This window comes from Chlorocebus sabaeus, chromosome 25, assembly GCF_047675955.1.
Source record: "Chlorocebus sabaeus isolate Y175 chromosome 25, mChlSab1.0.hap1, whole genome shotgun sequence".
NCBI lineage: Eukaryota > Metazoa > Chordata > Mammalia > Primates > Cercopithecidae > Chlorocebus > Chlorocebus sabaeus.
Window position 1 is genome coordinate 22349122 of NC_132928.1, and position 144179 is coordinate 22493300.

Genomic DNA, 144179 nt, shown 5'->3' on the forward strand with positions numbered 1-144179 from the left:
GCCCACTGCAGTCCTGTCCCACAGGAAGCCCTGGGAATGCCAGGAGGGCTGAACCACCCGGGGTGAATTGAAGACAAGTGGGGGGAAGGGGTGCTTATCACAGGAACTAGCATGTGGATCTTGGTGGTTACTCTGCATATAAATCAGCTGGGCATCACACGAAGGAGGCTGGACAGTGCCATAGTGCTTCATGGGATACAATCCATGGCAAGGCCTGAGTCCCTGGTCAGATTTCCCACACAGCCCGGATGCTTACATGGAACTTTCCCCTGACCTGGAAGCAACTGAAAAGTCAGTGATGAAATTCTGGTGCTCTCTTAAGTCTTCCCCAGACCTGGAAACCACTGCAGGTCTGTGTTTAAGTTCCTGTGCAAGCTATAAGTTCTGGTACTCACAATAAGTCTTCCCCAGACTGGGAAACAATGAAAGGGCAGTGATTTAGTTCCAGGGAAGTGTTTAAGTTCTGGTGCTCAATATAAATCCTTCCCAGAGTGGGAAGCAACTATAGGCCGGCAAATAAAGTTCTAATGTTAAGTAGTAAAAGTCGAACACCAAAGAACACCTGCAAAAGTTGGAAGAGGTGGCCATTTCTTCGAATGCACCGGCATCAGTGTAAAGACACAGGATTGAAAAAAAATCAGGGAAAAAAACCAACAAAGCTCTGGAAATAGACCCTGAAGAATTGAAGATCTGTGAACTGTCTGACAAATAATTAATAATAACCCTCTTTTAAAAGTTCAGGGAATCACAAAAAAATGAATAGAAAATTAAATAAAATTTATAAAACAATCCAGAAACAAAATAAGAAATCTGACAAAGAAATAAGAACAATTTTTATTTGATGTCTGTTTTTTAGAGATGGGGGTCTCACTTTTTCACCCAACTTGGAAGTAGTATGATCATAGCTCAACGCCATCTCGAATTTCTGGTCTCAAGCGATCCTTCAGCCTCAGACTCCCAAGTGACTGCTACAGGCACATGCCAGAATGCCTGGCTAATTTTTAAATTTTTTGTGGAGACAGGGTCTCCCTATATTGCTCAGGCTGGTCTCAAACACCTGGGCTCAAGTGATCCTCTCCCTTTGACCTCTCAAAGCACTGGGATTACAGGCATGAGCCAACATGCCCAGCCTAGGAACAACTTTTAAAAACCAAATCGAAATTCTAGAAATAAATAATGCAATAACTGAACTGAAAAACTCAAGAGAAAACTTCAGCAGCAGACCTGATCAAACAAAAGAAAGAATCAGCAAGCCTGGGCCCTAACACAGTGCCTTGCGCCTATAATCCCAGCACTTAGGGAGGCCAAGGTAAGAGTATTGCTTGAGACCAGGAGTTTGAGACCAGCCTGGGCAACATAATAAGATTCCTTGTCTCTTAAAAAAAAAACCAGCCATTGTAGTGCATGCCTGTAGTCCTAGCTCCTCAGGAGGCTGAGATGGGAGACTCATTTAAGCTCCAGGGTTCAAGGTTACTCTGACCTATGGTTGCACCACTGCACTCTAGCCTGAGTGACCAAAAAAAAAAAAAAAAAAAAAGATTCAGCAAGCTCAAAGACAAAACACCCACCCCACTTTCAGCAATAAACAGATAATCCAGACAGTAAATCAACAAACAAACTTTGGAGTTAAACTACACACTATACCAAATGGAACAAATTGATATTACAGAACATGTCATCTAACAGCTGCAGAAACACATTTTCTCATTACCACATGAAATATTCTCCAGGATAGACTCTATGTTAGGCCATAACATACACAGGTCACAACAAATTTTTAGAAATCAAAATTATACCAAGTACCTAAAAACAAAACAGTCCATAAGTCACAAACCCATAGCTAATACCATACTGGATGGGGAAAAGCTGAAAGCCTGTCTTCTAAGATCTATAACAAAACAAAGATGCCAAGTTTCACCACTTCTATTCAACATAGTACTGGAAATCCTAGTCTAAGCAATTAGACAAGCAAAAGGGGAAGAAAAAACATTCAGATTGGAAAGGAAGAAGTCAAAATGTCCCTGTTTGTAGATGACATTATCTTATATTTAGAAAAACATGAAGACTCCATCAAACAACTGTTAGAATTGATAAATAAATTCAGTAAAGTTGCAAGATTCAGCATTAATACAAAAAAGTTAGTGATATTTCTGTAAGCCGATAGAGACTGGCCGATGCCATAGTTCTTAGTCAACAGATAGGACCATACAGAAAAGGCAATTGTAGAAGAGAACATCTGTACCCTGGCCATATGCCCTTGACCTACTCTAGAGATTACTGCAAATGGTCCCATAGGTGCCATTGGTTACCCATGTCTTTCTGCCTAATGGTGATCCCCAACCTTGGAACCTGCTTAGCCAGCCAACAGTGTAGATCCCTTGGTTCTGGAAACCATTGCTACTGGGGCAAAACTTTGCCGGTGAGAGAAGAGAATAGGCAGAAAAATACCCAGGTCTTCATCCTGAGGAAGACAACCCAGAGTTGGATTCTACATGCTCTCAGATGATTCTAGCATGATTGAGTCCCAGTTGGCAATGAATTAACCCCCTCAACAATGTTCCCTCGTGGGTTTTCTTCCCTTCCCCATCTTACTGCCCACTCACTCACAATGTTTTCTCAAACCACCTTTCAGGGAAACTAGTTGCTCACAAATTCTTGGATCAGGAGAAATTCAAAAATAAACATTAAACCAAGAAATTCCTAGTAGCTTAGTAGGTAATGGCTTTTAAGATCATAGATAGATATGTTTGATGCTAAGTGGGTGTCTTAATCTATTTTCTGTTGCTTATAACAGAACATCTGAAACTGGGCAATTTGTAAACAAAAAGAAGTATTTTTCACAATTCTCAAGGCTGGGAAATCCAAGTCCACGGCTCGGCATCTGGTGAAGGCCTTCTTGGTGGGGACTCTGCAGGGTCCCAAGGTGGCACAGGGCATTACATGGCAAGGGGGCTGAGCATACTAACTCAGGTATCTTTTCCTCTTCTTATAAAGCCACCAGTCCCACTTCTGTGATAACAGCTGTGGGAACACATTCTTCTCATTAGCACATGAAATATTCATCTATGAATGGTTTAATCCATTCATCAGGACAGAACCCTCATGAACCAGCCACCTCTTAAAAACCCGCCTTTCAATAGTTCCACACTAGGGATTTACTTTCAACGCGAGTTTGGAGGGGACAAACATTCAGACTATAGCAGTGGGTTTCTCCAACAGCTCCACCTCCTCTGTTACATCTAAAGTTCAGTGAAAGCCTGCCATAATGCCATCTCCTTCACAGAATTTTGGGAAAATTAAGCCAAAAAGGCCAGTGTCCAAAAGGCCAGATTTCTGTGTGCAGGGAGAGAAAAGACAGCCAGAGAAGCTGGGATAAGAGTGAGAAAGAGACTACACAGGAAGCAAGAGTCAGAATAAGTGATGACTTAAAGGAATAAAAGTCTCTAGAGTATCCAGAGATATAAGGAAGTTTGATATGGGGTATCTCTTCCTGTGAGAGGCAGTTGCTCAACCTGTTTTAATTTAATATTAAGGAAAGTGGTGACCAAATCAGATAGAAGACTTGAGAATATGCAGAGGGCTGACATGCGGGCTTGATCTTCATCTGTCGAAGTTCCTTCTCTGGGGTTGGAATGAGGAGTTCAGATACAAAAGTAAACTTCCTTCATGGAAGGCAATAGTGGAGATGCGGCATGAGTGAAAGAGACAACATGCACAGGGGCTCAGGGGAAAGCCTGACTCCCCCAGAGGGGGAGAATGGATGAGGCTTTGGGGGTGTGTTGACATTTACTTCACCAGGGAGGACGTGAGTACAGTGCACACATGAAACTGTGGAGTAAAGGCAGTCTGTCCAGGATGAGAACCCAAATATGGCCAGGCATGGTGGCTCACACCTGTAATCCCAGCACTTTGGGAGGCCAAGGTGGGCAGATCACTTGAGGTCAGGAGTTCAAGACCAGCCTGGCCAAAGTGGTGAAACCCCGTCTCCACTAAAAATGCAAAAATTAGCCAGGCATGGTGGTACGCACCTGTAATCCCAGCTACTCAGGAGGCTGAGGCGGGAGAATCACGTGAACCTGGGAGGTGGAGGTTACAGTGAGCCAAGATCACTGCACTCCAGCCTGAGCAACAGAGTGAGACTCCATCTCAAAACACAAACAAAAAAACAAACAAAAAATCCAAGTACCTATTTTTTGTGGCCCAAACAGTAAAACAAATGTATTAACTTTATATTATGGATTTTTTAAGGACGCTTATTTCACAGAGTCCTAAATGACCACAAAGACAAAATAGTTTTTTATAACGTACATTTTTAATCGAGAAAAAGATTGTGCTTTGTATCTTGAAAAGCAAAAATATAAGCCACACACAGGATGATTAATAATTTCACAATCTCAAAGCACTAAACTTTAGCAAATTATCATTTCTAGATATTTATTATGATGAATATCACTGCCAAATTGACAGTAGATTTGCTAAACTGATCTGTATTGAATTGCAAGAGGCAAGCCAGCAAGGCACCTTTTCCTCCTTCTTTTGAGAAAAATTATAGTTCTTTATCCAAAGTGGATTTTCTTGCCCTGTCTCTCTGTAGTTCCAGTTGTTCAATTTCCAGAGACAGCTTATACACCTCCAGGGCCATTTTCACATCCTCTGGGTTTGGAAGACACTGCGTGAGTCTTTTGCCTGCGAGCACTTGTTCACAGCCTTCAGGGGTCTCCTAAAAGAGATATAAGTGGTGGGTGAGATTGAGAAGCTTCTCTCCTAATCATGAAGGAGAGTGGATCCTGACAGTGAAAGGACTACAGGATTGAACCAAGACCAACCTCAGACTGGTGGTTGAGGCTGGGAAAACAAGAAATCGCTTGGGTCCCACCACAGTCTTCCCCAGGGGAACATAGATCTTTTCTGAGACAGCTGTCCAGAAGGCCCCCATGGTAACAGAGGCTGTTTTTGCTGACCATCCAGAAATGGAACAACAATATATTATATAGCTTAGCAAAAGTTAAGTTAGGAATCAGTACTACCGGGTCTGTGAAACCCTGCTCTGTAAGGGCTCAGTTTTTGCTGTTCTCAAGTGAGAACAGGAGAACTTGCCACCCCTAACTTACCAGAACGCTTCAAGTCAAAAAGAGTTTCTTTGAGTGGGAGTGACTCAGAAATGAATCCTGACAAGTCAGATTTCACCATTGTTGAGTGGTACAGAGCTCTAGGGGATGCCACCATTTTTAGGGGTTGACAGCACAGACATTCCTTGAATTGTGCCACTTACCCACTCACACTTGGGCACCTCTGGGTACCAGGTTCTGTTCTCAGAGCAAGTGATGCTTTTGGGACCAACGATACCATAGCCAGAATCACATTGGATGGTGACATTTTCAGGCTCAACATACTGATTCTTATCCACAGACAACCTTCCGTTCACTAATTCTGGTTTCAGACACAGAGCTGTAACGGAAACACATTTTTAAGAAATCTGTAAATCTATGAAGAAGGACATGACAACAGTCTCGGATAATAAGAATGAACTGTATCTAGTTCTGCTAATTGCTCTATCTTTCTCTTCATTTGAAAGCAATCATATTAGCATTTTATTGAGTATGACTACCTATCAGACTTCTGCTAAGCCCTTTATGTTGCTATCATTTAAGTCTCCTGGCAGCCCTATGAAATGAGCACTGTTATTATTCCTATTTTATCTAAGAGACAGTTGAGATACGTTAAGACACTTGCTCAAGATGGTAACATTTTCATATAATATGACAGCATATTTCTTTTTTTATTATACTTTAAGTTCTGGGATACATGTGCAGAACATGCAGGTTTGTTACATAGGTATACACGTGCCATGGTGGTTTGCTGCACCCATCAACCCGTCATCTACATTAGGTATTTCTCCTAATGCTATCCCTCCCCTTGCTCCCCACCCCCTGACAGGCCCTAGTGTGTGATGTTTCCCTCCCTGTGTCTGTGTGTTCTCACTGTTCAACTCCCATTTATGAGTGAGAATATGTGGTGTTTGGTTTCTGTTCCTGTTAGTTTGCTGAAAATAATGGTTTCCAGCTTCATCCATGTCCCTGCAAAGGACATAAACTCATTCTTTTTTATGGCTGCATAGTATTCCATGGTGTATATGTGCCATATTTTCTTTATTCAGTCTATCATTGATGCGCATTTGGGTTGGTCCCAAGTCTTTGTTATTGTGAATAGTGCTGCAGTAAACATACATGTGCATGTGTCATTATAGTAGAATGATTAATAATCCTTTGAGTATATACCCAGTAATGGGATGCTGGGCCAAATGGTATTTTAGTTCTAGATCCTTGAGGAATTGCCACACTGTCTTCCACAATGGTTGAACTAATTTACACGCCCACCAACGGTGTAAAGTGTTCCTATTTCTCCACATCCTCTCCAGCATCTATTGTTTCCACAACAGGATATTTCCAAAAGAAGGTATGTGACCCCAGAATCCCAACAAGGTAACTCTTACTCAGTCTTGATTGCTGCAAGATTCTATGTATAAAAATTTCCTTATTGCAGACATTTATGCAGCCAACAGACATATGAAAAAATACTCATCATCACTGGTCATTAGAGAAATGCAAACCAAAACCACAATGAGATGCCATCTCACGCCAGTTAGAACGGTGATCATTAAAAAGTCAGGAAACAACAGATGCTGGAGAGGTTGTGGAAAAATAGGAATGCTTTTACACTGTTGGTGGAGTGCAAATTAGTTCAACGATGATGGAAGACAGGTGTGGCAATTCCCCAAGGATCTATAACTAGAAATACCATTTGACCCAGCAATCCCACTACCGGACATACACCCAAAGGATTAGAAATCATTCTATGATAAAGAAACATGCACACATATGTTTACTGAGGCACTATTCACAATAGCAAACACTTGGAACCAACCCAGATGTCCATCAATGGTAGACTGGATTAAGAAACTGTGGTACATATACACCATGGAATACTATGCAGCCATAAAAAAGGATGAGTTCATGTCCTTTGCAGGGACATAGATGAAGCTGGAAACCATCATTCTTATCAAGCTATCACAAGATCAGAAAACCAAACATTGCAAGTTCTCATTCATAAGTGGGAGTTGAACAATGAGAACACATGGACACAAGGAGGGGAACATCACACACTGGGGCCTGTTGGGGGGTGGGGGCTAGGGAAGAGATAACATTAGGAGAAATATCTAATGTAGGTGACAGGTTGATGGGTGCAGCAAACCACCAGGGTATATGTATACCTATGTAACAAAACTGCATATTCTGTACATGTAATCCAGAACTTAAAGTATAATAAAAAAAAATTTCCTTCTTGCCTATTATTCTCCTGTGTACAAAAGAGAAAATGGTGGCAAATAATTACTGAAGTTTTTGACAGCAAAGTCATGCATGTTGACAGCAAACTTCTATGCACGTAAAGATCAGACCTGATCTCAACTCCTCCTGTCCCCACAACTGCTGCAAACTACGAGTCCCCCTTCACCCTCCCTGGCCCCTCCCATCAACACACACCATCTATATCATAGCAGGTGGTGCCTGCCCTGCACAAGACTCTAATGGAAATAACTGTCACTCATGATGTTTATAATTCACTCAGTGAGCCTATATTCATACTAGAGCAAGTTTCTATGGAAACTTTGCCACAGGCCACAGGTACACTAAGATAAAATGTGATGCTTTTAGAATATTTCTGGAAATATACAAGAAACCAGGTCTGAGCTGCCTCAAGAAGGCTGAATTTTGTGATTGGGAGAAAGAAATGGAGGAGATTAATGCTTGTGCATGCCCTATGTACTTTTTGCATTGGGTATCATTTGCATATATTGGTTATTTAATATAAATCAAAGCAAATGTTTTCATGCTGCCTCTGACAGGGAAGAAATTTAGTTCTCAGTGCTCTCAGGACAGGTCCACCCACTTAGTCTTGAGCTGAAAAGGAAGTTGGAGTTACCTTTACATCGAGGGGCTGGAGCTGACCAGCGTGAATTACTGCAGGAGAGTGTCGCCTGTCCGACCAGGACGTAGCCTTTATCACATTCATATATAATCTCTTCTTTGAAAAAACTGTATACACTAGCTTGTTTATGATGCCCATGGGCAATTTTAGGAGGAAAACTGCAATCTTGAGGGAGAGACAGAAAAGTGAGAAAGCGTTAGCTTGTAAAGTGTATCAAGTAGCACATTGCAGAATATGTGTAGTTTGTAGGCGGCTTCATTCTGTCCTTCCATCCTCGCTGCCCATAAGAGCATGTAGCCAAACCCAGACATTTGTGCTGCCCTCCTGTACACCTCAGACTGAGCAACCATAGAAAGGCTTGAGTTATAGCCCTTAGGTTTTCCTTCATCTTATTGACAAGTTCACTCAGCTTTCCTTTGTTTAGGAACCATTTTGGCATGCAGCCTTAGGTCATATCATACTCATAGTACACTTAGTCACTTTCAGGCTAAATGCAGAGATGTGCATCCATGAGAAACTGTAAGGATGTTATATCATCCACCATCTCTGAGTCATTGCTTCCCAGTTGATACGGTCCATTCACGCCCAGGAAGAAAATTCTGTGTTTTAAAACGTTATAGAAAAGAGTCTATAGGATAAATGAAAATGGTGACTTGAACATTGAAATAGTCAAGAGGACATGGCGGGTGCAGAGCACCTCTCTGAAAGAGAATACTATCAGGTCCACAAACACTGCATGAGAAAATTAAAAAACAAACAAACAAACAAACAAAAAAAAGCAGAGCAGCAGGAATGTTGGACAAAGTACTATACCAGTGGACTATGGCAGCTATAAGTACTATAATAAGATGCTCCTAGAAGCATGGAAAAGGTGATGGTCCACAATAAATCAGACTGAAATGCTGGGATTGCCATGGCAGTTGGTATAAGAAGGGATTAAATGACTCAGGGAAGTGAATATGCTGGAGTGGACATTTGTATACACTGAAAAATGCACCAGGTAGTTATGCCACATGGGAAGTCCTAGAGGGAACAATATTTACCAAAGCTATAAGGAACTCCCTGAAAAGAGGAGAACCAACATCAAATGCTGGAACTGATGACAAAAAAGGTCATTAATGAAAAAGGTTCACTGATAGCCATAGCAGTCAGAGAGCTGCTTATATGCCTTAGAAGCTAAATAAATGCAACCATTATAATGAATTGCAAGGTCAGAGAGGCAACCAGGGGTGCCTGAGAGTTATGAAGATTAAACCATAGCATTCTTAGGGATGAAAACAGATGAGCAGCCAACAACAATATACACTCTATTTGTACCATCAAAAGAAATTAAGGATGGATGATCAAGGGACCAATGGCATTTGGCCCAATAAAAAGTCACAATCCTTTGCCCAACATATGAACCTAGGACAGTTTTCCAGCCTGGTAATCATTAATTGAAGATGAAACCAGTTGTCAGGAGTGGAGATGCTATAAAATCTTGGAAGGTTCGCACAGTAATGAATCTGTCAGTCCTCCAAGAGGACCTACGTTTATTTATGTAGGTAACTGTGCACTGATAAAAGAGGTACAATAATTCGAAAATTATTACACATAGGGCTTGAGTTGACATTGATACCTAGAACCATCATAGCTCTCCTATTAGTCCAGTTTGTGGTCATTTACATTATCCTTGAAAGTATAGTCAGAATAGACAAAATTGGTAGTTGGCCCAGCCCCTATATTGGGTTCTTGACCTGTGGGGTAAGAGCCATCTTATGCAGGAAGATCAAGTGAAAGCAATTGATACCACCCACCCATTTCACCCTCTCCCCAAGGCAAATCAAGTAAATTTAAAGAAAAAAAACTACCACAATATCTCCCGGGGAGAGAGAGGAACATGAAAATTAGTGCCGCTCAAATAGCTAAAGACATTGGAGTGGTAATCCCTATTATATTTCCATTAAATTCTTATCTGCCTACTATAAAAATTAGAAGGATTCTGAAGAACTACAGTATACCACTGGAAAAAAAAAAAAATCTTAGTTCCTATTGCAGCCATTGTACCAGATGTGGTATCTTTGCTAGGGCAGATTAATGTGAGTTCAAGTAAATGAGGTCACTGATTCGGCAAAGATCCTTCTTTCCTTTCCTAGCAGAAACAGTTTGCATACACATGGAAGGTGTCAGGAGTGTACATTTGCAGGTTTGTTTTTGGGCTATGATAACCCTCCCACCCATGTCATAATAGAGTCTGAATATATCTTGACCATCTGGATACCCACAGAACATGACATTGATCCGATATATCAATGGCATCATGTTAATTCCCCCAGATAAGCAAGAGGTATTAGCATGATGATGCTCCAAAGTAAAAAATAAAACAAAAAATAGAGTCAGGTGTTTGCCACATCAATAAAATTTTCAGAGGTCCAAGGTTCAGGGAACACTAAGATATCCCATCCAAACTAAAGTCAAATTATTGCAAATTGCACATCCCACTCTGAAGAATGTAGTACAGCACCTAAATAGGACTTTTCAGATTCTAGAGGCAGCATAATTCATACTTGGGGATGGTGCTCCAACCCATAGGCTAGTGGGGACAAATGATTGCCAGGTTTGAGTGGGGCCCATGGTAGGAAAGTGCTCAACAGCAGGTCTAGTCTGCAGTGAAATTACCCTGTTGCTTGAGCCTTAGGACCCAGCAGAGCCTAGTGTATTGAAGGTGGTTGTAGTAGGAAAAGATGCAAACATCAACAGGACATTTACACCATAGACCACTGAGATTGTGAAGCAAGGCCATGCACTGCAGTAGAGGACTGTATGCTTTCTGAAATATAACTCTTGGCATGTTACCACGTCCTGATAGAGAAAGCTCCCGACAGTGGGTCATCAAGTGATCATGCAGCCAGAATCACCCATCATGAGCCAAGTCTGTCAGACCCATCAGGTTATAAGGTTAAGCAGGCAACCATTCATTATAAGATGGAAGTAGAGCATCTGGGATTGAGCATGGGCAGGACAAGCTGGCACAGGCAAGCTGCACAAATAGAAAGCCCAATTCCTACCTGTGCCCAGCCACTGTGGCAGGAGTGCCTCTTCTTTAGCTCACAGTTGTGGCTGTAGCAGTTATCCAATATAACCAACTGTCTGGATGGGGAAAACTCTGAGCGTGGTTCACAAATATTTTTGGTATTGTAAACCAAAAATAAAATTCTAAGGTCCCCCAACCATCTGAATGGACCCCTCCTCTGGGCCAAGAGCATTTCAGAGTTAACCTGAACATCTTGTTCAGGCCATGATGGAAGAGAGGGTTGGACATTCCCCATTATACCCATCCAACATTAACATCAACACAGATCTTAAATCTAATAAGAAACATTTATGGCTCAGCACGGTGGTTCATGCCTGTAACCCCAGCACTTCAGGAGGCCGAGGTGGGCAGATCACTTCAGGTCAGGAGTTCAATAACAGCCCGGCCAACATGGTGAAACCCTGTCTCTACTAAAAATACAAAAATTAGCTGGGCACAGTGGCATGTGCCTGTAATCCCAGCTACTTAGGAGGCTGAGGCAGGAGAATGTCTTGAACCCAGGAGGTGGAGGTTGCTATGAGCTGAGATTGCATCACTGCACTCCAGTCTAGGCAACAGGGTGAAACTCTGTCTCAAAACAAAACAAAGCAAAACAAAACAAATCTCCACAACCTCTTATCATAAACCAGATATTCCTTTCTTCTGGTAATAATTCAACCAATTGCCAATCAGAAAATCTACCTATGATCCAGAAGCCCAGCCCCACTCCCCCTTCCCCGACACCACTTTGAGTTCTCCCACCCTTCCAGATCAAACCAGTGTAAATCTTACATGTATTATGTCTCCCTAAAATGTATTAAAGCAAGCTGTACCCCTACCACCTTGGCCACAGTCATCAGGACCTCCTGAGGCTGTCTCACAGCCACATCCTCAACCTCAGCAACATAAATTTTCTAAATTGATTGAGACCTGTCTCAGATATTTTGGGTTCACAGTATGTGTTGTAGAGAAGAGAGAGATCACCTCCATCTCAAATCCCCTTAGCTCTCATGTGGGCTCTTCAGCTGGATCTATAAATCAAATTGGCACTAGGTAGATTAATAAGGGAAAAGCACACAGATTTTATACATACATGGGGATCTTCCCAAGAGGGTAAAGTCTGAAGAAGTGGCCAAAGCAAGATATTTTATACTTTGTAAACAAAGAACAATAAATTTGAGAAGAAATGTCAGGACAAAGGGGATTTGGCTAGGAGCAATAAATTTCTAGGAGAGTCACTAGGAGATGTATAGGGAGGGGCTGTAAAACTAGTGGAAAATAAAAGCTACTTTGTGAATTTTAGTATTCAGGTCCACTGCAGCCCCTAATTCCCAGTCTCTGGTGATAAGGGCTATATACTTTCTTGCTCTAGAAAGGGTAGAGTACTGCTCCCAGAGGAATCTTTATGGCTTGTGCATGCAAAAAGAGACAAGACAGCTAGCCCTTTCTGAAACTTCAATTTCTCTAATGTTTTCAACTTGAAATATTCAACATACCAATTCAGCATATTTTGAGATGGCATATCCTTCACTTCTTTGGTCCTTCACTCCACTCCTAAAATGGAAGCCGCATTACAGCTCAATCAAGGTCAGTCTTGAAAGACAACTTGTAAGGGGTAATCTTCCTGAAAGGAAGTGCTATAGAGGGTACACCTAAAGAAAGTGGCCTAAGGATAGGCTAAATTAGGATTCAGGGCATGGAATGAATGGCTTGTCTGGTCAAGGTCCTACTCCTGTAAGGAGAAAGATTGGAAGATTGGGCACAAAGAGATCTGGGGTAGGAGCAAGTAAGTGGACATTTAAGAGTGGGCGGGAAGTGTGAAGATCTTTATTTTGTGTGTTAACACCAGAGCATCCTCAATAGAAAAGGTATTAAACAGCCAAGTAAAAAAAAGTCTCAGCTAGCTGAGGTAAGCCATTCTCTGTTATTGGCCTCATGGGTCCTGGCACAAGAGGAGGAGGAGCAGAGTGGTTGTGGTGGCATGCATGGAAGACAAGCATGGACCCAACAGCATGGGGTCCCACTCACCAAGGCTCATTGTTGTCACTGAATCTCCAACCTGCCAACAACAATGCTAAGTCCCTAGTATGATACTGTCACTTGAGGCAACCAAAAAGCTACTTACTAGCAAGTTGACTACATTGGACCTCTTCTATCGTGAAAGGAAGAGAAGTGTATTCTGATAGAACTAGACAAATATTGCAGGCATGGGTTTGCCTTTCTTCCTTGCAGAACCTCAGTCAGCACGGTCATCTTAAGGGTTATAGAGTGTCTGAACAATTGGCATTGACATAGGATCCACTACATCCAACTAGAAAACCCACTTACAGCAAAGACGATGTGTTGTTGGGACCATACTCACAGAATCCACTACTCAAATCACATACTGCATTACTCAGAACCTGCCGACCTGTGAAAACACCGAATGACCTATTAAAGGCACAGTTGAAGTGCCAGCTGGGAGGCAATGCTTGACAGTGATGGGACACTGTCTTCCAAAATGCTGTATTTATTTTAAATCATACTGACTTTTATACAGCTCTGGGTCCCCAGTAAAATAAATGCATTGGTCCAGGAACTAGGGGATGGAAGCATGAGCGGCCCCACTGGCCACCACTCTAAGTGACCTACTTGGGAAATTTGTGCTTCACATCTCTGAAGCTCTGGGACCCGCAGGTTTAAAAGGCCTGGTTGGCAAAGTGGGAACATTTCTGCAAGTGGGAGATAGGAGTTTTCCTGTTGATTAATAAGCTGCAACTAATGCTTAGTCACTTTGGGTTCCTAATAGGGGTAATGAGCCCTCACCATCGCTAGATAGAGATATCAAACACAAAGGGAGAAGGATGGAATGTGTTAACACTTGAGCCTTTTTTTTTTTTTTTTTTTTTTTTTTTTTTTTTGACAAAGTCTTGCTCTGTTGCCCAGGCTGGAATGCAGTGGTGTGATCTTGGCTTACTGCAACTTCCACCTCCTGAGTTCAAGCAATTCTCCTGCCTCAGCCTCTTGAGTAACTGGGACTACAGGCCCACACCACCATACCCGGCTAATTTTTTGTATTTTTAATAGAGACCAGGTTTCGCCATATTGGCCAAGCTAGTCTCGAACTCCTGACTTCAGGTGATCTGCCCACTTCAGCCCCCCAAAGTGCTGGGATTACAGGCGTGAGCCACCATGCCTGGCCCACTTGAGCCTTTTGGAGAAGCAGAAGGAGGCATTTCACACTGGGTGATGGTCTGACTGGAGGGCTCAGAGGCAACAGAAGGCTGCTGTTTAAGGAAGAAGGAAGCGAGCTCAGAAAGGCAGGTTCAAATAGATTTTGACAGTTCTTCTTCTGCAGATTGAGACATATGGACCAGAAACAAGGGGAGAAAGAGAATAATACAAAGAAACAAAACACAGTACTTGAAAAGTCCAGCTTACATATTACATGCTGTCTATTTCACTGATTCAGAAAAGAGGAAACTGAGGTGGCCAAAAGAAAGGGAACACACAATGAGGAGGAAGGAGAAAGTTGGACCCATTCCAAGAATCATGCAAGGTATATGAATTTTTTTACCTAATTTTAAACCTTCTCTTAATAATCTCCATCACACTCATATGAAGAAACTCCCAGAATAAGATAATTCTATGAACTCTTACTGTCTCCACATGATGGTGCTCGGGGACTCCATGTGCCATCTGCTTGGCATGTAGCTGATCTTCTGATCCCATGACACGAAAATGAAATCTCATCTCCATAGAAATAAACACAGTGATTGGCAAGACGATTTTTCCTGTGTTGAGTGATTTGAGCACTATCTAGCTTTGGTTCAGGGCAACATAACGCTGAAAAATAAAACGTGAGGTGCATGGTTAGTAAAATCACCATGAGGAAGCTTCCATGGCTAACAACCCCATTTCCATCTTTGGAAGATCTCACCACTGAAGAGAGATTGGGAAAACAAAAAAGGAGACTCAGGACACTCCAAGTCTGCTCTTTTCCCCCTTATTTGCTAAAGTCCTCTAATCCAACTAAGCATTTCATTAGGAGGCTCCAAAATGAAAACCTATATGAAGACCCAGGTGTGGTAGCTCATGCTTATAAACCCAGTGCTTTGGGAGTTCAAGATGGGAGAATTGCTTGAGCCCAGGAGTTTGAGACCGGGCAACAGAGTGAGACCCTGTCTCTAAAAAATAAAAAAAAATTTAAAAAAATTTTAACCAATAGGAAAATGTAAATTTTCAAAATTATTCAAGAGCAATGACAAACAACATCCATTTACTTATGGCTTCATTATTAAACTCTCTTTTAACTTACACTTCTCAAGTCACAAAGAAGAAGAAAGTTTTCAAAAGTTTATATCCACCTAACAGCTAAAGCATACGAATAAATTTAAATTATTGCTTATTTCAAGGATTTTTCTTTTTTGATGCAAAATTTAAGACAAATAGCTATTTAAATGGCAAGATCTTGCTTTATCACTCAGGCTGGAGTACAGTGGCACAATTATGGCTCACTACAGTCTCAAACTCCTGGGTTCAAGCAATTCTCCCACCTCACCCTCCTGAGTAGCTGGGACTACAGGTATGTGCCACCACACCCACTAAGTTTTTTATTTTTTGGTAGACAAGGGGTCTCACTATGTTACCCAGGCTGGTCTCAAACTCCTGGCCTCAAGTGCTCCCCTCACCTCAGCTTCCCAAAGTTCTGGGGTCACAGATGTGAGCCATGACGCCTGGCCAAATTCTTTAATTTTTTAATATAGTAAGAGCTGCTATAGGGACATAAATTTTTATTCATTAGTAGCAATACTTCAAGAAAAATCTTGCTACTATCTGATGTAAGAGAAAACATCAAAACAGAATAAAACATTATATTCTCCATGTCAGTAACTCAACCAGTATTAAAATGGGGTCTTTTCTACATACTCAAACATTTCCAGTGCTCATTTGTTTAGGAATTATAATAAAAATACTCAGCAATCATATGGTTTGGATATTATAACAATAATAATATTTATGAAATGCTTTACAGTATAGAAAATACTTTTAAATATGTAAGTCATGAGTCTAAATTCACATTTGATCAGGTTTCATAACTTGGATAAATACTACTTCACTTCTGCTTTTAAAATTGTTAAAAATATTCTTTATTAAATAATTAAATCAATAAGACCATAGTGGGTCAAATAAATGTAACCAACTGGGTCCTGCTCTGTCATCCAGGCTGGAATGCAGTGGCATGACCTCGGCTCACTGCAGCCTTGGCCTCTTAGCCTCAAGTTATCCTCCTACCTCAGTGTCCTGAGTAGCTGGGTTTACAGGCATGTACCACCACATCCAGCTAATTTTTTAAATTATTTGTAGAGACAAGGGTCTCACTATATTGCCCAGGCTGGTCTCAAACTCGTGAGCTCAAGCAATCCTCCCGCCTCAGCCTCCCAAAGTACTGGGATTATAGGTATGAGCCACCGCATCTGGCCTAAACACAACTATAAAGGAGGTTTTTAAACATCTATAAGCAGTATTTTTTGTTATTTAAGTAATGGCAATAAGTTAATTATTAAGTATATTTTTAATTCAGTCCTTTCATTAAAATATTTTATTCTATTTCCCCAAAATGAGTCTGAATAACTGCAATTAAACTTTGTTAAGCCTTAATACGAAATAAATAATCTTCTGACACGTTGATCTAAACTACCACTTTTCGTTATTTATGCATTTCACACATTGTTCAAATTCTGCCACGCAGCATAAAATTCCCTGTATTCTTGGCTTCAGTTACTTCACCTCTAAAGTAGCAAGGTTCTGATAGATGGGTATCTATCAGATAGATATTTCTGATAGAATGCATTTTCTTCCTCTGTTGTCTGTTCCACCGAGGCTCATAAAATAGTACCCACTTGTCCTTCAGTCCCTCACTCATTCCCACAAATAAAAGAGGTGCATCTCCTACCAGAGAAACTGGAGAAAGTCTCCTTTATATCCTTCCAAAGTGAGAATACTGAGTCACGAGTCAGGACTTGTCTTCTAGAGGGAGATCAGGAAGTCCTGCCATCTCATGACTCAAGAGGAATGAGACACAAGTCACCTTCCAGCTGGTTACATTCATGACTGTTTCACAAACTTGTCTTCTGCCAAACACCCTAAAGCCCATACTGGGGGGAGGTAAGGGCTATGAAGGAAGCCTGACTCTGACAATAGTTGAACTGTATTCTCCATTCCAATTTTACCAGTAAGAAGACTAAGACTTAATCTGCATACTGTTTGACTTCTGTGTCTACTTCTCATTTGATTCTGAACTGGAATAAGGAAAGGTTCCAATTTCTCAGTGCCTCAAACTGTAACATGTTTATGGTCCCCTTCTGGTACTAACGGTTCACTAATCTGTTCAATTAACTTAATTCTAAACTTGTTGTGAGGGATAAAATTATATTCATTTAAGGTAGAGAATCCTAGCACGTACTGGACGTTTAATATACAAAAATATTAAAAAACAAAAACTCACCCTCACATCCTTGGTATGGGGTCCATCTCAAATTTTTCTGACAAATCAAAGTCGTAGGTGCATCTGTAGTGGGTTTGTAGCCAGGATGACAGTGGTACCTTAATATAGTCCCAACAACATACACATCCTCTTTTTTCGGCCTAGGATATGTTTCCCAGGAAGCATGTGGAATGTCTGGTAAGTTAGTACAACTATCTACTCACGAAAGAAGAAGAAGAAGAACAAAGGGACACTATTACTAGGGCTGCCACAGCAATCAATAAGCCTGTCCTATCAAAGGAGGTCATGTGTTCATTCAGCCTGGAACCAGCCTGCAAGGCCTGATGTATCAACCACACCAGAAAAGACACATGGACATTCGCTTAAATGTGCACACCTCCAGAGAGGCTCTTTACTAAGGGCACTCCCAAGTGGTTTCCATATGCTGTGCCAAGTATAATAATATTAATTCTCCTTCCTCTTCTTTACACTTCAGAGATTTCAGTTTCTGAACTGAAGCATGGCAGGAAAACTGTCACAAACAAATCTAACTATGTTTCCTGATTGATTGGGGAAAATAAACAAGAGCCATTCCCCTCATCCAGATGATACCAGGAATGGCTTGGCAAGAAAAAAAACAAACTCCAAGCATTTTCTGAGCCTGGGCCTTGGGTCTTGTCCTCTTCTCTCTTTCCCAATGCTACTGATTCATATGATATGGAAATATAATGCAAACATCTACCACATTGGATGTTTATCACTTTTTATCTTCAGATATTTGAAATGGAATATAAAAGTTCCTTTTTAACGGCATTATTGAGATTCAAGTCACGACAAATAAATTCACCCATTTAGGATGTGCAATTTGATGGTTTTTAGTATATACAGAGTTGTGCAACCATCACCATTAACTAATTTCAGAATATTTTTATCAACCCAAGACGAAACCTCATATTCATTATCAGTCACTCTCTATTTCCACCTCCCCCTAGGTCCTGACAACCACTAATCTATTTTTTTCTTTATGAATTTGCCTAATCTGAGCATTTTAAATAAATGGAATCACACAATACATGTACTTTTTGTTGCTGGCTTATTTCAGTTAGCATAATATTTTCAAGGTTCATCCACATTGTAGCGCACATTAGTACTTTTTATTTTTCATTTTTATTGCCAAATGATATAATCCATTTTATGGATAAACCACTTTTTGTTTATTCATTATTCAGTTGATGGGTATTTGGGTTCTTTGGCTATTATGAATAACGCTGCTATGAATCTTCATGTAAAATTTTTGTGTGTGGACATATGTTTTCATTTCTCTTGGGCAGATACCTAGGAGGGTAATTACTGAGTCATATGGTAGCTCCATGCTTAAACTTCAGAGGGACTGCAAAAACTCTTTTCCAAAATGGTCGCACCAATTTACATTCCTATTAGCAGTGTATGAGAGTTCTAATTTTTCCACATCCTCACCAACATTTGTTATTGTCTATCTTTTCTATTATAGCCATTCTACTGGATGTAAAGTGGTATCTGATTGTTACTAGAAGGCTATCCTTACAAGAAATACTAAAGGAAATTGTTCAAACTGAAAGCAGTTGACACCGGACAGTAATTTGAATCCACACAGAAAAACAATGAGCATCAGCAGAGGTCATTATGTCAGTAATTTGAAACCCAATATGATATATAATACTACTCCTTCCTTCTCTTAGCTGATTTAAACAGCAATTGCATAAAACAATATGTATATAATTGCATTATTAAGCCTATAACATAGAGAAATGCAATATATTTGACAATAACATCACAAGAAAGGTAGGAGGGAACAAAGCTGTATTGTAGTACAGAAGTGACACCAGATGGTAACTTAAATCTACAGGAAGAAATAAAGAGAGCTAGAAATGATGAATAAGAAGATTAACATAATAAACTCTATAAATATATACTTGCCCTCCTTTCTTCTCTCAGCTACTATAAAAGACATGAAACATGAAATTATATAAAACAATAATTATAAAAATATATTGTGCAGTTTGTAATATATGTAAGTGCAAAATATGTCGTTGGATTCTTGGTTGAGGTTTTTATCTTTCTGCACTTTGAATGTGCCATCTAGCTGCTTTCTAGCCTCCATTCCTTCTGATGAGGAATCAGATGTTAATCTTACTAGGGTTGCATTGTACATGATGTGTTGCTCTTCTCTTGCTGCTTTCAAGATTTTCTCTTCATTCTTGGTTTTCAACATTTTGATTATAATGTCTCCAGGTCTAGATCTTTTTGCATTTATCCTACTTAAGTTCAACAAGCTTCTTGGATATGTAGATTAATGTGTTGTTTTGTTTTCTGTTTCAGCTTTTTTTTTTTTTTTTTTTTTTTTTTTGGCCAAATTTGTGATATTTTCAGCTGTTTTTCCTTTGTATAGTTTTTTAGCTCCTTTCTCTTTCTCTCATCTTTCTGGGATTCTCATTACACATATGTTGGTACACTTCATGGTGTCCCACATTTCTCTGATGCTGTTTATTTTTCCTCATTCTTTTTATCTCTGTGCTGCAGATTGCATAATCTCAATTTATATTTGAATTTACTGATTCTTTTTCCAACTCAAATCTACTGTCGAGTTCCTCTTTTGAATTTTTCATTTTACTTACTGCGTTTTTCAACTCTACAATTTCCATTATCTTTTTAAAATAATTTCTATCTTTATCAGTATTTTCTATTTGATTAAACACTGTCATAATACATTTCTTTAATTCTTTAAATATTGTTTCCTTTAGTTCTTGGGACATATTTATAATAGCTGCTTTGTAATTCTTTGAACTTTTCTGCTAAGTCCAATCTCTGGGCTCCCTCAAAAACAGTTTCTATTGTTGGCTTTTTCCCTTTACATGGGTCACTCTTTCCCGTTTCTTTGCATGTCTGACAATTTTTTTTTTTTTTTTTTTTTTTTTTGAAAACAGGACATGTTACATAATACATTGCAGCAACTTCGGATATTGATTCTCCCTTACCACTTTTAGGATCTGTTGTTGTTTCCTCATTTTCTTGTTTGTTTGTTTTTTTAGTGATGTAATTGGACTAGTTCAGTTAAGTCTATTTCCTTCAAAGTGTGCAACATCTAACAGCATGCCTCAGAGAGCACAGACTTGGGCATGTACACAGTATTTTTAACTGCTAGGGATAACTGTGGTTTTCTCTTTGACTGTCTCTTTCTCATTGAGACTTTGGGTGGTCTACCTCTGTTGGTATTACATACAACTATTGGCCTCCAACGATTTTTATCTGATTGTTCTATTTTTTTCAACAACTCCCTGGGGCATAATATGCATCACAGTCTAATCCAATTAAAGTTCCTTGAAAGGGGCAGAGTGTTTACAGTCTTTGAAGCTTGCTCCAAATCTGTCCTGGAAGAATGTCTGTCCTATAGATCAGGAGCTGGGGGAAATTAGAAAACTCATTCTTCTCCAGGCACTGCACTAGAGTTCTTCTTATGGTGTAGGAGCTGTGAGGAGAGAAAAGTGGGCAGGAACAGGCACTGCCACAAAGCTGTGCCCACCACCAAGTACACATATTCCACAACCCAGAGCCAGAGAGAATACTAACTACCAATATTCATAGCTGTCAACCTACCCATAATAGTTCTTCCATTCTAGAAAGCTGGGGAAGATGGGAGATGCCACTTGGCTGCTGAGCCAACTGGAATAGTTCTCCTGCAACATAGAGTCAGGCAAAAAGCGGGGACTGAATTCTTTACCCACTGCCCCACTTAGATCCTCCCCATATAATGGGAGTTGGGGGTGAAGGAACAGACACTGACGCCTGTTTGCTGGCACCTATTCAATGTACAACTTCCACAGCATGGATCTCTGAAAAATACTATCACATAATTTTCACGGGCTGCCAAATCCACCCCAAATAAATTTTTTACCCCAGGGAGCTGGCGAAGATGGGAATTGCCACTCATGAGCCCACAGAAACCATCCTCCCACAAGGTAGAGCTGTTGCAGCCACTAGTTCTAATGCAATGTCCTCTCACTGTTCCTATCAAGTTTCCATATTTTTGCTGAATAAATGCTTCTCAGTTTGTTGTAATCCCTTTGGTCAATCTCCAGAGACCTTGAATGGTTTTCTTTGCTAATTTTGACCAGCTTAGTGGATATCTCTTCAGGAGAGAGGTTTCCCCAAACTCCTCTACCTCTGTTCCAGAAATCCCCAGAAGTTCTTGGTATTTTGTGAGGGCAAAACTTATTGCACAAGGCATCAGTGGCTTCCTTCCCTTACCAGTTGTATAACCTTGGGCAAGTCTTTTAAACTCTGTGAACAGTTTCTCATCTGTAACACAGGATAATCATAGTGCCCACAATTGTTGGGAAGATTCATTGAGTTAATCCTTGTTATGCACCTAGTCTAGTGCCAAGTTATCATTATTACTATTGTCATTATTTTTAATAATCCACATGAGTTTATAACTTCAGAGTGTTGGAATCACAACCAGTTCACACAATACTTTTGTACAAGTTATAAAAGGTATTTTTCCTCAGGACACTTTATTATTTGTCTTTCAAAGTAATTATAATAATATAATGATTTTGTCAGAATAAGACAGCTTTCTATCAACTTCCAGAAAATTGTTGAAATAAATATACAAATCCACAAATATCTACAATGTTAACACCTCCCTTTAAGGTTGGAATGTGCCCAGTCTTGTGGTATGTGGCAGTCTTGTGTGATGATATATGACCTCGCAGAGTGTATTAAAATCATTTTTCTTTCCAACAAGAAAAAAATAAAGGAAATTATTGATCTAGATGTAAATTTTTACTGTAATTCGTAGTGGGCCTATGCATGCAAGTATACCCATATTAACAGTACTGGTTACCTTTAGATGTCAAACATTGAAATTCCTTCATAGTCCATACTTACTGGGCTCACAAGCAGGAGGAGAAGGATCCCATTTGCTATCAGCACCACAACGAATTACACTGCTGCCTCTGAGAACAAAACCTTTTTGGCAGTTAAACGCAATAGCGTCTTTGTAATTATAGATGGGTCCAAATCCAGAGACAATTTCCCCATGTGAAACATCTGGCTTCTGACAGGTGACTTCTAAAGAATCATGAGAAAAGACAAGTGGATTTTAAAAGGTAAATGGTAATAATGATATTATTGCCACTGCTAATCCAGTTACAAGTGCAACACAAATGCCTGATGAATATTCATGTCAAGTAGATACAAGGGAAACATTTTAAAGTGAATACACATACACAAACACATACATATATAATATGACTGTATATATTTTATTTTTATATATATATATATATGTACTCCTTTTAGTACTAGTTTTTATTGGTGGAGAAGTTGAAGAAGTATCCACAATTACCTCATAGAAAGACCAATGTGATGAAAACTCATTTTACTGAGGCTTTTAAAAGCTGAAATTATTTATATTATGTTAATAATATATATAATACTATATATTTTATATATTATACAATATAGTATTATAGAATATATAATATACTAATAGTATTATATATTATAATTTTATTACATTTGATATAATGTATATTTATATATACATATAAGTATGTGTGTGTGTATATATATAAAATATGTAATTTCAGCTTTTAAAATGAGTTTTCATTACATTGGTCCTTCTTCGAGATGATTGTGGATAGCTCCTTCAAATTCCCTACCAATAAAAGTCAGTCATACATAACCCAGCAGAAACATATTTCTAAGGCCCCCAAAACTTTCAATATAATGGCCTAATTTCCTAGATGATTTTGGTTATGGGTCAGTGACCCATAGTAATTACATAGTGCAGAGGCAGCCCAGGGGATCAGAGACCCATTCTCCAACAAGCAGAGAACAAACTACACCCTATCCCACACCCCTCACCCACATCCTGGCAGTCATCCAATCCTGTCAATTCTGCCACTTTAATTCCTCTACAATCCCTTAACTTCTCTCCAGCCCCACTGCCACGCTACAGCTGAAGTCACCTTCAGTTTTTGGCTGGAGGGTTGCACAGTTGCTGTCTTAGTCTGTTCCTGCTGCTGTAAGAAAATACTTTTGCTAGTTTATAATTGATGGAAATTTATTTCTCACAGTTCTGGAGGCTGGGAAGTTCAAGATCTAGCCACCATCAGATTCAATGTCTGCTTGCTCTCTCCTTTCAAGATGGTGCCTTCTTGCTGCGTCCTCACATCGGGGAAGGGATGAATGCTCTGTCCTCACAAGACAGAAGGGCAAAAGAGACTAGGGCTCTCCCTTCCACCTCTTTTATAAGGGCACTAATCCCATTCCTGAGGGTGGATCCCTCATGACTTAATCACTTCCCCAAAAGTTCCACCTGTTAAAATGATCACATTGGGTCTTAGGTTTTATCATGAGTTTGGAGGGACACATTCAAGCCATAACAGGTGACTGTCAGTTAAGTTTTGTCCTACTTCAGGTTGTTGTCCCACAGCCAGAGTTATCTTTCTAAAATGCAGCACATTTATTCGCCTCGTCAAAGCCTTTCAAAGTCTCCCCTTCATGATTGTTCTGAGATCCAGAGACTGAAACACAAGGTGCTTCATAACCTGGCCCCTGCCCACTTTTCCGCCCTCAGCTATTGCCACTTCTGATTGTTGCAGATCTAACTCCAGGCATTTTGCACTGTTGGCAGTATCCTGCTCTTTTGTGCCCCTCATCTGATTGTGTCCTGTGGTGGGTTAGTAAGCAATATTGTGTAAACTTAGTAGTAAAGTCAGTAAACTCAGATTCCTTAGACTAGCTAACTAATATATGTTTTGACTCAATTATCACTTGCTTTGTCCTATTGCCCTTCTGGCACTTAGTAGGTTTTGCTTGCCCTACAGGCATATGTGTTTCATCTTATAGGTGCAAATTATATTTTCAGTTCCACTTCTTGAACAGACTGAGACTACGTTCCCCAGTCCTCTGAGGCTACTTTCTAGTTCTAGACAAAAGGCTGGAATGGAAAGTGATATGTGGTTGCTTCCAGGCCAAAGCTCTTAGCCAGGACACAATTGGCCTTTCTCTCTTCTTCTACTGAAGAGACTGTGAAAGCACATTTTGAAACGGAGGTGCCATAAGATCAAAGCAACCTGGCTTGCTGAGCTGGTTGCTAAGCCAGCACAGACTACAGCTGCCCTGGAGAGTCTCCTGGACATGAAACAAACTTAGTATGAATGAGAATAAACTTTTACTTCACCAAACCAGTGAGATGTTGTTGCTGTTTGTTCCCATATACTGTTAGCTCCCAGTTCACTACTCCCATTTTTATGGATTTTGTTTTCTAAAACAACATGCAATAAGTATCAGGTGGCCAAATAAATGATTGCATCCGAGCAATAATTAGTTCATCTTTGAATTTTCCATTTTCCCCGCAATAAATTCACCTTTCTTTCTCTTTTAAACAAAAGAGAGCAAACATTTTGATGCAGAATTCATCATTCTGACTTACTTTCACAGGTAGGAGGACTTGGTCTCCAAACACCTGTTGTTTTATTCTCCACAGTGCAGGAAATGGAGGCATGGCCCAAGAGTGAGAAGCGGGAGTCACAGCTGTAGGTGACAGAAAAACCATATGTGTAGAAATCTTCTTCACCGCTGTGCCTTCCATTCCTGATGTCTGGAGGGGGTTCACACTTGACAACTGAGGTAAGTGAGTGAAGGGAAAGAAATACTCAGGGAAGGCATCGTGATAAATCTAAAATTCATGCAAATTCTAAGGGAAGGTACACATACCTGTAAAGATGCCTAGGGACTCTATTACCTAACAGAGTTTAAATTGATAGTCAAGTCAGAAGATCTTTACTTACTTTCACAGTGTGGGAGAGGATGACTCCAGCCAACTCCTCTATCTTGTACTTCACAATGACTAGTGGTTGAGCCAAGTAAGACATATCTAAATAAGATAAATCAAAGATTTTGATGGAATTCCTCCTACTTTAAATTAAATTAAAGAGGTCTGAGTAAATAGAATGGTTACTCCATATTAAAATAAGCAAATCATATTTTCCTGGATATCATTTCCCATTGAGCACTCCATTCAGTAAAATTTCATTACTACAATGAGATGTGTGTGTTTGTTCCTTTGGACCCTCATTCCTTAATCTGTTACTATAAGCATCTACTAGGGATCAGGAATGCAGTTCATCCAGAGCTCAATCAAGCACAACAATAAAAGGCTTGCTTCGGTGTGTTCTGTGGTTGTCTTTGGTTGACAGTACCAGCTAGATTACTGACTCCACACTCTCCCCATCTTTGGCTCAAAGCTTCCTCTGACTTCCAGGTTAGTGTCTTATTCCCATACATCATTAGCTTTCAGTTCACCACTCCCATTTTTATGGCTCTTAATACGTCCTATTCTTTCCTCAGTTTGTCTTCCTGCCCTCTATCTTGTGCTAACAGAAAATAAAAAAACAAAAGATATTACTAGAATGATTACAAATTGTAGCATCATCAAGGATTTGATAATCATCAATGGTATCAAATTGTAGCATCATCAAGGAATAAACCTACAATGTGCTAGAACACTAAAGTAAATGTCATATTCAGCAATCTAAGAGTCTGTGGAATTTATTGAATAAGAACTTCAAGAAAATGGCCGGGCGCGGTGGCTCAAGCCTGTAATCCCAGCACTTTGGGAGGCCGAGACGGGTGGATCACGAGGTCAGGAGATCAAGACCATCCTGGCTAACCTGGTGAAACCCCGTCTCTACTAAAACATACAAAAAACTAGCTGGGCGCGGTGGCGAGCGCCTGTAGTCCCGGCTACTCGGGAGGCTGAGGCAGGAGAATGGCGTAAACCCGGGAGGCGGAGCTTGCAGTGAGCTGAGATCCGGCCACTGCACTCCAGCCTGGGCGACAGAGCGAGACTCCGCCTCAAAAAAAAAAAAAATACAACACAATTAAGTATTTCTTTACTTTAAAATTTCTTTAAAATGTAGTTTTTCCAACCTAGCCCGGAGACTGAGTGCAAAATATTGTTTCTGGTTGTTTCAGTGGGAACACCTTAGTGTTCCAACAGCATCTTAGTTCTGATTCTTCTCACTTTCACTTATGAAGCCATACACAATAAGGAAAACAGAGGGTAAAAATGAGAAAATCAACAAAAACGAAACAAACAGAAAAGATAAGAGAAAACTAATAGACATAGGTATCAAGCAAAAGAGAATCAACATATACTTAATTGGATAAACTAAAGAAGGAATCCAAACAGAACAAAATAGCTTTTTAAAAATTTATTTCAGGCCAGGTGTGGTGGCTTACACCTGTAATACTAGTACTTTGGGAGGCTGAGGCAGGTGGATTCCATGAGATCAGGAGTTCAAGACCAGCCTGGCCAATATGACAAAACCCCATCTATATTAAAAATACAAAAATTAGCCAGGCATGGTGGTGCACACCTGTAGTCCCAACTACTTGAGAGGCTGAGGTGGGAGGATTGCTTGAGCCCAGGAAGTTGAGGCTACAGTGAGCTATGATCATGGTAATTACATAGTAACCACCTGGGCAATGGGAGTGAGGCCTTGACTCAAAAAAATATATATATTTCAAGTAAATGTTACTAAAATAATACTTCAATCTACATATTAAAATTGCACATCACATAGCAGCAAAAAATTAAACCAAGTGATTTCTATCAAAACAACAAAGAGTAAAAGCATTAGGTTTCAAAGATAAAGAATAATATCTTTAGATAGTCAAAGAAAGATCAAGCCGCATGAGAAGAAATTTCAGATCAGTAGTATTCACTAGCAAGAGACAGTGCAGCAGTACCTATAAGACATCCAAGAAAAGAAGGGATGAGCCAAGGACTATATCAAGCCCCATTATCTTCTAGGTATCAATGCTTCAGATATATTATCTGAACCTGCAAGAACTCAAAGAATAATTTTCACTTGGGACTTTTTTTTGGAAACCACCATAGGACAAACTATAGCCAACCAAGCGATGACAATGGCAACTTTAGCCAAAACAAACAAAAATGGTAGCAAATACTGTACATGCAGATCTGAGACCAAAACAAATGTGATTTTAAGTGTGACTGAAGGAAATATAAACGTTATATGCTCAGACAGCACTGAAATAGTATAACTAACAAAAAATAGAGATATGGAAGAGAAGGTAAAATAAACTCCCTTATTGCCTGATCATTTGCAAGACTGGGAGTGAAAGCAACCATAGACACATGTGAGTATTTCACATTAATATTAAATGCAAAATAAACACTAAGATAATACAAATGATACAAATTTACTGGTAGGGAAGATAGAAGGGGTGAAAGGGGGGAAGAATACAAGAAAAGTTTATTGTTGTTTATAAGAAGGAACCAATTTAAGCTGTCTAAAGATAAAGAGGAATAACAGTATTATATAAATTTAAATGTATATAGGTCACCACTAGAACCAAATTTTGAACCTTCCTAAACACCACTATATATTTTAATAGAAAGCAAATATACACATACATATGTATTATAAAATATGAAATAATATGACGAAACCAAGTCTATAAGTATCACTCACAGCAATAAATGTAATTATGCTTAAAACTCCTAATGAAAGAAAAACAGCTTTTAGTTGAAGCAAAATTCAGCTGTGTTACATACAGGAGACAAACCTAAAAGTGTTTCAGACAGATTAAAAATAAAAGGCAGGATAAAATTATACCAAGCAAATTCAAATCACAATAAAAGCAAAGATAATAATTTTAATATCCCATAAGTTGGACATCAGAACCAAGATTATTAAATTACACTAAAATAGGTACTTTATATGTTAAAGATTATGATTTTCAGTGAAGAGTTATGAATCTTTATGTAGCAAAATATGTATGTAGCAGCAATTTTAATAAAACAGAAGTATATGAGACACAAGAAAAATGATCAAAATATGCTACTAATTATCGTTAAATTATTTTATGATAGTTAAAATAATTATAAAATTATTAATTTACTTTAACTCCTATCTTCATGTTTAAGGTATATAAAGATAAGCATAATAAAAGATTCAAAACAACTTATCAAGAAAGTAGATCTGACTGGGCACAGTGGCTTATGCCTGTAATCCCAGCAGTTTGGAAGGACGGGGAAAGAGAATCTATTGAGCCCAGGTGTTCTAGACCAGCCTGAGCAACATAGCAAGACCTCATCTCTACAAAAGTTAGAACTTTATCCAGGCATCATGGCACATGCCTGTAGGCCCAGCTACTCAGAAGGCTGAGGCAAGAGGATTGCTTGAGCCAGGGCAGTCCAGGCTACAGTAAGCCAAGACCACACCACTGCACTCCAGCCTGTGTGATAGAGGGAGAACTTGTCTCAAAAAAAGAAAGTAAATCTGATGTGTATATAGCAAACTCTATATACTAATAATAAAAAAAACTTCAAGTGTCTGTTGAAATATTAATAAAAATTGATTGTATATTATGATGTGCCCTAAAACCTCTGTAAATTTTAAAACATAAAAATAAGCAACATTCTTGGTTAATCTAGAAGTCTTTTTATTTCTTTTATTTTTTTAAATAATTTTTTCATTCTTTAGAGATGGGTCTTGTTACATTGCTCAGGCTGGTCTTGAACTCCTGGGCTCAGGAAATCTTCCCCCCTCAGCCTCCCAAAGTGTTGGGATTATAGGTGAGCCACTGCACCTGGCCCAGTCAGTTTGGAAGTCTCCAGTGGAGGAATGCTTCCACCATGGGACGCAGCAAGAGTTCCAAAAATTAGAGTTGCCAGATTTAGCAAATAAAAATACAGGGTGCCTAGTTAAATGTGAATTGCATGTAAACAATGAACACATTTTTTAGTTTAAGTGTGATCCAAATGTTGCATGGAACATACACTAAAATTATTTGTTGTTTATCCGAAAATCAAGTTTAACTGGGCATCCTGTATTTTACCTGAAAACCCTAAATTAAGTTTGGAAGTTGAGACCTGTCAACTCTGGACCCTCATGCAAGTGAATGAAAGGCAAAGGAGTCTACTCTGATGGTTGGAGTGACTAATCCTGATAATGATGGGAAATGTTAGATTGCTTCTGCACAGTGATGGTAAAAATGAGTATGTTTGGAATGCAGGAGATTCCCTGGGGTGCCTCTTTATACTCCCATGCCCTATAATTAAAATCAATGAAAAACTATAATAACCCAAATCAGGCAGGACTGCTGATGGCCCAGACCATTCAAGAATAAAGGTTTAGGCGACCGCATTGGGCAAGAACCAACGTCAGATGAAGTGCTTGCCGAGGGCAAAGAGAATATGGAATGAGTAACAGAAACATGTTATTATAAATACCTGCTACAACCACATGACTAGTTGCATAAACAAGGACCATAAAAGTTGTGAATGTTTCTTTCTTATTTTAATATAAATAGATATTACACTAATTGTGTTTCTCTTTACCCCTTTCTTTCCCCTACTGTATAAGATGTGTTAGTAGTGGCTTACCTTACATCTCAGTATTTAAGTTATAGAATATCAAAGGGGAGATATGACTCAGCTCAAAAGGAATTCTCTTTTAGGAAGAGTATTTCCATGTTTTCAGGTGTATGAGGGATAGTTGCATTATGTAAAATGTGAGTATTATTTTGCTATTGGCTTTATTTGGAAATTAAGCTAAGTATGCTTAAGACTAGTGTATACAAATACCAAATTTGACAAGGGGTGAGCTGTGGTAGATTTACGTTGTGTCAACTTAGCTAAGCTGTAATTATGTTTCCCAGAATTCTCTTCCATACATAATGCCAAGTTAGTATGTCCCATAAAAGATGGTAGATGTGAATTAGTAGAGCCATACTCCACATGCTAGAAAGGTCAGGGCAGAGCACAGGATGTGACTGCAGTTCACAAGCACTGTTGTTTCTCTGTTCCACCACTTTGTTGGCAAAGGGCTCAACCAGGCCACAGCAGGGCCAGCTCCTGCATGATCTCCTCCTTCGTGTATCCTGGCTTCTGATCCAAGTGCATTGGCACTGTGACGAAAGACAACTTCTACAGGACGTACCCATTTTTGAAGTTGAAGGCTAAGGGGCAGTGAAAGAACAAGATGAATTCTAGTTTACAATGGTGGGCTTTACTCACTCATCTTTGCAGATTCCAGTTTGTCCTTGAAGCACTCAGTTCATGTCTATCTTCCCTTCCTGACTCCCTGCCCTGCTGACTTCAGGCCACAGCAACAGACATTGAAGGAACAGCCTCCTGTACACACCATTTAACTATCTCCCACACCTACGTCAAGTCATGTCCCTACAATAAATCCTGTGGTTCTATTTCTCCAGGTAAATCCTGACTGACATAATTAATGTAAGTAGACAAGAAAAAGAAATTGGCAATCTAAAAATTGGAAAGTAGAAGGTAAAAGAATCATTGAAATGATGTGATTACAAACCAGGTAATCCTAAGAGATTTCAACTGAAAGAATTTTTTAAAATTTTTACAAATAATATGACATGGTTTTGCTGTGTCCCCACCCAAAACTCACATTGAATTGTAGTTCCCATAATCCCCATGTGTCGTGGGAGGTAATTGAATCATGGGGGCAGTTACCCCAGTGCTATTTTCCTGATAGTGAGTGAGTTCTCATGAGGTCTGCTGGTTTTATGAGGAGCTTTTCCCCCTTTACTCAACACTTCTCCTCCCTGCCACCATGTGAAGAAGGTGCCTTTCTTCCCCTTTGCCTTCTGTCGTGATTATAGGTTTCCTGAGGCCCTCCCAGCCATGTGGAACTGGGAGTAAATTAAACCTCTTTTCTTTATAAATTACCCAGTCTTGGGTATTTCTTCACAGCAGCATGAGAATGAACTAATTCATAATACAAAAATTTAGAAAGTTAGCTGAGTTATCAAACTAACATGCAGAAATCAATAGTAGATAGATGATAGATAGATAGACAGATAGAAAAATAGATAGATAGATAGATAGATAGATAGATAGATAGATAGATAGACTAGTTACAATATAAAATGGATAAATAATCCATTTAAAATATCAAAAACATTTTTGCTTGGTTTTTGCTAGAGGTTTAAACTCTTCAAGAAATGCAAAATCTCTGTGAGGAAAGCTGAAACACACATGAAGAAACAAGAAAAAAAAAAGACGATGAACAGAGGGAAGAATAACAAAGGAATACGCCAAAACAGACCACTTTGGCATAAAGATTGTTTTTTGAGTTGAAAGCAATTGAAACACAGCAAGATGCAGGAAGGCACTCTGATCTCCCCTTTTCTTGCTGAAGGCAGGAGATGAAACTCTCACAGGAAAGATACCTTCCCTATACCTGAAGGAAAAGAACACTCTTATCACCAGAGGCAGGGAGTCAAGGCCAAGAGATATCTGTATAAAGAAACTTTGTACAAAGACCACTTTTTGGGTCTTCATTTTCCTGTGAAGATTCCCATGTACTTATTAAACTAAAACCTGTGTGCTTTTCTCCTGTTAATCTGTTTCATGTCAACTTAATTCTCAGACCTGGTGGAGACCCTAAGAGGGTAGAGGAAACGTTTTGCCTTCTCTACGGTAACATATTCTTATCTAGAGAGAGTCAACATTATAAAAGATCTATTCTCCTAAAGTTAATTTTATTAATTTATTTTTCGAGATGAGGTCTTGCCCTGTCACCCAGGCTGTAGTGCGGTGGCGCTATCATGGCTCTCTGCAGCCTTGATCTCCCAGGCTCAAGTGATCCTCCCACCTCAGCCTCTTGCACAGCTGGGACTAGAAGTGCGTGCCACCACACTCAGCTAATTTTTTTAATTTCTTGTAGAGACAAGGTCTCTGTAGGTTGCCCAGACTGGTCTCGAACTCCTGGACTCAAGAGATCTTCCCACCTTGGTCTTCCAAAGTGCTTGGATTACAGGTGTGAGCCACTGTGCTTCACCTAAAATTAATTTTAAAACTAATCTAGCACTGATTTTAAAATATGTCTAACTTTAAAGTTCTTATAGAAAAATACGTACTATTGGGAAAACTTCAAAAAAGAAGAGTAATAAGATAGCACTACCCATATTGGCTATTAAAACATATTATAAAGCCTCAACTATTAAATGACTGTGAAACTTGTACATAAATGTACAGAAAAAATAATGGCATTGAATAGAAAGTCCAGAAATAGACCTAGATAAGTATATGAATTTTATATAGTATCAAAGAGCATCCCAAATCAGTAAAGGCGAACTTTTAAATAAGTGGTGTTGGGACAATAGGAAAGCAATATGAAAAAATATGGTCTAAAATCTGTACCTCATACTACATACTGTACATTAACTCCAAATAAATTAAAGCTTTGAACATTAAAAAATATGAAAATATAAAAGTAGAGAAAATATAGGCAATTATTTTTAAACCTTATATTGGGGGAAGGCCTTAAGACATAAAATCCAAAAGCCGTTTCTAAAAGGGAAATTGATTAATTTAACAACATAGATACAAATAATTTCTCCTTAAGGGGAAAAAATACCAATAGCCAAGTCAAAAACATTATACATACACACACACACACACACACACACACACACACACACACACACAGAGTGGGAAAAGTTACAGTGTATATTAGAATTAAGGCCTAAATCCTGCTATGCACAGACTCATGTGTATGTATAAATGTATATATCCTAAAACTTAAGAATAAAATGTTCAACAAGTTAAGCAAAAAAGCAAACAAACAAACAAACAAACAAAACAACCAGGCATCAGACATGCTAACTAGTGCACAAATAAATACAAACATCCCTTGGACGTATAAAAATATACTCAACCTCCCTGACAAAAAGAGAAATGTACATTGAAACTATAGTGAGATTTTATTTTCACCTCTTACATTGGGAAAAATTCAAAAATTTGACAAGTTTTCAAAAGTTTGACAACCCAGTTGGAGAGTTTATGGAGAGACAGACATTTGCATAATCTGCAAAACCATGAAACCCTTAGGGAAAGCAGTCGGACGATACCTTTTAAATTTTCAAATATACATACTCTCTGAGCCAGGGAAGCCTCCTCTAGGAAGCTATCCTTCAGATGTAACTACATATGACATACATACAAGAGAATACGTCAGAGCATTGTTCAGAATAGCAAAAGATTGGAAACATCCATAGATCCATCAAAGGGATGGTGAAGCCATGACACAACTACACAACAACATTCTATGCAATTGTAAAAGGAAATTAATGAGGAAACTCTCTACGCAAAACCATGGAAATATCTCCAGTATACATTGATAAGTAAACAATAAAGCAAGATTCAAAACTAGGTTCATTAGAGGAAAGAGGGGAAAATAAGAATATATGCTAACTCCTTAGTTTGTATTTGTATAAGGAAACACTAGAAAGATACATAGGAACCAATAAAAATAGATCTTTGCTTGGGGACAGGAAGGAAAGGGGCGTATGGAGATAGGATGGAAGTGAGAATTCTCAATGTCTATCTTTTTACATCATTTTAAATTTTGAAATATATGAACACTTCAACTACTTTTTAAATAAAGGTAAAAGAATTGTTCATAGATTACCTCACACTCACCCTTCTGAACAGCTAAATTCTATTTCTGATCCAAAAAGTAAATCTGTCTTAATCTCCACATGCCCATTAGGTAAATCTCCTGGGTTTCTGCATCGTTTGTCTGGGAGAAAAATTTAAATGATGATTAGTACTTCCAAGTACTCACAGATATGGCATAAGAAAAGAAAAGAAATTAGCCAAGGTTCACTTCTGCTTCCAGAAACACGGAGAGATTTAAATTCAAACTTATTTCTAACCCTAACTCACCTCAAAATTAATACAAAATTTGATCTTGTTTTTTTCTGGTACATTTTACCAATAGAGAAAAATGCCCAGTTAAATCATTGCAGCAGTAGAACACGTGGTCCAGGACTTAATAAGCTGACCAGGGACGGGAGAGCTTTGCTTCATTCTATGTCTATGGCATGTACTTGGAACCTAGGCCACTCCAAAATGCATGTCACAAAAGGAACAAAAAAGAGAAAGCATCGATTGTATACCCCTACTATTGGAAAACACTACAGAAGGCATTCCCAACTGACAGTGAATCATAACTTTTCTTCAAAACACAGCAAATATTTTGAGTGAGGTTCTTTTGCAAACTGCATTGCCACTTTCTAGCCACCTACCTTTTTATAATTTTTTAAAGAGTGAATTTGATTTTCAATGTATCATAATGAAATTTGTGGTTCATTTCTCAAAAGAAGTGTTTGGTGGATTACTTTATAAAGAATAGACTTCCGACCAGGCCCAGTGGCTCACACCTGTAATCCCAGCACTTTGGGAGGCCGAGGTAGGCAGAGGACTTGAGGTCAGGACTTTGAGACCAGCCTAGCCAATATGGTGAAACCCTGTATCTACTAAAAACACAAAAATTAACCAGGTGTGGTGGCGCATGCCTGTAATCCCAGCTACTCAGGAGGCTGAGGCAGGAGAGTCACTTGAAACCAGGAGGCAGAGGTTGCAGGGAGCCAAGATTCCACCACTGCACTCCAGCCTGGGAGACAGAGCTAGACTCCATCTCAAAAAAAAAAAAAAAAAAAAAAAAAAAGAATAGTTATTTTTCAATGCAACTAACTACCCCCAATTTTTCTGTTTTGCTTTATTTTTCAAAAAATGCCACAAGTATGTACATTGAAATCAGTAATTGACAAACTGTCTTCTTGGTGACTAAAGATTCAGAAAATTTAGTTTCCAAAAGATAAGAAAAGCACAAATGAAAAAAATAAATGTTGATACTCACGGACACAGAAGGTAGTATACGTCCATTGGCCATCAGAATTACAGGTAAGCATCTGATCGGAATGGGATCTGGCATAGCCAGGGCGGCATGTGTATTTCAGAGTAGTTCCAGTTTCGAAGTGTGTCTCAGTCAACGTAGTAATATTCACTGGGGCAGCAAACGATAAAGTGGGTGGAGGATCACAATTGCCTGGACACCAAAATGACAAGGAGCACCAAAAATTATACCTTGGGACACAGTGTCTTATTGTTTCTGTGGCATGAAGTTTAGAGCAGGGATCATTCTTTTCACCTCTAGTCAAGAAAAATCGTAACTCCATTATACTCTCTGTTCAATACACCTAGTGAGTGATCAGTAATATATATTTGTTCACAAAAGATAATGACAATGATAACAATAAACAATAATGATAAATGGCAGAATTTTTATCCCTTCTCTACTACACCTGGGATAATTTATCTGAAAAAGAAGAAAGACATGAACTTCACCAACCTATTAGATTCCCCATATCTGCTGACTCAAATGCATCTGTGCAAAGTCAGAAGTCCCTGCAAGTTGCCTCAACAGAAACATATTATTGTATTAAAAATAACTTTACATAATATTGGTTGCCTCAGGGAAGAGAAACAGGGTGGCTGGGAAATGGGTAAAAATAACATTTTTAATTTATGTTTTTTTACACCTGTTTGATTTTGAATGATATGGAGGAAGAAGCAAGGAGCCCTTGAAGCATAAAAATCTAAACTTTGCTTTCTTTGCAAGAATTAAATACCAGGCTGATTTACTTTTTAAGCACCCCCTGAATAAACCCACAGGCAGTGAAAATTGTTTAGTCATAGTGATAGATAATATAGATCTGTTCAGGTTATGGTTGGGAGAGAAATTCTTTCCTGGAGAAATAAAAATTTAGGGGAAAATGTCTAGAACACTATTTCCTTTATGTGTAAAGCAAATTTCTCTAAGTTCTAGCCTGTCAAATAAACCACTTGTTGATGAAGCTGGGTCTCTACTAGAAGCTCAGTCATCATTTTTTTTAGCTTTAAAAGTGAATGCACAGATGATCTTGATTGTTTGTTGCCGATCTGGGCTTGTTTCCCACGACTCACCAAGAATAGCAGGCAACAGAGCAGCGACCAAGGTCATTTGGAAGAGAATTGGATCAGAGACTTTCCACAGCCTGGAGAAGGGCCAGGCTGCCATTTTCCCTTTTCTATGAAGAGCCCCAGATGGAGTTCTTGAGGGGGGCGTGGCCTTCTGCTTCGCTGATTTTTTCTGCTGAAAGAATTCAATTTAATAAATAGTCATTGAATTCTCACTTGTCATAAAGCACTAGAATAAATGTTATAGGATCCATGTCTTCAAGGAAATGACAGCCTGGAGTGGAAACAAAACAACACAAACCCCTGAGCACAAACGTTGCAGCACAGGACAGTAAGGATTGGCCTCTGCAGAAGTTCTGTGTTCAGAAGAGAGATTGATTCCAAGTGGAGGGAGGGAGCGGGCTTTGCAGAGGAGACTGCGTCTGCACTAGGTATACTGAAGACATTGGAGAATGGATGCAGGGCATGTTGAGGGAACAATAGATAATACTCCAATTTGGCTAAGAGCCTGAGATGGGGAAGGGACAGTTTACAGATGTGTCTGAATGGGATGTAAAGGTCAAGTTTAGGAAATTCATAGACGTTACTCCTTGGGGAATAAAAGTGCTTGTTTTTTATGTAAGTGTTTGTTTTTAAGCTGAGGAATGACACAATTATTATGCTTTAAGATCATTATGGCAGATGTGCACAAGATAGATTGAAGGGATTAGAGGAAAGAAACAGGGAGGTTGAGTGAGAAGACTTGCAATTGGCCAGATGATCTGAACAAAGAAGTGGCAGAGGAGTTAGAGGAAAGGTACAAACATAAAACAAAACAAAACAAAACAAACAGGTAGGAAAATGATGGGATAGAAAGAGTTGAGTCGCCATATAGAAGTATTGGGAGTTCCTTGTGAGAACTATTGACAAAGGCAATAAACCATCAAGCAATTCGCAGTTTTGAAAAATGATCATACACACACACACACACACACACACATATATATATATATGAAAAATATATGTGGTAAATGCACTTTTATTTTTAAATCAGACTATATAAAGACGTATTTAAAGCAAAATTAGTAAGGACTTTTTTGTTTATTCTTCACCACCACTTCCCTTTCCCTTTGGAGAACACAATATATCCAAGTTTGCATTAGAAAAAGTCCCTATCCTTTGAGTAGATACTCAATAGTGGGAATGCTGGATCAAAGGGGAGTTCTATTTTTAGTTTCTTGAGAAATCTCTATACCATAAATCTATAAAAATAAAAAGAAATTAAAAAAAGAAATAGTGCTTATCTTCAAAGGAATATATGAAGTTAACCAAATTCACTCCTATCAAATAGTGAATTTCATCTTTTACTTTGACAGCTCTGTTAGATCCAGATGGCTGGCCACTCTTATGCATCCATAATTCATACAAAGCCCATATACATTTAGGTAAAGGGAGTCCCTTCAGTATTTCTCCCCAAGATGTTTCAGTCCCACGTAATGTAGGACTGTCATGTTATGTAATGTACATCTAAGGTAATGTTCAGTCCCTCAACATAAAGGGGCTAATATGGGACAGTCTTATATAATGTAGGAATGAAACATCTTGGAGAGAAACCGTGTGGGAGAAGGGAAGTTGATAGTGCCCTTCATACTTTGTGGGGTCTAATTTCTTCCTTGAGTAAAGACTTACATAAGCCTCTTATCTTTCTAAAACTCAGTTCTAATGAAGCCATCCCTCTACCCGTTGCCAGCTGTGGGACCCCATTCACACACGTCCTGTCCCATGAGCTCTATACATCCCCACCAGGGCAACTCTGCCAGTACATAAATTCACCTAACGAGCAATTTACCAGCTGTCATCACTTACTGGAAATGTGTTCACAGACTTTGTACTGAATGAATCCAGGTGGTCTAAAGAGGTTGGGAGGAGCCAAGACCAACATTCTGGGCCTTCATGCTTCCCCTTTCTACCCAGTTTCCCCTTCTCTTTTCCCATTTTCCTCCTTCCTAACTCTACGCTCCTCTCTGCCCTCACAATCTTGTGAAGCTGGAGACAGCTGAGAGCCAGGCAGGCTGCATATCATGAAAACCACCTCACTCATCATCTGTGAAATGTGTAAAATGTGACAAATTTCTCCCACCCAATAAGATGTGTTATGAACTATGAAAACTATGGGAAAGTTTCTTCAATTTTTGACAATGAGTAGATTTGTTGTATTTGTTGAATTTCAGTGAAATTGAAGAAAGAGATTAAAAATATCAGTGGGTTGGCAAAATAGAATCTGACTATGAAAAATCAAAAGGATAAGAGTATAAAGTGGAAATTTCCCATAGGAATTGTTGCAGTTGTTATTACATTCACAGGAAAAATACATGTGTTGAATATGTTCAGAAAAATATTTATGACTATATAAAAATACAACCATAAGATTAAATCATTAGCTTCAAGAAGTTGAACAAAAATATCTTAAATGCTGCTAAAATATATATTCATCAGCTACAGTCAAAAAGAATATATTTATACTTATTGAATATTCAAAATGAATATTTTTTCTTTTTCATTTCTAAAATTATAATGGAGATGTGATCTTACTATGTTGCCCAGGCTTGTCTCAAACTCCTGGCTTCAAGCAATTCTCCTGCCTCAGCCTCCCAAAGTGCTGGGATTACAGGCATAAGCCACTGTGCCTGGCCTCCAAAATGAATATTTCTTAAAACAATGTTAGGTAAATTGATACTTTGATAAATTCAACAAATTTATTTCTATGAACTGAGCCTTCAGGAACTGGCATTCACTCAATTGGCTTTGATGACTAACTTTTCAGTATTGTGGCCTGACCCCCTAGGCTCCAGCTGTCCTGGACAACCAGAATTCCTTACCATTCCCAGCACTTTCCTACCTCCCATTCCTGTCCACATCATCTACCCTCTCTCTTTTTCCTCTTTAATTCCCACTCATTCTGCCAGTCCCTTCTCCAGCATTCCCTCCTATCCAAGCAAGCCTCCACATACCAAGTACAATTTTGTATTTATAACCCTGATTCGGACTTGGTCTGTAACTCACACCTGAAGTCTGCCTTCACCACTAAACCACAAGATCCTTGAAATTACAGGGTATGCTCCCATTTATTTCTGCCCTACAATAGCACCTAGCCTGTGCCTCATGAAGTTAAAGAGATCAAACAATGTGCATTGAATTTAAATCCAAAGGCTCTAGTGATAAAATATGTTCCAAAGAAAAGTAGTACTGTGCCACATCCGCGTCTCCCCTTACGGTGTATGCTTTGTTAAGGACTGATTTTACCTGATTTTAAAGCAAGGCAAACACCTGTATTTTAATGTGAACAATGAGAACTGGCCCAAGCAATTTTACTCTAGGCTCTTCCATTCTTAAACCGAAGTCATCATATCATCAGCTAGTCAAGGGAGGACAGTGAAGGAGGGAAGGAGTAAGCAAAAACCGGTTCTCCTCCTTCCACAGGTTATGACAGGAGACACAGAAAAATGCAGACCCTACACTGTGATGAGGAAGTTGTTTCACTCCCTTTGCTTCAGCCTCACACCTAGGCCACGGCGACAGAGCTGGGGACAGAGGAGGACAGTGTGGCCAAGACCTTGGGCATGGGCTCTGGAGTCACACCCAGAACATATGAGTTGGCCTCCTGGTTCTATCACATGGGAACCGAGTCCCATGGGTAAAACACTCAGCTCCTCTAAGCCTCAGTTTCCTTTATTACAAAATAAAAAGGATAACTGTCACTGCATCTTGGAATTTCTGAGAGGGGCTTGGCATGGTGTGTGGACGGCACATAGTAAACATTCAAAAGAAATCATAGGGAAGAGTTTCATAGAATTGACATTGGAATGTCACTCTGTCATAAGCCAAACTCCTAGACGTTAAAATACTGTCATCATAATGATTTAAAATTGCAGTAAATGGTTGCATCACCAGGGACTTTAATTATACCCCCAGTGCAGAGAAACATCCACTGAACTTCTGGCTAGAAGCCCTGGGTCTGGTCTCCACTGTGGCCTTTGGTACAATGAGATCCAATGTGTCATGCAGAGCAGAGGGATGCTGGCACCCCTGGGGCTGTCCTGGGGCTTTGTCCTCCCTTGCCCTCAGCTGTCTTCCTGGAAGGAAGTCATCCACGTCCATGACTTTAATCACCATACATGAATCACCCACAGGCCAGGCACGGTGGCTCACGCCTGTAATCCCAGCACTTTGGGAGGCTGAGGTGGGCAGATCACGAGGTCAGGACTTCGAGACCAGCCTGACCAACATGGTAAAACTCCGTCCCTACTAAAAATACAAAAATTAGCCGGGTGTGGTGGTGCACACCTGTAATCCCAGCTACTCAGGAGGCTGAGGCAGGTTAATCGCTTGAACCCAGGAGGCGGAGGTTACAGTGAGCTGAAATCACACCACTGCACTCCAGCCTGGGTGACAGAGAGACTCCATCTCAAAAATAAATAAATTAATTAATTAATTAATTAATTAATCACCCACAGACCTCTGGGCCTAATTGTCTCTGGTTCATGCAAAAACTTCCATGCTCCATAAATTCAATTGTTAATAATTATTTTATTCTGTCTTATTCCTTCCTCAGTGTAAGTTTTAAGCTATTCAGGCTTGTATTCTTTACTCTGGTTGCTAACTAGTTCAATTCTGGTGCTCAAATTAGGTCTTTCTAAAGGCAATGAAATAAATCTCTATAAAATGAGGGGAACTCTTTTCCTCTGCAGTTGCGAAAAAGCGGATGATAATCCACATGACAAAACTGACCTTGCAAATGTTTTTTCTAACAAAGGAGTCATTCCTGGATTTTAGAGATGGTTGCTATGCCACATGATGGTAACTTTTAACCTTAGAAAAGTGTAATTCTGACTGGTTATCTTAGTGAATTTTTTTTTCTGGAATAATATTTATATGAACATTTCTGTTTACTGGAAGTTATAAGTGCTTGTGAGTTTTCCTTGCCAAATCCAGAAATAATTATTACACTTTCCTCTTTACCTGCAACCTTGAAAGTAAACTAAAACTTTTGACTCTGTTAGATTTCTCATTTAAGCAAACAAACAAAAAAAAAAAAATGAAGTTAAAATTCCCAAGGTTCAAATCAGTATTTCCAATCACTTCATTTGTATCTTCCAGGCACCTTGAATTTAACGTATTTCAAACTAAATTCACGATGTTCCTCCAACACTACTTAATATCTGTGCTTTCTGTCTCAGTGAAGGTGACAATCTCCACCCAGCCTCCCAGACTAGAAATCCAACTCATTATTGCCTCCTCTGTCTCACCTCCTTGTACTATTCAGAGTTGTCAAGCCCTGTCAAGTTGGTCATAGCAGCAGCACCAGAATCTGCCACTCTCTCCTACACTCCACTTCCATAGTCCAGGTTTAGTTCCTATAATTCCCTTCCCCTCACTCTAGACCACTGCAAAAGCCTTCAAACATTTATAAGCCAGCTTCCATGTTGATGCCATTATGTCCCTAAAAAGCAATTTACATATTGTCACTCTGCTTAAAAACTTTCATGGTTCCCAGTTTGCATAGGTTCCCATATCATTTCTCACTTAGAACACCATGCTTCAGTCTCAAGGAGACACTTACCCTTCCCCAAAGACATTCTGTATTTTTTTTTTTTTTTTTTTTTTTTTTGAGACAGGGTCTCGCTCTGTATCACCCAGCCTGGAGTGAAGTGGTGCAATCACAGCTCACTGCAGCCTCAACCTCCTGGGCTCGAATGATGCTCCCACCTCAGTCTCCCCAGTAGCTGGGACCACAGGAGCGTGTCACCACACCCAGCTAATTTTTAAATTTTTTCTAAGGACAGGGGTCTCACTATGTTGCCCAAGCTGATCTTGAACTCCTGGCCTCAAGTGAACCTCCCACTTCGGCCTCCCAAAGTGCTGGAATTATAGGCATGAGCCACCACACACAGCCAGGATTTTTCTGAAAAACATCTGCAAGCATTTGCAGTTAATGGCTCACGTGCATTAATGCTCTTACCTCCAACTTCTCCTTTATTCACTATTCTTTTATTCACTATTCAGATCAAATGTCACTTCCTTGGTGAAGCATTGCCTGACTTCATCATGAGATGCCAATGTTTTCTGTTCTTCCAGTACTTCGCTAATACCTTAATTGAAACATTGCTTTGTATCATAACTGTCTATTTGCTTTTGCCTCCCAAAATACAGTGTGAATTCATTGAAGACAAGGAAGGTGCTTATTCAACTTTCCATCTCTAACGTGGTATTGTAATTGATCTATATAATCCCGTGACTCCTTTGTTAGAACAAACATTTGCAAAGTCAGTTTTGTCACACAGATTATCATTGGCTTTTTTGCAGCTGCAGAGGAAGAGAAAAGAGTTCGTCCTTATTTTGCAGAGATTTCTTTCACTGCCTTTAGAAAGACCTAATTTGAGCACCAGAATTTAACTAGCTTAAAATTTATACGGAGGAAGGAATAAGACAGAATACATAACAATAAATCAAACAGGAATGAAATTCAATTTAATGTATCTTTAGAATGAGAATGACTGTCTCACTGAGGACCAAATGAAATAATGTGTGTGAAATGCTTTGTCAGTTTTGAAGAGAGATACAATACAGTGACTAGACTTCCCTAACAAACTATCAGGTTGCATCCTAACTCTTCTCCAACTACAGCGTTTGCAGTTCACCATAACTACTCCTGATGGTCCCTCAGCAGAAACCAGCTGGTCACAGAGTATGGGAATGGAGGCTAGAACTTGCGAGCTGAGAAGACCCAAGTTGGAGTTCCAGCAATACCACATACTAAGTCTGTGATCTTGAAGAAGCTATATCAGCTTCGAATATCAGTTTCCTCCATCTCTGAAATGATGACATTAAACCTAGATGAACAAATTCTGCAATTCTGTAACTGCTCACTGAAAAGCTGAGGCTACTCTAGCAAACGCTTTCATATTTCAAGGACATCATCTTTTAAATTCCTGCCGAAATGGAACCAACTCAAGAACTTCAGTCAGTATGCCAGGTCCCTTGTGAAAAAAACTATTAGCACTTAGCAATGCAGTACAATTTGAGAGACACTGAAACAGCCTTTAGTCCTCAAATTTCTCCCTCCATGAGAAGTTACTTTTTAAGTTAAGATATTTATTTTGACTAACTTCCCCCTTTTAAAATGCAGATACCTTGTGAAAGGATAATATTTTTCTCCAGTCTCGGGCTGAGTGTCTTCCTCCTTACACCTAGGCTCTCAATTATATCATTTACAAACTCCAGAAAAAACTTGCTTCCACACTTTCCCACCCTTCTTAGAATCTCTTTTTTTGTTTTGTTTTTTTTTTGGGGGGGTGGGGGGAGGGGGTTGTTTTTCGTTTTTTGTTTTGTTTTGTTTTTGAGATGGAGTTTCACTCTTGTTGCCCAAGCTGGAGTGCAATGGCATGATTTTGGCTCACCCCAACCTCCACCTCCCGGGTTCAAACGATCCTCCTGCCTCAGCCTCCCAAGTAACTGGGATTACAGACATATGCCACCATGCCTGGCTAATTTTGTATTTTTGGTAGAGACAGGGTTTCTCCATGTTGGTCAGGCTGGTCTCGAACTCCCAACCTCAGGCAATCCACCAGCCTCCCGAAGTGCTGGGATTACAGGCGTGAGCCACCGCGCCCGGCCAAATCTCTTTATTTTTCTATCAGCTCCTTTATTCTGTGCTCACACTACATTCAAACATATCTCTAAGCTTAATGCCAACCTTCTTTGATACTTCTGCCTCTTCTGTAGTCTACTTTTTATTCTCTTGGTGTTACCATATTTAGAGATAGAATAGGAATCAACAAAGAGACAAGTGGTTGAAGAATTAAAATGAGGACCAGAATGGTACTGTATCCTGGTCAACCAAGGAAGAGGAGAATTTCAAGAAGGAAGGGTTATCAGCATTGTCAAATTAAAAAAGTAAAGAAGGTGAGGACGACTAAGCCTGCTAGCTTCAGAGACCAACTGGAGGCTGGCCAGTGTCCTCCTTATTACCAAATCTAAACATCTTTGCTGTCAATGGTGGAGGAGATTTGGAGTGGTTAATCAAATCTCAAAAAAAAAAAGAAATGGCCCCAGTTTTCAGAATGTAGACTACGAGAAGCAGGCTTCCTGTGAACCCTTTGAAAACTCTGGTTGACCCCTTGCCTCAACTGTCTGATGTGGGAAGATGGTGAAAGATCAACCAACCAACCAATACACCAGTTTTTTTAGATACAGTAACAAGAGCAACATCTTACACCTCTTCTTCTTTAGCTTATTTTATTAGAATGCAATATTATTCCTCCATTTATAATTTTTAAAACTTGAGGCTCAGATGGGGTTAAAGTACTTTTCAAGTCATACATCCCCCTAATATAGTGATCCTGAAAAGATTTCTGCTGAAAACACCTCCAAGCTTTTGTCTCTGTTTTATCCTTCTAATCCTGCACTCCTTAAAGGGGCAAACCACCAGCCTTTCCTCCAAGCTACCCCAAGGGTTTAGTAATCCACTGACCTTTGGTAGTTGAGGAAGAGCAGAAGACTCTGTGATGATATCTTGGATAGTTTCTCAAAGAAGAAAACTGATTTGATCTATGTAGTCCTGGTTCCTGCCCAGATCAGAGTTTATCATAATACCCCGAAGTTGATTGGTAATTGCTCCACCAAAAAGTCCCTGAATGTCAACCATACAGTTGGCTGGTCAGGGATGGCTGGATGGAAATAGATGGGCAGAAACTTTTGATAGGCCCAATGAATGATTAACAGCAGAAATAAAGCAGCACTGTTTACCTAAGCTCCTTCCTCTTTGCTAGTCCTCATTCTTCATAACATGTTGCAATCATTTATTTTCTCCTCTGCCAACCATTTCCCCTAAGTGGAAAGGTAATTGAAGCCAGAATTCTTTTTTCTTTTCATAAACACCCAAGGGTTATGCAAGTCACAGTCCAGCTAGCCTGGAAACCTTAGATACTGCGAGGTTCAGACAGGCTCCGCAAAAATGATCCACTTTCCATGACACTAGGTCCAGTAGGTTTTCCTGGAGTTTGAAAACTGATATTCTTGCCCAGAGCTTGTCTCTATCCCACCCCAAGGAATTACAAAAGGTGGGGAATTTATCAAACACGTATTGTGTTTCCACTATGTGCTGAGTTATCTAGAACATATTCAGAGTTCAGCAAATGTTAACTACTACTACATGTCAGGCACCAGAGGGTCTCCAGAAATTGATCTATCCAGTGTGCTCAGAAGAACACAATGAAGGACCAGCCGTGTTTCTTCTCACATAGATCTAAAAAGACCACAAGCACTGACATTGTCCAATTAAGCTACTAATCCTCAAGGTTAAGATTTGTGTGCTCAGAAGACTGCTATTAAAAGGCTATTCTTTCTGAGAACTTCACTTTTTCTGTAATAAATATAAAAGACCAAGAAGAGTTTCCGAAAAGGAGCTAAACTACAACAGGCTGAGTTAATCCAGGAAGTTTTTACAGAAGATGTGACATTTGAGTAAAAGGTAGAAATTATTAGATAAAAGTGGTAAGGATATTAGATGTAAAGAAACCACACACTAGGTCACCAAGGTGAGACACTGATTTGGCAAGAATGAACATAGAGGAGGATTCCAGATTGCACAGTCTTGAGCACTAAATTGGAAGAAATACCACCTTTAAAGCTGCTATTTCTTTAAAGTACCGTTTCCCAATGTATTGAAGTCCTTTCGTTTACTTTCCACAGTGACTCTTGCAGATTTTTCTCTCCAGATCACCAAATTGTCACATTCCCTCTCAGCAGATGCTCTTACCTCCTACTTTACTAAAAATCATTCTACCTTAGCTTTATCAGTGTCAAATTTTCCCTCCTATTCACTCCTCATTCAGAGGAGAGTTGTTTCTTCTCTTCCTGCCTCATTTTCAATGCATCTCTCATCCTGAAATGTCCCTTCAATTTTGCCAATACTGTAAATTCCACTTTTCTTCTTTAGTGTGATGCTGAACTTCTCAAAGTTATAGTTTATTCTACCTGCCTGTTCTTCCTTATTCATCACTCCACCTGTTGCTTTCCCATCTGGCTTCTACCCACTCTTCTACTGACATGTCTCTCTGAGGCATGCCCTTAGGTCCAAGTCCAAAATACCTTTAATTCATTTCTTATGATCTGTCTGCAGCCTTTGTCACTGCTGATCATTTCCTTTCTGAAACTCTTCTCCTTTGGCTTCCATGACACTAAATTTTCCTGATTCCTTTAACTTAACTGATTTCTCTTTCTTAGTTATTGTTACCTCCTCTTCCTCCTTCTCATTCCTAAAGATAGATATATCTCAGGCTCTTCTTTAAAAAAAAAAATTATCTTCGCAATTTTAATGATCTTGCTTTCTGTCACAGCTTTCACTATTACCAGTAAGAAGACTAGCCAGCACTACATTATTTCTGATTACTCTCCCAAACTCAAGACTTACTTTCTTGGGTCTATTTATTGCCCACTGGACATCTTACAAGCACTTTACCCTCAGCACATCCGAAGAGGAATTTCTCATTTCCTGCAAACAAGCTTCACTTTCTGACCCCAACTTTTTCTGACCTCTGGTTCTCAGGAATAAAATTTCAGATTCACTTTTGAACTCCTCCTCTCCCTCACCCTTCAATGTTTGATTAGTTGGCAAGTTGTTTTGATACGAGTTTTGCAATACCTCTCGTGTCTGCTGCTTCTTTTACATTTCTGCTGCCATCAAACCAGTTCGGGTTGATAGTGCCTCTGGTATGGACTATTGTAGGACTCCTTTCATTGGTTTCTCTTAGTTCTTTTCCCTCATCAACCAATAATACAACATCGTGAGAGAAATCTTTCTTTATGTTCTGTCCTTATTACTTCTTTGTTTGAAAGGCTTCCATGTCTCCATGGTCTGACTGCCAAAAAACAAGTGTATATTCTCTGCCTACCAAAAGCAAGTGTATATTCTCTGCCTACCAAAAGTAAGTGTATATTCTCCAGCATGTCATTCAAAACCCTCCATAAACTGACTTTGACTTATCTTTCCAGCCACCTTCTCTCACCAATTTCCATGCTTCATCTACGCCAGTCCAGGCTATGTGCAAGTTCCTAAGCATATCCCATTTTTTCTGCCTCTGTGCAGTGCCTTCTAAAATTATTATTAGAAATTCATTTTACAACGTTAAAAAGCTTTAAGAGAATAAACACATATAATTTTACATTCTAAGACAATTGTTTTTATCTGTGCATATTATTGTCTAGTCCTTTCCCAAAAGAATAAAGGTTTTACATAAATGCAATCATAAGCCCTTATTAAATATTCTATTTTTACTTAAGATTATATTTTTAAGATTTTCTACTTCCTCATATTTATCACCGTATAAGTCTGCATTACATTTGAAGTACCAAATTTATTCAAAATTTTCCTAAGAGTAGACATTTCAAATGCTTGTAAGGTCCTCCTAGATAGACAATATATATAAATAAGAAGTAGCTTCAATTTCAAATCATTTTGCTCCAGTTAGATTAAGCCTAGGAATGAATTTACTTGGTTAAAAGTCTTATTATTGGCCAGGCGTGGTGGTTTATGCTTGTAATCCCTGCACTTTGGGAGGCTGAGGGTGGCAGATCACCTGAGGTCAGGAGTTTGAGACCAGACTGACCAACGTAGAGAAACCCTGTCTCTACTAAAAATACAAAATTAGCCAGGCGTGGTGGTGCGTGCCTGTAATCCCAGCTACTCAGGAGGCTAAGGCAGGATAATTGCTTGAACCCAGGAGGTGAAGGTTGTGGTGAGCTGAGATGGCACCATTGCACTCTAGCCTGGGCAACAAGAGCGAATCTCTATCTCAAAAAAAAAAAAAAAAAAAAAAAAAAAAAAAAATCTTATTTTTGTCTCACTCCATTTCTCAAATATTCTTTCCATCAGGAATGAGCTTCTTAATCTTTGTCTCCAATTCTCACTCACTTTTGAAGGCCCAAATAACTGTGACTTCTTCCTTGACAATATTCTTGCCTCCTCCTCCCAGACAAAAGTGAACCTCCTCTCATCTGAGCTCTCAAAGCCCACTGTAGTCTGAAAAATGTTTAGTCCATTCTAACCACTCTAAAATAATGCTATGTGTGTACGTGTCTTGTGTCTACTAGTAGACTCCGGAGTACTCAAGAGTCCATCTTTTATTCCCCTTCATAACTCTACCTAGCGATTTTCCATTATTTCAAGCTGGCTTATATGTTTTGGTTGCATTTTATCCAGATATCATATGTGTTCTAGGTAGCAGTCAGAATGAGAGGTGGGAGAAGCTTGTCACACCAGCTCAGTATGACATCTTGATTGAAAGCCTTAGGATTCTTATTCCTTCTACCCTCTAAAAAAGGACAATTTAAGTAAAAAAAATGGTTTAAAATTTTTGTTTCTAAAACAGAGAAGAAATATATTCACTTGTGTTGCACCATCTCTAATCTACCATGCAGGACGAGGTTTCATTCAAGAGGCAGTAAGCGATTTTCCTGCAGAAGATTTGGAAACCTGTTTCCATAAGCCAGATGTGGGCAAGACTGGGAGGAGAGTTTGGGTCTTAGCTCTCCTTCTGTCCCAGTGGGTCATTTTTAAGGATGTAACTATTCTAAGCATCTTTTCCAAAACGGAAGGTTAATTTTTGCCTCATAAGTTGCAGTTAGTTTTGGTTTCCTAATTCATGGTCTCTTGTTAAAAGATGGGGTACCCTCTCGGCTGAGATCAGAGTTTCCCCATTCTCCTTACAGACTGGAAATTAAGCCCTCTATGCTCCAATAATATGTTGCTAATTCTGGCCTTAGACAACCACTACATTTGGCCTTTTCATATTCTGAGAACAACACACACACACACACACACACACACACACACACACACACGGTGCATTATACAACTGCAGTTGGCAATTTCAGCCCAATAAGAGGTACATCTGAAACCAATTTCAGAACCAAGAAGAAATTGTATTCATAGGTTTATTTCTATTACATCTGCTCAGCTGCAGTGTTACAACAATTTTGCCTTCAACTCAGCTTTCTTTAGCTCCAGAGAATATTTTAGCTCCTCCATTGTCATGCCACTTTCCTTTAATTGTTGCATAAAGTTCTCTATGGCTTCGCAGAGGTCCTTACGCTCCTGAAAGGCAAGCTGAAGAAAGAAAATATTTTACAAGTTACAACGTAAGGACTGAGACCCGGCTATATACTCTGAAGCCAGTGAGCAGCAGTTAGCTCTCTGAATGGGGGCTCAGAACCAGGCTAGCTTAAGTAAAGATTTGGGTTTTCAACATGATGAATCATTTATATCTTCTGGCTTAAATATACTTATTAATACTATCCCAATAATAAAGATGAACTAAAAGAAGAATCTCAATGTAAATGGATCTGTTCAGTGTTGTTTGTTTAGTATTGGAGCCTAGAAGGATTTTAGAGACTTTTCCAATTCTCATGCATTGTGCTTATGTGCCTTGCCCTGTAACAGGGATGCCCAACCCCAGGGCCACAGACCAGTACCAGTCCATGGTCTATTAGGAACTGGGTCACACAGCAGAAAGTGAGCAGTGGGCAGGCAAGCAAAACTTCAGCTGTATTTATAGCCACTCTCCCTTGCTCACATTGCTGCCTGAACTCCACCTCCTGTCAGGTCAGTGGTGGCATTAGATCCTCCTAAGAGCGTGAACCCTATTGTGAACTGCTCATGCGAGGGATCTAGGTTGACCCCTCTATGAGAATCTAATGCCTGATGATCTGTCACTGTCTCCCATCACTCCCAGATAAGAATCTAATGCCTGATAATCTGTCACTGTCTCCCACCACTCCTAACTAGATGAGACCCTCTAGTTGCAGGAAACAAGTTCAGGGCTCCCACTGATTCTACATTATGGTGAGTTGTATAATCATTTTATTATGCATTATAATGTAATAATAATAGAAATAAAGTACATAATAAATGTAATGCACCTGAATCATCCCCAAACCATCCCCACTCTCCCCACCCCCATCCGTGGAAAAGTCGTCTTCCATGATACCCATCCCTGGTGTCAAAAAGGTTGGGGACCACTGGTGTATAAGGAACATGAGACAACAACTTCTACCAACAGGGTCTCATGAGGTATTTGTGATGATGGTGGCGAATGGGAACTTCCAACTTCCATTTACAAAAATGTGAGCTAATAGTTTGTGAGCCCCTTCTCTAGCCAGGCCAAGGCCAACCCATTCAAAAACAAAATGTCCCACATTAAACAGATATATACGGAGCATATGCCAGGAGTGATGCCAGGTCCTGGAGATCCAGCTGTGAACAAGATAGACACAAGCCACCTACTTACAAGTGCTTTCTCACACTCCGGTTTGGGAGCTTCCTGGATCAATTTGCAGACTGGAAGTGTACTGCTCCACTCCCCATCAATGCACTGCTGCTCCTGCATGCCCACTAAGTAGTACCTGAACCGAAATTAGAACAAGGCTTAGCTTTTCCACTTTCTGAATTGGGTAATGGAGACTGGTTTTGTGTAGTTGTTTTTCAGTATTTCATGCTGTGATGGAATCCACCTCCCCGCCCTTGAGCCTCAATGCATGCTTATCTTACTATTTCAAAGCAGTTCAAAGTAAAACCATTCTCCTGGAGGTGGGGAGGACCTAAGTGAAGAGTCAACCCATAAAACATAGAGAAGTGAGAGATTCTGAATGAGGTGTTTACACACACAGGTTTTGGGTGGGGAGAGTGATAGAAGCACTTTATCATCCAAAAACCTAAAAAGGCATCTGGCATCTAAGCTCTAGAAAGGAGTAGAAAGTGAGAGACAGCCTGCAAATAAATCTCAGCGAAGGGGCTAAAAAGGAGCAATAACTTTTAATCGGAAAAACATGAGAGTTGCCTGCAAAGTGCATTGAAGGTATATAATGAGATTGAAAGGTCAGTGAGGCCACATGACTCTGAGTTAATTAGGGGGCTTTAAGGGTCTATACACTAAGTCTTTATATTTTTGCACTTCCATATTTGTTTTTTAGCATTTATATTCTCTGAATTTTTTTTTTTTTTTTTTTTTTTTTTTTAAGAAAAACGTACATTTTAGGCCAGGCATGGTGATTCGTGTTTGTAATTCCAGCACTTTGGGAAACCAAGGTGGGAGGATCACTTGAGCTCAGGAGTTCAAGACCAGCCTGGGCAACATAGGGAAACCCCATCTCTACAAAATCCTTAAAAAATTAGCCAAGCATGGTGGTCCATGCCTGTAGTCCCAGCTATTAGAGAAGCTGAGGTGGGAGGATCACGTGAGCCTAGGAGGCAGAGGTTGCAGTGAGCTATGAGTACACCACTGCACTCCAGCCTGGGTGACAGAGGGAGACACTGTCTCAAAAACAACAACAACTGGAAAAAAAAAAAACCCATACATTTAATTTATTTATTTATTTAGTTTTAAAACAGAGTATCACTTCTCCACCAGGTTGAAGTACAGTGGCACCATCTAGGCTCACGGCAACCTCCACCTCCTGGGTTCAAGCAATTCTCATGCCTCAGCCTCCTGAGTAGCTGGGATTACAGGAACGCACCACCATGCCCAGCTAGTTTTTGTATTTTTAGTAGAGACGAGGGTTTTGCCCTGTTGGCCAGGGCTGATCTTGATCTCCTGACCTCAAGCAATCCACCCACCTTGGCATCTCAAAGTGCTGAGATTACAGGTGTCAGCCACCACGCCCAGCCAAACCCATACATTTTAAATAATTTATCTTGTCTTGGTAGAGGGAAGAGATACTTGCACTAGGGTAAGTAGGATACTTTAGTAGGATCAGTCCGTCTTCTAGGGATTGAGGAGAGCTAGCAGAGGGCCAAAGCAGCTCTCAAAATCAGAATGAGCTCAGAATCCTGCAGTAGTAGGAAATCAGATGACCAGGTGGACACAGGCTGGGTTATTCCCAAAAACAATGCTGCCAAGCGGCAAGATCTGGCACTTGACAAGCTGTGTTCACTTACCTGTCTTTACAGTAATAACTAATGGTGGATCCTAAGGTGAAATTATCTCCTTTAACATAGCCGTGAGCTGGATTCCCAGGAGGGTCACAGTCCCCTGACAGAAAGGAGTATAGAAGTGACAGCTGTGAGGGCCAGGCATGCTCAATGAACAGCACCCCTAATTGCAGCTGTTTATGCCAGCACCTGACGTCCTCAGAGCAACACCTGTGGGATCTTGAAACATGTTCTTCATTCATTTCCTTCTCTTCTAAATCATATTTGTCCATGGGAAAGAGCTTTCCCCCAGCTTATCTTCTAAGTTAGTAGGGATTTGGGAGTATTATCTGACTAGCAGGAGCTCAGGGAAAGAAATTTTAAGTTATAGAGAAGCTAATCATTAACACACAAGAAAATAAAAATTGGGCCATAGGTGAAGGCTGAAGAAATAACTCCATGAGAGAGGAGATGAAGTGTGTGAGCTCAAATGGAAGCTGACATCCCCTGGATAAGAGTTGTGAAGCAACTCTGGTATTAGTCCATCTCACATTGTGATAAAGAAATACCTGAGACTGGGTAATTTATAAAGAAAAGAGGTTTAACTGGCTCATGTTTCTGCAGGAAGCATGGTGCTGGTATCTGCTCAGCTTCTGGGGAGGCCTCGGGAAACTTACAATCATAGCAGAAGGCAAAAGGGGAGCAAGGCATCTCACATAACTGGAGCAGGAACAAGAGAGAGAGGGAGGAGGTGCTACACACTTTTAAACAACCAGATCTCATGAGAACTCACTTGCTGTCACGAGGACAGTACCTAGGGAGATGGTGCTAGACCATTCATGAGAAATCCACCTGCATGATCCAGTCACTTTCCACCAAGCCCCACCTCCAACACTGGAGATTACAATTCAATATGAGATTTGAGCAGGAACACACATCCAAACTATATCAAGGAGAGTATCAGAAAAAGGGGAGAAGGTGGGAGCAGGGGCTCACACCTGTAATCCCAGCACTTTGGGAGGCCGAAGTGGGTGGATTATCTCAGGTCAGGAGTTTGAGACCAGCCTGCCCAACATGGTGAAACCTAGTCTCTACTAAAAATACAAAAATTAGCCCAGCATGGGTGAGTGCCTGTAATCCCAGCTACTTGGGAGGCTGAGGCAAGAGAATCGCTTGAACCTGGGAGGTGGAAGTTGCAGTGAGCCAAGATCGTGCCACTGTACTCCAGCCTGGGCAACAGAGCAAGACTCTGTCTCAAAAGAAAAAGACATAGGGAAGAACATGGCTGGAAGGGAAGAGAACGAGTCTGTGGAACTGTGGGAAAAAAGCAGGATGATGTATTAGAAGTTGTGAATCTTGATACTGACTCTTCCACTAGCTATGTAGCACTAAAGCCATTTTGCACCTCTTGGCTTCCTTCCTAATATTACAGATAAACAGGTTAAATAATGTCATCTCTAAGGTCCCAGTCAGCTCTGAGACCACAGGACACTAAACATGTCAATCAAAAATAGTGGCTAACAATGATTATGTAGGTGTATATTTACTGAAAAATAAAAGTCTTCTAAACAAATCGTTGAATAAAAACAGCAGATCATGAAAGAGCATATATAATATTATTTTTGTAAATCATGGTTACACAAACATAAGCACAGAAAAAAAGTATGTAAAGTTATATGCCAGAATACTTAATGCCCTTATCCTCAGATGGTAGGCTTGCAGGTAATTGGTCTCATCTTTTATTTTCTATATTTTTCTACAACAAAGGTGTATTAATATTACTTATGCAGTTAATACACTGTAATTTTTTTAAAGCTCAGCGACTGAGCTCAAAGGCTGAATAGAGGAAAGCAAGAAGAATTTCCAGGAGTTGTTCGGGGGATTCCAGTCCACCAGAGTTCTGGTAACTTTTATGAGTACAATTTTGAATGAAAGGAAACGATGTGGTAAACAGAAAGAATAAACAGAAAGAATCTGGTTTACTCAGAAACCTAGGGAGCTCATCCTAGATTTAGATAATGAAGTGACATAAAAAGACAGGGATTCTGTGGTTAAGAGCTAGAATAGAAACTACTGAATTAAAATAGAGTAAAACAGAAAATATTTGGAAGAAATAAGAAAATACTTGAAACTTGGGTCAAGCTAATGACATAAAATGATACTATATGCATGTAATTTAACTGTATATATAATAGTATGTGTATGCATGTTTTAAGTAACCCCAAATTCCCTCATGTAAGAGCATATATAGTTTGTGCTCTTAAACTGTCTGTCTTTATTATTTCTTTCTTTCTTTCTTTTTTTTTTTTTTTTTTAGAGACAGGCCTCACTATGTTGCCTAGGCTGGCCTCAAATTTCCGGACTCAAGCTATCCTCCTGCCTTAGCTTCCCAAGTAGCTGAGACTAGCTGGGACTGCAGGTGTGCACTACCATGCCTGGCTTTTATTATTTTAGTAGCTACTGCCAAAATACATCCCAACAGTGATAGCACTTTACACTGTTACTGACATAAATGCTTATTTCCTCAGATCATGAATGATATTAAATTAAATCCATCTTTTCATTTTTTGCTAATCTGCTCAATAAAAGATGTATATCTAATTTTAATTTCCAGTTCTGTAATCATTTGTAATGTTCAATATCCGTTCATATAATCAGGAAATAGAAGTGCTGTTTAGGGCCATTCTTTTGGAATTTCTGCCCTTACCTAACTTTGCTTATTTTCTATTGGGTTGTTTATTCCTTACTGATCTCTAGGGAATCTTTGTTTATTAAAAATATTAACTCTTTAACCATCAAATATGTTGCAAATACTTTATTCAAGTCTGTTATCTTTTGACTTTTATGATGTCTTTTAGTATGTAGAAGTTTTTCTTTTAAAAATTTAACTAAATCTGCCCATTTTCTTCCTTTATGACTTCTGAGTTTTATGAAACTGCTTAGGAAAGCTTTCCCCATCCCAGTGCAATAAATATATTATCTCATGTTTTCTTTTAATGATTTAATAATTTTGCTTTTTATAGTTATATATTTAAAATACATTTGGAATGTATTATGAATATGGTGTGAACTAGAGCCCTAACTTTGTCTTCTTCCAAATAGATAATTATTCCACTACCATTGAATAGACTTTTCCTCCTGACTTAATCTGTTCTACTTATCTGTACCCATACTTTGCTATGTTAATGACATATAATTTGTAGTACCTACAGTTTGCCATTTTAATGCTATTGTGCTCATAGTAACTTTGTAGTACATTTTACTATCTAATACGGCAAGTATTCCTTTCCCTTTGATCCAGTCAAATATATACATCATTCATCATTTTTTCAAAAATATTTATAATGTTAGATATCTACCTTACCAGAGGAGATTCTTTAATTAATGTTTTTTTTTTTCATATTTTTGAATTTAAAATTCTGGTAGGCATTGCATTATAATTACTAAGTCTGCCCATCCAGGATCACGCATGTCTTTTCTTTCATTCAGGTCTTGTTTTTTATCTTCCAGTAAATTTTCATATAGATTTTATGAATAGAATTATTTTTACATTTCAAATTCGACTAATAATTATTAATAGAAAATAAAAATATTGATTTTTTTCAATATTTATTTTGTATCCAAGTATGTATTAAATATTTTAGTAGAATTTCTTGGATATTTGAAGTATATTCTGCAAATAATGGCATCCCGTGATCCAGCAATCATTTTAGGAATCTATCCTGTAGAAATAACATAGTAGCTGGGCATGGTGGCTCACACCTGTAATCCCAGCACTTTGGGAGGCCGAGGCGGGTGGATCACAAGATTAGGAGTTCGAGACCAGTCTGGCCAAGATGGTGAAACCCCGTCTCTACTAAAAATACAAAAATTAGCCAGGCATGGTGGCAGACACCTGTAACCCAGCTACTCGGGAGGCTGAGGCAGAAAAATCACTAGAACGTGAGCAGTAGAGGTTACAGTGAGCCAAGATCACACCACTGCACTGTGGCCTGGGCAATAGAGCAAGACTCCATCTCAAAAAAAAAAAAAAAAAGAAAAAGAAAGAAGTAACAACGTAGATGTAAGAATATGTGAGTGTATAAAATACTCATTTCAGCATTGTTCCTAACAGGAAAAATGTTAAAATAATATGAGAGCCATATAATAAATTATGACATACACATATGCAGTTATTAAATAGTGGGCAATAGAGCTATATGGACTGGTCTGGGAAAATGGCCATGTACATAGTTACATGAGGAAAAGCAATTTAAAAATATGTATAGTAAGTCCCATTTCTATAGGTATATTCATATATATACATACAAAATGGCACTTAATGCTTATTTAATTTAAATATTTCATTTGTGTGTGTTTGTTTTAAATGTCTGTGTAAACATAAGAAAAAGTCATGAAATAAACATACCTAACTTACTAACTCTGAAAGATATAAATTGTAGTGATAGAAAGAGGGTCTTTAGCCTCTTGTAGATAATTTTGCAATAGATGAGTTATGATCTTTTCCCCCTGTTTTGTGTTTACTTTTCAAACAAAGACCTTAAATCACTGTCTTGAAATTGAAAAATAAAATAGTCAATGCTCCAAACTACCCTGCATTAGACCTAGTAGGACAGGACCCCTATTTGAGAAGGAAAAAAGTATGCTTTGGATGCTGTTCACTGCAATGGAATGTATTCTCTTGAAGTGAGATTTGGTTCTGTGAGCTCCACTCGTTTCATGGCTGTCTGCTAGATCTTAAGCCCGTCCCTGATACAAAAAAAGAGAAAAGCATCCCAGGGATGTGGCAACTGTCTAAGTTTACACTACTAATCAGTATTTTGGGGATTCTTGATGGCTTCTCTTGTACTTACTACTTTTGCAGATGGGAAAGGGAGGTGCCCAGGTGTGGTCCTCTAGACACTGGCTCCAATTGCTGCCCTTGAGGATGTAGTGGTCATTGCACTTAAATGTGATTTTGTCACTTACGTTCGCAGGCCCTGAAGTACTGAACTCGCCATTCACCAGCACAGGATCAGGACAGTGGCCCACTGAAGAAGAAAATAAGCAATAATCTGAAAGGGCAAGGCTGAAGGCCAACACAGCAAAGGCCAGACCTCCTCAGTCTTCAGTGAGAAAACAGCAAATTAGAGCTAATACTGCACATTTTTTTTTTAAATTTATTTATTATTATTACACTTCAAGTTGTAGGGTACATGTGCACAACGTGCAGGTTTGCTACATATGTATACTTGTGCCATGTTGGTGTGCTGCACCCATCAACTCGTCATTTACATCAGGTATAACTCCCAGTGCAATCCCTCCCCCCTCCCCCCCTCCCCCCTCCCCATGATAGGCCCCGGTGTGTGATGTTCCCCTTCCCGAGTCCAAGTGATCTCATTGTTCAGTTCCCGCCTATGAGTGAGAACATGCGGTGTTTGGTTTTCTGTTCTTGTGATAGTTTGCTAAGAATGATGGTTTCCAGCTGCATCCATGTCCCTACAAAGGACACAAACTCATCCTTTTTTATGGCTGCATAGTATTCCATGGTGTATATGTGCCACATTTTCTTAATCCAATCTGTCACTGATGGACATTTGGGTTGATTCCAAGTCTTTGCTATTGTGAATAGTGCTGCAATAAACATACGTGTGCATGTGTCTTTATAGCAGCATAATTTATAATCCTTTGGGTATATACCTAGTAATGGGATGGCTGGGTCATATGGTACATCTAGTTCTAGATCCTTGAGGAATCGCCATACTGTTTTCCATAATGGTTGAACTAGTTTACAATCCCACCAACAGTGTAAAAGTGTTCCTATTTCTCCACATCCTCTCCAGCACCTGTTGTTTCCTGACTTTTGAATGATCGCCATTCTAACTGGTGTGAGATGGTATCTCATTGTGGTTTTGATTTGCATTTCTCTGATGGCCAGTGATGATGAGCATTTTTTCATGTGTCTGTTGGCTGTATGAATGTCTTCTTTTGAGAAATACTGCACGTTTTTAATTGGGTGAAGTACCTGGTACTGCCATATCAATGCAGAATGAAAAAAAAGAGGAGATCGACCTAAGTACTTTAAAAAAAGAGCTTTGTCATGCACAAGAACAACATGAATTGGCAGCTGAAAGTAATTAATTGCATAACTGAAAGTTACCAATAGTACGTTTATTGTACTGTTATATTAAGCATGGCTCAAAATTCATGAGCCTGTGTTTGAGGCAAGTATTTTCTTCCCTTTCATCCAGCCAAATATATACTTACTTAGCATTTTTTATTTTGTTGTGCTTTTTCCCATGGCATGGAAAAAGACAGGAGAGAATGCACAGGGATATGAGTTTGGTTGTGTGAATGAAGGATCATAACATCGGTGTGCTCTACTCTAGGTATACAAGAGAACTAATGCAACTATTCTTTTAAAAACTAGTAGTAACAAATAGAATATGGATTAATTATTCCCCATCTCCACAGACGATATCAGAAATGGGTTTTGTGACCTTGAGCAAATCAGTCGGATCTCAATTATCACATTGGTAAACTGAGAATACAAACTATTCCCAGTTCAAAAGTTATATGATAGGTGAAATAAAATGACATGATGTACTTCCTTCAAAATAATAAAGTGAGGATATACATGAAACAAGATTAGTCTTGTGTGGATAATTGATGAAATTATGTGATGAATCTCTATGAGTGAATTTGACTCTTCTGTCTTTTGTATACATTTTAAATTTTCCATAACATAAACATTTTTAAAGCAATATAAAGTTAAACAAATTACAGCAAAAAAAAAAATAGTTCTAATATCTGGAAGAAATTATTTCTTTCCCATAGAGGGAATTGATTCTATTAATTCAACTAGATTAATACTGATCAAGATCTGATCATGGAGCTTCCAAGAGAAGCTCCTCCACTAGAGTGCTTTAAAAGAGGTCTCCGCCGGGCGCGGTGGCTCAAGCCTGTAATCCCAGCACTTTGGGAGGCCGAGACGGGCGGATCACGAGGTCAGGAGATCGAGACCATCCTGGCTAACTCGGTGAAACCCCGTCTCTACCAAAAAATACAAAAAACTAGCCGGGCGAGGTGGCGGGCGCCTGTAGTCCCAGCTACTCGGGAGGCTGAGGCAGGAGAATGGCGTAAACCCGGGAGGCGGAGCTTGCAGTGAGCTGAGATCCGGCCACTGCACTCCAGCCTGGGCGACAAAGCAAGACTCCGTCTCAAAAAAAAAATAAAAAATAAAATAAAAGAGGTCTCCTAGAAATTGAGAATTTTTGTTTTCTTATAAAGTTTTACCATGGCCTATAGGAAGTAGGATGTGAAGGAGTAAAACAGGATATCAATATGGGCAAAGATACAGAAAGATCTAACTTACAGTGGCACTCAGTAGTGGTGTTATCCCACTCCTCAGAGGCATTGCAAAAAAGGGTCTTCTTTCCTACCAGGTGGTAGCCCTTGATACAAACATAAGTCCCCAGAATCTGTCCTTCCACCTCCTTTGCGATAAATATGCTATTATTCACTGGAGGAAGTTCTGGACAGTGCTCTGCTGGAAGGAAGAAGAAAACAGATCCACTTGGCATATCATGTGCCCTCAGGGAGCCCTTATTAGATTTCCCCATCCTCGTGTCTTTTTGCTGGATTATTGATCCTGATTCCTGTACTCTTCCATGTCCACGTACATCCATGTCCTTCCCTTCCAACGGATTTCCAAAGGTTTCTTTTTTTGTTTTTGTTTTGTTTTGTTTTGTTTTGTTTTTTGAGACGGAGTCTCACTCTGTCACCCAGGCTGGAGTGCAGTGGCACGATCTCAGCTCACTGCAAACTCTGCCTCCTGGGTTCACACCCATTCTCCTGCCTCAGCCTCCCGAATAGCTGGGACTACAGGGGCCCAGCACCACGACTGGCTGATTTTTTTGTATTTTTAGCAGAGACGGAGTTTCACGGTGTTAGCCAGGATGGTCTCAATCTCCTGACCTCGTGATCCGCCCACCTCGGCCTCCCAAAGTGCTGGGATTACAGGCGTGAGCCACTGCACCCGGCCAGATTCCCAAAGTTTTATTTCCAAAAGTATAACAGGAATCTTCCTCAAATTTCAGCCACAAGTTATCCACTTCTAAACAAATAGTCCCCTACCCAAATAGCGGTCCTGGAGTTTATAACAAGTATGACCTCCCAGGATTTTGAAATTGGTACTCTTTTTGCTCCCAGAACAGAAAGGGAAAGTAAACAGTAACCACCCACTTCAGAGATCAGGGTCATCATTAAATGTATAGTAAGCTCCTACTGAGTGCAGAGCATTAGGCCAATTTGAGACTTTTTCAATAGAAGAATAAATATTAGAAATGTAAACTTCCTTAAAGCTCTACACAGAGTTCCTCAGAACCCCGCAAACTGACACCAAATGTCTGGTAAGCTGAGTTGAAGGAAAGCATACGTACCATCTGAAGCAGAAATCCACCATGCAACCATAAGACAGCACACACACCAAAAAAACATCTGGTGATCAAAGTCCTCACCCCAGGCTGGAATTTACCCAGCCCAGACACCTGGTTTGAAAAACAAAATAGATCTTCTAACACTGCTTAATATCAGCCCAACCACCTCCTTTCTAGAGAAGAGGTTATATTGATTTCCCCTCCCTGAAGAAAATGAAAAGAAAAAATCTTACGACAGGAAATCAGAACAGTTGTAAGGAAGCTGGCATAGAGAGGAACTGCAAAAATACAAAGGGATGACAAAAGAGCTGCCGGGTTTAAAACTCAGTTTCAGAAATTTCCTGGTTTCTGGGAATGCAAATCCATTTGACCAGTCTTTTCGAACTACAGGCTTATCCTTCCCCAACAAACGTGGGCCAAATGGTCTTGCCATGACCTTGACTTCTGTCAATATTTGCCAATGTTTACAGTCCACCTTTGGTAACTCTGACCAGCACTGGGGAAAGAGAACAGGCTGTCAATCCCTGGTTCTTGCCCAGGTAGGACCCAATTTTGAATGCTACCTCATCCTCCTTTCCTGAATACCAGATATCCTAAGGCTGTAAGCGGCACTGAAGACAGAAAGCTCAAGGAAATAAACTAACCTTACCTGTCTGTCCCTCCAGAGCTATGGCTTCCCAGCAAGGAGCTGGTCTTAACTGACTCCAAACCTGAGTGCTCCAAAGTCCTGCAGTGACCCATTGTCCTCGCTTGCCAGGCCCGTACCCAGGCTTCCTACTTGGTGGCCCTTCCAGGGACAGGATTTGGCCTGAGTCCAGAGTTAACCAAATGAGTAAAGAGAGAGGTGAGGGGAATGCTTTGGTCTCAGGAATTAAGGCATGTAAAATTGTTTTGAGGGCTCCCATATCATCTTGCTTATGACTACTAGAACACTTCGTTGGTTCTCTGTGCTCCAATTATGAAATTGGGGTAAAATTCCTACAAAATTTCAGGTTTTAATAGAAAATAAAGCATTAAGGACACAGTAAGGTTGCAAATGTTCTTCTCTTCCCCACCCATTATTACTATTTGTAATGATTAATCTATGTCTTTCTCCTGAAAGGAATCAGCATATGCCACCCCCAAATATTTGGCATAAAGATTCGTTTAAGCTGAAGATATTTGAGATTCAGTGATATGGAAAGGAACAGAGCTTTTTGGGGCTTTCCTTATCTGACTAAAGGCAGCAACCTTGGAGATAAGGTTGCCATCAATTCCTTTTCAGGACAGATCTATCCTGGAAGGGAGAGCACGAGTGAAACATATTTCAAATTCCTTCTCCAGGGAAATTTCATGGCCTTGAAGGAGACAGAAAGAACACTCGTACTTATATACACAAACATTATTATAAAACTTTCAAATTTCCTACTTTTCCCCTGAAAACCCACTTACCTTTCCAAAAAATAATCTGTTTTCTTTTTTGTTTGAAATGGTGTCTTGGCATGATCTCGGCTCACTGCAACCTCCGCCTCCCGGGTTCAGGCGATTCTTGTGCCTCAGTCTCCCAAGTAGCTGAAATGCAGGCATGCACTACCATGTCTGGCTAATTTTTGCATTTTTAGTAGGGATGGGGTTTCACCATGTTGGCCAAACTGGTCTCAAATTCCTGACCTCAAATGATCCACCCGCCTTGGCCTCCCAAAGTGCTGGGATTATAGGCATGAGCCACCGCACCTGGCCAGTAATCTGTTTTCTTGTAAGTGCCTTTCTTCTCCCCACCTTCATCTATTAAGATGATGTATAAATCCCAATTCTAAACAACTTTTTGAATTACTCATCACTGAGTTTTCCCACATATTCTCATGTTACATGTATAAACAGAATTTTCTCTCCTGTTAATCTGTCTTAGTCTAATTTGCAGGTCCCAGTCACTGAATATAATATGGTAGAGGAAAGGTGTTTTTTTTTTTCCTCCCCTTTATTCCCACAGGAAACTGCTAATTCCAGGACAGGGTTTGTGTCTGATTTGTATTTGTATTCCCTTCCACAGTGGTTCGTATTGCAAAGCAGTTGTCTGTTAAATGAATGAAAGTAATGCAGAAATAAATGAAAAAAACACAGTCATCCAGAAAGTCTATCACAGCCCTCAAAATCCATGTGATCACTTGCCATTTATCGCATGCTGCCTTATGATTTTTTATGTCTTATTTTTTCTCAACTAATATGCAAATTCCTATAGTGTAAGCACCCTCTAAGATATGATTTTCAAAAAGTTAAAAATATGACACTTAAGTAAATATAAGATGACATGTATCAAAGATTTAATTCAACTCATTAATGAGGAACCATTCAGATGCTACAACTGGTTCAAAGAATTTGAGGAATAGGAATGCATATAGTCTGTCAGTCAAAAGCATTCTGAAGTGACCTTTCCAACAGATACAAAACTGGTTAATATCCTACAGAGTAACAAACTGTAATATTTGCAATTGGCTTTTCCACCTGGTGGAAAGTAATTAAAACAAAATGGACAAAATATATTTGCTCTACTATAATCAGGAATCATTTGCATTGTTCTCAGATAAGAATCATTTGCATTCCTATCAATTTACTGCAAATTAACCTCTATGCTTCAAGAGTTCTAAAAGAGCCTAATTAATATAAAGTCAATCAGAGTCACATACTCCTGTGAATTGATCATCTCCAGAGGGCCTGCTAGAAAATGCCCAGGAATCCGTTGAACATTTACTCCAGTGATCTCTTTTTGCCAAACCTAAGCTTTCAATAATTTTTCTTTACATACCCCATGTTCTACTTCTTGAGGAATGAATGTTCTTCAGTATCTTTTATAGATTTATATACAGAATGTTTGTACAATAAATTATTTTAAAAAGGAAAAAAAGTCTAATTTAGCCCTACATAAATACATAAATATGGACGTAAAATAGAACATGTACTACAGCAAATACTTGCAAGTAATTCTTCATCTTAATGACTTACTTCAGATTCAGAACAATTAGGACTTCAGAAATCATATTGCTTATACTATTGTCTTACTAATATTTCTCCATAAAATATAAAAATACAAAAATATTCACACAAAGTGGGCCATATAGAGACAATAAATAGCATCACGAAGTTTGGGTCAAGTTTTTTCTGTCAAATGAGTTAGAAGAAAACTCTGCCTCAAAAGTTTTTGGATTTTAGAATTACAGATTAAAGAGAGAAACAGAGAGTGATCGAGAGAGAGAGAGAGTAATATGATGGGTCTTGGGAGAGAGGCAGAATCAGACATAGATGCAGAGAGATAGAGACGCTTAGGAAGGGGTGTCTGGGGACTCTGAAGGACAAGTCTCCACCTGGCACTGCCATTGTCCCCCCGCCCCAACCCCGCTCTTCTTCCTCAGCCCTCTCTCTCTGCAGGACGAGCAAGAGCGTCAGAGACAGAGATGGAGACAAAAGACAGACAGAGGAGACACTGACAGAGTGAATCAGAGAGAGACAGAAATAAAGACAGAGACAGAGGAATTTCTCCTCTTCCCTCTGCCTCTCTCCTCCTCTCCCCAAAACCTCCCCCTTCACCACCTTCCTGCCTCCCTTTACTCCCTTTCCAAGCCTGCATGTTCTTCAGGGCTTTCCCTCGGCTCCAGGACAGGGTCCTCCTGGAGCTCCTGATGGGTGAATATTTACACCACAAGAGAGGTTAAAGATTAGAGGCTTATATATTTTACTATGAGTATCCAAAATCAGGTAAATTAACAAATGAGCATTTGCAAGCTTTTTTATTCCTTTGAACATTAAAAGACAATTGGATCTATGCCAGATTGTTTCCTGAAGAACTGGGGTAATAGGTCAGGTGAAACTGTTTTTCTCAGACCCGTTTCATTGCTTTACAATGGAACGGGCAAGCTGGGCATAGTGGCTCATGCCTGTAATCCCAACATTTTAGGAGGCCGAGGCAGGTGGATGGCTTGAGCCCAGGAGTTCGAGACCAGCATAGCAAGACCTCGTCTCTACAAAAAATATATATATATAAATATATTCAAATATATATGAATACATTCACATATATGTGAATATATTCAAATATATTTGAGTACATTCACATATATGTGAATGTACTCAAATATATTCAAATATATGATATATATTATATATCATATATTCATATATAGGAATATATATGAATATATGTGAAATATATGTGAATATATGTGATAACATATCATACATATGAATACATTCATATGTATTTGAATATATTCATATATTTAAAAATATTTACATATGAATATATATATTAGAATATACATATGTGTATATATATTAGACAGACACGGTGGCATGTTCCTGTAGTCCTAGCTACTTGGGAGGCTGAGACAGGAGGATCACCTGAGTCCAGGAGATCAAGGCTTCAGTGAGCTGTAATTGCACCACTGCACTCCAGTATAGGCAACAAAGCTAGAACCTGTTTCAAAACAAACAACAACAACAAAACACAAAGAAATGGGCAGATGGTAGTTAAAGGAAGAGATCAGGAGGTGAGGAAGAAGGAGTAGAAATATAAAAGTCAGCAATGCCCAATCTGGGGGAAGAGTTATGGGAAGTTATAAAGGGGCACACACATTGCAGTGTGTGTAAGATTTTAGGAGAATTCAGGAAACACTATTTTAAGAAGTTCTACAGGGTGTCATGAATGGATTCCCTTTGGTCTTTGTCAAGAGAATTCAGAAAAGATTTAAATTGCTCTTCTAATTGTTTTTTACATGTTGGGTGGATGTTTCTTGAATGCCTCAACAAAACAACCCGGGCCAGAAAAGTGTTGGGGGTGCACAGACACATAGTCAAACTTATGAACAAGGCATTTGAGGTTGGGGCATGGAAAAATACCGAGGCACTGTGTGTGTGTTATTTGTGCATGAGAATGTAATTCCTTGACCCTGAAAACAGGACAAGGAGTGGAGTGTGCGGTAAGGAACACTGAAAACAGCCCCCCGAGAATTCGGTTTGAGTGCTTTTACAAGGCCACAGGTGTCTCACGATCCGACCTCAAAAAGCCATCTAGTGGATGTTTGTGGTTTAACAAGGCCCTTTCAATAAATAATGGTGTTCAGATGCTGTGGCAGACTCTCTCGCAAGAGCTGCCCCCTGCCCCGCTCAGCTGGAATTTTCTAAGAACTCATTCTTGGCATTCACTGCAAGCTATAAGCTTTGCAAAAAGTAGCCTGAAGGCAGATTCCATGAGAACATAAATTTTAAAGAATTTTTAAAATTCAAATTGTTCATGAAACACTGTAGAATAAGCTTTAATTATGAGTTTAGATGGACCTGCACTGTGGCAAGATCAGAGGTGATGCATTGTTACTCTAAGTTTTAGGGGACCAGAATAAGTCACCTCAAAATATGCCCCTTTGGCATAAAGATTATTTTGAACTGCAGGCAAATGAGATGCAATGGAAGCAGAAAGAAGCTTTCCTGGAGTATCTCTTAGATGACTATAAGCAGAAACTTCTGAGGAATGAGGACTGCTGTAAGTCCCTTCTCCCTAGGGAGCTTTATGTCCATAAAGAAGCCAGTGGTCAAGACAGACCTACACAAACCTTCTCCATTAGTTTCTTTCAGGTATTTGCCTTCTCAAAATTTGCAGCCCTAGAAACTCAACATTCTTTTCCTTTGTCTTGTCACTTCTCTACAAAGTTATTGCCCATTTGTTAAGATGCTATATAAATCTAAGCTCTAACTCCCCTTTGAGTTACTCGTCATGAAGTTCCTCCCAGGTGGAACACACCCAGGTGGGGTGTGCTGCACACATTAATAAATTGTTTGCGCTTTTCTTGTCAATCTTTTTTGTCAGTCTGATCTACAAGGTCCCAGGCAGAGAACTTAGGAGGGTAGAAGGAAAAGTAATTTTTTCCTCTCTTACAAAGTAATGGCAGCCTAATTCCTCAAAGGCTACTGCTCACCTTGTTATAGCCCTTCAGACCTGCTGCAATGTTTCAATTACCTACTAAGGCAGATTGCTACTTCAATAGCTATTGAACCCTTCTTTGGGAACTAAACCCTAATTATAGCTGGCACAAAGTCACTTGGAATAAAAACATTCCAGCCTCCATGAAAGCTATGTGTAGCCACTTGACTTTGTTTTGGCCAGTGAGATATAAGCATAAGTGTGTTTGCAAAATCTAGAAAATATTCTTTTTTAATTTTTAACTTTACAGTAGGTGTATATATTTATGGGTTACATGAGAAGGGAAATATCCTTAAAAGAAGTTGGTATGTCCTGTTGCCTTCTTCCTTCCTGCTGGCCAGAGTGTAAACATGTTTTCTGCAACTGGAGTAGCCACCTTCCTCTATGAAGTAGAATCCAACACATTGTTCTTTTTGAGCGACAGAGAGAGAGAAAGAGAGAGAGAGAGTCTCACTCTGTCATCCAGCCTGGAGTGCAGTAGCATGTCATAGCTCGCTGAAGCCTCAAACTCCCAGGCGCAATCAATTCTCCCGCCTCAGCCTCCCGAGTAGGTAGGACTACAGGTGTGCACCACCATTCCTGGGTGATTTATTTTTTATTTTTGTAGAGAGGCGGTCTCACTATATTGCCCAAGCTGGTTTTGAACTCCTAGCCTCAGGCAATCCTCCTGCTTCAGCCTCCCAAAGAGCTGAGATTACCAGCCTGAACCAATGTGCCCATGGAGATGTATTTTAGATTTACTGAAATCCACTGCTGAAATCAACTCTAATCTGAAACACAGTTTGAGTGAAACGACTCAGGAATTTAAATTCAGAAAAGAATGTTTAACAGACTTTATTAAAGCATACTGTGACACAGCTTCCCTTCCCAACCATAAATTCTACAAATACAATGGATAAAAGAGGAGAGAACCCAGGAAGTGAAAACTAAATGTCAATGATAAGGCAAACATATCAGTAATGAAGGAAATCCAAATGGATAAACAAGTTATTCTCTGAAAGTAGGCTGGATGTTCGGGGGAGGGCATTAAACTTGTTGAGAATAGACCCCATTAGAGCTGCAATGCTGCTTCCCAGGGGTTCCTATGTTTCTGAAATTATTTTTCCTTAATTTCAGAGAAACTTTCCTATAGAATCTAATCTGATTTTCACAGGTAGAGTGTTGCATACAACCAAAAAGGCATTTAAATGCCTTTGGGAATTCAGAAGAATAGTTGTTCTGCCTGTAAAGGGCTGAAGGAATGCAGCTGACATTGGCTTGATGAGAATAAAAGAAGAAAGACTATGCTTTGATGTTTTTAAGAGAAAGAAAATAGTACTCTCCATGATTACAGTGATGCTATCTCATTGAAAACCACGTTCTTAAATATCCCAGTGTGCAGTAAAAAATATTCCAGTACATCATATATATTCCCCTCCTCTACTTAAATAGTATCCAATGCATGTCACTGGATTATTTTTTCGTTTACATGTTAAAAGAGAGAAATGGACAAGAGAGTATGGACAGTATTACCTAGCTCCTGGTTTCCTACCCTGAGGTCCAAGAATGGGTTTCAGGTCATAACCTCCATAAACTGTATGCAAAACCTATGTGTCAACCTTTTTCTGGGTAGAGAGTCCTTAGCATGTCAAATTCTCAAATGAGTTCAAGAGAATGAATGAAGGTTAGATGGTGCAAAATACTTCTAGAGACCATAAACCTCGGTGATGGGCCACTGTCAGACTGCCATAGGAAGTACCCATGGGCTCATCACCTCCTGCCAAGTTCTAAACCAGCTTGGGCAACATAGTGAGACCCTATCTCTACAAAAATAAAAAATAAATAGCCAGGGCAAGCTAGTGAACCTGAAGGTTGATGCTCCTCACAGTGAGTCCTAAGTGAAGACCCTGGAGGGGGTCTAAGAAATGGTGTAATAATGAAACCTACAGGAGAAAGGCAAATAATGACCATCACCCAACACTGAAGTACTCTCTAAGTAATCATTTTCTAATACTGTTATCTTTGCTAAGTTACCAGCAACATTTTAAAATAGTGTGGCATGTGTCTGTTGGGTCTTAACATTTACCTTGTTCTGAGATATGATTGGCTTTATAAAAACCTCGACAGTGTTGAGGTGTGTCACTCAGTAATGGTGCTCATTTACCTCTCTCTAAAACCCAGAGAATGATTCCAGACACCCCAGCCTTTTACAAATGATAGTTTGATGGCTGAATTAGAGAAAACTTGCAGAAGTGCCTGGAGATATTTCCAAGGAAATTAAACCTTGACCCCACATCCTCATTACTGTCAGTCCACCAGCTAGACTATTAAAGCTCAATGTACATATAACCAGTCTCTCACCTGTTTTCAAACTGGAGAATTCATAAGGCATTTTCATTCTATCAGAAGGACCCTTGAACTTAAAGAATCTGGAAATCCTCTGTTGTTATTATGAGCATTTCATTTTACCTCGATTTGCTATTGACCCCAAAAGAGTGTTCCAAGTTACTTTATCATATACATTTATGTAACCATTATCCAACATTATTTGGTCAAGGTCATTCATGAGGGCAAAAGCATCCCCAGTAGAAAGAGATGGGTTATGTTACAAACCTGCTGTTAACCTTTCCTTTCCAATAATAAACTCTAGACAAAGGTCAGGGACTTTGTTTTAGTCACTGCCTGGCAATTAACAGGTAGTCACTAAATATTTGTTAAATAAATAAATGAAACTCTAGGATGTCAATAATGCATGGCAGTCACAATCTTACTGATATCATTTTGAAATGCTGGTGGAACTTGAACTGGTTAAAATTACTAGTTGGAAATATACATACAATCTAATAATTTGAAAATCATTTTAAGCTAGTTTCAAACACATTTTGGACAATGTTAGCATTTTGCATACATACAATGTACCAAATGTTATCTTTTTGTGTGTTATCTTAAAAATTGCATGTTTAATTAAAAATAATTTTATTGTATTTTCTAATTACAAAAGCAATACATATTAGCTGCATTTTTAGCATGATTTTATTAATCCAGGAGATAAACATTTCTCCAGAGAAATGCATCTCTTGGTTTACACTTATAATAAAAATCAATGAGAAACAAAGTATTCAAAAAAATCCACTGTCCCTTAACATCATTATTTTCCTTTTACAGAAGACAGAGATCTACATTCCGTAAAATTAAAATCAACTTAAGCTAATATGACATTAGACTTAAAAGGTCTACCTATCTAAATTTCTACCAAAAAAAAAAAAAAAACCCGACAACACAAACTATATTACATTCTGATTAAATACATGCAAACAGTGACATGAAAACTCAAAAATGCCTTACATGGATAGAATAAATAACGAAATATAAACATTGTTTGATCATCAAAAGACAGTTTTTGACGCAGAGAGAAATCCATATCACAACAAAATCATTACAGTACAGCGTGCGGTAGGCAGCCAGATGAAAATCATCTGCTACAGGTTAAGAAGCCTTCCTGAAGGCAGCTTTGTGCATAGAAAAGAAGCTCCTAGTTGCTGGATGCTGAACCGCCTGCAGCCCAGCTCATCACATCTTAGGTAACAGAGTCCTGTATAATCCACAGTATAAAAGAACCATTTGAGAAAAGCTACATTTCGTTACTTTTCTTGCTACTCACCCTTCTGCCCAGCAAGTGAGCATTTGAGTGAAAAGGAAAAAAAAAGAAAGAAAAGTAAAGCTAAAAACATACTATTCTTTAAAAAAATAGACTTTCCTTGCAAGATATAATATCCGGTGGGGATTCCGTATGCTCTTCAGGAACAGTGACATGTCAAAATCACATTTACAGAGATACATTCATACATTTGACAATCACTAGGGAAGAGTTATCTGATTTGTCTGTAAGGGAAAGCTGGTCCATGACCCCGTCACCGTCACTTTTACATGAGAGACCAGTGACCACAATAGTGACAAGTGGCCAAGAGGCAGGTATCAGGAGACTACTGCCCTCCAAGTCACAGCCACAGCTCTCTCAAGGACTGTATCATGGTGACAGAGCCCACAGAGGGGCAGGTCTCCTTCCACCTGTTCTGAAGCCAAAACATTCCCTGATCGGGCTGATTTTCAAGGAGCTTTCTTGACTTACTCATGTGATATACATGGCACTCTACTTTTCTCTCTAGCCCACGTTCCCAACCACCTGGGAGAACAACATCAGCCCCATCTTGATGCATGAGAGGCACATGCATCAAGTTGAAAATACAGTAGCTACAAAAGGAAACTTAGAAGATGGGTACCCATTTCGGGGAGTCTTGCAGTCAGATCCTGTCCTGAAGGGCCTGGAACAAGAAAAAGTTCTCTAAATGAAAAGGTTGCTACTGACACTGTTCTTCTATCACTGCAGAAGAGATGCTTTAGGGACTGAATTTCTCAGAAGACCCTCCATTCACCTGATGTGTCTCTTGCTTCCAATGTGGCAAATGGTACCTGCTAGCATATGTATATTAGACTCTAGCCTGCTCGCCTGGAACAGATGCAGAGACCGGTTCTTACCTTCTCACTTGAAAAGTACATCTGAAGAAGTACATTTGCACTTTGGGCAAAAAAGAGCCAGCAAAGGATGCAGACAGTCACAGCTAGGATGTTAAATGCCTATACAGAATGAGATTGACCAACTTGGACCAAACCCAGCAAAGAGATGACAAAAAGTCATTGGTTCAGGTTGCTAAATGTTTTGAGGCACAGGAAAGTTAAATTTTTCAGTGTAACTGATATTCCCATGAGGCAGGAGGGGAGGAAATGTGGTGGCGTTTCTCCAGGCCTCGTTTTGGTGGCCCCCAAAGTCCAGTTCCCACTTAACTTCCTGTTCTAGCCTCTGTGGAGCTGACATCCCAAGCTTTTCAGTAGATCCCAGTCCTTTGGAGAGGTGTGGCCTGAACATCCACATCATTAGCAAGGAAACATGGGGGATGCTGCGGAGGGGCGTCTGTGCACAGCCAGCGTGGTCTCTGCTGCCTACGAGCCAGAGAGGAAGAGACACAAAGCTATTACACCACCACCAAGCAGCGAACATAGAAGTAGAGCAGAATCTTTCCCCTACCTTCCCTCCTCCCTCAACCTCCTCATTCCCACATCCATACACATGCATGAATACACTGGCGTGCCTACACACACACCTTGACTCTGGGGAGTCAGGTAAACTCGAATGGCGTAGTCATAGGTTTCTTTCCCTGAGGAGCTGACTTCGTGACCATATTGGACCAGGCACTCCTTTCGGACCTGGACCATAAGCTACATATCCAAGATATGAAGCAGAAGCAGTCAGGATCCTTCTGGTAGAAGGAGATCGTGTAGGCTATGTCAGCCAAAACACCATGCCAATAAAGTGACACTGTAATCAGGGGCTACTTGGCTTCTGAGGAGGGTCCCTACTGTTGTAGTTATACGAGTCCATTCTGAAATCAGTCATTAGAGCAGATCAACTTCTTCCCAGTAACTGGCATCTAACATTTTACCTTGTGGGAAATTTTGCCCCTAGCATGGTGCTTCTCAAATGTTAAATGTGCATATGAATCACCTGGTGGTCCTGGTAAAACGAGGATTCTGACTCAGGAGGTCTGGGATGCGGCCTGGGATTCTGCATTTCTAATGAGCTTCTGGTCTTTAAGGTAACAAAGAATAAGGCATGAGAATGGTAAAACAATCCCATCTGTATTTCCTGTCTCAAAAGAAATTAAGTGCTGTTTTATACCCGTGACCATAATCTCTTTAGAAATGGGCAAATCACATTTTAGGAGGAACAGTCCACTAAATGCTAAAAAATCTCCAAAAGTTTTCTTTATAATACATAACATGAGTTACATATTGCTAATGGGAATTACTGCATAGTGCAGTGAAATGTAATTGTTTCTTAATTCTTGCATAAGTGCCAACAGGTACACATAACTATTGAAGTTCATGTGCTTTCCATAATGTTCTTCCTGTCTTCCCCAGAAGGTGGCAGAAGAGAGCCATGGATACACCATGATCTTCAATTACAGTGAGAACTTCTCGTGGCTTGTCTGAGTCTGAATCCTTGTGCAGCATGAGACAAAGTTTTAGGGGTGGGGAAGGGATGGGAAACACAACTGAAAATACTAAACAAAAAACCCAGAAGCCTTCTGATAGGTTCAAGTTACTCAACAATTTTATTTACCCATTCTACACACACACACACACAAAAACACATTTCAAATACAGTTATGCACACTTTAAATGGATCTGAGTGGCATACTTTGTTATCAGTGTCACCCAATTAAATCAGAATGTTGCTAAAGACTTATGTTCCTAGTTTCAATAGAGCAGTACCTAGGAAATCTGCAGTAGAACTCTATTCCTAGGCTTCCCAATCTGACCCATTCCCATTCAACCCAGAGATGCTCAGCCCCACATAGCAAAAGCATCACCATACCAGCGTAAGTTGATCTTCTTGTTACGTCAACATAATATAAAATGTACATGAGCAATTCAGATACAAAAACATTGCATAGGTAAACATTGGTCACAGATACCCAGTGAAAGGCTTACTGGAAATAATACTTTTGCCAACCCTTAAAATCAATTTTTAAATGCCAAATTTTCTGCTCATTTTTACTTACTAGATTAAGTGTTAAAGCCAAATGCATGGCTGACTAAAAACAGCAGCCCTATCCAATGGAATACAACATTCCAGAACAGGGTAAGCTGGGGACACAGAAGCTTCAGAAACGAACAGCGGAACTGAAGTTCTGCCCTAAAGCAGGGGACTGGATGAGATGACTTCAAGTAAAGGTAACAACTCCAGGCTCTAAACAGGCATTCCCTTAGCTGAGTTCACAAAATACCATAAAAGTGATGTATAACCTTTATCTTTTACAGAATGATGAGAATTTGGCCACTACTGTATAAGAAATGTCTATTTAAAATCATAGTGTACAGAACTTCCCTATAAAGAAAACATGTGGAGTGCTTAATTCCTTTCTTTGTTAGACACATTTAATAGAGAATTACCATAATGTACATACACTTCAGTGGGTACAATCAGAAAGCAGGCAGACTGTGAGCTTACAGACCCTATAACGTTAGTCAGGCAACACCCAGATTTTACTAGTCTATCAGTCAGCTCACGGACACTACTAGAGTCTGTCAGTCAGTCAACACATAGACATTACTAGAGTCTGTCAGTCAGTCAACACATAGACACCACTAGAGTCTGTCAGTGACAAACAGATCCTACTAGAGTCAGTCAGTACACAGATCCTACTAGTCTATCAGTTGGTCAACATATAGACACTACCAGAGTCTGTCAGTCAGCACACAGACACTGAAGTCAGTCAGCACAGAGATCCAACTAGAGACAGTCTCCTGGACAGTATGGGTCTAAATTAAATCCCTGGACACACTTCTGATATCTGTGTCACCTTCAGGGAAAGTCAATTCTACCCCACCAGTGTTGCAACCTGACTCAGTTGTTATATATTTTCAATAAGTCAAAATACATACTAGAAAAGCTAGGTAAATCTGTCAAATTTCTTGACAATGAACACAACGTGGCTTACAGGCTTGGCAAAGACAATGGAATGTGCATAAGATTACATAACCCAGATACAATTCTTCTGATTACTGGATACTTTTTCCCTTGCCCATTGGCCACTCCAACCACCAATGAGTTTCTGTCAATTAAGATCTCCTGCTCACAAAAAAAAGAAAAAAAAAAAAAGTAACATAGATGAATTTATTTCCAAACAGCTATATCATATGTTTCTTCAAAATGCCAGTGTCTCTGAAGACCAAATGTGGGTTGCAAAGAGGATTACCCAGATCCTCATATGGAATACTCACCCATTCAGTCTAGGGGTACAAATACATTGTGTCCTTAACTCCAACTTCTTCGGAAACAAACAATAACAACAACAACAAAACACCAGAGGCAAAGGTATAGGGCAGATCCCTAGTACCATGCAAGTTTCTAGAAGCTTGTCTTATTCTACTTTACAACTCAATGTAAAATCATCCCTTTACCAAAACACAACAACAATACAGATAAGAGCTAAATTCCAATTTAGGGATTAGGAGATAAGAAGAGAAGCAGGCTCTCTAAATCTGCTTTAGAATTCTCTTTCAAATCTGTCATAGACTTGAAGCAAGAATAAGAAAACAGAATAATTTCCCTTTCCCCACTTTAGACAAGTAAATTTAAAAAAAAAAAATTTTTTTAGAGGTGAGGTCTCACTATTTTGCCCAGGATGGTCTCAAGTGATCCTCCTGCCTCAGCCTCCCAAGTATCTGGGATTACAGGTATAAGCCACAGCAACTGGCTTCTTCCAGTAGATTAAATGCTAATGTCTTTAGCTATTTCTCACAAAACAAAACTTATAGCTTCAGCAGAGGGTACTTTAAGTCCATTTTTATTTTGTAGGACTTGTGACAGACATAATCATAGTAATGTATACAGACTACCAATATGCATTCAAGTAAGAAAACCAGGAGAGAAAAGATGAGAAATAGAGATGACACTTCTCTAAAATTTGGAGTAAGAGCTCTTTTCCATTCTACATTCTCCTGGCTTCTTCCTGCTGGACTTTTCTGAAGGGATCTTGCTTTAGAAACTAAAGGATGCTGAAGCCCTTGCTTTTCAAATTCCAATTTCTCATGTCCTGTCTGAGGATAAGACCACCTCAGCTCCTCTTCTGGAGGAAGCAAACTAGCACGGGGGAGAGTGGGGAAATAGCAGCAGGCTGAGAGCCACAGTGAACATCCCATGACCTGTCTCTAACGCTGGGGTTAATGACAGGTTAACACAATGCTAGCTTGTTAGAGAAGTCCCCTCTTGCTAGGAGTAGGTACAGTGTTAATCCAAAGTCTGTGGATCAAAGTGCTCCCTCGTCTCATTCACTAGCTCTGAATTACTCTCACCTCACAGCAGAAGAAAGGTTGAATGCCCATTTGGGCTACAGATGCCAGCATCCAAGCGAATGTAGACAATGCAATCTTGTAAAAGTGCCAAACATGCCTCCCCAACCATATCTCATTGTCACGTTGGTGATGGTGGGGGCATCCCCATCCCCTAATCCTTGTAGTCTCATAGCCATAGGACAACAGGAAAGTCAGGAGAAGCGATGTGATGGTGAACACTTCTAGACTCTGAGTGTTGCTATATTGCAAATGTCCATTTGTTATAAATTACATGTCCTGTCTCTTAAAATAACCTTCCTCTGGGCAAGGACCTTTTCTTCTACTTCTATGTATCTTTCCCCTATCCCTGCCCGCACTGGCCCAAAGCTCCACAAAGACACTAAGTACACGTTATATAACCACTAAACAAGAATAGCAGGTTACTTAACATATTGGACACAATTTTGAGAAGAATCTATGTAAGCAGCCTTTAGAAGCTGGCTGTGGTATCCTACTTGGGACACATGAGTAAAGGACTCGGGGTCAGGAGTCAGTTGCCAGTGAAGACAACCTTTATCATACTGCAGGGTCTGTACCTCTCTCCAGGGTGCTTATAATCCAGAGGCAATTATTTAATTCAGTGATTTGTTCCACATCACTCAGCAATGTAAAGGGTTAAAGATGGGACTAGAACCTAGAATAACCCTCAAACACAGCAGCCTGCCTTCCAGGGGGTTTTATCATTTAACATTATGATCTGCTCAAACATCAAACCCAAAGAACTGTCCTTTCAGGATGATGAGGAATTCAGAATTCCTAGGCTGACACTTTTGTCTGAGGAACTACTATCCCAGTATTTTTCCACCTAACTTTCTAAGGTGGAGTTCTTAACCCGGGCTATGAATCAGAATCATCCGGGAAGCTACTTAAATACATGCAAGTCCAGACCCAGACCCCAGAGATTCTGAGTCAGTATTAAGCATAAGGTAGACACAGACATGTTTATGATTCAACAATTCTAAAGGAGATTCTAAGGAAAACTCCTGGATGAGAACCACAGCAAAAAGTCTTCCATTACCAAATGAAAACACCCTTGGTAAACAGCTAACTTCTTCCCACTGGTTACCTCTAAAAGACAAGCTGATAACTTTAAGGTGGGGAGTCATCTATCTCTTTTTAAAATCCCTTAAGAACCCTAAACTTGCCTGTCAGAAAAACATACATATATTTGTACATTTTGCAGGCAAAATTGGGAAAGAGGATAAGCCATCAAGGTCATCAAGGGGCTAAGAATTTCTTCCCTGAAGATTTTATGTTTAACCCTACAAAGAAAATGAAATGACAGAAATGAATAGAGAAATACAGTTAAGAGCTACATCCCACAGGGTTCCAAGGACTTCTCTGGGCATCAAGATAAGATAGTTACTCCTTATGAACAAAAGAATACTCCAATGAGAGAGATTAAATTCATCATCAAACTTTTCCACATTTGGGGGAAGAAAATGCTCATGTAAAAACTATTTTGTTTTGATGTTTATTTCTTCAAAGGAGAGTGTGCTGAAAGTATTCAAAAATAAGCAGTTTTAGTGAACTCTTCTCTGCCTCTTGCCTTGAGCAATTCAAACATCAGTGGTGACTCCTGAATCTAACTGCCCTTCTAAACAGCCCCAGAGGATACTGGATTGGCAGGAAAAGTTGCTGTGATTGGCAAAGAACCTGGGAGCCATGGGAGAAAAGATATGACTGCTCACCAAGAGTCCTGTAAGAGCTAGAGCCCACCCTACTCTCCTAAACCCCACTCTGCAGACCTCAAAAGACCCAGGCCTGACTACGTTAAAAATAAAAACCAAGACATTTCCCACATGCTCAGAGCCAGATTCCCCCAGGGCATCGAAGACTTAGGACTGTTTCTCATGAAAGGAGGCAAGAACTCTCACCCTATGTCCACTTGCAAGCTCGAGAATATTCTGTGGATGTTCTGTAGCCTAGGCTGGCCCTTGCAGGAGCTAGCTGGAGAGAAAGAGAGAAAGGAAAGGAAAGACTCCTCCAGTCCAGATCCATTTAGACCCACTGCGGAAAGCATCAACTGGGCCAGACTTGTCTCTTGCCAATCACCCCTTCCTTCCTAGACAGACACCACAATGTCATGCATTACACCGGACAATCCAGAGGGGACAGGAAAGTGGGGGAAAAAAGCAGTCAAGTAAGGACTGTGAGGAAAACACACAATGAAGAGACGAAAGTGAAGGAAAAATAGACTTTTTGTCCCCGCACTGCTCACCCGCCCTCCATCCCCCAACACTTCATCAACACGAGGACATTAGTGAAGTAAGACACCAGAGAACAGAGAGAAGAACCAAGAGTGTGGGGCATGCTCAGCCCCCAGGGGGCCTTTTTCCTCCTCCTCCAGACCATCCCATCTGATAATCTGTCCTAAAAGACTCAATTTGCTAACTTGCCCCTGGGTGGAAAGATGTTTCAAACTGGAGAACAGCTAAAGTTGTCCTATAAACACGTAACCTCATGTTCTGTGTTAAGATTCATGGTGAAGTGTCAGGGGTGGGGGTGGAGGGAGGAAGTTAAACGACTCCTTGGTGATTAGTGGCAAAGGCAGGAGGCCAGGGCTGGAGGGAAACACACGGTTACACCACCGGAATGCTGACTTGGGTCTTCGGCTAGTCGGCCCCTTCTTGCAAGTCCTGGGCACGGAGAGGGCTGAGGGGCTTGAGGGGCCGGCTCCCAACACTGTAATTTCTTGGACGCCTTATTGTATTCGAACTGGACAGAGGCGTAAAGCTGTTCCTTCTCATCCTTACAGGGGTTTGGTTCTTGGGGAAGTTGTTCTGATTGGAAATGGAGGGACACCACACAAATGAAAGCCAAGCCAAAAGCTCACTCATACAGTTAATAATGTGCTTGTAACCACAACAGCTTCCCTCACTCCTGCTCCTCTGCACACAGGCTCCCTCATAGGCACGGGCCATGGTCTGGCCTCCTAGCATCAGGGAGCTAAAAGGGAGAAGCTTCTTGAGCATAACATTCTAAAGTAGGAAAAAGACCCAAAGAAAGGAAGGGGCTTACTGAAGACCACACAGATTACCAGGGACCGACTTAGGAACGAACCTACACCTCTTGACCCTCACCTTATAGGCTCCTCTGGACTCTGCTTTCCAAAGGGACACTTGGGGTTGGAGCGGGGTGGTAATTTGCATTTCACTTCAGCCAAACACTTTCCATATTTAATTGAATTTCCAGGAGCCAGCATTCAAGGTTAGGACTCATGAAAGGGGTACTAATTTTAAAAAATAGTAATTCCAACATCACTTTCAGACGTAGCGAACTACGTTGGAAGTAAGTTCTGAATCTGTTTCCCTTTTGTACATAAAAGAAACCCCAGACTCTTGATGCCAAGGCTTCAAAGACTCAAGGTGGCAGGGAAACTTGCATGTTCATCGTGGGAAAATACTTACAGTTGGCTTGTCACGGTGCGTGTTCACGGCCTCCACGTTAAGTTTAATTGTTTCCACTTTGCACCCTGAGAAAACAGAGGAAAGAGAGGACTTAAGGAAAAAGGTTCAATGGAAAATTCCTTAGTTTCATTATGGGAAAGTATACCACAAAGGAATGTATGCATTTTACAATACACACAGTCATGCATACATCCCTTTCAAAACAGAAGGCACTGATGGAGCTTCCCTGGTGTATAGGGATAATGAAGCTGAACTCTAGACAAACCTTAGAGAAAATTCTGACCTTCCTCAATTCCCAGCTCCCACCAGCCCCTATGCGCATAGTTACCGTAGGCCACAGGAGTAAGTTTGAAGATGGTATGGAGAGGGCATCTCAAGTATGGTAGCTCATCTGAAAACAGAAAGACCAGGTGAGGGAAGTCTCTTAGTATTATGGAGTAAGGTCAAGTTAGTGGAAAAGACAATCTACAGAGCTCATGAGTTTCCCTTACTCTGACCACCTCTTAGAGTTGTTCAACTCCTCCCTTAAACCCCAGACCACAAAGCCACCCAACCTTCTGAGTGGCTAAGGAAGGAAATAAGGCCATCTTAGATCCTTCCATGTAGACAAAACAGGAAGAAGTATTGCAGCCAGAGAGCCCAAAGGAAGGGGTTCACCTGCGTACAGCAAAGGCCCGTAATACCTGGCCACAACAGCTTCCCAGCAGCTCAGGATCTGAGCTCAGCCTCCACAATGCAGGCTTCCCAGGAGCTCTGGAAGGTCGGGAAGGGAAGTATGGAAGAAGGCAGCGGCACCTTCTTACTTCCCTTACCCAGAAACAACTGCTGCTCCTAAGATACCACCCTCCTAGTAAGCAGCGTGGCAGGCTGGGGATATTCAACCACTGTCCTGATGCTGCCAGGAGTGTCAGCGTGACACTGGCCCTTGAGCCAGGCAGGATCAAGGAGCACCAGCAGCAGCCACTCTCCATTGGAAGCTCTTGTAGCAGCAGAGTGAACTCAGCAAGTCATTGACTCAGTGGCTGCTGGGAGCCCCACATTGCTGTCTGGAGAAAGTACTCTAATTTGAGTGGAGACAGGGAGGTCTGTTTCCCAGGAATCCTGGTGCCACTCCAAGTCCAGCCCTCTCCCCCTGGATGTGTCTCCCAGCCCCTCCCTCAAAGGCACCTGCACCCTTATCCAAGAAGTAGGCCAGGAGGCAGCGCATGACAGCCTGGTGGGAGATGACGAGGACATTGCCCTGACGTTCCAGCTCCATGATGACAGGCTCCAGCCGCTGCACCAGGTCCTGGTATGACTGTGGAGGGAAATGGGGTAGGCTGGCAGGAGCCCAGGTGCAAGCTGGCAGCCAAGTCAGTGGCTGGACTTTGGAGACTAAGGGCCACTTCTTCCTCAGCTGGCTTTCCTCCTGGAAGCTCAGTGAGTTCACATCACCTGCGAACTGCCCCCAGCCCTGGTGTCTCTTGAGAAAACTCAAATCTTTCAAGAGCAATATTTAGACCAAGAAAACTACAAGTTAAGAAAAGGAAGTGTGAGTTCAACCTGTGTGTATGTGCTTTTTCTTCCCACAGATTCATTCAGGCACTGAGACAACAAAAGATTTCTAGGGGTTTCCTGTACCTCTGCCACTCAGTTTTATTTACTTTTGCCTCACACATCCCTAGAGTATGGAAGCCACTTAGACAAGGAAATAGCCTAAAACACTCAAGACAAGAGAGAAATAATTCCTATCCCATATATTTACTTGGAGACTCCACTTATGTGGGGGTGGGACTGAAAGTACAAGGAAAAAAAGAAATAAAAATGATTGTGTTGATTCTAAAATATATTGAACACAGAGGACACCTTGTCACCCTTATCTGTGGGAATCTTAACAATTAATGAGGCATTCGATTGTCTAAGCTAAATGAAACCAAAATGACCCAAGGGAAGGAAGATAAATGATGCCTAGAACTTCCAAATCACATTCAATCCTTCCCCCAAATTAAAGCTAAACCTTCAGCAAGGGGCTAGGCAGTCACTTTACATGATGAGGGTGTCTTACCTCCCCACCAGGATATCGATACAGATACTTCTCTTGATCTCGAAGTGCAAACTCTTCTGGGTACCGCTTCTCAATCTCGGCATAGGTCATCTCTTCACACACGCCCTGCAAAAAGCCACTTGAAGCTGGCTTGAGGAGATAGACTGTCCCACACCAGCCCCATCCCAAATAAGGAAGATGACATCGAAGAATGCTAGCTTCTTAGTGCGCGCCAGGCACTGTGCTGGATCCTTTCATGTATTGCGGCCACCTGTGACCAGAGTGTCACAGAGTGTCGCAGAGTGTTGCAGAGTGTCACAGAGTGTCACAGAGTGTCGCAGAGTGTCTGTGACTCACCAGGTGAGGAACATTGCAGGGAGGAGGCAACTTCTCCAGCTCAAGCTACCATGTTCTCCTACTACTTGGGGGGGAACTTACAGGTCAAGAAAGTCAAGAGGCTAAAAGGAACAAGAAGCGGAGAAGGAGGGAAACTGAAGGGACTGGAGACTTTGCAGGAAAAATAAAAGGGTAGAAGGAAGGAAAGAAAAAGAAATGTCGGCCAGGCGTGGTGGCACACACCTATAATCCCAACCCTTTGGGAGGCCAAGGCAGGTGGATCACAAGGTTAAGAGCTCAAGACCAGCCTGACCAAGACAGTGAAACTCCATTTGTACTAAAAATACAAAAATTAGCCAGGCGTGGTGGTGGGTGTCTATAATCCCAGCTACTAGGGAGGCTGAGGCAGAGAACTGCTTGAACCTGGGAGGCAGAGGTTGCAGTGAGCCAAGATTGCGCCACTGCACTCCAGCCTGGGCCACAGAGCGAGATTCCGTCTCACAAAATAAATAAATAAATAAATAAATAAATAAATAAATAAATAAATAAAGTAAAAAGAAAAAGAAATGTCCACTTTTGTGCTCAAGAAGAGAGAAAGCCAAGAGAAATTTTGGGAAAAACTTTTCTGAATAGCTGACCAAATTATCTAAGCAGAAAGTAAAGAAGTAGGTTGTTAGCTATTTCTTTTTCCCAGGAGGCAAATATACAAAGGAACAAAATGAGTCCTTGTTAGCCCCACTTTCCCCAGGTGCCAGAAAGGCTGGCTCAAAAATTGGTTTGGGTCCCATGATTGGCACAGGTACTGAAGCAGGCAGGAAACCCCCGACTGGGGGTGCAATTGTCCTCCCTGAGCCCCCGAACTGGCCATAGAGTCAGCTTCCTCAGAGTTTTTACTTGGTGGTTCTAGTTTCCTAGATAAAAATGCCCAAATAGTGACTTCTGAGAGTTCCTGCCTGAATATGAGACTCTTGTTGGCTTTTCTGGGCCTTCAGAGCTTCCTACTCACAGCATCAATCTCATTCAGAATCTTCCACTGCTCATAGGGCACCCCAAGAGACTCAGCAGTCTGTATGGTCCTCTTCAACTGGCTTGTCCACACTTTGAGGTCTGTTATCTCCTGTTCCTCCAGAAACTTCCTTAGAGCTTGGGCAAACTGGGGTTTCAAAATGAAAATTAAGGGTAAAAAGAAAACACACACACACACACACTCAACACACACGTACACAAAGCCTGCTAATGTGGCCTGTAATGGACAATGTGCATAGCCATGGTCAAAAACCATAAGGTGCTACATAGTTAATATAAACCCAAAAGGAAATGAACTTTAACTGGAGCACTCTGTACATTGCTAAGTACACAAGTTGTGCCCAGTGAATATCTGATGGCTGAACGATCACAGCAGAAATGGCTCCAAGTTATCTACACTTCAATACAGAGCTAGACGCAGTGAACAAGAACACACCTTGAGCACTTGCCTGACTATGGAATCACAGCCTCCGTTCAAATGGGATTTAAATAAGGAGATAAAAGAGATGACCTCAGCCGTGCCCTCCTAACTCTAAGCCTAGAAAATCCAGTGTGCTGACTAATTACTCACCTGCTTTCCCCTCACGGAGAGGCCAGAGTCACCCCCAATCTTCCCCAAGAGATTGAACTCGCTTTCTCCATGCCGGCAAAGGTAAATGGTGCGAGGCTGGACGTGGATATTCATGAGGTAGTAGACTATCTTGCTCTGGATGTAGTCCTGGACTCTGTTGACTAAAAATCGCTGGCCCACGTTTATCACCTTGATGAAAGAAAGATCCCTGGGACAGGAAAGGAAAAAAAAAATTCCCTGGGTATGAAAATCTGAGAATAAGAATCAGAGGGAAAAGGATTTCTATAGGGACTTGAAGGCTCACAGCTGCTCTTCCTCCCCTCCTCTGTCACACCCACGTTTATGGAACCAAATGGTAGGAGATTAATTACTCCTTAAAACCAAGATGAAGTACAATTTCCTGAACTTCTAGTCAGTACATACCATTTCCTCGGTGCCTGTACTGTGACACGCGATGTAGATAAATATGATAAACAGAATTCAGGCTTCCCATCAGGAGCTAGACTAGGTGACCTGAAGATTTTGCTGCTAAGCCCGAAATTTGGTGAGAAGAATAGGCCCCATTTGAGGCAGTCAAGACCTGGCCAGAATATGGCATGACGAGCAATGAGGGGAAGGGAAGAGGCAGCAGAAGCACAGACAGCAATGTTTATACACTCCCTGCATCTACCTAATCATGCTTCTCTCAAAGACAGTTTCAGACCTTGCTTGCTTTGAGACCAACGTGAGATTGTTCTCTTTATAAAAGTCATACGTGTGGCTGGGCACGGTGGCTCATACCTGTAATCCCAGCACTTTGGGAGGCCAAGGCAGGTGGATCAGGAGATCAGGAGTTTGAGACCAGCCTGGCCAACATGGTGAAACCCCATCTCTACTAAAAATACAAAAATTAGTCAGGCGTGGTGGCGGGTGCCTGTAATCCCAGCTGAGATCACGCTACTGCACTCCAGCCTGGGCAACAAGAGTGAGAGACTCCATCTCAAAAAAAATAAATAAATAAAAGTCATAAGTGCTTATTTTAAATCAAAAAATCAGAAAAAATGATGGAAGCATGCAAATCACGCATCACCCTACTACCAGAGATAACACATACACACACACACATGTATATGTAGATCTTCTGCATGTTTTTCTAGGTGGGACTTTGTTCCAAATGAAGAATACTTTTATACCATATCTAGGAGGTGGTTTTCAGCCTCCATATTAAGGGGATTCTGGGAAACCCACTTGAAGGAACTGAAAGGCTCAAAACATTAAACAGACCACTGTATTCACTGTGCCATGCACATTAAATGTGCCATTTGCTTGGCTGCAGGTCTGTATTGTCTGAATAGAGCTGTTAACTGCCCTGAATGCATGCATGCTCTTTCATGAGGCCACATTCTTGCAGGTGTCCATGTGTACACCATCTTTCTTTAACATGGACTTGGTTTTGCTATGGCTCATATACGTCATACATGACAAGTTAATCTATAGTCTATGCCATTCTGCCAACAAATGCTTTCATAGTAATGACAGCTGGCATTGATCAGACATTTCTCTGAGTCAGGCATGTTCCTGAGGGCTTTGCATGTTTTTTATATATATATATATACACACACACACACACACAGAGATAAAAAATATGCATATGTATATGTTATGCTATAATATGCATGATATACACACAAGCATTAATATATGTAAAATATTATATAATATATATACAGTAAACTTTTTAAAAACTGATGACACATCTCCGAAGGGTATCCTACAACACTCCTGTTCAGATATGGAGCAGTGGCTCTCAACCACAGATGATTGTGACCCCTGGGGAACATCTGCCATGTCTGGAGACATTTTGGTTGTCACAGCTTGGAGGTGTTACTGGCAAAGGCCAGGGAAGCCGCTAAACATCCTAAACATCCTACAATGCACAGGACAGCTCCTACAACAAAGAATTACCCAGTTCAAAGTGCAAATAATACTGAGATTGAGGAAATCATGCTCTAGAGACCAGAGAGAAAAAAATCGATGATAAAAAACACTTCCGGCCAGGCGCAGTGACACATACTTGTAATCCCGGCACTTTGGGAGGCCGAGGCAGGTGGATCACTTGAGCTCAGGAGTTCAAGACTAGCCTGGCCAACATGGGGAAACTCTATCTTTACTAAAAATAAAAAAATAAAAAAAGCCAGGCATGGTGGCACAGGCCTGGGGTCCCAGCTACTCAGGAGGCTGAGGTGGGAGGATCACCTGAGCCCGGGGGCAGCAGCTGCAGTGGGCCCTGATTTTGCCACTGCACTCCAGCCTGGGTAACGGAGTGAGACCCTGTCTCAAAACAAAACAAAACGCTTCAGTTTTTCATGTACAAGATGCAAGCCACAAATCCATACTTTATTTCTCTGGGATGATGTTAACACATTTAGATCTATAGATGTAGGTTATCAGAAGGAAATTAGAGAACTGAGGGAGAAAGGTTATTTTCCCAGATGAGACCTTTGCCTTGGGCCCTTCAAACCATGGCCTTAAACCTTACTTGTCATAGTTGTCTGGGTCAAGGGGTCGGTAGGTAACTTTGTAGCACTCAATTCTCTTCAGGAAGTCCTCCATCACGTTCTCTCTGTTCCTTTCAGGGTAATCAGGGCTCGACACCTTAACCTCCTGAAATCATAGACACAGTAAAGGCCTCATCAGAGGTCTGCCCTTAACAGCCCTCCTACAAACAGCCACTACTAAAAAAAAGAAAAAGAAGTCCATAAAAGTCGCCTTTCTCTGGAACACTGGCACTCCACTCACTGAGTACCCCCTCCCCCGCCCCACCCCGCCCCGTCCTGTGACCCTGGCAACCAAAAAAGTTAAGACAACTGGGGAGTCATGTGCCTGCACTTGGCTGAAGGACAGAGGCAGTCACGCAGCCAAAGCTGCTCCTGGGCCCCAATCCCTTTATGTACTTTCCTGAGAAAACAGAACAGGCTCCAATGTTTCTCCATTACCACTCAGAATAGAGTGCTTGACCCCAGTGCCTGACTTGGGACCAGATGCCTCTTCCTCAGATGATCCCAAGTTTCTACGGCTGGGAGAGCACCTGCATAAGACCATGTACAGATATCTGCTCAGCCCAGCAGAGTACAACCCATCCAATGGGGACGGTCGTATACTGTGACCCCACAGGGCATAAGGAGCCTGATGTATAGAACACCGACTAGAATATTGGACAATTGCTGGGGAGATAACCTTCCTGTAGGTAAGTCCTGAAATGAAGAGTCTGATCTATTTTTTTTTTTTTTTTTTTTTTTTTTTTTGAGACAGGTTCTCACTCTGTTACCAAGACTAGACTGCAGTGGCACAATCATGGCTCACTGCAGCCTCAACCTCTCAGGACAGGTTCTCGCTCTGTCACCCAAGACTGGACTGCAGTTGTAAAATCACGGCTCACTGTGGCCTCAACATCCCAGGCTAAGGTGATCCTCCTAGGCTCAAGCAATCCACCTGCCTCGGCCTCCCAAAGTGCTGAGACTACAGGCACGAGCCACCGTGCCCAGCTGATCTATTCCAACATCTAGGTCTCAGCATCCAGATAATATCCAGAACACAGGGCCAAGACTCCTACAACCTAAACCCTGGTTTCAATTCAACAGCTAATTCTTACTTGATTCCTTAAAGCCTCAGTTTCCTCTCCCAAGAGAAGAGTATAGAAGTACCAGATGGTGCTCTGGCAGATAGAAAAGATCTCTTTGTGATGTTAAACATGTCTATTTCTCTCTTTCATTACCCAAAACACCCCTCCCCAACAAAACACACACACACACACACACACACAGCACAAAAGGTGAAGAGGAGATGATATGTAGGGGTGTCACCAACCAGAATATTGGCAGCAATGACATCAGGATCATCACAGACAGATTCCACAAAGAATACCTGGCCATGGAGAGAAGGCAGTGATGAACACGTCAAAAATGCCAGGCTGTGAATTAATAGCACATGCTCATCTACCCCACCCAGCCACTACATCTCCCAGGATTTTCTTCATGAAAGTGGCCTTCAAGTCCTCCTCATAGCTCTTACCACATCCCCTGGGCCTCAAACATACAGGCTAAAGGTCTGAGAAAGGACCTGAATGAAAACACTCCAGGATGGGGGAATGCTCTGAGGGAAGGGATTCAGATATCCCATCCTGTCCTCACCCATTACAGTCAGAGATCCATGCCCATAGCCTGACTCCCCACCTCTACTTATCCCTTTTCCTCCAGCATGGAGTCAGATCCTACCTTGAAGGAATTCTGTTCAGCAAAGTTCAAAATCATGTCCCTCCTCTCCCGGGTTGTATTGGTGGCATCAAACACCTGTGAAGAAAGCACGCAAGGTAAATGAGCAGGAACAGAGAAATGGAACCCCACCAGGGCAGACTCAAGGTGGGGCTGGGTAGCCAGGCTGCTGCAAGGGTGAGGACCAGAAAGAAGAAGTAGATAAAGCTTACCGCAATCTGACCATTCTCCTCAGTGAGATATGCCTTAACATCTTCCAGCGCCACCAGAGCACACTGTCTGCCATGAGAGCAAATGAAACCAGCAAGGAGAGCTAAGCTCAAACATAGTCAGAGACACAAACATTCCAGTGGCTACAGGAGTCACATCCCTGCCCACTTAGTTTCCCACTGTTCAAAACCTTTCTCTAACTAGATCTTTCCACTTTCTCACTGAGGGTTTTCACACCATCCCACAACCCCTTCCTGCCCCTGCCCCAGTGCACAGATCTTACCCCTCTTTAGACTTCTCCTACAAGCACACAGGTATCGCTCTGAGCCCTGTTCTTCTGACCACCCAAGCCCAAGGTCACTTGCCCATCAGGTAACTTCCATTTCACTTCCCCATAAGATATTTACTGAGATGAAACCAAACCCTGTCACACCAAGTCTCACGACAGCCAAGAAAAAGCTGACCTGGAGATCAGGCCTTAAACAAGACTCACTTGCGGATCTTCATGGCCTCCTCATTGTCATGGCGAAAGAAGTCGTAGGACTTATAGGACTTGACTGCTTCACGCCGATACACCCCAAGATTAAACACTGCAGAAGACACCCAAATCCTTCAGCAGCAAAACAATATGATGGCCCCACCAAACGGGACCTGTTTCTTGATCTAATGTCAGAGTGGCCAAGGGGATGAAAAAAGCAGCAGCATGGTAGGTTGGGAATAATATCAGATTAAGAGTCAAAAGAGTTGGGTTCAAGTCCTGACTTTCTAGACCTTGGACAAGTCTTAAGCTGTCTCAGGTTTCAATTTCCTCAGCCACTCTGTCTATCTCACAGAGACACTGCTAGGGTTATGTAAGATGATGTCCACGTAAGGCCTCTGAAAATGTACAGCCCTATGCTCATCTAAATCTTAACAGTCCTATCAAAGGCATTCCCTCAAAACTAGGCCAATCCACCCACGCCAGGAGGAGACAAGTCTGGGAATAGAGAATAACTCCAGTAAACCAGAAAGCAACTGCTGTTTCTGCCAGAAGCACCCTATAGCATTGATGCCAGGAAGAATAAGTCCCCCGGAGACCTGTGAGGCCCAGGAACTAATAATTTCCTTTCCTAGGGAATGAGCCACACTTACCTTTGGTGGGCACTCCAATCCAGTTGAGGTAGCGTGTTAGTTTCTTAGACACGTAGGTTTTACCCCGGGCTGGCAAACCAATCATAACGATGAGAGTCGGGGAGTTGGTCATGTAGGAGGCCCATGCTAGAAGGAAATGAAACAACATAAAACGAAATGACTAGGGTCCTAGTAAGATTTTCTGGTGTTTGTTTTTTTGAGACGGAGTCTTGCTCTGTCGCCAGGCTGGAGTACAGCGGCGTGATCTCAGCTCACTGCAACCTCTGCCTCCCAGGTCAAGAGATTCTCCCCCCTCAGCCTCCTGAATACCTTGGACTACGGGCACCTGCCACCACGCCCAGCTAATTTTTGTATTTTCAGTAGAGACGGGGTTTCATCATGTTGGCCAGGATGGTCTCAATTTCTTGACCTCGTGATCCACCCACCTTAGCCTCCCAAAGTGCCAGGATTACAGGCATGAGCCACCACGCCCCACTGGGGCCTAGTAAGGTTTATACACTGAGCTACGAACTTCATAGTCATAATCTCATTTTATCTTCATAAACCTGTGGAGCAAAGGTTCAGCAAGTCTGGGAAGACAAATAAGGCGATATCAGGCAGGCCTCCTGAAATAGAGTTAAAGGGTTATGCAGGCTTCCAGAAAATGCCCAAACCAAGACACGTCTTTCCCACATGTCTGAGGTCTTCACTGAAGTACCCAAGGTAGAAAGAGGAAAAAAAGGGGCAAGGATAAGAAAGAAAATAACCATGCTGGAGCCAGACATGACAGCTCATGCCTGTAATGCCATCTATTTGGGAGGCTGAGGTGGGAGGATCACTTGAGGCCAGGAGTTCAAGATAAGCCTGGGCAACATAGAGACACCCTTGACTCTTAAAATAGAAATATATAAGTAAATATATATAATTATATATTATATAATATATAAATATATTTTATATATTATATAAAATATATTATATTATATATTTATATTAAAATATATTAATACGTTATATATTATATTTATATATTAATATATTATTTGTATATAAATATATTTTTTTGTGTATATATAAATATATATATATCACTTAGCCAGATGTGGGAGTGTACACCTATAGTTCCAGCTACTCAGGAGGATTGCTTGAGCTCAGGAGTTCAAGGTTGCAGTGAGCCATGATCATGTCACTGCACTCCAGCCTGGGCAACAGAGCAAAACTTTGTCTCAACAAAAGAAAGAAAGAAAAGTAATAATGACATCATCCTTAACGTAAGAATGCCTAGAAATATAAAAATGATATAGCTGTGAAGGAAGGTCTAATGCTTACAGATTCTACCAGTGCAGAACTGAGCTGGCTCCTTTAATAGGTCCAACAGAGTTTCTGTCTCCAGGATCCCACTCATCCCTTCAGAACCATGGGCAAGAATTAGCTTGCCCACTGCAAAAAGCCTTGCCTCAAGCTGTTTTGGCCTTTTCACTCAGGCCATGAGCTCCTCTTTAAGCCAGAATTTCTAAACCATAGTGAGATTGAGTTGGCAAAACCTACTTGATAAACATTCTGAATAGACCTCAGGAAGCTTCAGGGTAGAGCCAGCCCACATAGGGCATCAGGGCCAATCTGCCACCATGGCCCATGTAAAAGCAAGACAATTGAGAAGCATTAGCAGTCCTCAGTCTACCCCTCCTTAGTAAATTAACTTACTTCAGGAATGCTTATTTGCAGCGATAAGTCTCACTGGACAGGCAGGGCAAACTAGATGTTCAGGGGACAGGTGACTTGTCTAGGGACACATAATGAATCAAGGGTATAGCTGGCACTAGAACACAGATCTTGTGCTTCCTTGCAGCTTTTCTCCATAAAAAGAGGTTCCTCATCACTTTGCTCACAGGGGCTGGCTCCTCCTGGCCCATCTTGCTGCAGAGGAGAGGCGGGAGAAGGGCCTGCACTGCTGCCGGCCACTGTCCCGGGGCCAAAAACCACACTGAGGTCATCTGGGACAGCTCAGGCTCTGCCAGCTCCAATGAGGGAAGGCCCTGCACAGGATGGGGGGAAAAGGAAGAAACACCTTCACCTCCCACTTCCCACCACTGCTTCCCAGAAGGTGCCCTGCAAGTTGCGGCTGCCCCTCTGCCTAGTACTAAGGGACCTTGTAAGATTAAGAAACAGTTCTGTAAAATGGAGGTACTGGATGGGAAACACAACTTTCATTTTTTGAGAAATAAATGTAGAAAGATCTCAGTGGAGAAGTGGGAGGAGGGGCCCCGGTAGAGAACCAACCTCGGAAGGAAAAGAGTTTCCTAAGGGTGTTTGGCAAGAAGTACTCAGAGTGACCCTAGTGCTGAGGAGGGAGAAGTGGAGGCCCAGACCTGGGGTCAGAGGGCTTGGCTTTTAGTCCTTTACCCACTGTACACACGGAAAATTCCTGAGTCTCAGCAGGAGCCCCTCCAAGGGAGGTAAAGGAGCAACGTAAGTGATTTTCATCTCTGTTCAAATAGGGAGCTCAAAGGCAGGCAAACTGTACCCTGAAGCCTCAGCTGGCATTAATCCCTAATCACTGGCCCCTAACAGGCAGATAGCCTCTGCATGGGATCAGCTGTCTCAGGTTTAAGTAGTAAAATCCCCTGAGTCTTCACTTTCACCAGCTCAGCTCAACGCCTGCTCTCAATCTCCCATGATTTGGCTCATTACCTGCACTTCTAGGCCTGCTTTGTCCGTACCTTCCAGCCCATTAGGCACATCCCCCAAAGGTCCTATTACCCTCCCAAAGCTTAAAATGAACTGATACTTAGGAGCTGCTCTGAAGGCAACCAGGGAACCAGCTGCTCTCTGTTTACCCATGTGGACAAAGAATGCGAACAACAACAACAACAAAAAAAACCATATCCACCTGGGACCTCCCAAGAGCCCTCCAGCAACGCACCTCTCGCCTCTGTCCAGAACACATTTATACACACCTGCTACAACCAGGGCTTCTCATTTTCTGGAGTACAAAACTAAACCACACTTCCTATCTCAAATTACCACACTGGCAATAGTAGGAACATTCTGTCCTGCCTGTTAAAAACACAAAACCACCTGCTACTACCACCTGATTAATTTCAGAGACAATGTAACCCATCTCTTGATACCCAAGGGAAAACTGTTTCATCCTGAAATTCTCTTCCACCTTCTTTAAGCCAGGTTTAACTCCTTTTCTCAAACTTAAACTCATTTTCCTTTCATAATGAAGGGGTGGCCTGCCCCTCCATACCTATGGGCGTTTCTCATCAGGTGGGCATTTCTCCACAGATGGGAGGAGAGACTGAGAAAAGAAAGAGACACATAACAGTCTGATCTCTCTTTCTTTTCCCCACACATAAACTTGCTTAGATAAAATGAAGACTTGAGGGTGGGCGGGCGCGGTGGCTCATGCCTGTAATCCACACTTTGGGAGGTCAAGGTGGGTGGATCGCCTGAACCCACGAGTCTGAGACCAGCCTTGGCAACATGGTGAAACCCTGTCTCTACTAAAAATACAAAGATTAGCCAGTCTATAACCCAGTCTCAAAATAAATTAATTAATTAATTAAAAAAAAAAAGGTGGACAAAAAAAAAAATGAGGACTTGATAACTTCCCTCATGTAAATGGAAAAACTCAAGCCTGGAGAAATTAAGAGCTTTGCCCATGGTCCCACAATAGACAGTCAAGGTCAGGGCTCTGACCGGTCTCCTGATCTCATGACTGCCCATTCAGTCCCAGCTGCCAGCTCCTGTGCCTCATGTCAGCACTTGACAAAGGTACCTTCATGGTAAACACAACTTGCTCTCCATTCTAATCCTGAAGGATGGTCTAGGAGAGCAATGGTTCCCAGCCTTTTCAGGACCCAGGTCGTCTTCTTTTATTGGCTCTAAAGAGGCCTAATATTTAGAAATATGCTGCCCATAAAGCATGTTTCATTAGTGATATTTTATCTTTATTCATCAGAAGTCAGAACTGCTGATTATCTCCTGCTGGTTGACAGGCATGAAATAACCAAGTTCATATAACTATGGTCAAACACTAAGAAAGCTGATGTTTCAGTTAACCACTATGGCTATAGCTGATGCTGCCCAATTTCCATCAAATATCGTGAAATACTGAAAACAGCTTACAATATAGAACTTTTCAGGAAAGCAAATTAGTAATACTGATGAACACTTCCAATGTGTCTATCTTTTCTATCATTTCTGTAGGAAAAGTTGCTGGCACAAATGTGCAAAGGTGTACGTGTAAGAATGGTCACTGCAGCACTCTTTGTGATGATGAAAAACTGGAAACAATTTAAATGCCTATCCGTGGAAAGCTGGCATATCCATACAATGCAGAATGAGGTAAATCTGGATTTATCAACGTTAAAAGGATGTCCACAAGACAGTAACTTGTTTAAAAAAAAATGAACAATATGAAACTACCTTTATTAATAGGATATACAGAATAAGATGTCTAAAAGAAACAAACTTGGAAGAGACAGGAGTTTTTTACTTTTCACTTTCTAAATCCTTTCTGTTATTTGAATTTATGAACATACGTTGCTTTTGTATTTAGGAAAAGGTACATGGAAGAACTTGTCTGTTCCAGAACTACTCAAAAAAAAAAAAAATTAAAGAAAAAAAAGCATGTAGATTTCTCCATTTCTGCTTTTTAAAATTTATTTATTGATTTATTTTTTTCTGAGACAGAGTCTCACTCTGTTTCCCAGGCTGGAATGCAGTGGTGTGATCTCGGTTCACTGCAAGTTCCTCCTCCCAGGTTCACGCCATTCTCCTGCCTCAGCCTCCTGAGTAGCTGGGACTACAGGCGCCCACCACCATGCCCAGCTAATTTATATATATATATATATATTTAGTAGAGATGGGGTTTCACCATGTTAGCCAGGATGGTCTTGATCTCCTGACCTCATGATCCGCCCGCCTAGGCCTCCCAAAGTGCTGGGATTACAGGTATGAGTCACTGCGCCAGGCCTTCCATTTCTGCTTTCATAAGCCCTGAAACCAGTCCTCTGAGCACCTTAAAGGCACCTCGGCCAGTAGCCCCTCTTCACCCCATCCCAAGAGCAGTTGAAGTCCCAGCAATGCTCCTTCGGAGGTTTTGGCTCCCTAAAGTCATTCTTCAGCCCTGAAATCCTCAAGCCCAGTCACTTCCCGGAGTCAAAATTAGCCAACACAGGTGTAATGAGCAGCAAGGGGACAACGGTTAAGCTATTAATAAAGCAGCTACTGATGTGAACACTAAGCAGCCAGGGGAACCAGCTCCAAAGTACAGCTCCATAGCAGAGGAAAAGGAAGTAAGTTAACACATATACTCATAACTTTATTTTCTCCTTTGACTATGTCTGCAACAGTCTCACAGCCCAACTGTGACGTGAGGAGAGAATGAGATAAATAAATCACAGTGGCTTTAGGAAACCTTCTTCTTCTTAGAGAAGAAAAAGGCGTTTAGAGAAACTAGAGCTTGCAAAAAGAGATCAGAGCCCAGAGCAGGAATTAGAGTCTAGAAGACAGGAAAGAAACCAGGGATTACTGCTTCCTTGACTAATTGAAAGCCCTCAAGGCAGATGAACTAGTAGAGTTAGGAAAGCAGGTAGAACAGATTCCTACCATGTAGAAAAAAGCAAATTAGAAGGACTGACACAATTATCGACTCTGACCCCCAGCTTTTGGATCAAGCACCCTAGTAACACGAGTGTACCTCCCTGTAAGGGGTGCATCCCAGATCCCCAAATCTGGGTTACAGTATTGTCAAACAAAAGAAGAAAACATTTTTTACTGAAAAACTAATTCTTCACTGGTCTCTTTTAAATAGTGAGCTTCCAATACAGCATTTGAGTATGATTCAATATAAACATTTCAGGAATAAATACAACAGGCAGATTGAGTCACCTGTGAAAAATAGCACACATTGGCTATATGCTCAACACTCTTCTGAGTGCCTTCCTACATTTAGTCATTTAATCCTCACATCACTCTTGGGGGAGATACTGTCAGTATCTCCACTTTTAAAAGGAGTAAACTGAGGCATGGAGAGGATAAGCAACTTGTTTAAGAGCTAAGAAGTCATAAACCCAGGATTCAAACTCAGGCAGTCTGACTCCAGAGGCTACACTCAAACATCATGCTATACTAGTTATTTCTCATGGGGTATTCTGCCCTTAGCACCTGGCTTCTTGACCTGGCAGAGAAAAGAGACCCTAATTGTAGACCCTAACTCTGCCAACCCCAGTATCATGTCCAGCCAGCTGCTTCTGTCCAGCAGGCTCCATGGGTGCTAGGTGAAGAGAGATTATCGTTGTCAATCATAAAAGTGACAAGGGCATGACATCAAGGTCGAGGCTCTGGGAAAAGCTTTGAACATGAGATGATTCCTGGTCTCATGCTGGTCGACTGTTTCCACCTGTTGACATATATATAACTGACTTGACTAATTGGATATATATATATATCTCCACTGATGTGAGAAGAACTGACTGACAGGATTCCACAGGAAAGGTGCCATCCAGAAGCAGAGGCAAGAGTTAGCATTCCTTGAAGTTCCCCAAAATATATGGGGAACAGAGTCCCAGACTTTTTGGGGAGCTATGCAGCCTCTAATGACGCTTAGAAATACAGATGCATGGGGACAGGAAATGATGCTTCATCTCCTCGAAAACCCTCCTACTGTCTCTATCTAAAAGACAAGCATGGAAATGCTCAGGTGAAAGCTGTCCTCAAAAAAAATGAACCTACAGGGAAAATAGTTTACAAAGTACAAAGCCTAAACCTGTGAGAAAGTAAGATGCCCAAGACACTGTGAGAAGCCAAGTGTCAGGGCTCATTCCCCTGAGGCCTGAAAGAATGAAGCCAAACAGCACTGGCTCCCATCTGTAATTTCTACAATGAGCAGCACTCTCCCAAAATTTAGCCCAACAGATAAAGCTGGTAACATTACCAGCTCTAAGTAATTCCTGCACCTGCAACTGTGTCTTACTCATTGTGTGTACAATAATGTTTGTTCTAACTTCCATCAGCAAGCCAGTGTGCAAATGTCCCAGGAGACAGAGATTCAGTTAAAGAAAGCAGTAAGAAACTGCTGGACTACACCAGTAGTCTAGCCCCAAGAACAGACATTTCGCTAAGTCTACTTGTTTTAGACAGGACATTCCACCCTGGAGACTTTGTATTAAATTTCCATGTCAAAGAATTCTTTATCGCTCCCACCAAGCAGTAGAGTCTAGGATTATAACTATATTCCCAAGATAAAATGCTGAGAGAGAGCAGTCCCTCCTCTCTGCCAGAACTCACAACATTTCTTCTCTGACATTCGAAGATTTGGGGTTTTAGTTTCATAGCTGTTGTTGTTCTGTTCTGAGACAGATGCCCCAGACATGGCAGCTCTTCAGATGTCTGAAAGAGAGAAGTAGAATGTAAAAAAGGGAAAGGGAAGAAGGAAGACATAACTTAAAAGAAAACTCAGTGCATTGGATCCGTGTAGTATAAGTAAAAGCACCCTGGGCCAAGAGTCAAGTTCAGTCTTGTTTCTCCCAATTAGCAGCTACTTCTCTAGCCCTGTTTCCTCACCTATAAAAAGAGTTGTGCTAGAACCTTACATTTATCTGCTGACTTACGAGTCTACATTTACAAACGTTATCTTCTTCAGTCCTTCCAATAATCTTGTAATTAGACAGATTTTGCTACCATTATTTCTTCTCCTCCTTTTACAGATTGAAATTTTGAGATTCATCGGATTAAGTGGCCTGCTCAAGGTTTCATGACCTCAGATTCTAGTTTTAAGAATCTGGGCAGAGTAGTGCCAGCAGTTGGGGTGGGGTGGGTTATGAATAGACCAAGTTCATTACCAAGAAAGTAACTCCAATCTAATGGTAGGGCTGTTTCGAAAAATGTGGGGCCGGGCACGGTGGCTCACTCCCGTAATCCCAATACTTTCGGAGGCTGAGGCGGGCGGATCACGAGGTCAAGAGATAGAGACCATCCTGGTCAACATGGTAAAACCCCGTTTCTACTAAAAATACAAAAATTAGCTGGGCGTGGTGGTGCGCGCCTGTAGTCCCAGCTACTCAGGAGGCTGAGGCAGAAGAATCGCTTGAACCCGGGAGGCGGAAGTTGCAGTTAGCCAAGGTCGCGCCACTGCACTCCAGCCTAGCGACAGAGCGAGACTCCGTCAAAAAAAAAAAAAAAAAAAAAAAAAGGAAAAATGAAAAAGAAAGAAAAGAAAAAAGTGAGGGACGTGGGAAAATCTCGAATATATTCCCTGAAGGAAAAACAGTAACTGGACCTCAAGACAGCCCTAGCTAGCACGTCACTCATTTCTCCTCTGGTGCATTCTCAAGCCCTGTTCCGCACCCTCTCCCTAGTTACCTCCAGGACTCAGTCTAAAGAACACCGGAGAGCTGAGGTGGTAAATGACTTCCCCAAGGTCACCTCGGGAAGAGGGGTAAGCCCTGATTCGAACTGGAGTGGGAAAGTCCTGAGCTCATGCCCCCAATTCAGACAACAGGGGGCTGGTGAGGACGGAAGGTCCTGCGCCTTCAAGAGCCTTACACGATTCCTTCACTGACCACACAAATCCTCCAACCCAAACACCGGATCTGGCTCCCGGTCCCAGAACGTCCGCGCTCCCTGCCATGCCGGGCGACCAGTACCTCGCCCCGCACTTCATCCGGGGGCACGCAGCCCCGGCATCCCGCCCCGCTAGACCCCACCCGGCGCTGCGCAACTGTGGCTCACCCTACGATCTCTCCTAAGATCCCTCCCTGCCTTGTCCCCGGCGCCTCCCCTGTAACACTACCGAACCGAGCCGACAGCTTGTGGCCGGGGCCGGCGCTACAGTAGCCGGCAAATCAAGTGAGCCCGTCTGGCCCCGCCCCCTCTCGCGTAGGTCCTCACCTGGAGAGAATCATCCACCAATCGGGCGCCTGCAGGGCCCAGGGGGCGGGGCCGGGTCGCAGTCGCCTACGCGGGCTCGGGAAGGCTGGTTTAAGTGGGAACCAGAGAGATCACAAGCACCCGAGTTTCCCGGTGCCGCGGAGCCTGGTGTCATTGTTGCTTGGTAACTAATAGGGCTGGGGGCGGGGTTAATAAAAAGCCTGGCTTTTTTCTGACTCTCGCGAGAGTGGACTATTCAGTAGGCGCCTTGAGAGAGGGTGTGCCCTTTGAGTGACGAGAAAATGCTGCAAAGATTAACGCTCTCATTACTGAATCCCAACAGAACCTCATTAGATCCATAAATGGGAACGTAAGCTTTAAAGATGTTTTTGCTAGAATAAACTACCACAACACTTGAGCTAATTATGCCTTAGGGTGTATACATACCCCGTTCCACAGGTCAGACGCTGTAACCTAAGAAACTCAACCACTCTCATCATTGAACCAGAAGCTTCCCTGGACCCACCCATACACCCCAGTGGAATTTTTTTTTTTTTTTTTTTTTTTTTTTTTTTTTTTTTGAGATGGAGTTTTGCTCTTGTTGCCCAGGCTGGAGAGAAATGGCACGATCTTGGCTCACCGCAACCTTTGCCTCCCGGGTTCAAGCGATTCTCCAGCCTCCGAGTATCTAGGATTACAGGCATGCGCCACTACACCAGCTAATTTTGTATTTTTAGTAGAGACAGGATTTCTCCATATTGATGAGGCTGGTCTCGAACTTCTGACCTCGGGTGATTCACCCGCCTCGGCCTCCCAAAGTGCTGGGATTACAGGTGTGAGCCACGGCACCCGGCCACCCCAGTGGACTTCTAACCGCTCCTACCTTCCCTCCTACCTACCCCCCAACTCAGGCTGTATCATCTGTTGTAGTGTCTTGAGGAACCAAGGAGGAAAATTGCACCAGCAGAAAAAAATTGAGTCATGAAAGATGTGAAAAGATAGAAACATTACATATCATTTATTCAGAAGCAAAGTCTTTTACAGTGGAGGTAAGTTTGGACCAAGTGAACTACACTTTTCATAGTTGCCCCAGCGGGCCCGTTTGATGCTTGATAAACCCACTCTAGACAAGTGGGACTTGCTGTCTGGATACCGGCTGGATAAAGAACAATGAGTATAGATTTCTTGGAAAAGAGACATATAAATTCAGGGATGTCTTTATTCCTCCTTCGCCTGGGAATTAAACTCATTCTTCCAAAAGTTCAAACAGTTATCTCCTCTTTGAGACTTTTTACAACTCCCAGAGCGCTCCAGTTGCCCTCTCTATGTCTATACAACTCTGTCTTTATTCTTTCAGCAAGTATTTGTTGAACATTTTTTATTTGCGATTCACAGTCCTGGGTTCTAGGCACACACGGTTGAAAAGGTACACATAATCTAGCATTATCACGTTGCTTTGAAATTCAGTGGCTGTGTGTCTCACACCCCACCCTGTCTACCAACTGCAATGAATACTTGTTACAATGAAGGCAGGAATGAAGTCTTCATATTTGCATGTCCAGGAACTGAACTGGAATCTGATGACACGCACTACATGACTCCTCCTCACACTGCCACCACCTGAATGAGGCAGCTGCCCTGGGCCCAGATGCTGACCTCATACTGTGCTTTCTGATGTGGCAAATAGACGTTTTCAAGCAGTCCCAGGGAGGCAGAAAGGCCAGTCCTTTGGCCCCTGGAACCTCAATGAGTCAATGTTTAATGCAGCCACGAGTCTAGTCACAAGTATAATTGTTTCTGACTGGTCCTTTGACTCAGTGACCATTCCTGTCATTCGTTTGCGTTGTGAACTATGATTCTGTTTCTCCTAATGTAGTCTGGGTGTAGCGTGGAAGCCCCAATTTAATAATTTCCGACCTCACTAAGTGTAAGGTCACATTCCAAGCTCCAGAGCTTCATTAAGGAACTCTTTCCCCCGCCCTCTTTTCTTAAGCATATATGCTACCGACGCGGAGGGCACCTCACTCGCTCTACAAGTAGCAAGACCCGTTGTCCTTTAGGAATACGGAGGTTTACATCTTCGTTCTGAGGGTGGGGGAAAAATCAGTTGTCACTTTAAAAGAGTTCGCGCTTAAGGCAGAAGCCACGCCGAAGCGTCGCGAGAACTGTAACCACCCGCAACTTCTCGCGATGTTTGGCCCCGCTAAAGGTCGCCATTTTGGAGTCCACCCGGCGCCTGGTTGCCCCGGCGGCATCTCTCAACCGGCTGCCGGGACCAAAGCTGGTCCCGCGGGTGTCTGGCCTGTGGGCAGCCGGACCGACACGATGTGGCGGCTCCGCTGCAAGGCCAAGGACGGCACCCATGTTTTGCAGGGGCTGTCCAGCCGGACCCGGGTGCGGGAACTCCAGAGCCAAATTGCCGCCATCACCGGGATCGCCCCCGGCGGTCAGCGAATCCTCGTCGGATACCCTCCCGAGTGCCTGGATCTCAGCAATGGGGATACCATTCTGGAAGACTTGCCCATCCAATCTGGTAAGGAATCAGGGCTGGGGCCAGGGAAAGTCCCGGGAGGACGGAGAGGGGCGTGAGAGAGAACAGAACGCTAGTCAAGGCAAGGTGGCTGTGGGTCGGCGGGGGACTTTGAGGCCAGGGGCGAGGATAGATCAAAGAACAGAGAACTCTGACGGGGGCCGGGGCAAGTGTCTAGCAACTCCTTGTCTTGACACAGGGTTGAAAGGGAACCCAAATCCTTGAAGTCCCCCTTCCCCAATCCGCTTTCTCGTCGGCTTTGAAACTATCCCATTTTGTTTTCCGTCGGCGTCCACAAAAATATGAAGAAGTAGGGCCTATTTTCTCTGTCCTTATGTTTTTTTTCCCCTGTATCATCGATGAGATCTCAAGGATGCAGGATTTTTTTTTTCTTGGTTCATTTTTGCAATCCCTTTCATAGATACTTCGTTTGACAGGCATACTCATTTTCGAGTCAGCTTTTAAACACCCACTGAAAGCCCTTTCAATTTCTAACCAGTAGCAGTTATTTTTGTGCCATATCAAAACTTGAACATCAGTGTTTATAATAAAAAGCTTTCAGTTGCTGTATCAAGGACGCTGTAAACACTCAATACAGTAAATAAGTTCCTGGAGAAGGAGACCCCCCTAGCGGCCTACTCTGTAGTGAGCACCTTCTGTAAAATGCTGTATAAGGAAAGGAAATTTTGTTTTTGAAATGTATCTTTTTAGGTAAGCTTAAAGTTGTTTACTCCAGACCCCTTCACTAAATTGGGATGCAACCTGAAGTGTTTTTTGTTCTTTTTTCATCTTTATGAAAATTCAGTGAACAAAGATTGTTACTGGTAACTTATTTGCAAAGCTGTATTCTCTTTAGTAACCCCAGTTTATGCTTTAACTCCTTCAGTTTGTAATTTACAGACTTGGCTAGTGAACTCTCGGTTTCTTCTATAATTTCTCTGCAGATCGGGATTTGTTTTATTTTTAACAGGTGACATGCTGATCGTTGAAGAAGACCAAACCAGGCCCAAAAGTTCACCTGCATTTACTAAACGTGGTGCTTCTAGTTACGTCAGGGAAACTTTGCCTGTGCTTACCAGAACCGTGGTCCCAGCAGACAATTCTTGCCTGTTTACCAGTGTGTACTATGTCGTCGAAGGAGGAGTCTTGAATCCAGCTTGTGCCCCTGAGATGAGACGCCTCATAGCACAAATTGTAGCAAGCGATCCGGACTTCTATAGTGAGGCAATACTGGGAAAAACAAATCAAGAGTACTGTGACTGGATCAAAAGGGATGACACTTGGGGAGGAGCAATAGAGATATCGATTTTGTCCAAGTTTTACCAATGTGAAATATGTGTAGTGGATACACAGACAGTAAGAATTGATCGTTTTGGGGAAGATGCAGGATATACCAAAAGGGTTCTGCTTATTTATGATGGCATCCACTATGATCCACTTCAACGTAACTTCCCTGATCCAGATACACCTCCTCTGACCATTTTCTCCTCTAATGATGATATTGTTCTTGTACAAGCACTGGAATTAGCAGATGAAGCTAGAAGAAGGAGACAGTTTACTGATGTCAACCGCTTCACCCTGAGATGCATGGTATGTCAGAAAGGATTAACTGGACAAGCAGAAGCAAGGGAACATGCCAAGGAGACAGGCCATACCAACTTTGGAGAAGTGTGATCTATGCATGAATGAGGGTTGAAGTCTACTACCTCACAGATCCAGAAGGCTCTGGGTTTTCCAATAAGCTGTCGTAACCCTAAAGAACAAAGGACACAATGCTTGAACCATCCTTTTGACTTAAAACCACTAAGACACTGAAATTCCTTGTTAAGATTAAAATTAGTGTGCAAGTTTACAGATGTGTGTCTACAGTGGTAAACTGTACATACATGCCTCTTTCTGCTGGAGTGACAGAATAGGTGATCCTTGCCACCTACTGACACTGACCTGAAGATTGAGATTGAGTATTATAAACTAGCACCCAGCAGCTTTAACTTGTAGAAGAAAGCATCACATTTTGGGTAATGTGGAAGGCCTCCTGTGAGTCCTCTGGACATTTACCACAGTGTCTCCAGTAACCGAGTCTTTTTTAAAAACTCTGAATGAGTTAAGTTTCTAAATTATGAATTGATTCATCAAATGAAGATACTCAGAATTGTCCAAACTGATTTTATATTGCAATTTAGTAGACTTTATAAATGTGTGCTTAACCACTGATAAGTACATCACAAGCAATTTTTACAGGGATGAGTCTCATCCTTGAGAATGTTATCACAAAACAGGAACTGATTGTGCCCTGTTTAAGATCTCTAGTGTATAAAAAGTAGAATGTATGAGGGAAAAGGTGCCTGAGCAGCTTCCTGAAGCTTTAAAAGACCGTTGGCCTCGTGTTTTAATGCAATTCATGTACTGCTCTTTGTTACATTGGATAACATTTTAAAGTTAAGCAGGCTATTTTTTTAAATTGGAAGTTCCTTGAAATTTGAGTCCTCAGTTTTTTCTTCATTTGCATAAAGATTTGTCTGGGAGGATTTAATTTTCTCAGCTTTTTGTTAAGAGCACTTCCTCCAAACATTTTTTTCAAGTAATAATGCTCTGCTTTGGGTTGGTTTTTGTAAGATTTTTTGCACACCTAAACAGCGTTTGCTTTTGTGCTAGCCTTATCCCTCCACTAAAGTTATTTTAAATAATTTCACATTTCTGCAAATTAGCACTTTGCTTGTCTGCAATCTTTTACTTTGATTTTTGAAGTTTTAAAGTAATTGGAGTAATACTGTTGAATGAATTTGTTTCACTTCCAAAATAGGAAAAATTGTAAATCCTTGCCTTATGCAGCTTTCTCAGAATTCTGCTTCTTCCTAATACTAGATGTGTAGCCATTTGCTTCGTGGACTAATCCGCAAGGCACACCCTCTAAAACTTAGCTTCACTACAAGATCTTCCAGATAAAGTTTTCTACCTCTTAATTATTCTGATCAGGGATGCTAAATTATAATTTGTTATGTATTATCTCATATAATGTGAAGAGGCTTAATGTTGTGAAGTTTTGTTATTTTGGTCTCATTTTTTATTAAGTATCTCACTTAGAAAATCAGTGGTATACTTTAAAGCACTTGGATCTTTTTCAGCATATCTTCCTAGCAAATGTTTTAAAATTAACATTTACTTTTAGCACTTTCACTTGGTGAAGGTGGCCATATAAAATTAAGGAACATTTGAACAATATAGGAGAAAAGTACTTTTAAGGGACAATTCACAAAGTATGTTTGAAATTGTCAGATGACATTTCTTGAGTACCTTTTGTGTGCATAGTTATCTTAGACAATATAAGCTGTTATGATCAGTATAACTTAAAAGTGTTTAGTTTTCTATTTTACTGAGCCTTAAAAATAGCACTGATAAACTTATGATACTTAATGTTTGGCAATCATAATATGTTCAAATTAATAGGATTGAAAATCTCTCCACACCTGACTCTCATCTGGTCTAGATGGTTTTGGTTATGTATCTTTTTTATTTCTCCCAGAAAATATTAAATTTAAAACTGTTAATTAAGAATATACCACTAGATAACAATTATCAAATTGAGCTTTATGCATCGTTAGTCAGAATGCTTACCTTCCTTTCTTTGCTACTTCAGGAGACAAAGTTGACATTTGCTTACTGCAGCTTTAGATGTAGAAGTTTATTCATGCAACAAATATTTATTGAGTAATTTATACTGTGCCAGGCATGTTTTGATATGTTTCTGTCGTATGTTTTGATATGTTCCAACATAAGTTTCTGTCACTTTAAAATTCAGTATATATTTTCTACAGTGGGTAAATTTAACAAATGGAAAGGAAAATTAAACCCCTTCATTGTAAGTGCTTTGTTTACATATTAAGTGTCAAGTATTTATTCAGGGGATCTTATTTCATTCTATTTTATCTGTTATGTAGGTTGTCCATTTGCCGGTTGGACACAGATACTCTGTCAAATTCCTTTCAAAAATGACTTTAATCTGCTGAAATTTAGCACTAGTACTTTAGTGTTCTGATCATGGAAAATTCAAGATGAAGCTTTATTTGCGGACCATCTGATTTAGTTATTGAGGATTAAAAACCTAAACCTTTCCTCATTCTAAACTCAAGCTTTAAAGCCTCACAGAATTTACAGGGGTTTTTTGTTGTTGTTGTTGTTTGTTTTTTCCTTTTTTACTGTGCTTATTAAACTCTTGAAATTAGTTATTAAAGGGAGTAAATTCTCATCTTGGGAATTTTGAAAATCTGTGGACTTATAACTTTCAGGAGGATTAAATGTCTTTAAGTTTTGTACTAGAGCAGAGTGAAATCCTTCTTCCTATTCATTCAGTTTTTGCCTGCCATAGGGGAGGTTTTTTTGTTGTTGTTAATTAAAATGAGGACAGTTTATATCAGTGGCAAAGTGAATAAAGACCTCACTTTCCCACCCCTCCCTTCTTCCTTCCTTCTACTCTTCTTTGGATTAAAGGTCAGGTGTAGTGCTATGAAGATTCACTCCTGAGTAAAGTGATTTCAGAAGCTAAAATTGAATATACCTGGAAATTTTGTGATGTGTTAGCCAAGCGAAGACATTAGTGTGTTACATCTTTTGCTAATGGTTTGTGGTTGATTTCTTTATTGTTTCCCATGAAATTAGCATAGTCAGGTAGTACCCTTGAAGCTTGACTGCTGGTCAGTTTGACCCTGTTTTTAACAACTAATGTAGTCATGCCACTTGATTATTCCATGAAGTCCCAGCAAAATAATAATCAGGAATTAACTAACATTATGTTATCTATCTAATTTGTCTGTGTCCCTAAATGCCCATGCCTAACTTGCTTCTCCAGTTTATTCCTTCTGTGTAGGGATTAAAACGTGGGTGTTGCAAGTTGCCCTAAGCTAAACATAGTTTTCTTACATCTTTTTGAAAAAAAATGGAATGGGAAGTATGCAAGATGAAGCAACAGTGATTTTTTTTTTTTTTTTTTTGACAAATCAGGTGACCTTCCTAAACATACTAAGAATTACGTTCTTTCATGTGTTGAGACACATTTAATTTGTTTGCAGCACTTTAAAAAAAATGTGGAATAAAAGTTTACATGTTGGCCCTCTAGGGATCTAATTAAGGACATTAAAGTACAATTCTTGAGCTACTATCCATCAGCTCTTCTTAATCAAAGATTGCCATCAGTATAGAGTGTATCTAATGGCACAGCATTCTGGTGTTTTGATAACAGCAGAACTCAATTTCAGTAACTCTTAGGAGCATGGTCTGTGCTCTAGCATTAAAAATGTTGTTATTATAATGTGAATATCTTGTATTCATTGTACAATGCAGTATTCAAAATTGTCCTTGTAGTGCAAAGATGACTGATAATTTCTAAAAGATTTGATCCTTAAAACTTCTTTGTTTCCAAGCAGACTTATTTTAAGGAAACTGATTTTTGAGTCAGAGGCCTTAAAAGTGTCATATACAAGTGACATCATTTTAAGTCCAAAGTGAAACACTCGATTTGAATAAGCTAGTTTATTAACTAAAGCTGTTTCGTTATGAACTGTTACAGTATTTCAGCATATGTCATTCAACATAAAAAGAATATTAAATGTCCCTGGTGTGGGAGAGTGTTTATTTTTCTCAAAATTAGCTAGCATTTTGCTTACAGTGCTTTGAATATTTGACTTAAAATTATTATTGATGTTGAATTGTAGGGTGCTGATTTAGGTCTTGATTCACATACATTTAAAGGAGGTTGGTAACCCAACCCCCTCATGGTAGAGTGAAGGGAGAAAAGGGCCAAGAGGACAAAGTACCACTGAAAAAGAAGAGATTGTCAAATAGATGCATTCCTAGTCATGAATTATGCTTTTCCAAACATTTTTAAAGCAATGCCTTTGTGTCAACTCAACCCTTCTTCCCCATTTCTTATCATAGAATGTAGCATGGCCATAGGTGAAAAAGCTTGTCATTAAAGTATGAAACCATGAATTATAAGCATTTTGCCATGATGCCATTTTATACTTATGTTTTTAAAAGTACTAACCAACATACAGGAGTTTAGGAATAGTGAAGATATAATTTGATTAAGTTGTAGGTAAACAGAAAGGATAATCTTAGGCTCAGAATTTCTACTGTGATTACGAGTCTACTTTATAAACTGGTATAGGCTATGTAATTAGCCCGTAAGTTACCTAAAGGACCAGGGGACCTAATTTTTGTCAGTTTTCCAGTCACATTGGTGCCATTCAGGACTCCAGCTGTTTACAGGAAATATGTACTTAGCAGAGTAGTAGTTTTCCTTGAAAAAAATTTAAATTCAGCCTAATTACAGAATGAATATGAATAGCTTGTGAAAAGGGTTAGAGAACAACAATATTCCTGTAATTTCTGTATTCAGTAGAGACAGGTTCCTGATGCAAAAATAAAACCACAAGACTGTCAAATTAGAGCTTTAGAATATGACTTGGAAAAAATAGGGATGGGCAAAACAGCATAAGAAAATATTTTTTCTTAAGATGGACAGTGTTTTCTTGTTTTAAAAATGTTTCGCCTATTTGCCAGCATTTTTTGAAGTAATGCACTGCTGCTACCTGGAAGATGTCTAACTTCATTTTCTACAACTCTTACGTGATTTTGCCATTGTCATTAAGATGCATTGATTTTATTTATGAGGTGTATGACTTTGAATATCTAAATGCTGTATTAAGTGACTTGTTTCAAAGGAATAAATGAAGTGAAAACGTTGTTTTGAGTTTATTTTGGGATCAGGGCAGAGGGCCAGTGAACAGCTATTTTACTCAATATACATGTTATCAAAAGCTTACTGCATCTTTACCAAAATCTGCCTAATATCACCATTTAGGCGGACTCAGTGAATGAGATAGGAGAAACTAAGGTATTTCTCCTTAACGCCGAAAGGCATTTGAAATTCCCATTCATTGACTAAATTTTTTTCTAAATCAAATCCTGCAAGTTGTAATTCAATATTTGTTGCTGACAAATTGTCAATGTGGAAAGGCTTAATATTTCTTTTATAATAGACTGCAATCTTTGTGAACTTAATCTGTTTGAAAATAGCAACATCACTATGGTAGGGTTTATTTCATCTTTGGTAGTGTCAACATTTAAACATGTATTTGAAGCAACACTGTGGCTATTAGAATTGGCCAGAGTTCAGGTTCCCTACCTAAACTACTTACCCATTCTTTCACATTGAAACCTTAAAAATTAAGGAAGTGGAACTAATCAAATTGTACAGCAGCATAAAATACATCTCTGGGTGTCAGCATACATCCAACATAAGAATAAGTCAAGCCAAACCTCACATTACAAGGTTCATAAAGAATTGCTTGGGTTGTGTGATGGAAGCTTATTGAATAATTAATTGTGCCCATAAAGCAATACTTTTCAAAGTTGGTCATCACATTACCTGGGAACTTGTTAGAAATGCAAATGCTCAGAAGGAAATCAGAAATTGGTGAGACCCAACAATCAATTTTAATAAGCCCCCAGGCGATACTAATGCATGATTTAAAAAAAAAAAAGTTTGGAATCGTGCCTATCACTATGGTTGTTTAAATGAACCATTATGGCTTATACCAGTTTTATGTAATTAGCCTCATGCAATTCATTTTCACTCACCACTTATAGTCATTAAATTTACAGATAATGTAAAGCCAGAGAAGACTTATAGAACAATGAATGACAATTCAAAAATCTCAACAAGCCAAAAACGTAACATTGAATATTCCTAAATGTGAAGTCCTGCCCTTGAGTTCTAAACAATCCATTATGTGAATTCAGCATGAGGGAAAACCTGGCTTTATAGTTGTTTTGACAAAAGATGTAGCAATGGTACTTAATTCTAATTCTGATCCCAATAGAGTGCTATGGCTTAGGTTGCAAAAATAGCTACATCTTAGTACTTGAAAGAGCAGGAAAAAGGAAGCAATAGCCTATTTTTTTTTTTTTTTTTTTTTTTTTTTTTTTTTTTTGAGACAGGATGTTGCTGTGTCACCCAGGCTGGAATGCTGTGGGGCGATCTCGGCTCACTGCAAGCTCCACCTCCTGGGTTCACACCATTTTCCAGCCTCAGCCTCCCAAGTCGCTGGGACTACAGGCGCCCGCCACCACACCCAGCTAATTTTTTGTCTTTTTAGTAGAGACGGGGTTTCACCATGTTAGCCAGGATGGTCTTGATCTCCTGACCTCGTGAACCACCCGCCTCGGCCTCCCAAAGTGCTAGAATTACAGGTGTGAGCCACCGTGCCCAACCGCAATAGTCTTAATGTTGGTCATGTTGCATTGGAGGTTTGGATGTGGGTTTTACCTGTAAAATGTGGTGAAAAACAGGTTTGATGGCCATCGTGAAGGCTGACGAAATGAGGGGGGAAGAAAAAGAGATTGACATGATAGCTAACTTCAAATTTTGGGAAATGTATAAAAGATGAATTAGATTTATTCTCTGAGGTCCTAGAGGAAAGAACTCAGATTAAAAAAGGATGGATATTGTTGCAAAATAAACTTACGTTGAAAACCTAACAAGAATGAAAAGGGAAGCTATAATATAAAAAAATTTAGTAATGGAAGTAGTCTTTTACATAATGAGAAATAGTGCTAGAAGTCATTAGGTCCCTATCATCTTAAAAAAAAAAGTCTATTTTACAGATGTTGGGGAGAATGTGGGGAAACAGGGACGTTTTACACTGTTGGTGGGAGTGTAAACTAGTTCAACGATTGTGGAATACAGTATGGCGATTCTTCAAGGATCTAGAACTAGAAATACCATTTGACCAATAATCCCATTACTGGGTATATACCAAAAGGATTTAAATCATTCTACTATAAAGACACATGCACACATGTTTATTGCAGCATTATTCACAATAGCAAAGACTTGGAACCAACCCAAATGCCCATCAATGATAGATTGGATAAAGAAATGTGGCACATGTACACCATGGAATACTATGCAGCCATAAAAAAGAATGAGTTCATGTCCTTTGCAGGGACATGGATGAAGCTGGAAACTATCATTCTCAGCAAACTAACACAAGAACAGAAAACCAAACACCATGTGTTCTCACTCATAATTGGGAGTTGAACAATGAGAACATATGGGCACAGGAAGGGGGACATCACACACCGGGGCCTGTCAGGGGGTGAGGTGTAAGGGGAGGGATAGCATTAGGAGAAATAACTAATGTAGATGACGAGTTGATAGGTGCAGCAAACCACCATGGCACATGTATACCTATGTAACAGAATTGCACGTTCTGCACATGTATCCCAGAACTTAAAGTATAATTAAAAAAAAAAAAATCTCTGGCCAGGCGCAGTGTCTCACGCCTGTAATCCCAGCTCTTTGGGAGGCCAAGGCAGGTGGATCACAAGGTCAGGAGATCGAGACCATCCTGGCTAATACGGTGAAACCCCATCTCTACCAAAAATACAAAAAATTAGCCAGGTGTGGTGGCGGGTGCCTGTAGTCCCAGCTACTCGGGAGACTGAGGCAGGAGAATGGCGTGCACCCAGGAGGCGGAGCTTGCAGTGAGCCGAGATCACCCCACTGCACTCCAGCCTGGGCAACAGAGCGAGATTCCGTCTCAGAAAAAAAAAAAAAAAAGCGTTTTAAATGCTAGTTATAACTACAAAAAGAAAAACTTTTTTTCTGTCCTCTTTACCATTCCATTAGAGCTTAGAAAAAGAGTGACTTGTGTTCTTAGTTATGTGGCGAAGGCTACAAAGCAGGACTTACGTATTTGGCAAAGTGTATAATTACTGGATGGGTAAGTATCTATGCTTATCTTACATCTCTAAGCCTGAATGAGACATTCAAGAACAGAAAAGCAGGCATTTCAAATATATTTTCTATTTTGTTTTGACTTGGATTATCTTTGTCTCTATATTGTTTATAAATTTTGAGGATGTTTACCAGATGAAAACAAGGCACAAACATATTCCCCTAAGCTCACTGAAACTTTTATGATTTCCTCATAAAATGAATTCAAGAATTCCTAAGAAACTAGTAATAGCTCTCAGAGAATGAATAGCCTTCTCTCTCTTTGCTTTAGCAGCTGCCACTCTTTTAACTTCTCTGCCCTTCTGACCTCCTAGAATTCCTTCCTTACACGAAGTGAAGTTTTCTCATCTTATTCCTATGGCATTTCTCTGTATTCAATTGGAGGACTTCATTAGTGAATCCTGAGGTATTGGAGTAGATGTCATAATGACTTGGCCGTGTTCTAAAACCCTAAAGATGGCCCTGTTAAATCATACAATAAGCCAAAAAGCTATTAATCTGGAGTTGTTTGCAGTTGTTGCTGACTCAGGAGTCAGGTTTGAAATCAATACCGAAGTTAAGTACAAAATGTAGACAAAATTATTCTCAATAACCCTTACCTATCTCACAGAGTGCCTAGACATCACCATAACTTACATAAGTCCAGCACAGCTAGTCCCCACGCCAGTGTTGGAAGAGTTCATTCTCACTCCCATGGTGCAACTTTCTGAGGTCCCAACCTGCAGTGAGCGTGGCTCACTAGAGCACATTCATTGGTGGACCCTGAACTCCAATGCCTGTTCTCCTTGTTGTCTTAAGCTGTCAGAAGTACTACTCATTTTGGAATAGACAAATGTCTCCAGAGGAAAAGTGGCTGGCCTCAAATGTTGGACACAACACACCAGACCTCTGTCCTCACCTTGATCCAGGCCTGTGTCCTTAGTGCTGGCCAAATTCTTCACTATCTTTTTGGCTCTCCACTGCAAACGGCAGGAGAGTTTGTCTGAATTACCCAGTCCAGAATTCCTGGAAGTGGAAGTCATCAGCAGCACCTTTCTTATGGTAATCAATAAACAACTACCATAAAATTGTAGGTTTTTTTTTTAAAAAAAAAGATGTAATCTTGGAAATATCAGGTATGAAACAAATGAGGTAATAATTTTTCTGTCAACAATGGAAGAAAGAAGGGTTTAGTAAGAATTTGTCAGGGTTTATTTACAACTGTCCAATAGGAAAAGGCACTTTATCAAGTAACCATGAATATTTTTCTAACACAGTTCATTTCCATTCTGTTGGATATTTATATTGAATTAAATAGAAATGTCCTTTTTATGGAATAATAATCTATTTTTAGAGTCTATTATGTAGGACATTTCATAAAATTACTCTTCCTAATTATGGACAAAATTTTATAGTTGCTGGAATTCCAAACTTTCTTCCACTATGACTTAACTGTTTTGTATTGGGGTTGATAACTCTTTCTCTAACGAATTTTATTGGATTGAGTTACTTCTCCCAGAGCGTTAATATTATGGAGCAAATTGATCAATTTGAGTTTTTAAACCTACAAAACTAAGGAACAGATTTTGCATTATCTTTACATACTGCCAAAGTCACCCTCTCATTAGGTTCATCCTTTAACATCCAAAGATCTAGCCTTATTTTTCTTACTCTTACAACGAAGACCAAGAAAATGATCTTGAATTTGGCTAGGAAAAGCTAAGGTAATAATTTACCTCTGAAAAGTATTAAATGGTTTAACAAATCCTTATTGAGCTTTTACTTATTGCAAAATATGGTGTCAAATACCTCAAGATTGAGACAATATTAATTCACTGAATAAACATTTTGAATGCTAATGTCATGCCAGGAACTTCTCTAGGTGGTGGGTATAATTTGGAGGGGAAAAAAAAGACAACACTACAAAGAAATAAAAATGCAAGTGCTATAAGATCCTTTTGGCCGGGCGCGGTGGCTCAAGCCTGTAATCCCAGCACTTTGGGAGGCCGAGACGGGTGGATCACGAGGTCAGGAGATCGAGACCATCCTGGCTAACACGGTGAAACCCCATCTCTACTAAAAGATACAAAAAATTAGCCAGGCAAGGTGGCTGGTGCCTGTAGTCCCAGCTACTAGGGAGGCTGAGGCAGGAGAATGGCGTGAACCCACGAGGCGGAGCTTGCAGTGAGCTGAGATCCGGCCACTGCACTCCAGCCTGGGCGACAGAGCAAGACTCCGTCCCCCCCACAAAAAAAAAAAAAAAAAAAAAGATCCTTTTGTAGTTCATAAGTGTGATGATCGGCGTTTTGCACTTATGCGTGGGATGTGATGACTCCCACACATGTGGGAATTATTTTAGGAGAAAGGTCAAAATGACGATGCAGGAGAGAAGGTTGCAGGGATAGAGCTGGTGAGATGAGATTCAGAGCACATGTGGATGATGGGATTTTATAGGAAAAACGTTTTGTTTTTGTTGTACCAACAGAGAAAAAGAAGAAAATGGTGCAAAGGAAGGTAGGTTTGTAAATTTGGGGATGCGAATGTGGCATTCCTTCCTCTTGACTACTGTTGTCTTACTGAAGCTTTCAAAATTGGTGACAAAGTTGTTATATGAAAATGGAGTGAAAGAGATGTGGACAGTTATGGAGAGAGAAAAAGAGTGGTCTCAGAAAATGGGAAATCCAGCTTCCTAGAGAAAAGTAGTAATTGCCTGCAGTATAGAGTACCCATTTGAGGTTGTTACTCATGAATTTGTAGCAGTACCAATCTGCCTGTTATGTGATCAACATAAAGATGTTAGTGACTCCAAGGAATCCAGTAACACCAAATCAAAAGCAAGAGCAGGAAATGCTGATATGTGGAGTTGACCATTAAAGGTGACATTTCTGGGAACCAAGAAACCAACAGGTAGGAGACAAGTGGTTACAGTCTATTCAGTCTGCCTTGCTTAGAGCTGTTGGCATGTGATATAGTGTGAATGTTCTGTCCCCTCCAAATCTCATGTTGAAATGTGACCTCCAAAGTTGGAGGTGGACCTAGTGGGAGGTGTTTGGGTCATGGGAACAGATCCCTCATGAATGTCTTGGTGCTGTCCTTTTGTAATGAGTAAGTTCTAAGTTCTCACATGAGATCATGCCCAGTCATACCTCTTTTCTGTATAAATTACTAGGTCTCAGGTATTCTTTTACAGCAATGCAAATGGACTAACACACTATGTGGTAAGTGTATGTTCCATGGCCCTGTCTACTGTTAATAATGAGTCATTATAGCAAATAAAAGAAATATTAACAAATGTATACAGCATATGCATGTTAATAACTCCTTCCTCTTTCTTGCTCCCTCTTTCACCGTGTGACACTGCCGGCTCTCCCTTTGCCTTCTGTTATGTAAGCTCCCTGAGACTCTCACCAGAAGCTTAACAGATGCTGGCACCATGCTTGTACAGTCTGCAGAACCATGAGCAAAAAAAATCTCTTTTCTTTTTTTGTTTTTTTTTTTTTTTAAGACAGGGTCTTGCTCTGTCACCAAGGCTGGGGCGCAGTGGCATAATCATGGCTCACTGCAGCCTTGATCTCCCAGTCTCAAGCGCCTCAACCCTACGAGTAGCTGGGACTACAGGCATGCACCATCATGCCTGGCTAATTTTTGTACTTTTAGTAGAGACAGGGTTTTGTCATGTTGCCCAGGCTGGTCTCGAACTCCTGAGCTCAAGTAATCCCCCTGCCTTGGCCATCCAAAGTGCTGGAATTTAGGCATGAGCCACCATGCCCAGCCGAACCTCTTTTCTTTATAAATTACTAGGTCTCAGGTATTCCTTTATAGCAATGCAAATGGACTAACATACCATGTGGTTAAGTGTGTATTCCATGACCCTGTCTACTGTTAATAATGAGTCATTATAGCAAATAAAATAAATATTAATAAATGTATACTGAGTATGCATTTCATGCAAATTTAATGAAGAATGTTCCAAAAAATAACAAATTTGGAAAGCAAAAAAAAAAAAAATTAGATTGGGAATTTCAACAAGTGATTCTGTGTAGAGCTGTTGGGAGCTTCCTAGGAGATCCAAACGGAATCTAATAATGTTACCTGACATTTCCACTATTTGAATATTTGCTATAAGCTACAATTCTTTATAAATTCTATTAATCCTGATATTTCTTATTAATTTTTAGATATCCATAATAATTAGTAAAGAACATGAAGAATGTTAGGAGCATTTTGTTATAAGAAAGATAAAGGAAATCAGTCATCCCATCAGTAGATATGTGTTCAATCACTGCAGTGTGAAGCATCATCAACTCAGGGCCTTCATAGGCATCTCAGATTGATAGACATATTCATGACATCAAAAAGTCAAAAGCCTCTGAAAACAATCCTAATGAGCCAATGCTCATTACTTCTAAGAACAACGCAGAGTTTAATAGCATGTCAAAGGACAAGAATCGGGAAAAAACAATACGTAAAATTGTAGTAGTAGAAGGATTATCTTTCAGCTTGATCATGAAGAATAAACTTTTTAGGGCAAGTTTCTTAAGGAGTTCAGTTGCCAAAGAGTTTATCAGCAGTTTTGACATTAATATATAACTATTACAATAGAAAAGAAAAGTAATACATAGAAAAAAAATTAGTGCCTTTCATGAATCCAAAATTAACAGGGAGAGAAAGAGGACAGTTATATCCTAGTGGGTTGAACATACAGATGTGTACATTGTGTTAAGAGACTACAGTGAAGCTGCACCTAATATTCTATTCCAAAAGAAGGTCATGCTTAAGCTGAACCCTGAAGGAAGCATAAGACTAAGCCAGGATGCCAAGGGTTGGAAAGAGATCCAAGAAGAGTGTACTGCATGGGCAAAGGCCCAGAAGCATGAAAGCACAGCAGTTTCAGAAACAGTAGATGTGGCTGTAGTCCAGAATATAAATGAAGATATGCTAGGAGAAGCATGTAGGGCCAGCTCATGAAGGTCTTTTTATGTCATAACAGGGACTCTGAAGTTCATCCTGAATGCCATGAAGACCCATCGAAGTATTTTAAGAGGAGGAATGACTACTCAGATGTGTGTCTGTAAATGGAAGAGGGGTAACAAGTAATTTCTGTAGCCTCCTCCATCTCTAGTGGTCCATGATCTCACTGACAGTGAAAATCTGAACCAGACTAGGGAGGATAAAGAATTGGAAAGAGGTATGAAAGCTATCTCACAGGAGGTATTTGAGAATAACTGTGAAGTATTCTCGAGCCTGGGTGAGAAGAAGTGTGGTGATGCAATTAGCTGGGATGGGGATAGAGGAGAGAGGACATTTGAGGGGTATGGACATGGACAATGTAACTCCAATTTTGAACACATTAAAATTTGGTGTTTCTTGCAGAATTCTCTGATGCTAATTGGTGACCTTAGCCCTCAAACTTTCTTTAGTTCTAGGGAGAAAGGGGCAGCTGAGTCCTCCAAATTTCCATGATAGATGGGCTGAAGAAACACTGCTCTCAACAAAGAAAGGAGAAAAAAAATACTCCCTAAAATTACTTAACAATTAAGTGATTTCAGAACTCCTTCATCCAAATTTACTTAATTACATGCTTTAGTTCTCATCAAATTATTTTAGTCTTAACACTAATATCACTTCGGTGAGAACTTGGTGATCTATTTGATGTCCTAATCTGTGCTATCCAGTCCCACATCTTACAGCCAAATTATAGTTACCCTCATCTGAATTCTTCCCTAGCTGTGCTCTCTTTAAAGAAAGCTCTTGTTCCCCAACCCCTACTTGAAGAATAAAACCTTCTCTTCCCCCAGTATTTTAGAGGTCACACTCAGAGCCCCAGCATATAGTATCACACCCAAACATAAACACACTGGGTGCAAAGTGTTTCCTAAGGATGGTGACAGCATACGTTCAAAGTAACTTAATTTTTCCTTTGGAGAGGAAAGGGAAAGGAAGACACTGCTAGGGTGTAACTGCAATGTGAATAAATAAGTATCATGAATGGTTAGAATGGAAGTCCACAACTATTTTACGGAGTCTAACTTTACAAGGGGCCTAAGAGGAAAGTTTGTGGTATGTTTCCACCTACCACATTTTGTGACCACCAGTCACAAAAATGACTGTTTGTGGTATATTTCAGTTTTGAAGTGACGTGTGTGTGTGTGCACGTGTGTGTGTGTGCACACTTACATGTGCACTTAGGGGGAAGGGGGTTGCCTCAGTGGGGAGGTTGTACTCAGAAAGGAAATCATAAACTAGCCTCTGACAGTCAAAGAGATGACCTGACCACAACAGCATATGCAAGAATGCAGAAGGAGGGAACAGATGAATCAGGTGAGCAGGGCTGTAATTAGTTTCCACAGAGTCTGGTCATCAAACAGGCATTTACATACTAAGAGCAGTGACACACATACCCCCTCAAATGATGACTGATATCAACCAGGAAGCCTTATTCTTTCAGGCTTTTGACTGACTTAGGAAATCCTTCCTTTTCTGTAGTCCAGGCCTCCTTTCCAATTATCTTGGAATGTTAGAGACTTGGTACATTTCTAAGCAAAAATAAAACAAAGCAAAAACAATATGAATTCCAGGGAAAACATTTAAGTACTTGGAGAATAGGAAACAGAAAATTTGAGATAGTGATTTATTTCAGCTAGAACATATGTGTGTTTGCAGAGAAGGGAGTCTCAAGGCTTGTAAGTAACTTCGACTATGATGTTTATGTTTTATTTCCTGAACTGGGTGTTAGGTACGGTTGTGTTTGTTATGGCAGGGTATCTGAAATATTTCATAATTTACAAAAAGAAAACGTTTTTGAGAGGAAAGAGAGGAAGAGAAAGATGATTTTGTCTATGTCCCTGCTTCTACCTGGTAAAAGATAGGGATTCCTCCTAGTTATCCTAATTTTATTATAACTGAAAAACTGTGTCTGTTCACAAATAAGACTGCCTACTGTCCTCTTGGAAGTTAATTCTCATAAGTCAATTCATTTTTTTTTAGCAAATGTTCAAATCACACACCTATGGAGCTGGATCAACTTCATTGACTTCATCCATGGGTGTGACTCTGGTTGCATGGAACTGCTGATTTGGAGATGCCCTTCCTGTTTTGTTAGTATTATGACATCATACATGTTTGAATGACACACCCGGGAGAGAGGTCATAGCCTGAAGTGCTCATTCAGCTGTGATGTCCATAGGCTGCTGATAGGGGACTGGGTTATCCCAGGCTTCCTCCAACCTCCTTCCTATCTATTAGTCCTGCTCCACCTCATCTTTACCTTGGCCCCAGATCACTGTGCTTTTTATTTCCTATCCAACCGTGATCACAAAAAGAGGAAAGATGAATGCCATGTGTCATCTTGTTATAAAACATATTAATAACTTTAAGTAGGAAATGAAATGGAAAAGGACGAATCTAATTGCTAGAATTACACTTGCAAATTATCTGTGTATTTCATGATTCCCACTTGAGATTCTCTCCAAAACAGAGGCAGATTGGCATTATGCTGATTCATGGCAATCTTGATGTTATATTGCCTGAATTAAAATCCCCACCCTGCCTCTTCCTAGCTACATGGCCTTGAAAAAGTTTTTTAACCTCCCTGTAAAATTTAGATATTAATAAATGTCTACTTTTTTAAGTTAAAGACTAAAGAAAAAGATACATGAAAACGCTCAGCACAATACCTAGCAAATAGCAAGAACCTAATAAATTTTGGCAATTATTGTGTACATTGATTTTAAATTTTCTCCTTGCCCTTTTAATGCTAGTAAGTGGAATACCTCAAATCCTGATAGGTGTCAAGGATAACCGACCTCTAGGAAAAACCAGCTTCCAGTCAAAAATCATATCTGGTAAGAGTGGTCTCTGTACTTGGAGGGAGATTTCTTCCCAAAAGCAGTAGATTCTTCTACCTACTTTCTTCTCCCTACAAGTGCCAAATGTCAGTCCACGAAAGGAGGCAGGAGTTGCTAAACTGGTTGGTAGTTTGTTTTGTTTTTATTTCATAATATGTATTGCCAACTTCCATGAACAACTAAAAGAGAGCAGAGGACCAAATGACAGAGTGCATGCTCTCTCCTTTCAAGCTGTCCGGTCACTCTTCCATCAGGATAGGGACCTCTTAGGGGATGAATGGTTTTATTTCCCCAGAAATAAATTAGGCCAAGGAGATTGTTGTCAAGCACTGGGGTGAGACTGGCCCAACTACAGCAACCCTAGCCTTGGGACACCCTCCTAAGTGGACATGAATGGAATTGCCAGGCTTAGGAGCTAGGAGTAGGCTTGGGGAAGAAAGTGACTTTCAACAGCTGGAAAAGCTAGCAGCAAAGCTGACCACAAATTAATTTAGCTTAGAGAATACAGGAGAAAACTAATCTCCTAGTGGAAGAAGGTAGTTCTAGATGAAAAACCTATTTCACATAGACTTATGGAAAAGCACACTGCCCAGAGGACTGTCTGCGTTCCTTTATATCAACATTAAATGTATATACTATCTCTGCCTGCTCCCTCCCTGCCACCTGTCCTTCCAGTCTCAGCCCAAACCAGCTCCTCCTCCTTCCAGCCCTCCTTTTTTAAAGAGCTCTTTATTAGCTCTAAACAGGGAAGGGGAGGGCAGGAGATGATTGGCTAAGAGGGAGCAGCACCACCCTGCTCATTCCCCTCCCATTCCCTCCCTGAGGAAACAGCTGGAATGAGAGGTAGGGAGGGGAGCCTAGGATTGGCTGAGTCAGTGGCAGGGTGGGGACCAGGCAGCATAGATGAAGCATTTACCTGTCTAGGTAAGTCAGGAGGAGGTCAAAAGGAGAAGAAAACAGTAGGAGGCAGGGGAAGCAGCCTCTGTCTCCGTCTCTGCCCTTTGAAATAAAAGGGTATTTCTTTCCTGTCTTCAGCCCCCAACCCAGTGGAGGTGAGTTAATCACTAACCAACTACGGCTTATCCTGCAGCAAGAGGAAGGGGTTTCATGGGAAATCAGAACTACAGGGGAGGGAAAGTGTCCCTCTATACCCGAGCTAGGGAGCTTTCCTATCTGTTCCCCAATTCTCTGAGTTCATTCTGGGATCAGATCAGGTTGGTAGTGACTTGAGATTGTAGTATTTTTGTGGAGACCGGGGCTGGGAGGACCTTCTTTATCATTTACCTCCTTAGGTTGGATAGGCATATTGTGCAAACAACACGAAAAAGAAAATAGATTTGTTTTGGAAATTTCCATCTCTGAACAATTGAAATTGAGTTGTGATTTTGGAAAATAACAGTTGAAATAGAGGGAGTCAAAACGGGGGAGAGTATCTTGGTTTTCCATTGCGATTATAACCGGAAATTCTCCCGTGGCTTTACCAACTCGGTGTCGACCTTTGTTTAAATAATGGGTGCAGTGTGTGTGTGTGTGTTTGATCATGCTCATTTGATAATGGAGCTCTCTGTGGACAGGCGTGTTAGGCATGAGCTGCACTAGGTTGTTTGTAAAGGGATATAAGGTTTGGGCATGTGGGGAAAACTTCAACTCCAGCTACCAGCTCATCTTTGGAAAACCCATGGATAATCTAGCTGCAAAGTCAAGTTTATTTGGGTTCTACTCAATTAACTTTCTGACTCTGCCTGTTAATAGATGCAGAGACTGGCAAACAGAAAGCTACTTGGCAGTGCTGGGCCTCACCTACACGAATATTTCGCAGCTGCATGTCAAGTCTAGTTAGAGTTCCAAGTGGGGCTCAGGCCAAGGTAGTGTGGCAGAGTCCACAGACAGAGAATCAGACCAGGGTGGTGGCTTTGTTTTGTTTTCCTGCAGGTGTCCAAGTTGGCAGTTTGTGTGGCAGATTTACCTGCAGAAGGAAGGCAGATGTAGGAGTCGAGTCAGAGTAGCAAGTCGCCTCTCCATTATCCATCTTGGGGGGTTTAACGCTTTGGTCCCTAACTTTGACTCTTTCCCTCCTGCTGCAGAGAAGAGGGAAGTGGGAAGACCTCAGTGCCAGGCTCAAGGGCCTGGCACACACAGTCCTGAGTGAATATATGGGTTTTCCAGTCCTGGCAACTGCCACACTCACTGACTGAGGGCTGCCCTAGGTGGTGAACTCAGGAGTAAAGACCACCAGCAGTGTCTAACAAAGCTCTCCTATGCAGAGAGTATTTCTACCTGCTCCTTGCCTCAAATCCACTGGTGAAAAGGAAGATGATAATGGTGCCTAAACACATACAGAAACTTGCCCATGTGCTCATGGAGACGGATATGCATATTGTGCAAGTTTTAGTCTTTCTCATATTTTTCTTAGGATATTTTCCAGCCCAAGGCACACTTCTGGGTAGTCAACAAGGAGCAGAGACACCTGGATTGAAAGATAGGAAACCTCTTTGACTAGCAGGCAGAGAGGCAGAGCTCTTGGAGGACATGTGAGTGAGTTCGTTGGAGGAGGAGCATGAGAGAGACCTGGGTCTGATTAGAAGGTGCAGACAAGCCAACCTGGAATGGAGCTGGAGCCCTGTCTCCACCGCACCCTCTCCAGATGCCAGAACTTCACCTGTTCTTTATTCCCTCTCCTCCAAGACTTGGCAGTATTTAGTATTTTAGTCAGTGGAGTAGTTAATATTTAATTCAGGATGGATGGCCCTGACTATTTAAGTGCTACGTATTTCTTAACCCATTCCCTCCTCCCATTAAGTTCCCAAAGAGGTCAAGGGTTAAAAGATACCAAACTCTCACCTTGAGTGTTTTGTTTGTTTCTCAGTCTTCTTATCAGGGTTTCGATGGCTGCCCTGAGACAGCCCCCATGGTTCAAGGTTGTGAAGTCGGTGAAAGGAAATGCAGCTTTCACCTTTCAGATTTTTTAGGTCAGAAAACTAGGTATGGAGATGAGGTGACAGCACCTCACTCAGCTTTGGTTTCAGGTTCAGATTCCTCTCTGCAGGGAGTATGTAATCCCTAAAGACATGATTTTCCTTGGCAGTTGGTGTCATTTCTTTACTGTGGAAATAGCTGCTGTTGGGGCAATACACCGGCCTGGAAGTATAAAGCTGAAGCAGATAATTTGCAGGATTTAAGGTATGAAGTAGAAGGAGAAGGGGGTCTTAAGGCTTTTAGTATTTTAGTCAGGGGTGAATAGTAACCATTCTCGGGGGCATGCCCCTCTTGCATCCAGATAGTCCCTGAGATGCCCCGTGGAGGGCTGTCCTGTATATGCAGGTATAGGTCATTTCCTGTGTCCTTTAGGAAGGGCTAGTGGTAAGAGCCATAACTTTCTCACCTGTAAAATGAAGAAAATGTCAGATCCTGCCTATGTTTCCAGTTTATGCTGAAGATCTAATTAGCATATCTGAGAGCACTTTGCAAGCTATGGCATGCTGTGTTCTTGTGAAGCAGTGCTTTTCCTACCACTTTTATCTCTTCCAACTACTTGAAGGTATCCTAGGTTCTGAAACGATAGTGTGATAGGCTTCCCTAGTAGGAAACAGAGACTAGAAAACCTCTGTAAAGTCTAAAGCATACTCAGAAGCACAAGGGTAGTAATTTTCACTGAAAGTAAGAGGCATCATCTGCTCACCCATTCATAGAGAATATTATGCTAATTACAGTGAGTCACTTTAAATATTTACTGCCCTGATTTTATAGAGAAGAAAATTGGAGCCCAAAACTAGACCCTTAGATCTACACTGACTTTTTGACAACAATGCCTTTCTCTTATACGGTTTTGTACCACTAGTGCCTATTATTAGGTGCTCACAAATGTTAGTTTAACTGAAAACATTGCCCAAATTTCACCGAGCCGTATATTATCCAGGAAATTAAATATTTAAGAAAAAGCTCACAATAATAGGTTAGAAACCAAGGGGAAGCCTTCCAAAAGCTCAACCCAATAGACCCTAGAACAGATGGCAAGTTCATTCATTCAGCGTTTTTTGAGTATTTTCTGTGTGCCTAGTCTTACAGAGATGGATCTCCTTTGCTATAGCGGCCTCAGCCCTACAGAATGTTAGGAATGGGTTAGTCCTCCCTGAACTTGAGCATCATTCATGGAGTGGGTAGCTGAGATGACTGAACTTCACCCACATGGTTTCTCATGTTCCTGTTTCTTTGAGTTTCTGGGTACTGGGGAGCTTAACCTCATGAAGAAACCCTAAGAGCTTCCTCACCCCACGTTTATTTATCATTGGGCTTCTTTGGTGTCTCTGTCCCTCCAGTCCCCTCCTTATCTCCTAGGAGGATCTGGACCCCTATGAACCAGATGTCTGCCTCTTTTCCCCCCGCTGTCGTGCCCCTCCCTACCTGCCCCTTTTGAGAGACTCCTCCCAAGCAGAAGAGGAGCTCCGTGGGGCTCTATACTTGCCAGCTCTATAGGGCTGGAAGGCTGACTCACCCAACCCAGCCCAAACCTGACTTTGGCACTGGAAGCGATTATTACTGGAGGCCAAGAGGACATCTGCCCTGGCATCCAAAGCCCAAGCCTCCAGATCTCAAATAGATCACGTTTTCTTCTAGGACATTTCACCTAGTGTTGGGAAGGTTGGAAAGATGAAAGAAAATACAGGATGGCATTATAGGGAAAACATGGATTCGAATCAGACAAACTTTATTCTAATTCTGGCTCTCCTCCAACTCTCTGTTTGATCTTGGAATGGTCTTTTCATCCTAATTCTTTTAGAATTTCATTTTAACAGCAGACTCACTTCTGACCTGCCATCTCCAATGGAGTATTTCCCACAAACAGCCACATCAAAATTCTTGGGACTTTCAGAGGGAAGATGGCACTGCCTTCCTTTGCTACTACTTTTGTTACAATGATATTGAAACTTTTTTCCCCTAAGGAATTGGAGTTGGGAGGAAGCTACATGGGACATTTCTCTTGTTCATTTGACACGGGCTCGGGAATCTCATTGGGAATATGTGCAACAACAGAGGCACTAGAAAGAAAGAAATTCACTAGAAAGAAAATAGGTTTGTGTCAACCACTGCAGGTGCCCTGTTTATGCCTCTAGGCTAGGGAGTTAAAGATGGACATCGTAGTGGTGGTTGTGATGATGTTGATGATATTGACTATGATAGCAGGTGACAATTTGCACCGTGCAAAGTGTTTTACATGTTCTCACAATAACCCCATGAGGTAGGTATTATTAAGGGACCTGTTTCTTCTCTCAAGTCTACAGTCTCCTGTTAAACCAAAACCCTTCTTTTCTGAGCTCCTGTTTCTCTTGTTTCAATTTAGTTTGATCCTAGATAGGTCTTGTCTTTTTCTTGTTACAAGAACAATAATAGTTAATTATTGATTCATGAGGTCTTAGGGTATTTACTACCAACTAAACTGTGCTAACTGTTCTCTCGTTTAATCCTCATACTAACATTATTTAATGAGGAAAAACAGACTCAGAGTAATTTGCCTCAAGTCACATAACTGTAAACGGCTAAACTGGGATTTGAGCCCAGACCCAACTAACTCCAGAACTCAAGCTATTGACCCCTGTAATATTTATTGCTTATAGTAATGAAAATGTAGGTTAAGCTCCTTGGTTCAGATAAAAATGTAAGAGAAGTAGTAGAAGCTTCTTTCTGACTAGACTCCCTCTCCACCACCTAAGTCTGTCCTTCCGCATGTATTTGAGCCAGCTCCAGGGTCCTTCCATGCAGGCTGGGGGTTTCACGCCCCTCTTCCAGCTCTCTGCTTGCTTGGTGTCCTTCCCGCCATGCCACCCAGGGCCTGGGCAGAGCCTTGCCGAAGTCTTGGCTCACATGTGGCTTTGATTCTTCTCTTTTCAGGCCCGGCTTGGGACATTGTTCACTTCCCCTCGCTTCCCCTCTGGGAGCCCCCTTTGCCACCCCTGCACCTTGTTTTGGGCGATGCCCGAGAGGGAGCTGTGGCCAGCGGGGCCTGGCTCAGAACCCGTGACCCGTGTCGGCAGCTGTGACAGCATGATGAGCAGCACCTCCACCCGCTCTGGATCTGTACGTAATACTCTCCCTCCCGCAACCTGGTCTGCTCTCTGCACACCTGCCCTGCCCTACCCTGTTCTTTCCTGCCACCCATCCTGGCTCACTACACCTTCTCTTTCATTGTTGGGGAGTGAATCACAACACCAGTGGGTGCTTTCTGCCTGAGTCAGCCCTGGCTCTATAGAGAATAGGATGGGATGACCTTAGAGATCAATTGGGCAAATGAGACTTTTTCCCCCAATTTTCATTAGGTTGGGAGTTGGATTTAGCAGAAAGAGTAGGCCTGTAATCTGAGGTCATGGTGGAAACCAAAACGTAGATTGTCGTAGCACATGGATTATTGAAGTTCTCTGCAATGAGCAGCATTACTTTAGTCTCTTACAAAGATCAAAGAAAATAGGTAATTAGGAGTCGGATTACCTAGGTTCTGGAACCAAACAGATCTAAGTTCTCTTCTTACAAGCTGTATGACCTTGGGCAAATTACTTAATTTCTCTAAGCTTTAACCTCCTCTGTTTTCAAATGTGATAGTATTCATATCTAATTCAATTTGTGGGGAGTAAATGAGATACAAGTAAAGCACCTATCATATGCCTCCATGTAGAAAAGAATCAGCCTTTCTAGGAGCAGAGAGACTGAGAAGCTTCCAAAGTCACTGTGTTTAGCTACTTGTGAGTGGCATTTACTAAACTGTAATTTTTCTGGGCGTGAATTTAAATCTCAGTTGTTGTAAGGTTGGTGTGAAAGAGTAAATCTGTGCTGCATCCAGACACAAACATTTGTCATTCATGCTTGTCACATACATAAGAATCCTGGAGAATTTATGCTTTTTTGCATTATATCCTATAGAAGTATTTGAAAATTTAAGGATTTTAAGGGTGTCTACTGAATGTCAAGGCTGTTTAAGACAACCAAAGGATTTTGATATGTAAAAATGGAGTAGAGAAAGAAACACACACGCACAAATCCAAAGTGCAGACAATCAGACAAATTTCATTTTGACCCTAGATAATGGGGCTGTGGAGAAGTCTTTCTATGTCTGTTAGACTGAGGCCAATGTGAATAGTCACATACCACTGGACACAGAATGTGACAGGGATTAAAGGTTTTCAAAGTGAATCATTCATGAAGGAGAAACTAAGAGTCAGCTTATCCTTGGCAAGGCTATTTTAGAAGTAAGAGGACCATAAAGATATTTTTCTTCAAGAAACTCTTGGAGTCAGCTTCAGAGCTTCCAGGGGTTATATTTGGGGCTTCCTTTCACATGTCGGCCCACATCAGTCAACACACAGGTGGTTCTTTAAGGGGCAGAGGCAACCGGAAAGGTTATTCCGCAACCCTCTCCCCTCCTTCCAGGATATTTTTAGAGCTGTCTCAAAATCTTTCCTGGCCATCTGAGTGGGCCTGAAGAATGTACAACTCTGAAGTGTCCCAAATATTAGGAAAAGGGGTGGAGGTGCCAAGAAAAGACTCAGCCCAACTTTCTTATATTCCAATCTGCCCTTTTGTTTTCCCTTCAACTTCCTCTGTGGAAGAGCAACTGTTCCAGCAACCTTCTAGCCCCGCACAACATAGACAGTAACTGTCTGAGATGACCGTTATCATTTTCTTCCAAAAACCTCTATGTACTCTCTCATAATGGATATGATCTACTTTCAGATCTACTTAACATTTAATACTAAGCTGCTTTTCCCTCCTCCCATACCATCTAGTTTCTCCACCAACCTCCCCCTTTAAGTTAATATTTGCTTTAGAAATGCACACTTATTTTAATATTAGCCAGAGCCAAATGCCATCAAGAAAGTAAATGTACAAGGGGAAAAAGTCCCGTATGGAATGCATTTCAAAGTCAAGTACAAATTATTTAGTACATGTATCTGTGGCCAGTCATGCCACAGTTCCTACTGGCCTGGCAGCTTATAGTTGGCTGCATTTCCTGCTTTTCCTCATACTGTCCTTGACATACCAGATCAAGTATGCAGAAGTACTTTTAAAAGTTAAAAGCAATACCACCGAAGTTTCAGGTCAAATGGTTATGTTGCCCTTCTTATTTCGAGCTAAATCAGAGGTGCCCAAAGTGAAATGTTTGACAAAGGCTGTCAAACATTGGAACTTGGGACTGCTTCTAATCTGTGCCCCTAAGCATTCCAGCCAGGACTGAGCAAAAGAAAGGCCCCTGCCATGTGCCTGCCCAGCTCCAGAGCTGGGTGCTAGCGGGCCAACCTCCGGACACACTCTGCGCTCCCTGGTGCCTACAGTTTCAGGAGGCAACTCCAGCAGCTTTGCAGAGTAGCAGGAGGGAAAGGTTTCCAGCTCTTCAACATTCCTTCCCCTTCGCAGGGTGGTTCTCAGGCCCCGCCAGTTTCTGCGGAGGGAGCGCTTTCTCACAGCTCTCTCTCCCTCTCCTGTTCTCGCCCTTCCCCATCCCCCTGCCCCCAACAGAGTGATAGCAGCTACGACTTCCTGTCCGCTGAAGAGAAGGAGTGTCTGCTCTTCCTGGAGGAGACCATTGGCTCGTTGGACACGGAGGCTGACAGCGGACTGTCCACTGACGAGTCTGAGCCAGCCACAACTCCCAGAGGTTTCCGAGCACTGCCCGTAACCCAGCCCACTCCCCGGGGTAAGGCAGACCCTCTGGGGTAGAACCCCAGCAGAGGAGGGAGTCAGGGAGGGCTGGGTGGTTGGCTCTGGAGAGACTGAGTCAGTCTAGGGAGCTAATCTGGGTGACACAGAGGACAAGGGTAGGAGAGATAAGGAGAGGGAAGGGCTCCCCAGCTGCAGTGAGAAGCACCTTGAGGCCCTCGTTAGAGAGTGTGGAGAGCCAGTGGTGCTCAGGCTCAGCAGAAGGGAAACAAAACAACACACAAGTGTGGCCATGAGTGTGGGGCCGCATGTCCCAGGGTATGAGGAGCATTTTACTCCTGAGGACAGTCCCTCTGGTATTGGGGCTGCAGTTTTGTGTTGTTTCATTTAGCAAATATTTATTAACAATTAGTTAGCCCCTCCCTGGAGCTAGAGCTCTGCAGCAGGGCCCTCACCTCTGTTCACTCTTTTATGTTCTTTCTGACCCACACAGGAGGTCCAGAGGAGACCATCACTCAGCAAGGACGAGCGCCAAGGACAGTGACTGAGTCCAGCTCATCCCATCCTCCTGAGCCCCAGGGCCTAGGCCTCAGGTCTGGCTCCTACAGCCTCCCCAGGAATATCCACATTGCCAGAAGCCAGAACTTCAGGAAAAGCACCACCCAGGCTAACAGTCACACCCCTGGAGAACCGAGGAGGCTTGTGCCAGAGGCTGAGAAAGAACAGGTCAGCCAGAGCAACCAACCCAGTCAGGCACCTGCCAGCCCCCAGGAGGCTGCCCTTGACTTGGACGTGGTGCTCATCCCTCCGCCAGAAGCTTTCCGGGACACCCAGCCAGAGCAGTGTAGGGAAGCCAGCCTGCCCGAGGGGCCAGGACAGCAGGGCCACGCACCCCAGCTCCACACACCATCCAGCTCCCACGAAAGAGAGAAGACTGCTTCAGAGGCCATGTCCCAAAAAGCCAAGGACACAGGCTCAACTGGGTACACACAACAATCCCGGCCTCCTCCTACAGTGTTGCCTCAGAAAGCAGGAGCTGAAGATGTTCCCCTCCCATCAGGGGAGGACCCAAACAGCCGACTAGCTCCTCTCACAACCCCTAAGCCCCGGAAGCTGCCACCTAATATTGTTCTGAAGAGCAGCCGAAGCAGTTTCCACAGTGATCCCCAGCACTGGCTGTCCCGCCACACCGAGGCTGCCCCTGGAGATTCTGGCCTGGTCTCCTCTTCACTGCAGGAGCAGAGAAAAGCACGTAGAGAAGCTCTGGAGAAGCTGGGGCTACCCCAGGATCAAGATGAGCCTGGACTCCACTTCAGTAAGCCCACCAGCTCCATCAGACCCAAGGAGACACGTGCCCAGCGTCCGTCCCCAGCTCCAGATCTGGCTCAGCCTGCAGCTCCAGCCCAGGCCTCAGCAGCTATTCCTGCTGCTGGGAAGGCTCTGGCTCAAGCTCCGGCTCCAGTTCCAGGTCAAGCTCAGGGACCTTTGACAATGAAGTCTCCAGCTCCAGGCAATGTCGCAGCTACCAAAACTATGCCAATTCCTATCCCTAAGGCCCCAAGGGCAAACAGTCCCCTGACTCCACCAAAGTCAGACTCAGGGCTGACTCCACCAAAGCCAGAGTCAGGGCTGACTCTCCAGGAGAGCAACACCCCTGGCCTGAGACAGATGAACTTCAAGTCCAACACTCTGGAGCGCTCAGGCGTGGGACTAAGCAACTACCTTTCAGCTGAGAAAGACGCCAGCCCCAAAACCAGCACTTCTCTGGGAAAGGGCTCCTTCTTGGACAAGATCTCGCCCAGCGTCTTGCGTAATTCTCGGCCCCGCCCAGCCTCCTTGGGCACGGGGAAAGACTTTGCAGGTATCCAGGTAGGCAAGCTGGCTGACCTGGAGCAGGAGCAGAGCTCCAAGCGCCTGTCCTACCAAGGACAGAGCCGTGACAAACTTCCTCGGCCCCCATGTGTCAGTGTCAAGATCTCCCCAAAAGGTGTCCCCAGTGAACACAGAAGGGAGGCCCTGAAGAAGCTGGGACTGTTGAAGGAGTAGACTCTGCCACCAGTGCGGACTTTGTCCTGGCTGAACAGGAAGAGACACATGCTCCACTTGGCAGCCTTTGCCACCGCACAACTGAGGGCTCAAGATGAACGGGAGGGAGAGATTTGAGTCCAAGCATACATTTATATTCAGAGTGTTGTGCCGCTGAGTGCCCACATGGATCATTCCGAAGGTGATCTCCACAAGAGGGGGTGTGTGCATGTGTGTTTGGTGTGTAGGGGGGGTGCTGGATATATCACTGAAGCTATTTATATAACACAATGAGTCACTGTTCAGGATTTTGCTCTTGTCAGAGGTTTTCTTACATTGGGTAGAGTCCAGCCTAGCCAGAGCTGAGTGAAGGGGCTGGCCATGCCTGAGAAGAAAAGTCAAATGAGACAATGGACATGTCCATGACTTGAAAAAAAGTTACATCCAGCAAATACAGGGTCATGTGAAATATGGGCCTCCTGGAATCCCTACAGTGGATGGAGACTGGCTCATACCTTGCCAGATCCCTCTCTCAGTTCCAGCCTTCTGGACAAGGCCTGGGCTAAGCAGAGCTGATTTGTTATCTCTTCACCCACTGCCCTCTCAGTATCACCAGTCTCAAAGACAGGGTACATCCCTGTAACCCAACCTCTCGGTTGACTGATAGCAGAACAGCTCTTTTTGGTCTGAGAAGGCAGGATAAGTGACCACGTATTTATGCCACTACCTCCACCAGGGAGAGTCCTTCTCCACAGGCTTGATAAATTCAATCACTAACTGTGCTGTGGTCCCTGACTCTGCTACTCCTGTTCTTCCTGCTTTCCTGCTCCCTATCTCAGTCTGCACTGACCCCAGGGCTGGGCTGACATCAAGGTGGGAGCCCAGCCCATGGGCTTTATAAACACCCAAGAACCGTTTCAGATCTTCTCTGTGCTGATGCAGGTAGTTTTAAATTTTTCTCAGTTCCAGTGATAGAAAACCCACACAATACATCCTCTGCCAGTCTTAATAGAATATCAGAGGTCAGAGGGGCCTCAGAGAAGTTCTGACCCAGTGCTGCTGGGGAAGGGAAGTGACTCACCCTGGGTCAGCCTGCCATTTGGGGAAAGAGCTGAGGTTCTTACCCTCGTTGCATGCTGCCACCTCTCCTTAGTCAGTACTCTTGTACATCCACACAGCACCCTCAGGACCCATAGTCACCATCAAAGACTCAACCCTAAGGCCCTTCAAGATCTCAAAGTGTCTTCTGAAGCATCAGAGATTAAATATTGTTCAAACTAATAGTTATTGCTGTGGCTTTTAATTTTATATTTGGAAGATAGCTATATGGTAACTCATCATTAACCAGAACACCTCTCCCCTCAAATTCCCTGACCAAGTGGTGCAGCTTGAGCAGATACCGAAAGAGGGTATTATGGGTGGGCGGTGTGGGCTTGCAAATACAAGTTTGGAGGTGAGACATGGCCAGACATGACTCCTGCTTCCCCTTAGGAAGTAAATCTTACTTATAGGCTGTGAACTGCGTGGAGTCCAGGATGTCCAGATATGAGGGGTAGATAAAGGGAATGCTGTTGGAAAGGCACCTTTTAAGGCTGCTGAGAATTTCTAGGCTGTGTCCTAATGGACACAGCACCATCAAAGTCCAGAATTTCTGAAAATGGTGACAAGGTTAAGGTAAGGACAACAAATACTCCACCCTGTCATGGTATGTGGGGTGTGGGTGTGGCAGTTTCTGTGTACATTTGCTTATACACACACATCCAAAAGCCTGTGCCTCATTCCTGGCCATGGGTGAGGACTTAGTCTGTCATGGCTGATGGGGGCTCCCACAACTGGTCAAGTTATGTGTTATTATACACCCCCAGAAAGAGAGAAAGCTGCCTTCTGGAGGACTGATTCCGCATGCTGTATTCAGCTGAGTTGATTTATGTGTCTATTTCAACTCAAAAGCTGAAGAATGATCACCTTATTCAGTATTCATTAATTTCCTTGATTAGTAGGGAAACTTGGGAATAGCTATAAGGTAAAACTTGGGTGGAACCTGGGCCGGCATCACACAAGAGTGATTAAGATGGTCAAGGTCATCAGGAGTACAACCTATTATATTCCCACACCCTGAGAAAGGTCATTTCTCTCCCACACATGACAAAGTCACAGACAACCTGTACCTGCCACTTGGCATCCTCATCCTCATGGGCATTTCTCTAGTTTTCCTAATCTGAGATTCCCTTCCCTTGTTATTTAAAGATACCGTGCTTCTCCACATCCTCATCCTTCAAAGAGTATATTTTGCTCTAAGGATAGTCTTTGGGATTCAAGAACAGAATGATAAATCCCAACTTGGTCATTCTCATTTTGAAGAGATGCAAGAGGGCCCAGTGAGGACATCCGCCTCCCTGAAAGTGGTGCTAGACCCAGCTGAGTTCATTGTATCTATCCTCTTGTATCCATATAGGGTTGCTCTTCATTCAGTTTGAATTGATGAAGAGGGAGGTAAGAGTAGGGTCAGAGTTATTCTTATCTCTTTTCACAGAATTGTGGGTGGAGGTTTGTAAAAGCCATTCATTTGGTTTTCAAAACCAAAGCAACAGCTCCACTTCCACTTGGCCTTAGATCTCTGCTATACCCTGCCATAGCCTTGATGCCACTGGGCACAAGCCACCTGCCACATACAGGAGTGGCCTCTCCCAGCCTGGCATGGTAGGGGGGTCTGTGCCCTCAGATGCATTGACAGCTGCTCTTCTGAATCACCACACCTGTGATACCCTGGGAATTCTGCACTCTGACTCTGTGGGATAGGCTATCTCACACAGAGGTCAAAGGATGAGCCCACTCACTCATATGTGCCTTCTTCCACAGTGGGAAGCGTGATCTGGCAGGGGCCACCTTGTAGGCTGGGGGTGGGCTGGTGAGTGAATGTTGATGTTTATTTCATGGAGAAAGGGGAGGTGAAAGATTGGAGAGCAGGTCCCCATCAATGTTCTGAGTTCTAGCTGGAGGTGTAGATTGAAGAGTCTACATGGTCTGTGAGTGTGTGAGATGAACCCTTCCATCCTTTGATGCCTGGTTGTATGTGTAGGCTAAGAAGGACCCTCTTGTCAGTGTGCAAAGCTGTAATCTCATGGACTAGAGGAGAGGGGGCCGAGGGAATGGACAGGAGAAGTTGTGCAGAATCTAAGCAGGAATGCAGATAGAATGCATCTAGGCCGTTTTCCCCAGGAGAGTGATGATGGAGCATATAGATGTGGCTCAAATTCAGCCTCCATCACTTACCAATCAGGAACCCTGGCGAAATCACTTTAACTTTCTGAACTTCAGTCTTCACCTATAAGATGGGGAAAACAATACCATCCTTTCAAGATTGCTGAGATAAATAAGTGATATAAAACATGTAAAGCTCAGTTCTGGACATAGTGTAGCTACTCAATAAATGATAATATTACCTTCTGGGTCTTATTTTTTTCTTCTCAAAGGAGGTGAATGTAGGGAGGGTTGGATACCAAGGACTGTCCCAACCCACTTCTGAGAGAAAGATAGAGTCTGCTGCACATAAAACTTATAGCACAACCAGGCTTCGGCACAGCCTCCAGGTGACTCAGCTTCACCCACGCCAGGCTTCCTGGAGTTTGAAAAGACAGCAATTGGCATGGATGTAATGTGTGTGTTCTGGTGCAGCCTGAACCAACTGTTTCCAGCTTTCTTATCCTCAAACCCAACTTCTCCTTTATCATGAGTCTCTTACTGCCCATGACCATAGAGCTTACTTCTTTTTGCTTCCTCTTACTTTCTTTTGCTGTGTGGCTCAGAGAATTATATGCTGTTCTACAGTTATTTATTTTTAAAATGAAGGTTAAAAAAATAAGCATTTAACAGGAGGGAACTCCTCAGAAAGAAATAAAAGCCAGAAAAGATTTTAAAATTCCTTTTTTTCTTTTAAATAGCACATTCTTTTAAATTCATTCATCTCTGGAATGAATCAGGCATTAGTTATCAGGAAGCAAGAAGTGCATTGGATGAGGTCTCTAAATCTCTTCAGGTATGGGGACCTGTGAATTGCTGGAATCATGACCACTGTCATAATCATCACTGACTGTTAGCATACACATGTGGTAAAAACAGATTACACTCTAATTCCAGGCTGTCATTCTCTCTTACTCATTACCTAGTTGGATTGCTGTCCTTATCACCACTTGCCACATATCCAGAGTTCAAAATCACGTGAAACAGGCAGGGTCCTGGACCAGGTGAGCTTTAGTGGGTCACTTCATCTCACTCCCAACATGAGGGACTTGGTCTTTCTCCTAGATCCATGCTAGCCCTGAAATGTATGTTTCAGTAAACCCAAACAAGTTAGTTAAGAAGATCAACACCTGCCAAAAATAATCAAAATATAGTCTAAAATAAACTAAACTTCAAAGAACTTGAGAACTGCAAGGAAACTTTTAGGTTCTGTAATTCAACCTCCCACCTAAAGAGGAATTATCTCTATAGTTGGAGATACATATATTTCTCTCTATCATCTATCTGTCTGTCTATCTATCTATCTATATTTATGATCGGAAATAAACACACACACACATATATATGTGTGTGTATATATATATACACACACACATATATATATGTAGGACCAGAAAGAAGGGAGGTTCAGTTTGGGGCATACTGAGTTTGAGGTTGCTGTGGAACTTCTAAGTTGACGTGGCCCCTGGCATGTCAACTTAGACATCTATATCTATATCTATATCTATATCTATATCTATATCTATCTCCAATTATCTATATATAGAGAGATATATGGTCAGAAATATGGATGCATAGATGGATGGAGGCTTAATGGATGAATGGATGGATGGATGAGTGGATAGATGGAAGAAGACAGAAAAGGAGGGAAAAGGAGGGGAGGGGAGGGAAGAGAGATTAAGAATGTACAGTGGCCAAGAGCATAGGCTCAGGAGCCAGACTGCCGGGGTCTCTGCACTTCAGTTTCCTTTTCAGCAATTACCTTTTTCATCTTTTAACTTTCTTTGTTGTGTGGTTCAGGGAACTTTATGCTGCCCTACAGTTATTGTTTATCTTAAAAATGGAGGAAAAACGAACTTAGATTATAACAGGATGGAACCCTGTAAAGTAAGGCAATAATAATACTTACCCCTTGCAGTTGTTATGAAAATAGAATCAAATGAGATACTACATATAAACAAAACCACAGCACACTGCTGAATAAATGATGTCTATTCACATTATTGTCACGTAGATGTGTAATTCAGATGTCAACTGGGACCTGCATGAGGACTGGTTCATCTTAGCCTGCACCTAGATGCCTCAGAACTGAAACAGTCAAAGCCCTTCTCCAGTTTTAAGAGCCTCCTACAGTTCTGTCCTATCTGCATCTGTGTGTGCTGCTTTGGAGTCTCCCCACACCTGCCTCCTTCCCAATCCACACTCTGCCCTCCCCACGCCACCCTCTCTGTCTCTGCTCACTGTTGGTCTAGACCCAAAGCCCAGGCCTTTCACAGATTCCCATGGGAAATCAGGTTACATTAAGCATTTTGTTGTTTTCTGAGTTTTTTACTGAAGGTCAGTGTAGGGGATGCCAAGGGACCTATCACAAACACATGGCCTCACATCATCTCCCCTTCCACCCTTTCTTTTTCTTTCCCAACTTGTAGCACAACCAGCAAATCCTTCTCACCTCCACCTGACACTTGAGGGCTCTTAGGATCTGAGCATCAACTCCCAGAGACTTTTCAAAAAATTCCTCTTACATGAAGAGAGTTGCTGCACCGAACTCTGTACATCTCTACAGATGGAAAGATCATTCTGGTGGCTGGGTGGGGAAGGGACCAAGACAGGCTGGGATGGGTGTGAAGGGAACAGTTAGAAAGCTACTACTGTAGTCTGGGAGGGAGGTGGTGGGGCACTGTGCAGCTGTGGTGGTGGCAGAAAGAAGAAAAGAAAGAAGGTTTGAAGATGTTCATCACTGACATGATTTGGTAGATGTATTACTGAGGGCGAGGCAGAGTGCAAGGTCATGAGTCATGTTTTGGTTTCATTCCTTAGTGATTGGATGGATACTAATACCACTCACTGAGACATAGACCACGGCGAGAGGCTCAGATCTGGGGGTCTCCTGCATAGGTCTGTGTTTGGACATGTTGAGAGTACAGCACTCTCTACCTCCTGGGACTTCATGCCTGAAAGTGGGACTGAGGCTACAGCACAAGTTGGCTTGCAACATCAACACCTCCTCCAACTCATATTAACCCCGCCACGCTCTGTTTTCGGGGGTAGGCAGGACTCTGCGAAGGCGTCGTTTGGATTAGTTCCTGGCTCTGTTCAGTTGCTTGGATCTGGGGAAATGTTTGTCATCTCCTCTTTGAGGGACTCTCCTGCCCCCATCCTTTAGGCAGGGGCTCCTGAAGGATCTGTCTTCATGTTCTCTATTAAACGCATCAAGCTTGTCCCAGCTCTAGGACTCTATCTTGGCTGTTCCTTCTCCTGGAGCTCTCTTCTCCTCATCTTTACATAGCTAGTTCCTTCTCATCCTTTAAGTCTCAGATTAAATTTCAGATTTTCTGAGAAGCTTTTGCTGAATGCTCAAGAGAATTACATGAGATATATATTTATGGACGCATCGGAGAATCTTTTCAGTGCTGTGTAGATGGTCGTGACTCTTCTTATTCCTCCAACCTAGGGACGGAGACCAGGAGCAACTCTGCATGGAGCTGCTGGCATGGTGCCTACTGTCTGCACAGTGAAAGGAGGCAGGCACAGGTTTGGGCTTTGGCTGCTCAGCAGCATGGGAATCACAGCTCTTGTCCAGGAACTGGGCATCCCAAGCAGGATCCTATCAAGACTGAAGACCACCTCTTCGCATGTCCACTTCAACTAAACATTTATTGAGTCCCTCTTATGAACCAATAATTCTCATATTCAGTATCTCAAGTAATCTTCATAACAGCCCCGCACATTTCTATCTAACTTCCTGTCAATTAGGGAACTAAGGCTCAGACAGTTTACTCAACTTGCCCAAGTTCATAAGTTAATAATTATTGGAGTCATGGATTTGAACTTGAGTTGACCTCTCACCAAGGCCAGTGCTGTTTTGCTATTACAAAGCTGCCATATAAAAATAATTTCATTGACACCTCAAACAGCAAAGATAGAATTGCTCTGTTTTACATATGAGGAACATGAGTTTCAGAGAGCTCATGACATTATAAGAAGTAGAACTAGAGACAGAATCAAGGCCCCTGGTTCAGCACACTTATTCATTTGTTCTTTCATTATTTCTCAGTTTCCTGAATTCAAACCCTCTATCCAATATTAGGAAAACAAAGATACATAAGACATATCAGAAAATGAAGGAGCTCATAGTCTAGCAAGAGGAAGAGACAATAAGCTATAATTATATTCAAGATATAAGGATATAGAACCATAGAGGGTAGAGCTCTAAGAAAGGAGGGGAAAGACCTGGAAAGAAGAAGGTGTTCCAGACAGAGGAAACAGCATGTGCCAAAAAAGCACAAAGAAATGTGGTGTATCTGGAGAACTGTCCGTCATGTACAGTGCCCAGGGATGAGGCCAGAGGAGCAAGCAGCAGGAGACTGGAGAGCTTATGTGTCATGCAAAGCAGTCTGATCTTTATCCTGTGAGCAGTGGAGAGTCAAAGGAAAATTTAAAGCAAGGAAGTAGCAAGGTCAAATTTGCGTTTTATAAAGGCTCTGGCCAAGGCTGTGGAGAATGCAATGATACTACAACAAAGAAACTAGCTAGAAGACTTTATCAGTCAAAGATGCTTTTGGCTACAAGTAACAGAATCCCCTGTGGCTTAAATAAAAGGAGGTTTATTTTTTTCTCCCATAGTGAGAAATATGATGGTAGGTGGCTATGGGCATTGTTCAGGGCAAAGGCACAGGAATTCTCTTTGCCTTCCTTCTGCAGTTGCAAGATGGTGGCTCCAGTCACAAATCTGGCATTCAAAGGATGAAGAAGGGGAAAAAACTGGGAGCATCTGTATCTGTCTTTTTAAATAAGAAAGCAAAGTCTTTCCCAGAAACTTCTGAACAGACTTTCTTTTCTGTCTCATTGACCAGAATTACATCACAAGCCATCTCTAGCTGTAAGAAAGCCTGTCTTGTCCCCTCTAATAGAGGCCAGCCTGGGAGAAGGGGGTGGATGTGAGTCTTCTGCTAGCTAATCCACAATGCTCCCAACAGTCCAAGAGAGACTTTAAATAAATCAGTGAAGATGGAGGTGGTGTACAGTTCTAAATGTGCCCACAAGCCAACCAGCAGCTTAGTGACTAACTGGATATAAAGATTAAAGGAGAAAGAGGAGCTCAAAATGATGCCCACTTTGCTGGTCTGAACAAGTAGACAGAATTCATGAAGGTGCTATAAGGGTAGGACCAGGAAGAAGGGAGGTTCAGTTTGGGGCATACTGAGTTTGAGGTTGCTGTGGGACTTCTAAGTTGACTTGGCCCCTGGCAGGTAGACTGTGGCTCTGCAGTTCATGGAGGAGAAGCAATAACAGAGCCACTAAATGTAGGTGACAGTTGATCATGAGCATGGATAAGGCTGTCCAGGGAGGATGGGTAGAATAAGAAGAACAGAGCTCATGGATGGATCTCTGGGGCCCACTGACATCTAAAGGGAGGTAAAGAAAGAGAAGTCCAATGAGAAAGCAGCACCTCCAATTTCTACTTGATCGCCGTTCTGTCTGGTATCTCTCAAATTAAAAAATTAACAACAACAAAAAAATTAAAACCTTCCTTAACCCTACATCTTCTAGAGCAGAGTTGTCCATCAGAAATTTCAGCGATGATAAAACTATGCTCTATCTGCTCTGCCCAGTTGAGCAGCTGCTCCTCACATGTGGCCCTAAGCACTTGATATTTGGCTAGTGTGACAAAGAACGAAATTTTTGATTTTATTGCATTTTAATTAACATAAACTTACATTTTTTAATTAGACAAGTGGCTATGGTGTTGGACAACACTGCTGTAGCACCCTGGCCATCTCTCTGCTCCCCTCTGGAAATGTTCCTTGAAATAATCACAACCTCTCCTTTCTCACCTGAACCTCACTCCTCCTCCCGCTTCAAACAAGCATCTTTCCCCTCCACGCCGCCAAGACCCTGTTGTCAAAGTTACCAATGATATCCATGTTGGCAGAACCAGTAGTCTGCTTTGCTCCCATTTACATTATTTCTCTGCACATTCGACACAATTGACAACTCCCTTCATTTTGAAACACTGGCTCCTGGGTAGTGTGCTCCTCCTCAGAATCCTTTCCCTGCTCATCCTCTTGGGTTTCAAGGCTCTCTCCTGTGCCCCCTTTCAGATCTGTCTTCACGTTCTCCTTTAAATGCATCAAGCTTGTCCCGGCTCTGGGACTCTACCTTGGCTGTTCCTTCTCCTAGAGTTCTTTTCTCCTTGTCTTTATATAGCTAGTTCCTTCTCATCCTTTACATTTTAGATTAAATTTCAGATTTTCTGAGAGGCCTTTGCTGAATGCTCAAGCTAAAGATGACACTTGATCTTTGCTTTCACAGTACCACTCTTGAATTCTCTGCATAGTACTCACCACTGTTCAGAGAGAGAGAGAGAGATTTTGAAAGCTAAGGGGAAAAAAGAGTTTCTAGAAAAGCACATGGTCAACAATACCAAATACCCCAGACACATCAAATATGACGAAACTAAAACATTTCTATTGGATTTTGAAATTAAGAAGTCACCAATAATTTCAGCAAAAGCAGTTTCAGAGAACTGAGTGTGAAAACCAACTTTAGCCAGTTGTAGAGTCAATGGAAGTGAAGACAGTGAGTATAGTTAAATCTACTTCCCTCCCTTTATAGCTTAGCTAGGGAAGAAAGCTAGGAAAATTGGGAAAAAAAATGTGATCAAGGGTACAGAAGGGTTTTTTTTTATTGTTTGCTTTAAGATGGAATAGATTCGAGCATGACTATGTGTTAGAAGGAAAGACTCTGTAGAGAAAAAGTTAAATATATAGGAAAAGTGATCATATAGAGGAAGGCTCTTGAGGAAAAGTAAAGGAGACGAGATCTAATGAACGAGAATAAATTCTACTGGGGAAAGAAGGTCAGCAACTTCTCCAGGTCAGGGAAGAAGAAGGGAAGGATGGGCCGGACGCAGTGACTCACGCTTGTAATCCCAGCACTTTGGGAGGCTGAGGCGGGCAGATCACCTGAGGTCAGGAGTTTGAGACCCGTCTGGCCAACATGGCGAAACCCCGTCTTTAAACTAAAAACTAAAAACACAAAAATTAGCTGGTCATGGTAGTGCACAACTGTAATCCCAGCTACTGGGGAAACTGAGGCAGGAGAATTGCTTGAACCCAGGGAACAAAGGTTTCAGTGAGCTGAGATCATACAACTACATTCCAGCCTGGGTGACTCCATCTCAAAATAAATAAATAAATAAAATAAAATAAAAGGAAAAAGAAAAAATAAAAAAATTTTTTAAAAAACCCAAAGGAGGGAAAGGATGGAGAGATGTAAAAAAAAAAAAAAAAAGCAAAAAATCAAACCTTTGTGGGAAGAGGGTGGGAAATGGAGGGAGTTCCCTCCTAATAGACTGCATCTTCTCTTTTAATTTGGAGGCAATGTGAAAGCAAGGAGAGTAGGGTAGGGTGAGGAGTTTAATAAGAGAGAAAGTACAGAAGAGCCATTGTGGGAAGGGATGAGAAATAAAGTTAATTTGGAACAATGACAGAAAAAATGTGTGGTGATACTGAGAGCCCCAGTGAGGTCAGAGACACCTATGTGTTCCGCAGGAAAGTGCAGGGTCAGAAAAAGGAAGGTTGGGTTGATTCAGGTTCAGAGGAGTGCAAAGTTATCTCAGTCCCTGGTCCCTCAACCAGGGCCACCTCATCCACCATTCTACAGCTACCATATGAAAACATCCCCAACAGAAAGTAATTGTTCTGAACAATTGCCCCAGTTTTTGCCTGCTTAAGCTAAACCTACAGCTCTTATCACATCCTTGCTAATTCCCCGAACCTGGGAGAACCACTCCAGTATCCACACAGTACTTGAGAGAGCTGGCAGTACCTGAAGGATGCTCAAAAGGAACTCTAGGATACTCTCTCAAAGCACTGAGGAGCAGTGCTACACTTACAGGGGCAGAAAAGGCATGTTCTGGAATGGCCTAGGGTAGCGAGAGCTGACACTGCTTTCCAGTGTCAGCCCAGCCCCTTGACATAGGTGGGGTGGGAGGGCTGGGGAGATGTGTTTCAATCAGGACAGGAGGTAGAAGGCACACTCTGTGAAATGCTGAGGATGCATGGGAGTTTTGTACGTAGTAGAAAACATAGGAAATGGAGAAAGGACCCAAAGGAATGTAGAGGGGCCTGCATTTGGGCACAGGTTGCCCTCCCTCAGTGGAGTCAGTGTTAAACTAGTCTGGGGCTTGGACAGCAGTACACTGGCCAAGGGTAAACTCTTACTCCCAGGTGTTCACTTCTCGGTAACAGGAGTTGGGGTGTCAGAGGGAAAGGAGGTGGTTAACTAGGTTCAAAAACCCTTCCTCCTTACTGCAACAGGCAATAGCCTTCAGGGCTTGGAGGAACCCAACCAAACTCATTTTCTATCATATACTATAGTCAAGGCAGAACTATAGGTGAAATATATATGTGAAATAGCATGCTACTTATTCCAATCCTGAAAGTGAGAGAGCAAAAGAAAGAGAGAGAGAGAGAAAGTGGGAGTTGCCTCTCTAACTTTCTAACTTCTCTCCTTTTTGCTGAGTTAATATCTCCTGCACAGAGACCTTTCAAACACTATCCTTGGGAAAGACTTGGCTAGAATCAGTGTTTAACAAACATTTAAAGAACAGGGTGTGCTGTATTCAGGCTTTGAGTAGAAAAGAAGGGAGCTCTCAGTCAAATGGAGAAGACAGGAATTGCGCCCTTGGAAAGCATTCCAGAGCCAGAGGTGAGCACACAGATGAAATACCATGGAAAGACGAGGGCAAATGAATGCACTGCAGATGGCTGCATAACTGCTGAGAGGGTGAGGAATAGAGTGCTGAAGGAGCTGGTCAAAGGAAGCTGATGGAAAGCAAAGGATGTTGAACTCCATTTTGAAGGATGGTGTGCTTATTCTGGGAAGCAGGGGGAAAGCATTCTTCAATAGGCTTCGGTGTACAAGGGAGGAAGGAAAATGTAAAATCCGTCATCTCCAGGCAGGAAGTCCTGAGCAAATGCATCACATCGACCTGTCCCTGGGTTTTTTCTTGCCCATTAATTGAGCCTTTCCTTTTTCCTGAACAGTTGCACTCAGAGGCCTCAAACCGAAACTGGGGGCTCTAGGAGGCCTCCCACCTCTGGAAGCATCCAGGCAGGGAGGTAACAAAGGACCAATGTTTAACTCAGGGAATAGAAGTCCCTTTGATAGGACCTTGGCCTTGGCACACGCTTCCTCTGTGCAGATAAGCTTGGATTCCATTCAGGGAAAGCAAGAAGAGGAAGCAGTGGTTAGCAGGGAACCCCTTGGTTTTTCAGATGCCTTACCAAGGTAAAAGGTAGGAGAGAAAATGACACAGATGTTGGGTAGCTCTACAGAATAATGGTGGCACTGAGTGAGGTCCACTGTCTTGAGACGCGGGCACAATATGCTGAAGATGAAGCCACCTCCGTATGGGTGGCTGAAGAGGGCTGGTGAGGGCACAGTTGTGGGAAGCCGCGAGCAGATCCCGGGCAGCTCCTGGAGGTGGTACTGCAGGCCCATCTACCATGATTCTAGAATTACCCTCCCTGACATCCTTTCAGATTCCTCTAAGAGGTGCAGGAGGATCCCCCCCTTCTCTCTCTTCATGTTGTCCACCCACCCTCTCCCCCTGGATATTTTTCTTGGGATAGATAGAACACCTTTCCAGGATTGGGCCGTGTTATCCCAAGGAAGCCAGCAGGGCCAGTCCTGAACCCTCACAGCAATGCTGTACCCACCATGTCAGCAGAGTCCGTGGCAGAAGAAAATCTTCCAGAGCACTGTTGGCAGAGCCTTTATTCCCTTCTCATTTGGGGCAGGAGAGCAAAATTTCCTATCAGGCTTTAGCAGGAGAGGGGGTCAGCCAAGTTCAGCTAGTTTCAGGAGTAATTGGTCAAGAATGACTCTGGGAAGAGGGAGAAACTGTATTGCAGATTATCAGCCATTGTTTGGGCAATTTGGATTTTATCAACAGGGGTGCAGGAGTGTTAGGGGCTAAAGTCAAGTATAGTCAAGAGGAGTTAGGGAAGAACTGCCACTGCAGGGGCCAAGGATATAAGAGGGCCACAGGGGAAAATTCTCAGTCCTTCTGTGTCTCTCACACTATTAACAGTTGTATAGGAATGAATGGATGTGCTCCTTTCTCTGTCCCTTTGGTGTCAGCACCAGCCCCCTTCCTTTGCCTCAGCACTGCCCTGTGCCCAGCTTCTTTCCGGATACAGAGGTATCAGGACTCAGCACATGTGCCTGGATGTAGACAAGGTAGCCAATCCAAGATGGGAGATAGGGGAGCCTTGTGTTGCCTGGGAGAGGGATGGTCTCACTGAAGGCAGAGAGACTCTGGGGTCCTTGACGACCACTCAGCATTCTGTTATGTCCAGTTCCAACTCTCTGGGCTGTTGCCAGCCATTGGACAAAGCATCCAGAGGTACAAAGCATGGAGGCATAAATATCCAAAGCATGGAGATACAAACCCAGGAGATGTAGCAAAAGGAAGACTCCACACTAGCCAGGGCTAATGGTCCCAGCTCCTCACCTGACCTCTGTCCTGGTACTCTAGGATGGCTATCATCACTTTCATTCCTGGCCTCTGCCCGTCCTGCCCTCTAGGGGCCCCAGACCAAGTGTAGACTATACCTATTTCCTCACTGGTTTAGCTGAACCAAGGCTAGAATTTCCAGAGAATTATTTCCAGAGAATTGTATAGAAAACTATTTAAAAAGGCAAAACCCCTTGATATGGTTTGATTCTCTGTCCCCACTCAAATCTCATCTTGAATTGTACTCCCATAATTCCCACATGTTGTGGGAGGGACCCAGTGGGAGATAATTGAATCATGGGGGCAGTTTCCCCCATACTGTTCACATGGTAGTAAATAAATATCATGAAATCTGATGGTTTTTTAAAGGGTTTCGGCTTTCACTTCTTCCTCATTCTCTTCTCTTGTCTGCCACCAAGTGAGACGTGTCTTTCACCTTCCACCATGATTGAGAGACCTCCCCAGCCACATGGAACTGTGAGTCCAATAAATCTCCTTCTATTGAAAATCTCCCAATCTTGGGTATGTCTTTATCAGCAGCATGAAAACAGACTAATACACCCCTAAACAAACAAAACAAATGCAGAATCCATGAAATAGAAGTCTTCCGAGCCCCTATTCATCACTCAAGTCCAGCCCCAGATAGACTTGGCTGGCAGGAGTCCTAGTGATCCTTTCTGTGGCTTCGTCACAAATGACTGGGTTCATTGTTCTCTGCTCAGGAATTCAGTAAAGTCATGTGGGATTAATCCAGGAGTGAATTCCTAGCATACAAGAGTAAGGAGTGGCTTTACTCATAAGCCACTTGTCCAAATGTCTGGCTGCCCTGAGAGAACTCAGCTTTTCTGTCATCTCCGAGAGTCCCCACCTTCAAGGAGTAGAGAATATCCCAAACAAACTGACAGTACACAACTCGGCTACAGTATTGGGAAAGAGTCAAGGGTATCTAGAATGCTCTCCTGGAGTGTGTTTCATTTCAATGAAGTAAAACCCTCCTCGCTGGGCCCAGGGCAATGTCCCTTTTGACCTTCCCCTGGGACTATCTTTCCAGGTGGGCTCCTGCTCTCCCAGCTCTCTGTCAGCCCTTGGCATTTCAACCTCTCTGCCTCCCCTCTATCTTCCCCCATATCATGGGCCTGATCTTGTGTCTAGGATTCACTCCACACTAGCCTCTCTGGCCCTGATCTCCAGAGAAACCCATAGTATTTCCTAAGTGTTCAGGGCTGAGCAAGTGTGCACAGGCAACAGACAGTGAGCTGAAAGGTGAACATCCCCAGCTCATCTGTAGGGACACATGTCCCAAAGACACCTGTGAGCACTACTGTCTTACGTGGCACTTATGCCTAGGATGGATCTGGTACATCCAGACACCTTGGGGTCATTGTGTTTTGTAAGAGTGGCACATGCACTTGAGCAATACACTGGCCTCTTTATTTTTCTTTAGAGGCTTTGGTACAAGTAAATGAAAATAGCTATACCCACTAATGCATTTTCTGCAATAAGTAAATTCATGAGCCATTATGCTGGTCAATGCATAGCATGTACTCCCTCCCCCACAACATGTAAAATGCTTCACATTAACTTAACCAGCAGCATAAACATTTTTGTGCCTTTTTCTTCTTTCTACAACTGAATTGGATGAGTTACACCTATAATTGATGACACAAATGTGTCACAGATGATGAATTCGGTGGAGAAGAGAAATAGGCTGGGGGAAATTTGAAAGAATTTTAATATGTGTTAATATTTGGATATAGGCAACTCACTTTTTGCCAAAGGCACAGTGGATTTATCTCATTAGCTCTTTTGCTATTCAGTGAAGAGGAAAGATAAAAGGAAGGGTGCTCAGAGGATTGGAATAAGACTTGCTCATCTCGGTGACTTAAGTAGAGTGGGAACTTAATAAGTGAGCAATGGATTAATTGGAAGTGATAAAGTCAGAGGGAGAAAAGGCTGATGGCAAACACCCAGCACAGGCAACAGCTCAGGGAACACGTGTGGCCTGTCCTGGGTGAGGAAATGCCCACCTGTCCTCTGCCCTCCTCCAGCCCTGGGTCTGCCTGCCCCTCACTGTCACCATCCTGCCGTCTGATAACAATCACCATCTCTTCCACCAGCCCAGCGCTCCTGAGTTAAAAAAAAAACACACACACACCTCCATAGTCACA

The 144179-nt window shown here is 41.6% G+C and overlaps 5 protein-coding genes across 14 annotated transcripts; 2 read left to right on the forward strand and 3 right to left on the reverse strand.

Moving 5' to 3' along the window:
• Positions 1 to 4405: 4405 nt before the first annotated feature.
• Positions 4406 to 36553, reverse strand: C4BPA (complement component 4 binding protein alpha; the record flags this gene model as incomplete). Its single annotated transcript, XM_073011402.1, has 11 exons — positions 4406 to 4720; positions 5273 to 5448; positions 7981 to 8151; positions 14678 to 14863; positions 17526 to 17720; positions 22431 to 22613; positions 24985 to 25176; positions 25343 to 25428; positions 34042 to 34141; positions 35264 to 35452; positions 36370 to 36553. Coding segments are annotated over 11 exons (1836 nt in total), but the record flags the coding sequence as incomplete, so codon positions are not given.
• A 12749-nt stretch (positions 36554 to 49302) lies between these two features.
• On the reverse strand, positions 49303 to 61180 carry C4BPB (complement component 4 binding protein beta). The gene is made up of 7 exons (XM_037985614.2): positions 60957 to 61180; positions 60727 to 60834; positions 59661 to 59834; positions 57160 to 57336; positions 52334 to 52427; positions 50688 to 50802; positions 49303 to 49507 (listed from the first exon to the last, which is right to left on the reverse strand). Exons 2-7 carry the CDS (start codon positions 60782 to 60784, stop codon positions 49367 to 49369), a joined length of 759 nt encoding a protein of 252 aa, XP_037841542.2. The 5' UTR covers positions 60785 to 60834; positions 60957 to 61180; the 3' UTR covers positions 49303 to 49366.
• An 8428-nt stretch (positions 61181 to 69608) lies between these two features.
• Positions 69609 to 97605, reverse strand: PFKFB2 (6-phosphofructo-2-kinase/fructose-2,6-biphosphatase 2). Of its 10 annotated transcripts, none has more exons than XM_073011546.1 (16): positions 97442 to 97605; positions 95840 to 95941; positions 88562 to 88687; positions 87924 to 88020; positions 87433 to 87499; positions 87224 to 87298; positions 86817 to 86873; positions 85489 to 85613; positions 82971 to 83178; positions 82380 to 82526; positions 81059 to 81163; positions 80182 to 80311; positions 79343 to 79405; positions 79015 to 79079; positions 71809 to 71923; positions 69609 to 71647 (listed from the first exon to the last, which is right to left on the reverse strand). In XM_073011546.1, exons 2-16 carry the CDS (start codon positions 95922 to 95924, stop codon positions 71358 to 71360), a joined length of 1755 nt encoding a protein of 584 aa, XP_072867647.1. In that variant the 5' UTR covers positions 95925 to 95941; positions 97442 to 97605; the 3' UTR covers positions 69609 to 71357. The 10 variants fall into 10 exon arrangements, with proteins under 10 accessions (XP_072867647.1, XP_007986835.1, XP_037841553.1 ...); XM_007988644.3 differs by lacking the exon at positions 97442 to 97605 and adding an exon at positions 97283 to 97394; XM_037985625.2 differs by lacking the exons at positions 71809 to 71923; positions 97442 to 97605 and adding exons at positions 72210 to 72293; positions 97283 to 97394.
• Positions 97606 to 99595: 1990 nt separating this feature from the next.
• Positions 99596 to 106688, forward strand: YOD1 (YOD1 deubiquitinase). Its single transcript, XM_007988650.3, has 2 exons — positions 99596 to 99953; positions 100921 to 106688. The coding sequence occupies exons 1-2, from the start codon at positions 99611 to 99613 to the stop codon at positions 101622 to 101624; spliced, it is 1047 nt and encodes a 348-aa protein (XP_007986841.1). The 5' UTR covers positions 99596 to 99610; the 3' UTR covers positions 101625 to 106688.
• A 16712-nt stretch (positions 106689 to 123400) lies between these two features.
• On the forward strand, positions 123401 to 131686 carry C25H1orf116 (chromosome 25 C1orf116 homolog). The gene is made up of 3 exons (XM_007988651.3): positions 123401 to 123647; positions 126078 to 126255; positions 126712 to 131686. The coding sequence occupies exons 1-3, from the start codon at positions 123543 to 123545 to the stop codon at positions 128262 to 128264; spliced, it is 1836 nt and encodes a 611-aa protein (XP_007986842.3). The 5' UTR covers positions 123401 to 123542; the 3' UTR covers positions 128265 to 131686.
• Positions 131687 to 144179: the final 12493 nt, after the last annotated feature.

Excerpts from the sequence above, each read along its gene's own strand:
- YOD1 (XM_007988650.3), top strand. The coding sequence starts at position 99,611 with ATGTTTGGCCCCGCTAAAGGTCGCCATTTTGGAGTCCACCCGGCGCCT. Across the intron at positions 99,954-100,920 it reads AGACTTGCCCATCCAATCTG|GTGACATGCTGATCGTTGAA; the intron begins GTAAGGAATCAG and ends TATTTTTAACAG.
- C4BPB (XM_037985614.2), bottom strand. The coding sequence starts at position 60,784 with ATGTTTTTTTGGTGTGTGTGCTGTCTTATGGTTGCATGGTGGATTTCT. Across the intron at positions 52,428-57,159 it reads CTTTCCCATCTGCAAAAGTA|GGGACTGTGACCCTCCTGGG; the intron begins GTAAGTACAAGA and ends CCTTTCTGTCAG. Across the intron at positions 49,508-50,687 it reads CGGAGTGTGAGAAAGCACTT|CTTGCCTTTCAGGAGCGTAA; the intron begins GTAAGTAGGTGG and ends TTCTTTCTTCAG.
- C25H1orf116 (XM_007988651.3), top strand. The coding sequence starts at position 123,543 with ATGCCCGAGAGGGAGCTGTGGCCAGCGGGGCCTGGCTCAGAACCCGTG. Across the intron at positions 123,648-126,077 it reads CCTCCACCCGCTCTGGATCT|AGTGATAGCAGCTACGACTT; the intron begins GTACGTAATACT and ends TGCCCCCAACAG. Across the intron at positions 126,256-126,711 it reads AACCCAGCCCACTCCCCGGG|GAGGTCCAGAGGAGACCATC; the intron begins GTAAGGCAGACC and ends TGACCCACACAG.
- PFKFB2 (XM_073011545.1), bottom strand. The coding sequence starts at position 97,214 with ATGAAGTGCGGGGCGAGGTACTGGTCGCCCGGCATGGCAGGGAGCGCG. Across the intron at positions 88,688-97,096 it reads GTGGTCAGTGAAGGAATCGT|CATGGGCCTCCTACATGACC; the intron begins GTAAGGCTCTTG and ends ATTTCCTTCTAG. Across the intron at positions 80,312-81,058 it reads ATCGATATCCTGGTGGGGAG|TCATACCAGGACCTGGTGCA; the intron begins GTAAGACACCCT and ends TTCCCTCCACAG.